General features: G+C 38.3%; 10 protein-coding genes across 24 annotated transcripts; 5 read left to right on the forward strand and 5 right to left on the reverse strand.

Moving 5' to 3' along the window:
* Positions 1-3,765: 3,765 nt before the first annotated feature.
* On the forward strand, positions 3,766-5,799 carry LOC133745733 (uncharacterized). Of its 2 annotated transcripts, XM_062173850.1 has the most exons (5): positions 3,766-4,019; positions 4,148-4,240; positions 4,365-4,425; positions 4,609-4,756; positions 5,359-5,799. In XM_062173850.1, the coding sequence occupies exons 1-5, from the start codon at positions 4,004-4,006 to the stop codon at positions 5,617-5,619; spliced, it is 579 nt and encodes a 192-aa protein (XP_062029834.1). In that variant the 5' UTR covers positions 3,766-4,003; the 3' UTR covers positions 5,620-5,799. The 2 variants fall into 2 exon arrangements, with proteins under 2 accessions (XP_062029834.1, XP_062029833.1); XM_062173849.1 differs by lacking the exon at positions 3,766-4,019 and having other exon boundaries at positions 4,026-4,240.
* Positions 5,800-6,397: 598 nt separating this feature from the next.
* Positions 6,398-7,447, reverse strand: LOC133745732 (chlorophyll a-b binding protein CP24 10A, chloroplastic). Its single transcript, XM_062173848.1, has 2 exons — positions 7,093-7,447; positions 6,398-7,014 (listed from the first exon to the last, which is right to left on the reverse strand). The coding sequence occupies exons 1-2, from the start codon at positions 7,314-7,316 to the stop codon at positions 6,465-6,467; spliced, it is 774 nt and encodes a 257-aa protein (XP_062029832.1). The 5' UTR covers positions 7,317-7,447; the 3' UTR covers positions 6,398-6,464.
* A 7,682-nt stretch (positions 7,448-15,129) lies between these two features.
* On the reverse strand, positions 15,130-15,928 carry LOC133744439 (uncharacterized). Its single transcript, XM_062172546.1, has 2 exons — positions 15,635-15,928; positions 15,130-15,522 (listed from the first exon to the last, which is right to left on the reverse strand). Exons 1-2 carry the CDS (start codon positions 15,926-15,928, stop codon positions 15,130-15,132), a joined length of 687 nt encoding a protein of 228 aa, XP_062028530.1.
* A 3,151-nt stretch (positions 15,929-19,079) lies between these two features.
* Positions 19,080-22,987, reverse strand: LOC133744441 (uncharacterized). The gene is made up of 4 exons (XM_062172547.1): positions 21,962-22,987; positions 19,733-21,812; positions 19,404-19,534; positions 19,080-19,322 (listed from the first exon to the last, which is right to left on the reverse strand). The coding sequence occupies exons 1-4, from the start codon at positions 22,985-22,987 to the stop codon at positions 19,080-19,082; spliced, it is 3,480 nt and encodes a 1,159-aa protein (XP_062028531.1).
* A 6,244-nt stretch (positions 22,988-29,231) lies between these two features.
* Positions 29,232-37,455, forward strand: LOC133744060 (probable protein phosphatase 2C 71). 2 transcript variants are annotated; one of them, XM_062172188.1, is made up of 10 exons: positions 29,232-29,551; positions 29,634-29,851; positions 30,374-31,551; positions 33,191-33,251; positions 33,811-33,898; positions 34,998-35,170; positions 35,640-35,783; positions 35,995-36,123; positions 36,570-36,740; positions 37,159-37,455. In XM_062172188.1, exons 1-9 carry the CDS (start codon positions 29,284-29,286, stop codon positions 36,738-36,740), a joined length of 2,430 nt encoding a protein of 809 aa, XP_062028172.1. In that variant the 5' UTR covers positions 29,232-29,283; the 3' UTR covers positions 37,159-37,455. The 2 variants fall into 2 exon arrangements, with proteins under 2 accessions (XP_062028172.1, XP_062028171.1); XM_062172187.1 differs by lacking the exon at positions 37,159-37,455 and having other exon boundaries at positions 29,233-29,551; positions 36,570-36,983.
* Positions 37,456-68,753: 31,298 nt separating this feature from the next.
* LOC133741822 (non-specific lipid transfer protein GPI-anchored 31-like) lies at positions 68,754-70,628 on the forward strand. Of its 2 annotated transcripts, none has more exons than XM_062169544.1 (3): positions 68,754-69,300; positions 69,400-69,426; positions 70,238-70,628. In XM_062169544.1, the coding sequence occupies exons 1-3, from the start codon at positions 68,949-68,951 to the stop codon at positions 70,414-70,416; spliced, it is 558 nt and encodes a 185-aa protein (XP_062025528.1). In that variant the 5' UTR covers positions 68,754-68,948; the 3' UTR covers positions 70,417-70,628. The 2 variants fall into 2 exon arrangements, with proteins under 2 accessions (XP_062025528.1, XP_062025527.1); XM_062169543.1 differs by having other exon boundaries at positions 68,759-69,300; positions 70,232-70,628.
* A 5,002-nt stretch (positions 70,629-75,630) lies between these two features.
* On the forward strand, positions 75,631-76,014 carry LOC133744442 (chaperone protein dnaJ 20, chloroplastic-like). Its single transcript, XM_062172548.1, has one exon. It carries the CDS (start codon positions 75,631-75,633, stop codon positions 76,012-76,014), a length of 384 nt encoding a protein of 127 aa, XP_062028532.1.
* A 1,110-nt stretch (positions 76,015-77,124) lies between these two features.
* Positions 77,125-82,121, reverse strand: LOC133741821 (uncharacterized). 10 transcript variants are annotated; one of them, XR_009862158.1, is made up of 6 exons: positions 81,962-82,116; positions 81,133-81,559; positions 80,169-80,924; positions 79,492-79,544; positions 79,313-79,390; positions 77,125-78,797 (listed from the first exon to the last, which is right to left on the reverse strand). XR_009862158.1 is itself a non-coding variant. In XM_062169541.1 (5 exons), exons 2-5 carry the CDS (start codon positions 81,532-81,534, stop codon positions 78,789-78,791), a joined length of 1,245 nt encoding a protein of 414 aa, XP_062025525.1. In that variant the 5' UTR covers positions 81,535-81,559; positions 81,962-82,117; the 3' UTR covers positions 77,125-78,788. The 10 variants fall into 10 exon arrangements, 4 of the variants coding, with proteins under 4 accessions (XP_062025525.1, XP_062025524.1, XP_062025522.1 ...); XR_009862157.1 differs by having other exon boundaries at positions 79,498-79,544; positions 81,962-82,115; XR_009862156.1 differs by lacking the exon at positions 79,492-79,544 and having other exon boundaries at positions 77,125-77,407; positions 78,639-79,390; positions 81,962-82,119.
* A 23,368-nt stretch (positions 82,122-105,489) lies between these two features.
* LOC133745245 (sulfate transporter 1.3-like) lies at positions 105,490-110,949 on the reverse strand. 3 transcript variants are annotated; one of them, XM_062173292.1, is made up of 13 exons: positions 110,697-110,949; positions 109,430-109,502; positions 108,909-109,257; positions 108,772-108,820; positions 108,463-108,673; positions 108,193-108,367; positions 107,868-107,933; positions 107,642-107,758; positions 107,429-107,545; positions 106,369-106,973; positions 106,185-106,270; positions 105,996-106,072; positions 105,490-105,855 (listed from the first exon to the last, which is right to left on the reverse strand). In XM_062173292.1, the coding sequence occupies exons 3-13, from the start codon at positions 109,254-109,256 to the stop codon at positions 105,718-105,720; spliced, it is 1,989 nt and encodes a 662-aa protein (XP_062029276.1). In that variant the 5' UTR covers position 109,257; positions 109,430-109,502; positions 110,697-110,949; the 3' UTR covers positions 105,490-105,717. The 3 variants fall into 3 exon arrangements, with proteins under 3 accessions (XP_062029276.1, XP_062029277.1, XP_062029275.1); XM_062173293.1 differs by lacking the exon at positions 109,430-109,502 and having other exon boundaries at positions 110,702-110,949; XM_062173291.1 differs by lacking the exon at positions 109,430-109,502.
* A 30,005-nt stretch (positions 110,950-140,954) lies between these two features.
* Positions 140,955-141,459, forward strand: LOC133741906 (PHD finger-like domain-containing protein 5A). The gene has a single exon (XM_062169620.1). The coding sequence runs from the start codon at positions 141,055-141,057 to the stop codon at positions 141,391-141,393; it is 339 nt and encodes a 112-aa protein (XP_062025604.1). The 5' UTR covers positions 140,955-141,054; the 3' UTR covers positions 141,394-141,459.
* The last annotated feature ends 2,488 nt before the right edge of the window (positions 141,460-143,947 follow it).

Genomic DNA, 143,947 nt, shown 5'->3' on the forward strand with positions numbered 1-143,947 from the left:
AGGGATTACTGATTTTGTTTAATTCTTATTGTGGGTACAGTTGTGGGTTGTGATCTGTAGTGATTGGAAAATGAGTTGGGATGACATGATTTTGGCAACCGCGTTATGTTGAGGGAAATGAGCATGATATGATATGATATGAACTTGATGTTTGGTTGTGTTTTGTGAAATTAAATAATGTTGCTTTGATTCATCTCACGAATTGAGAAATTATAAGCATGCGTGACGTGAGTCACTTTATTTGAGTTTACTCATACGGGCTGAAAGGCTTACCGGGTTTGTTTTGTTCAATCCCGGTGCACTATTCTATGGTGTAGGGTTTATTGTGCAGGTTTGAATATCGAGTGATCATTATCAAAGTTGAGGTGTACGTTCGATGGCGTGGATGTGGAAGGGTGCTCTTAGTTTTAAGTCTTCCGCTGGGTAGTGAGTTGTGGTGGGTGTGTTTACTTATTGAATTGTCATTCAGTTTGATTTGTAAACTATCTGTAATGTAATATGTGACTCTAAAAAACAAGTCGGTATTGACATTGTGAGCTCAGTTTGTTTGTTGCTTAGTTTAAATGAAAAAAAATTTCTATGTGTGTTTTCTTGTGTTTGTTCTCGCGTTTCGGATTTGAATTTCTTTATTTAAAATTCGGGGCGTGACAATTACTTTGGCTGAAATTTTACATAATTAGGGGGGTGTATTGTATTTGGATTTGTGTGGAGTTTTTTTAAATGACAGACTTTTTCAAAAGTTCATAGACTTTTATTGATTTCTTAAAACCATTGACTTTTAGCACAGATTTTTTACTGATTTATAAAAATCTACAGACTTTATATGAATGACTTCTATAGATTTCACAATACTTATAAAAAAGAAAAACCAAACTAGTTTATTAGTCAGAGAACAAAATACGATGCGGTAGCTATGTTAACTAATGTCTATTAGCGTAGAAATCAGAGAAGCTCAAATAATGTCATGAAAGAAATATATAAGAAAATAAAGGAAAAACCTCCAAATATAACCAACCAAATTAAAAGGTACCAAAAAAAGAGAAGGGGAAAAAAAGAACATTGATGAAGTTTCATGCTAAAGAAGCAAACGTCTTTGAAACAATGATATGATTTATTCTTCTCCTTCATTTTCACTTTCTTGATTGTCATTGTTTTCATTGTTGACATTTGGTTGGGCATCTGTCCACATATGAGTAGCAATACTCATTCTCCATTCATTAGCATTCTCTCTTTGCTAATCTTGGGTTTGAAAATCATCTCATTCAAAATTATCTTCGTGATTGTCTATTGGATCTTCTTCTGGTTCAGGAGGAAATTCATCTGAACGACATTCTGATAAGATGCATTATTTCAAAACGTGTACGTGTTTTTTTTTCCTTTAAACATGCATTAAGCATACAAAAGGAACAATTGGGTACAGAGACAAAAATAGCAAATTTTGATACATTGTTCATATTGATTATTACCCAGACAGCTTCTCTCTGATTAATTTTTCTTTGTTTCATAATTCATTGAATTACATTTTGATCCACACTTGTTTGTTTTTTTATATCATGCCATACTATATGACTATAAACAGTACTCATGATATGATGATAAATTACACAAATCAAACTCTCCCATAACCCCAAAACCCGATCACGAACTGTTTCCATGGGAGGTAATTATAATTCCCATAGCTATATAACCCTATCAATCTCGTTTGTGACCAAAAGTTTGATCATCATTGATATTTTGCAATTGCAGAGTCACATCATAAATGTCCACAAGAACATCAAAATCCAAATAGTAGGAAAGAAAGAAAAAAAAATGTAAAAAGTTCAGCAAAATAAAAAGCACAATCCTAAAGTTATTTGAATCAAGTAAATTATCCTCTGTGTCAAGCTACTATTATCATGAGTAATTAAGAACCATGTAACTGGTGTCGAACTACTAATAGCTCACATAGTTGTTGAGTTGAAAAGAGAGATGTGGAGACACAAACTAGTGTAATCCTTTACGTTTAGTGTAGTACTTGGACTTGAGGAATAACTGAATAGTGAGGAGCATATAGATTTCTGCATACTTAAGTCCCACAAGTTTCATTAATTGTTCATGAATGAGCAGGGTAAAATCACACACTATTTTAGTTATAGAAAATAAGGTCTGGCATGAAAAAAAAAAAAAAAAAAACCATTTGGCTTATCTACCCAAACTTAAGAGCCACAAGGGCAAAGCAGTTGAAAAACAAAGAGAACCAGGTTGATATAGGACGGCAACAAATACAAAAGAAACAGAAAACTTAGAGAGAAAAATAAATAAGAAGAAGAAACAGATGCAGGAAACAATTAGGACGACAATAGCAATAACAACAATAGCGCAAGATGCAGGACTATGATCGAACCGTAAAAGCATTAAGCATATACGTATAGACGACAAATTTGGGTTTTAGGGTTTTAGGAGTAGATGATAATATTTGGGTTATTAGGGTTCCAAGCATCACAATTGAAAAACAAAAAAAATCAAATTCAACAACAACAATGAATAGGTATTAGAGGTTGATACCACAAAATATTAGAGAAAAAAAAAATCATGAAAGAGAGATCATGGAGGACCAACCTCTTCACGCACAGAGAGAAGAAGTTTGATAGACTTTTCCACGCTCAAAATCTTTGCTCTGGTGGCTGGAAAAATATTGGAATTTGGTATTTATACTAAATACTACAAAGTCCATGATTTTCCATGATTTTCTAATTCCGTATGTATGAATGATATTTTAAATACCCCTAAACTTTTATTCATTTTTAAAAGTCCTAATTGAATACCCCTAGACTTTGGTGGAATTCATAAAGATTTTTTAAAATCCTAATTGAATACACCTAGACTTTTATGGACTGTTAAAAGTCTCTATTGAATACACCCAGACTTTTAAATTCCATGGATTTCTTTAACGGTGCGTTTGGATGAGAAAATTATAAAATCCGTAGGAATTTATAAATGATGGAATCTTTAATTCCATCAATCTAAAATTCCATTAATTGCAATTTCTATTGTTTGGTTGCATCTATTTAGGATTTGAAATGTGTAATAAATTAAGAAAGTTTAAAACAAATAAAAAGATAAAATAGAAAAAAGTCTTGTTTTGGAAATAAAAATTGAATACTGCAAAGGAATTCGTAAAAGACACCTATTTTGGTGGAAATTGAAGTGAGGAATTTAAATAACGAATTCCTTCATTTTTTTCCACAGAGAAATTTAAAATTTCCAATCTGATAATGCCAAACGAGGGAATTGACTTTTAGGAATTATGAAACCCTCACTTTCAATTAAATTCCATCATTTTTTCCCTCATCCAAACACACTCTAAAAGTGCCAGTAATTCCATATACAATACACCCCCCTTAATCTACTCATAAAGACGTAAAACCTAAACGGTGGAGACGTATCAACGTGTCTAAAAAGTTAGTCTAATATGTGATGCCTTAAAGTGACCAAAAAATGAAAAAATCCTAGAAGAGCCCAATATATATAGACGACAAAGTGACAAAACCAAAGAATATTCAAGATTGCATTCGGCGGCTCATCCTCACTCCGATCATCAGACCCTTCTTCTCTTCTTCTTCTTCTTCTGCTCTTCCGGTTATGGATACTTTAACGTACCCAAACCCCCCACCCTGTTCTTCACCGCTCCATTTCCTTCCCGCGCCGCGGAGAATCCATGCCTACACAACTATATTAGACAGCAGACTCGGGTTATCTGTTCTGTACTATTCAAGAGAGTAATACAATCTCCGCCTCCTTTCCGGCGTTTCTTAAATATTGTTGCCCAACTCATAAAGAGATAATAATACCCAACCCCCTTTAGGGAGGATATATATATTCAAACTCGGGTTGTCTGTTCTGTACTATTCAAGAGAGCAGTACAATCTCCGCCTTCTTTCCGGCGTTCCTTAAATGTTATTGCCTAACTCATAAAGAGATAATAATACCCAACCCCCTTTATGGAGGATATATATATTCAAACATGCACAACTCACTTGGTAAGCACCTGTTTCCACAATGGCCATGTCTTTCGCCAACCCTTATTCACTTGTAGTTCATAATAGTACAACTACTTCTCATCTATCTAGAATCTCTTTACCGAAATCTCTGCCGATTCATTTGACAGCTAAAAGGAAATCAGGTGCTTTCACTGCTTATTGCTCCGCCGCCGACGCAGCAAAAGATCCCATCAAGGATAAGGATACCCCTATTGAATTGAGTATGAGTTTTGCATTGCCTTGTTGCTATAGATTGCTATCATGAGTATGAACCTTAGTTGTGCTCCCTTTGATTTGACTTGTAGTTGAAGTTTTCTAACTGCACTCCCTCTGTCTTTTGTGCAGGATATGAAGCATTTCCTACTGTGATGGATATCCATGAAATTCGTGAAACTTTGCCTCACCGGTGAGTCACTTTTATCTATTTATCTATCTATCTATCTATCTATCTACACGTACCATTTGTGCTGACTTTGTTTTCGCTGTGTTGTGTTGCTGGTAATTTCTGAAATGATTGATAATAGAATCAAATGGAATCCAAATTATCTGCAGATTTTAATTAGGTTTTGTTTCTCTTGGTTGTGTCTAGGTTTCCATTTCTGTTGGTGGATAGAGTGGTTGAATATACTCGTGGAGGATTTTCAGCTGTAGGAATCAAGAACATTACGATTAATGAGAATTTCTTTAATGGGCATTTCCCTGGCAAGCCAATTGTTCCTGGTGTTCTAGTGATTGAGGTATTAAGCTTTTTCCCTGACCGCTTTCATGACCTAGTTAGCTGTCACCCTTTATCCCCACCCCTTCACCAAAACGCACCTACGGCTAGGCCATAAGGGATCCTCTAGCTAGGTATTATTTATCATGTTACTATTACTTTGATGTCTGCAAACAATGATGGACACAAAAACAGCTGATTTTTTTCCTGATGAAAATGATAAAACTTCCATTTCCTTGTACTATTCCTTTATTGGTACATTAACAAAATTTGAAGGGCAGCTTTGATCCCCTAGAAAATTTTATATTGTTTATGCTTCCTTAGTAGTGATTCCTAAGTAGATTGTGCAAATGTTTTTCTTTAGCTTATATGCATGAAGTTTTGTGCCCAAATTGTTACTCTCAACAAGACATCAAAATGTTTGGTTCCACATGATTGTCTAAATTAAGGAGATGAAAATCATGTCAATGGAGTTGATTATTGTTTTCTCATGTGACGATTTTGGGTTTTCCTAGGACTGTATACTGCATAGTACTGAATAGAGCGGATTTGGTAGGATTAAGTGGTGCTTCGTAAAAGAATATATTTGTACTGAAATATGTCGGTGCTTCTTGTTGGATCTAGGCGATGGCACAGCTCGGTGGCTTGATTCTGCTGCAACCAGAACTGGCAGGTCCTTGTGAGAGTTTCTTTTTGGTTGGAACTGACAAAGTGCGGTTCAGGAAACCAGTCGTTGCTGGTGACACATTGGTGATGAGAATGACTATTGTCAAGATGCAGAAACGCTTAGGAATAGCAAAACTTGAAGGCAAGGCATATGTTGGAGGTGAACTTGTATGCGAGGCTGACTATTTGTTATATCTTGATAAGGCTGCAGGTTACTAATATCAAAATTGTTGATGGTTTATTGCTGAACTAACTAATGTCCCTGGACCTATAATTTCTCCTTATTTTTCTCTCTTCCGTGTATGCCGTGTGGTAGTCAGTTGATTTGGCTTTAGTACTCTTATCTATATCTGAAGTGAATGAAACCATAATATAAGCTTCCTGCTTCTTTTTTTACTATTCCTGTTCAGTAGAGTATTCTTGATTTGTGTGGGAGAGAATATTGCTTATAATTATAACTGTTGGTTAAAGATTATTTATATGCATAGAAGAGGATTCCTATAGTTCTTGCATTTGTTCTCAGGGTAAGCTAGCTACCAAGTCCTGTGATCAGAACATGTCATATTTTGTGTCCCAATTTAATTTTGAAGTATTTGGTGGCCAAAGATAGTGGGGTGTTGAATTTCACACTTCCCTTTTCAACATTTTTCACATTTCTGCCCGAAAAGAGAGTGCAAGAGTGAAAAGTGTTGAAAATGGGAAGGTGGAAATCACTCCCTAATATGAGAAATGATAATGTTGATCTATATGTCCAAAAAGGCTGAAAGTGTGAGGCTATGGAATAACGTATTGTTGATACAACTAGAAGCCTATTCTAACTTCTGCTGTTTGTATTTTGTGTTTATTTTCTTACAACCATAAGAAATCTCAACTCTTTTTGAAGAGGAGCTCAAGCTAAGGTGAGATACGTACTGTCAATTTAAGTCGATGTCTATTAGTAGATTGCACTGTGATGATGCAAATTGCTGCTAGCAGTTGAATGTGGCATAAGAAGCAATTGAGAGCTCAGGTTGTGAATCCTTGATTGTTTCTAAAATTAAATTTATCTACATAATACAATGGATTTACAAGCCAAGAGCACCAAGGGGTGTCTTCCCCTGTCCAGCTTCAAAGTAGAAAATAAGCATAGCCACCATAGCAAGCCTTGCATGCTTGATCTCAGCCAACTTCAGTCTCTCCAACTTTTCAGTGTCCGGGATGTAAACTCCGTCCTTGATGGAGCCGGCGACGCCCAAGGGATCGAAGAACTTGCCTCCCGGGTAGCCTTGCTCTCCGGTGGAGTTGGAAAAGTTCTCGGCAGTCTTGGACCATGGTGTAGCCCACTCCACGGACTGCGACTCAGGGTTGTAGAAGTCCACCCATCTTTTGCTTTCCACCCAACCCATGAGCAGGAGCTGAGTCCCAAGAAGGGAGCCGAAGGAGAAGGGTGCTATTGCACTGGGGTCAGCTCCGGCTTCGAACCAGGGAACACCACTCCAGGCCTGCCCTACAAAGATGCCCACCACCGCTGCCATTGCCCACCGCCCGTGGATCAGCTCAGCCTCTCTGTACCACTTGAGGAAGGCCGGATCCTTGCCTAGTCCCAGAGGGTCGAAACCATAGTCACCTGGAAGCCTGCACATCATGTCACAAATATTAGTTACATTTCGATCATATGCGATGGAAATTAGTCCAAAAGCAACTGAAACTTACGAGCCATCAAGCCACTCGGGGTTGATGAAGTTGCCACCGCCTCTAACGCCGGGGATCCAAGACTTCTTGGAAGCCGCAGCAGCCACAACAATGAACCTCTTGGGAGCAACAGAGCCTCCAACTCTAGCTGCAGCACCAGCAGACAACAAGCTCTGGCTTCTCTTGCCTCCACATAAGAAAGTGGAGTTCAACCCATTAAGAATTGCACCAGTTGTTGCAGCCATCTCTCACTCTCTATGATTCTACAATTGGATGGGTTGCTGGAAAGAGACTGGAGACTAGAGAAGAAGCTAGGAGTGATATTAGTATTGTTTGAGCTGTGTTGGCGATGATGCAATATATGAGGTTTGGAGGGCGAAAATCTAAAGGGTGGCGATGAGGGGAGCCAAGTAGGATAATGAAATCTGAGCTCCAGAGGTATCTAGATAGATTTCGGACCAATGGGGAAGTAATATTAGAGCTCCATCCCGCATCCTGGTTTTGCCTCCAACCACGTGGAACCATTACTTTGTGTCTCGATCTGTGGCACCACCTTTACTTGCATTCAAGACTAGGAAAACGAAAACTGAAAATATCAGAAAGGTCCTTGCAAAATGACAGAATATCATCCAGGGCTACTCGAATTTGATTGGGAACCAACTTTCAAATTTGTGGCCAAATATTTGTGGTTGCCATGGCTTAACTTTGTTATGAAACAAGAAAAAATTATGATGGTATCATAAAAAACAGACACAATGGAATAACCTAGACAATTGTTGTTGTTGGGATCATTCAGTCCCTTGAGTTCTGATAATGAGCTTGCTTGTGCTTCAATATCGTTTGTAACCACTCAAGGTAGGCCGACTTCATTAACTGTATTAAACTAGATGTATTGATACATTAATGTACTGTAGACGAATCCTAATGTGAATTGATATATTGCCAACACAAAATTGTTGTGGAACTCAAGGTATTACAAATGGTGCAAGTAGAGGAAAGAGAAAGAGAAGATGTGGGATTGCCTATCTCAAATTAGGGTCAAAGAAAGAAGATGACAGTAGATTGCATATGAGGTACGAGGTTGGAGTGGGCAAATTACTTTTTTTTTTTTTTTTTTTTTTTTTTTGAATAAAGGGCTGGTGCGGCTGCCCTCAAGCCTTGATTAATGAAACCGGCGAATACAAGGGGGGGGGACATTGAGCCTAAACCCCTGATTACAATAGGCACCTAGAGTACATCCTGAAGTAAAATCATGAGTCTCTACTAAACAATTGTATTCAAATACGCACCAACTAGCAAAGAACGCGCTCCAGACGGTTCTATTTGCTTCCCAGCGGTGACACAACGGAAAGATAACTCGGTCTACAACTCGAAGACAACGTAGCATAATATCCATTCTCACAGCTTTCCCACCATGTTGCCACTGGAAAATACATCCAGTGACATCAAATTTCACCCTGCCACTAGGAGGCAGCGACCATTTGACGAAGCAAGGAACTCGCCGCCTACCTAGAGCAGACAAGGCACTTTGAGTGCACACACAGGCAAAAAGCCCGACTAGCCCTACACAATAAACGTAGGGACTTATTGCTCGCAAAATGCGCAAAACAACTAAATAAAATAAAACAGTAAAGTAACTAACAGCTTGGGCGGGGCCCACAAGGGGAACCCAAACCCTATCGCCAGCCCAAAACGGGCCCACTAGCAGAATCCAAACCCAAAAGGCCACACCAGCCGGGTGCCCAACCTCCTTGGCCCAAAACAATAGCTGCGTCGCCCCTCCACCAAAACCGCCTTCCCACCACCGGCGTTGGGCCGCCCTCACACCTCCGTCGCCATCCAACCACCGGCGGACGACTGCAAGCATCGCAGACTACCCAACACCAGCCGGTACTTGGAACTTCTGCAATTGGAACCGGATCGATCGTATCAACAAGCCATCAATCCCAACCAAACTCCGATCTGCTCGAATTCGGCCGGCCGACCTTGGACCACCAACAAACGTTGCTCCGACCCAGCAGAAGTCTATTCCATCTCCGATCCCAGCCCGCTTCCCCGACTCATCCATTCCTTTCGACACAGAGTGAAACAGAACACCCTCTGATCCAAACCTTCGAGCTCGAGACTCAGCCCTGAAACAACTCACCCGTCCGGCCTCACCCCCCATGCACCGACGAGGCCAGAGGCCATCGCCGGTGCCGAGGCTCAGCCAGACAGGCACTGGCGCAGATGACGGCGTCTTCTAGGGTTTTCCTCTAGAGAGAGAACTCTTTTTCTTTTTTAAGTAGAATTTTCTTTCTTCTTTCCATCATACGATGTTGCGTAAAATTCAAAGTCAGTTAGCTTTTATTATAGACAACTCAAAGAGTGACTCCATAGTCTAAACGATCTAACCACTAAATGCTTAATAAGAGTGAAATACACACTCGAAAGTGCAACCAAAGTCACCTTATTCGGTGAATGATAAAAAGCAAACTTAATAAGCGTTCAGGCCCAATAAATATTAAATAGGGCAACTAAAGTAACATCACCGTAGCCTCCTTGCTCCAAATTCCCCATTAGCTTAGTGTCGTAACCAAGTGGTTAGTCACCCTATGTTATCATAAACTAATTAAGTGTGGTTGCAAACCTAAAGTGGTTACAAACCGAAGGAAAATCTAACATCGCCGCATCAATACAAATTTGATGCCTCATCCCAAGATAAGATGCTTGCAACACAAAGCAAAGAGCATTTGCCCGGCCATCTCAGAAAAGATCTGATCCTGCAAAGACAAACCTAGGAAAATGGGATGTCGGCCATGTAATCTAATGACTAAAGAACTTTACATTAATATTTTGATTGTAGGTTTGTAATCCATGACTTCAATATTGTTATTAATATTGCTCGAATCATGGAATATTGGTCTTTTTTCAAATTCAAATGGATTAATTGCTACTTGAAATTAAAAAAAAAAAAAATAGCGAGATTTTTTCTCTCAAACCCTAGCTAGCCTACGGCGCCCTTGCCTCCATCGTCAAACTTTTCTACCCTACGCTACCACTTCTCCCAATTCCATGGCTTCCATTGATGATGTTACAGCGAGCTTTGCTGCCTCTCTTGCTCTCGCCGAGGGCGGCAGCGTCCCTGATCTAGGGAAAATTGGTGGTGGCCCTGTGCGCATGTCATCCCAATCCTTTCTTCTTGGCAAACCATTGACCTGAAAGCAGGTTGATCCAAAGGCTTTCAAAACTCACTTCTACCGAACTTGGATGGTGGATAAGGAATTCAGGATCCAGGAGAGGGCTGGGGATCTGTTCCTTTTCTCTTTCGAATTTGTCCGAGATTGTAACAAAGTACTCCGGGGAGGGGTCTGGTGCTATGATCGAGCCCCCGTGTGTTTTGCAGAGTATGATGGAGTCAAACCATTGCATGAAATTCAGTTCAAGCATCTCCGAATTTGGGTTAGGGTTTCTAGAATCCCACCCCTTTATGAAGAGCCTGAGAATCTCACACTTATAACAAGAAGTTCAAGAAAGGCTCGATTAGGGTTTTGTTCACCCATGATATATTCCAAGCCGATATTGCTTGAACGGAGAGTTTATTTGGATTTGGTGTTGAACCTGTTCTTCAGTTTCAGTTTGAACATCTGAAAGGGAGATGTACTCAGTGTGGATTTGTCACCCATGCCATAATTGCTTGTGCGGAGCCGAGTATGGCAAACTCTACTCCTAGGGTTTTGCATTTTCCTGGACCATCGACTTTTGGGGGTTCTTTCTCCTTCTCGGCAAAGGACAAGAATGATCTCTTCACTGCCTCTTCTTCCATCCCTTTGAAGAGGAAACCAGTCATTCATCGAATGGAGCGGAAAATTCCTCCTACTTCACCTTCGGGTTCTGTTCCTGCAGTGGACTTGGCTGTGGCTGATGCTCATTTGGAGCATGACTTGGAGAAAGATCAGAGTCCAGTGCTAGGACCTCCCATTGAGACTTGTGATTTGGACGGTTCTGCAGGTATGCAGGTGCAACAAGAAGCGGTTTTGTCTTCCAAGAAACGAAACCGCACTAGTGCTTGTAACCCTTTCCCCAAGAAATTCAAAACTATATTGGGTGGAAAGATTCCAATCCTACATGCTGATGCATTGGGATTGATTGAAGATGACAGTGATGTTGCTGTGGTAACTCTGAAGAAGAAGACCAGCAGGCCTCTTGGCAGCAAGAATAAGAATCAGCGCTCTAGTAAGAAGAATAATGGTGGTCATCTGAAGCTCACCTATCCTACAACCACTAGTTCTACTTCAAGCCCTAGAGACAAGGGCAAAGGAAAACTTTGATTTCATGGTTTCCTTCTTGCCTAATGCTAGAAGTGGAGTCATCTACTGCTTTCATCTTTGTTATCTAGTTGTACACCAATTGAGCTCTCTAGGCGACTAGATTACAGCTTCATGAGAGGTTGGTAGGGAGGGTTTTGTTTCTTGTTTTTAGGCTCAATAAGTGAGCGAAGGTGTTACTAATGTGGGTACCTATCTTTTGTTAGTTAGCTTATACCATTTATGATTTTGGTATGAGACAGCATCTGATGTAAGTGTCTTCTGGCCAAGGATAAGTTTAATGAAATTATCCATTTCTTAAAAAAAAAAAAAAATTGCTACTTGAAATGAACCAAATGTTGAGAGATTTTTGCATATCTTTGTTTTGGGTTCACAAACCTTCTATCGCAGAGATAATTAAGTTATTTGATTCTTACTATCTATAGAATTTGTTGTGATGAAAATTGCAGAGAATAATGTTCATGGTTTTTTGTGTGTTTTTTACTTTTCATTGCAGCGCACTAAATGTATTCAATGAAATTAATTCATTAAGAATTTAGTTCATATAATGGTTTGTATTAGTTTTTTTTTTTTTTTTTTTTTTTTTTTTTTTTGAGAAAAAAAGATAACTTCATTCAATTATCCATGGTCAGAAGGCTCGTACATCCAATACTGTCTTACACCAAAATCATAAATTGTATAAGCTACCAGACAAAGGACATGTGACCTTCACTGTTAACACATTCGCTCACTTATTGAGCCTAACCACAAGAAAGAAAATCCTCCCTACCAACCTCCCATGAAGTAGTAACCTAGTCGCCTAGAGACCTCAATTGGTGTACAACTAGAGAAACTAAGATGCAAGTAGTAGAAGATTCAACTTCTAGTAATAGGCAAAGAAATCTTGAAAGACTAAAGCATTCCTTTGCCCTTGTCTCTAGGGCTGGGAACTGTTCCAGTGCTTGTAGGATAAGTGATCTTCAGAGGAGCACCATCAAGCTTCTTGTTGGCACGCTAAGTTTTGTTCTTGCTTCCAAGAGGCCTATCGGACTTCTTTTTCAGAGTGACCAAAGTAAGGTCGCTATCCTCCTCAATGAGGCCAAGTGCCTCCGCCTGCAATGTAGGAATCTTGCCACCCAAGATTGTTTTGAATTTCTTGGGAGAAGGATGGCTATCACCACTATGCTCCCGTTTCTTGGAAGGCAGATCATTCTGCTTCTTCTGCATACCTGTAGGATGTCTCAAGGAGCACCGACATCATGTTGTGTTGTAAGACAAATTTTACCGCAGCATGGCATGCCAATGCTTCTGCATGTTCAGCATATAGCAGGTTCCGAAGTGGAGTAGCTCCTCCTGCTAACATGGTACCAGCAAAGTCACGAATAACAAAACCTAGACCACCATTTCGTGTTGCAGCATAGTAAGAACCATCTATATTAACTTTGAGCACCCCCAACCTTCCCATTATGAAACCTAAATTCTACTAACGTCGAAGTAGCACGTAGAGCAACATCATAGGCATGCATTAGAATGTTTTTGTTCTCATACCTTGTTGTTTCTCTCTTTCCACACACTCCACAACAAGTACATAAGCTCCTCAAAATTTTGTTTATGTAAATGTTTAGCATAGAAAGACAACCATCCAACTACATCCAAGCCATCAGTTTGCACATCCAAGGCGACCACATGCACCTTCTATTAGATTGCAGCACATGCTTTGTAAATGAACATTGACTACACAAATGAAGCGTAGACTCTACTTCAATATCACACAATACACAAACTTGATTGTCCAAAACCACATGTTTAGAGGCAACACGTTCCTTTGAAGGTAGAATATTATTGCATATACGCCAAATAAAAACCTTGGCAGTACTAGGCACCACTCCCTTCCAAACTTTCTTCCAGAAATCACTTGGAAACATTAACAGTACTAGGCTTTCTAGAAGGAGAATTCACAAAAGAGTGACGATAAGCAGTTTTAACAGAAAAACTCCCATCACCTTCCATCCTCCACACACACATATCAACCACCTCTCTAGTGATTAACGGGATGCTTAGAATAGCCTCCGCCTCTGTAATAGAGAATAATTCTCTAACTCTATCTTCATTCCAAGTAGAGCGATCAAGAAGTAATGCACTAACCTGAAGAGAGGTATTTACCACAGGAGCAAGGGCAGCCGAAGTGTAATTTGGAATTCCTGGAACCCATGGGTCCAGCCACGCTCTAATCTGCCTACCATTCCTTATCTGCCAATAACAACCTTGTAAGATCAGCTCCCTTGTCGAGAGAATGCTCCTCCATGAAAAGGAGGGAGAAGCATGGGGTTCCGCTGTCCAAAAAGTACCTGAAGGGAAGTATTTTGCCTTGTAGATTCGAGCAATCAATGAAGAAGGATTAGTGATGATTCTCCAAGCTTGTTTTGCTAACATCACCAAATTAAATTCAGCTAGACTCCGAAACCCCAATCCACCTTCTTCCTTTGGATTGCATAAAGCATCCCAAGACTTCCATTGAATCTTCCATTTATCTAAGGTACTACCCCACCAGAACCTTGCACACATCTGCTCCAAATCCTCACAAAAGCCTTTTGAGTTGAAAAACACTCATAGCATACGTAGGTAAAGCTTGAGCCACCACCCTTATCAAGATGTCTTTACTAGCTCTACTCAATAACTTGCCTTGCCAATTCTCCAACTTCTTGGCCAACTTATCTTTTATATATTGGAATGTTGCAGTCTTTTTCCGGCCTACATAAGTCGGAAGGCCTAGATATTTCTCATGTGATTCCACCACCTCTATCCCTAAGAGACTAGAGACCTCCTCTTGCATATATTCAGAAACATTCTTGCTGAATACAACTGAACTTTTACTAAAATTCACCAAATGTCCTGAAGCCCTGCCATATGTTTCAATCACTTCATGTATCTGATAACAATCTTCCAGGCTAGCATTAGCATACAACATGCTATCGTCAGCAAAAAGCAAGTGATTAACAGAAGGTGCACCGTTGCATAACTCAATCCCAGAGAGTAGACCAGCCCTTTGCTTTTGCTGTAGCAATGCTGAAAAGCCTTCAATTCTAATGAGAAAAAGATAAGGAGAAAGGGGATCTCCTTGTCTCAATCCCCTTGAGGGAATGACATAACCTCTAGGTTTCCCACGAACCAGAAAAGAATATCTTACTGTAGTAACACAAAGCATAACGATATCAATCCAGCCCGATGCAAAACCAAACCTATCCATAGCCTTCCTAAGAAACAACCACTCCATCCGATCATATGCCTTTACTAAGATCCAATTTCAAGGCCATAAAACCCTCGGAACCATCCCTTTTGTTATGCACAAAATGAGCCATCTCATTTGCTACCAGAATATTATCAGTAATCAATCTCTTTGGAACAAATGCACTCTGAAATGGTGATATCACAGAAGGAAAAATACTCTTCAATCTATTAGCAATGGCTTTCGAGCACAGCTTATAGATAACATTGCATAAAGCAATAGGTCTGAGATTAGACATCCTCTCTAGATTATTCACCTTTGGAATTAGGCAAATATGTGTAAAATTAATTTGCTTAAAAAAAACTGACCCGTGTGTAGAAAAGATTGAACAACCCCAATGATCTCTTCACCAATTGTTTCCTAATAATGTTGGAAAAATAAGGGAGGCACCCATCTGGTCCCGGTGATTTTGTAGGGTACGTACATCTGAAAAAGAGTACATTTTATTTCCTCACCTAAATATGGTAAACAAAGCTAATCATTCATCTATTGAGACACACAAGGTTGTATTGCTTCAAGAGACTCCATAGCCCCAAAATCTAACTCCGAAGCCGTGAACATTTTAGTAAAATAAGATGAAACAATTCTTTCCACATCAGCATCATCTTCACACCAATTGCCATCCTCATCAAACAAACCCTGAATTAAATTTTTCCGCTTTCTATTCACTGCCTTACGGTGGAAGAAACTGGTATTACGATCTCCCTCCTTAAGCCATTGCACCTTAAATTTTTGTTTCAAGAAACTTTCTTCTTGAGAAAGCAAGGTTGGCAAACGACCCATCAAAGACTGTTTTTCAACTTGAACATCCTCGGTCATCTGTACATCCATCAACTCCTCGAGTCTTGCCCGCACACCTAACATAGATTGCTGTCTCACCTGAAAAACATTCTTTTGCCATTTGTTGAGCACCATTCTTCATGTGCATGATTTTCTTCATAACCACATACATTGGCACCCCAGTAACATCTGTTTGCCAAGTTTCCTTTACCATAGAATCACATTCAGGTTGTTGAAGCCAAAAAGCTTCAAACTTGAATCGATGGAATCTCGTCCATTTTGGAATTGGAACCATGCTTGCACATAACAATATAGGGATGTGATCAGAATCACTTGGAGGAAGGTGAATTACTTTCGCATACCCAAAAATATCAAACCATGAAGGAGTACAAATAGCCCGGTCAAGACGAAGTTTGGTTTCATAATTCCACCATGTCGTCTTAGTACCCTGAAAACCTAAATCCAACAAATCTCCATAACCCAATGCCTCCCGAAACCCTCTCATATGTCGCTCTCCCTAGTCGGACCATAAAATTTTTCACCATTGTTGAGGATCTTGTTAAAGTCTCCTATAACCACCCAGGGTAGTGAATCAAGGTCGGAGAGATCTCTCAAAAGCCTCCATGAACGATCTATTTCAATTGTTCTGGAGTACCCATAGAAACCAGTTAATCTCCAAGATGAAGTTCCTGGATTGCCTATATCTACCACCATAGCATCCATATGATGTGCAGACGTCATTCCTATTCTGATATTCACATCATCATTCCAAAAAAGCCCTAACCCTCCAGATTGGCCTTCGCTCAAGACCGCCTCAGCATGCACAAACCCTAACGCTCTGTGCAAAGCATTGAAGTCGCCTTGCCTGCTGATTTTAGTTTCACACAAAAAGATGATTTGGGGCCGATTCTGAGAGATTAGATCCTTTAAATCCCTAGTAGTAGTGTCATTGCAAATCTCTCTACAATTCCAACTCAAAATATCCATATCCATGGTAGATCATTGCTTGCTTTCTAAACCGTTACTTTCAAAATATCCATATCCATGGTAAAAATCCCCAATTTCTTTACATGATGGCCAGTTCCATATAACCCATTACATGACCTTACCTCGTATATAATAACACCAGGTAAGTGTAGCGAAATCGTCTTAACACCATATATACACACAAAATCGAATTCAGAATTGCAATCAAAAGACAAGCATGACTAACATACCTCCCATATGAAGGTTTAGGGGATCGAACCCAAGGAAGTCAATAACTACCTTTTGCTCTCAAGCCATCAAACAATACTTGCATGTGCATAATGATGTGCACTAATGCATTTATTATGCAATGATAAAACTACTCACACATAAACATTTGAAAAACAACAAACCACTAAGACAAGTCCTAAGTTTCCTACCTTGAATTTTGTAGCTTTGGCTCAATTCGCTTTTGTAGGCCAACACCACTACACATTTCATATTATGGATAATTGGAGTCTCTACTGCAACAATTAGTCCAATTATCATAATCGTAGAAACTTATTTTGTTAGCCACCTCTTTAATTAGTAGTCAAGTTCAACTAACTAACACTACTCTTACTTAGTATCTTATTGACTATTACAAAAATCAATGTTCTAATACCAACTAAGAGCAACAACAAGTATATAACATATACCAATCTAGGTAATCACTACTAAAACCCTTAAATCGAGACCTTGTGATCTTCACAACATTAGTAGCTTTGACAAGCTTTTAATGTTTCATCATTTATCAACACCAATTCATATATGCCTTTCAAAAGGATTCTCAACCCAAATTCCATTGTAAGCGGGTGTTAGAGGCATTAACAGGTTATCTTGTGTTCTATTACCTAAAAAATCAGCTAAGAGACGAAATATGATGTGCTTTATATAAGGGTTGTGTTTTTGGGTGGAAGTCCAAGAACAAAATCGTGAGGCGAGACTCAAAATGGACAATATAGTGTTATGACAGAATAATATCAGAACTTGTCCCTAGCTAGAAGTCTACCAACGAGAACGTTAGGCCCGTAAGAGGAGGTGAATGTTATTGATTTACGTGGGGGGGGCACTAAAGGCACTTGTTGGGAACCTTGTGCACTACAAACCCACATCGATCAGGGAAATAGAGGTGATGTGCTTTATATATGTGCCTTAAAACACATTCTTAGTGCAAGATGCACTGTGAAGACTTACATTCTTAGTGCAAGACGCATTTCAAGGTGTTATCCCCAAAAACAAAATTGTGCGAGCGAGGCCCAAAAAGGACAATATTTTGCTCTGTTAAGCTTTGATAGTGCTAGAAAAATATTCAAGTATTTAATTATTCTAGAAATGAAGGCATTTGACATTAGACTCCTTGTCCACCCCCAAAAAAAAAAAAAAATAGCATGGCAGAAGAATATGCCCTTATCATGTTGGGTAGAAGTTGTGAAGTTTGCTACTTATCTTATCAAACGAACTCTATATAATGTTCTTATAGAGTTTGAAACACTGCTCCGAAAACTCTGAATCGTCTTCCCATCTCTAACAATACCTATTCTTGAACACCATGTTTTTGGGTGTTTAGTGTATGTTTAGATTCCCAAACATGCATCAACATAATAAACTTGAACTTTGTTCACAAAAGTGTGTGATCCTCAAAAGGTGACCAAGTTACTGCATGTTTCATCGAATGTATCATTCTGGAAAACTGATGCCTATTCTTCAAGAATATATTCTATATTCCCACTTAAGGGGGAGAGTATGATTGAAGCATATACTCACATTGAAAATAAATTTCTTAATATGGAGAACACCAAAAAACAAAAAAAAACTGAAGCAAGAAGAATTAAGGAAGAAAAAAAAAAAGAATAAAAAAAACGGAAGAAGGCTCTAGTACATTGAGCACATATCAGCAAAAGTCAATATCACTATAATCAATCAAAGGAGCTTACAATCTGTCAATTGAAGGAAAAATTTTAAACTCTAATATTGCCTACTTTGCTAGTACCATAAATCAAATCATCATATTAGGGTGTTCCACATGTATCTCCCACCCATGAAATAGTTGATTTTTAACCAAATTATATTGTTTAGTCTCCTACCCCCGACATGGAATGTTGAGCCTAGTTTCTCAAAAATAACCAGACCTGAAAGCCAAAGCTTAGTACCCAATTAGTAACAATGTGTTTACCCAGAAGTTGTCAAAATCTCTCTCACACACACACACACACACACACACACACACATATATATATATTTTTTTTGGTTAAGATAGGAGTCGGGAAGAGCAAGTGCTCTCCCACCCCCAAATTTATTGAAAAAAAGATAATGTACAATCTAATAGGGTGGCACAAAAGCCAAACCCCTGGAGAACAATGAGAATGACATCAAATTTAAACAATACCACTAACACAAAGAGGAAGAACAAATTAATGAAAATGAAAATTAGGGAGACCAAGCTTATCTCGTCGACATTGGTTCTGAATCACATGAGGAGGCTCGTCCCACCAAGTCAATGCAGACAACGATAAACCAATATTAGCAAGAGCATCTGCCACTTGATTACCTTCCCTGAAAATATGAGAAGATCGAAAGTTCATCTGAGATATGCGATGCAAACAATTACCCCATGCCACTCGTAAACGCCATGGAACACGATGAGGATCTCAAAGAAAATTAAGCACAAGTGTCGAATCCACCTCAAGCCAAATATGCTTCCATTCCCTAACCCAAGCCAGCTCAATAGCTTGAATAACTGCCATGACCTCCGCATCAACAGAGCTAGGAATATCGAGGTTAGAAGCAAAAGCACCAAGGAATGAACCATGAAAATCTCTAAAAACTCCACCAAAACCCGCTCTCCTTGAAACACTTTGCCATGCACCATCAGTATTAATCTTAATCCAACCCTAGATGGGAGGGTGCCAATTTACTTCAGTAATCCTGGGAGCCCGTCGGGGACGACAATTTAATCCAAAATTCTTCAAGACCCGAAGCTCAGTTAAAGAATTAGACATACAGCCTGAGGCTAATTTGCTAGATGCTTTCAAGTGCCCCATAATTAATTGGCGTGCTGCATCAACAACAATAGTACCATCATCATGCCTCATTTTATTCCTCACTTTCCAAATAAACCACAAGGTAGAGGTATAGCATATTAACCAAATTTCCTTGAGTTGTTGGCTACGTCCAACACACCCCCAATGTAATAAATCAATCAAGGAATGTGGCAGGTTACTTAACTCAAATAAACAAGCCCAGCTATTCCATAAAGATGCAGCAAAAGAACAGTTCAAAAATATATGCAGTAGTGATTCACCAGCCAAACCATAAAGAACACAACGGGAAGCCAAAGCAATCCCTCGACGCTGCAATAAATCCTCTGATAACACCCTCCCTCGCAACACTTTCCAAGAATGAAGAGAAATACGAGGGATAATGAATTTAGACCATATGAGCTTACCCCAATCCCTGAGTGGGAGGCGTGGACGAAGAAAATGGAACGCCTCTTTTGCTGTCAGCTCTCCAGAAGATGAAGGAACCCAAATCAACTTATCAGGCATATCCGGAACTAGTGAAATAGGAACATTATCAATTAACTTACATATGCCGGGAAAGTGAAATTGAAGCAAAGAAGGAAAGTTCCATGCCCCATTATGAATATAGTCAGCTACCAAGTCATCCTTAAGTGCAAACATACATGTATGAGATCCGAAAAAATCCATGAGAGGTTTGCCCATGAAGTTATCGTGCCAAAAAGAAACAGATCGCCCAGAGCCAATAATCCATCTTGTGTTCTCTTGGACTTGAGCCCAAAAACGCTTAACACCCGGCCAAATAGAAGAGCAGGCATAAGATCGACGCAAGACCCCATTACGCCAAAAGCGAGCTCGCAGGAAAGAACAACCTGTTGAAGTTGAGGAGAAAACCTCCCAACTTTTCTTGAGAATGAGAGAATGATTTAGAACAACCAGTTGCTTTAATCCCAAACCGCCTTCCTCCAGCGAAGTACAACATGTTCTCCAAGAAACTAAAGGAACTCCTCTCTTATCAATGGACCCAGACCAAAGAAAATTCCTACACCACACCTCCAGTCTTCGCAATAAAGATACAGGCCACTCATAAACTTGGAAGCTATACACAAGCATACTATGGAAAACAGATTTCAACAGCTGGAGTCGTCCTGCCATGGAGAGAAGGGAACCTGTCCAACTAGATAGACGAACTCGAATTCTATCAACAATTGGTTGAAAATAAGATGCGCGGGGCTTACCTCGAAAAATAGGCACACCTAAGTAGGAGAATGGAACCTGCCCGATAGGAATACCCAAAGAAGTAGCAATAGAATGCCTTCGATAATGAATATGCTTGCTTAGAAAAACATGAGACTTAGCCTTATTAAGCAGCTGGCCTGAATTATGCCCATACTCCTCAAGAAAAGACATAACCACATGCAAAGATCGTTGATCACCTCGACAGAAAACAATCACGTCATCTGCAAACAAGACATGTGAAGGAGCCAATACCCCTCGTGGAGAAGAAATTGGGTGGAACCTACCGCTATTTAAAAGCATTGACAACCCCCGGCTGAGAACCTCCTCTGCTAAGCAGAAAAGGAGCGGCGATAATGGATCCCCCTGCCGTACACCTCGTCCACATGAGAAGTAACCCACTGATCTGCCATTAACTAATAAGGAGAGCTTTGCAGAAGACAGGAGAGCACGCACCCAATTAACAAAGATCGGGTTAAAACCAAAAGCCTCCAAAACACGAACAAGGAAATCCCAAGAAAGTGTATAAAAGGCTTTTGTTATATCCAATTTTATAGCTACATTCCCTCCATGACATTTAGAATCCAACAAATTGATACACTCCGATGTTGTAACAATACAATCTGTAATATTACGTCCTGGAACAAAAGCATGCTGTTGTGGAGAAATTATTCTTGAAGCAATGGAAGCAAGCCGAATAGACAAAATCTTTGGGATGATCTTGAAAACAAAATTAGCAAGTGCAATAGGCCGAAATTGCTTAATAGAATCCGTATGATCCACCTTTGGAATCAGAATAATAAGACTTGAATTAAAAGAGCCCGGTAAAGTACCGTGATGGAAGAAGAATTGAACTGCACTCGTTACATCAGTCCCAACAACATCCCAACATGCAATGAAAAAATGACCATTAAACCCATCAGGACCAGGAACACTATCTAGGTCCATACCCTTTATTGCCAAGAGAATCTCCTCTGAAGAAGGAAAAGCCATGAGAGACACATTCTCATCATCAGTAACCATAGAAGGAATAACCCGACTAATAAGTCCAGTATCATGAGTATCTGCAGGGTTAGCAAAGAGATCTGAATAATATTCAACTATATGATTCTGAATAGCAAGAGGATCCTGAAAAACTTGATCACCATCTCTAAGTAGAGTAATAGAGGATCGAGACCGTTTTGCCCGACACATAGCATGAAAGAAAGATGTGTTACGGTCACCCTCAGAAAGCCAACGCAAACGAGATTTTTCCTTCCAAAACAACTCTTGCAAACGTAAGATTCTGACAAATTAGCCTGAAGCTCACTCTCCTTAGAAAAATCCGCATCAGAACCCCCAGTAGAAGATATAATTTGTTGAATAGAAACCAACTCAGCGAGGTCAGAGTCAACCCGCCTATGAACATCACCAAAAACCTCCCAATTCCAAGTTCGAAGGGCTTTACGCAGAACTCGTAGTTTATGTTGCAAAATAGATAATGGACAGCCATGCATACTAACTGAGTCCCAACATTGCTTGATAAAGGCATGAAACTCCCCATGCTCCAACCACATCCTTCGAAATCTAAAGAAACTCTGACGAGCTCCAAAAGCATTAGAGAAAGACATAAGAAGTGGATTATGATCAGAACATAACCTGGGCAAAGTACTACAATCAAAAGTATCCCAACTATCCATCCAAGACAAATTCGCAAGACATCTATCAAGTCTCTCTTCAACATTTCCTCTTAGCCCACGTCTACGAACCCATGTGAATTCAGCCCCGTGTGTATCAACATGAATAAGTTCACAAACATCAGACATAGCTTGGAACTCCTCACATGAACGTCTACAAACCGGAGCTCCACCCTTTTTCTCATGAGCCCCAAGAATGGCATTAAAGTCCCCGAAAACAAGCCAGGGGCCAGAAACAAAGTTATCTTTAATATAAGCCAAGTCTGTCCATAAACGACGACGACCCTCTATAGATGTACGTGCATAAACGGGAGATAGAACACAATTGACTGAGTCCAAAACAACTGCAATAGAGATCTGTTGATCAGTCCTTGAAACTATAGTAACCGCATGAAGAAGAGAAGGTTTGCACAAAACCCACAAGTTAGGGAGAGCTGAACCCCGATCATTGGTACCAACTATTACTAAATTCAAAGAGCTCCAAAAGTTTAGGGGAAGTGAATCCAAGGAAACAAATGGCTCAGAAATACATAATACATCCGGGTTATGGTCCCGAACAAACTTCTTAAGAACATCTTGAGTGGGGTCATTAGCAATGCCCCGTAGATTCCAGTAGAGAACCTTCATTTAGAGACATCCTTAGTACGGCGCAAATAAGCCTCTCGGTTAGATGCCAAGGCGGCCTGACGCTTCTGAGCTTTCTTTTGAGACTTGGACTTAACAACTGTAAACTCACCTTCCACCACCTCATGTTCTGTCTCTTCAAACCAATTAGAGAGTGGTGTAAAAGAAGCAATAGCAGTCGTGGCTGTAGGAGAGCTGCCTTCCACCATCTCTAATGAATTCTCACAATTACACATATCCTGAGCAAATGCATTTACTTGAATAGCACCAGCATCACTCACATGCTCAACTGGAATGGGGCCTTCTATCTCAGCCAAAACAAGCTCATTTGTAGTATTCTGAGCACAGGATTGAAGCAGCCCTGCAATCCCATTTAGACCTTGCTTCGAGGATTGAAGCTGAGTATCAATCCTAATCTGAACCTCCATGGACTGAGGTTCACTGCCAATCCTTTTCTGAACTCGCTCAGGGGATTGAAACAGACCTTCAGTCCCAATCTGAGCTTGCTCCAAGGGTTGTACCCGTCCTTCTATCCCATTTTGGTCTCTCACTGATGATTGAACTTGGCCACCAACTGCATTCTCTCCCCAGAATAGAAGCTGTCTATCTCGCCCAACCTCACCAGACATGTGATCAATCTCACAAACTGGAGATTTTTGCACAAATGAAGGTCCTTCACCATCATAAACCCTAGGGCATGGAGAAGAATCCACAACAATTTCTTTACCCATTCGCTGCTTAGGGACATAAATTTGGGATTCCACCCTCTTCCTCTCCTTCTTCGGACGACGCCGACGTGAGCGACCCCGACCAGTCATTGGCTGTATCTCATCTCTAGGTATAGTAGGCTTGACATGTTTGCAATCTGAAACCCGGTGCCCTACATTGCCACAATGAGAACACACCGCTGGTAGCTTTTCATAATCTACTCCTTGCACAAACGTTTCTCCATTCTTGCGCTTGATCACTATCTCCAATGGAAGTTCAGCAGAGAGGTCAACGTCCACCAAAACCCTAGCAAAAAGGCCATATTTGCGATCCAAGGTATTGGGGTCAACTTTCACCGGGACTCCAATTCCACTAGCAATCTCATAAAGAGTTCGAGCCTCCCAAAATCCCAAAACCTCACCCACACCTGAGCGTTCGTGTTTTTCTGATTGGATGGTGAGAAGTTAGGCACCCACCTCATAAATCTCATCGTGCCAGGCTTGAGTACAATAGCACCTTTCGCCCAAACCCTAGCGAGGGAATCATCGGAGGCAAAGCTGAACGTGTAATATCCCTTTCCCATGGGAATAAGCTTCCATCTTCCAAGATCACCCCAAAGGAGAATAAGTTTGCGCTGCAGATCAGTAGGGGAATAGGGTTTATCCCCTGCAGCCAATTGAAGACGACCAATAAGCATGTGTTTACATTTATCGAGTCCCGATTGATAACCATCCTCAGAAATCATAACCAAGGTTTTTCCATCCTGAACTACTGGCGTGGGAAGATCGGCCATAGGAATAACAGGGGTACGGACCACCGAGGCATAAGACTTTTGCTTTGACGCCTCTTCATCCAAGAACGACCATGGGCAGATCGCCGATGTAGCAGACATGGCTACACACACACACACACACATATATATATATATAACACCTTGTTAATTAATTATCTATTATATCTATTCTTAGCAGTGTGAAAGAGCAGTGTGAAAGATGTTTTGGCTGATCCATGGTGGATGAAAGCTGTAAATGAAGGAAAGGAAACATTGTAAAAGAATTCTACGTAAGACAAAAGGGAAATGAATTGTTGGGTGCAAGTGGATATACACAGTTAAACTGAAAGCTGATGGTATCATAGACAGATATGAGGCCGAGTTAGTTTCAAAGGGGTATCCTCAAAAGTATAGAGTGAATTATTAGAAGACATTTGCACTAGTTGCTAAGATTATTACCATTTAGATCCTTATGTCACTTAATTGTTGCAAATTTGCATTAGTATCTTGAACAATTTGATGTGAAGAATGAATTCATCCATGGAGAACTAAAAGAAGAAGTGCATATGAGTTTTGCCTTCAAGAAATATGGTAGAGACCTTGTAATGTAGAAAATGTTTGAAAGTTGAAGAAATCATTATATGGATTGAAGTAGTTTCCTAGAGCATGGTTGAGGAGATGACAAAGTTCATGAAGACATTTGGGTATAAACAGAATAATGAAAACTATAGTCTATAAATTAAGCACAAGAAATATAAAGTGACGGTCCTCATTAGAGTGTATGTATATATATATATATACAGGCCCTTTCCAAAGCGGACGTCCGCACTTCGCTAAAGTGCGGACGGCGACGCAACGGAGGCGTTCCAGACGGCACTTCGCTACAGTTAGATGTTTAGAAATTCACGAGCAGATCAGTTCTACAAATTTTCAACCATATTGGAAATCGTTCATGTACGAACTAAATCAAATAAATGGACGGACCAAATCTGTCAAATTTGAACAGTTCATGTTCATAAACAATAAATCACTATTATAAATGCCTTAACGATTTCCAATTTGGTTGAAAATTTGCAGCAATGATCTACTCATGAATATCTAAACATCTAAAGGTCGATTTGCCGAAATGTAATTGAACAGTGGGTCTCACAAAAAATCATCAATTAGTCCTCATTATAGTTGTTCTCACTAGAGCCTTTCCATATATATATAATTCGTCCAAAAAAATTTATATTGATGGAGAATTAATATGGTATAAGTATATATATTAATATCGTAGTTCTAACCCATGAATCTGGTAAATTGAAGTAGATGGCTAGAGAATGGTTTAGAAAACTCCAATGTGCATTACTGTTTTAACAGCGACATATTTGCCGATGTTTGTAACAGTATTTGCAATCCCTTTATAGGCTGAATAGTTCTCAATAACACTATTATGGTAGAGAATCTCTATGTCCTTAGGCGTCCGGACTAGGCAACTCATGAATGCAGCATATGCTATTATGAGTCTTGAGGAATGATAGGAGCATTGCTCAAGTAATGAATTTCAGCCATGGCTCGATAGAAAGATCGTCTAGTTTTAGCTCTGGGATTTCAAGCACTCCATCGGTAATTTTGATATCTAAGAAGTTCCTTGCCAAACTTGAATTTACTCCAGTAAGATGAAGCTTTGTAGCTGACTGGATACGATATTGAACTTTAAAATTTTGTCGAGGTTCACCGCTGGGAAGCCTAATTTCTATAGGGATGAAATTCAAGCGAATCAAATCCATTAAATGTCTTCCTTGTGCATCTCCTTAAGGTATTCGTATTATGTAGCCAAAGATTTTCAGAGAAATTTTGGCTTGTGTTGAGTTACTATCTCCTCTTGGAGATCTTGATGCATCAAACAATTATTGAAGAACCATGAATGAAGTTTGGTTCTCCAACAGTAAAAGATCTAGGATGAGCTCAGTGATGACCCATGAAAAGTTGAAGATGGGATCATCCTTACTCATTGGTGATAATTCTTTTAATTTGCAGAAAAGTTCAATAATGAAGAGACCATCCAACATCATCATCTTAACATGCAGGCTCTTGGCTACTAAACTTGAGTGTCTCTGAATAACACTCTCTTATAGCTTCTTCCATTGATGTTACCTCACTTAGGTAGTCATCAAGTCTCGGGCTAGTTGATGGTGTTTGAGTGAAGAGACCGTGAAGAAATCTCCATTTGTGCTGCTCCATCATCTTCAAATGTTTTTCATTGTTGTGATATGGACCAATGGAGACTATACGAGGCACGTTGAACATCTTGCTTGTATCCAGCAGGCGTTGGGGTACTCTAAAGTTGCAACAACACTCGCTTCCGGTTGACGGGCGCAATTGCCATCTCGTTATTAGGATTACATGAGATAATTATGGTCTCCTTTTTGCCATCTTGCTTAATCTAAGCCTCCTGCTACAGTTAGTTAATTTACGTTTGTTAATTAGCTAATTAGGTTAATGCATGTTAGGTGTGTTATGGCCTACAACTCATCTACACGTGGCAATCATCTAGTGATGCTTCCCTTGTATAAATAGATAGCTGGTCTCTGCTCTAGGGTTGTAACGAAGACGATCATTGTGCCTCCCAGCAATATATATATTTCTATTCTTCATATTTTCCATTTCTTCTATAACACTATCATGGTATCAGAGTGGGTTTGGGCCACTCCATCCATTGCCAATTGGTTTTGGATGTGAACCCCAGATTACTTCCCACCTTCAAGCTGAGGAGGGGTATTAGGATTACATGAGATAATTACGGTCTCCTTTTTGCCATCTTGCTTAAAGCCTCTTGCTACAGTTAGTTAATTTACGTTTGTTAATTAGCTAATTAGGTTAATGCATGTTAGGTGTGTTATGGCCTACAGCTCATCTACACGTGGCAATCATCTAGTGATGCTTCCCTTGTATAAATAGATAGCTGGTCTCTGCTCTAGGGTTGTAACGAATACGATTATTGTGCCTCCCAGCAATATATATTTCTATTCTTCATATTTTCCATTTCTTCTATAACACTATCACTCGTTTCTGTGATTCTTTGCTGAGTTTGCTCTATTTTGTTACCGGCCCTATTAGTATACACAATCGATTGATAATGGGAATGATGATGTACGTGGTTGTTTAATAGAAGTGCTGAAGTGCAAAAGGCGAGTGTGCGTTACGATATTAATTTTTTTTCACATGCGCTTAGAAGATTTGTGTAACAAATTGTCTTTTTAAAGAAGTTCTCCGAAAGAGTAATTTCACTTTCCCTATTACTAATTTGTGTGAGAGGCATCATGTAAAATGCAAGTGAAACTTTCACGTTCAATAGTATAAATTGAAAATAAGGTGAAAGTAGCATTGAATGAAGTTTGAATTGAAACTTTCCCTCTTATTTGGGGCGAGTTTTTGTGATAGTCATAGGGCCCTATAAAAAGATTGAAGACCATATGAGGCAAAGGGCAATGATAAGGGGCCTAAATGACGCAAGACCATCTTATAATTCCAAAATCTAATGATTATAAATTATTTTGGTTTTCTTCTAAAAAAAAAGTTATTATTTTTTTTTCTTTTTTTCTTTTTTCATTATATATATAATTCGTCCAAAAAAAATTTATATATATAGGAAGAGGCTATAATGAAGACTACTTGACGAATTTTTGATTAAGGGTTGTGAGACCAATTTTTCGATTACATTTCGGCAAATCAACTGTTAGATGTTTAGATATCCATGAGCAGATCAGTTCTACAAATTTTCAACCAAATTGAAAATCGGTAAAGTATCAAACTAGATTAAATAAATAGACAAACCAAATCTTTCAAATTTGAACCGTTCATGTTCATAAACAATAAATCACTATTATAAATGCCTTAACCATTTCCAATTTGGTTGAAAATTTGCAGCAATGATATGCTAATGAATATCTAAACATCTAACGGTTGATTTGCGAAAATGTAATTGAATAGTGGGTCTCACAAAAAATTCATCAATTAGTTCTCATTATAGTGGTCCTCATTAGAGTATCTCCCTATTTATAGTGGTACTATTGTTTGCCCAAAATAATCTCAATATTGAAAGATATATAATGGAAATTAGAGGGGAGTAATCTTAGATAGATTTGGGCATTTCATATTTGTTGGAGGTAATTTAGTTACTTGGCAAAGTAATATCAAGATCAAATACAGAAGCAGAATATAGTGAAACGACACATGAACGATGTAATAGAAGCAAAATATAGTGTATTGAAAATTTCAAAGACATGTAACAGACCACATTGACGATGTCTCATTCTGTTTGTTGTCACAAGGGTTACTCAACTACATGAGAGAATTATGCAATAGCTTATCACTAGACATCTAGACCAAATAGTTTATTTTATTTTATTATTATTATTATTTTGATCAAATACAACAACTAGTCTATTGTGAGTCGAACACACGACCTCCCATTTATAAAGGGGAGACTTATGTCACTAGACCAAAAATTAGTGCAGTTTTAGTCTGTACAATTGTGATTTGTAAGTTGTTTTCGATAATCAGTTCATGTGATCGATGTTTATCTTCCTTTCTTTACAGCGTACACCAACTTAAGCCTTATTTGAGGGTGCTAAATTTATAGAGGAATTCTATCCTCGATATTCAAAAATAAAAATTCAATTTAGAAAAAAAAGAAAAAGAAAAATAGAGGGCATTCTGGCATGTCGATGAGCAACATCCACAGGTAGTTACAGATAAGCATTCGCTCTCACTTCTCTCAAATCGCCACTACAAAACCCCGAGAGTCGGCAGAGTATATATAAAAATAGAAAGCATGCATAGTATAACTATAATTAATATATACAACCTCCCAAAAATGGGTGATCCTTTTGTCTGCCTCCTCAAAACTCGCTGCTTCACCTTCTCTTCCTCCTTCCTTCCCTCCAGACCTTTTCTGCACAGCAAGCTCAGAACTCGGACTCCGCTTGGATTTCCAAAGCCAAGGCCAACGACGACGACGCTTCCGCATTCATCATCGTCGTCGTCATCGTCATCGTCATCGTCATCGTCATCATCACAATTCGTTCTCATTTCGACTACCGGTGAGTGTAATTTCTCGGGAAGCAAATGGATTATGAATTGAGAGGTAGAGATTTATGTTCGTTTTGATTTGCGCTGTGACAGAGTGCTCGGACGGTAGCGTCGTCTTCCGATTTGGCGACGAGAGCGAGAAGGCTGCTTTTGATGAGATTAATAGTCGTCTGGATGCGGAATTGAGTGAAGGATTGGTTGGGGAAAGCAATGTGGAAGAATCGGAGATTGATGCTTCTCCGGCGAGTTCACCTGAGGAGACTGCCTTCCTTGATTTGACCACGGCGGATGAAGTCCAAAGCTCAGCAGTGGTTAGTCTTCACTCTTTCACTACTGCTTCCTTTCTATTTTGTATTGTTTTTTTTTTTTTTTCTTTCAAAGGAATGCTATAACTTATCATTAAAATCACTTTTTACAGTCTTGCTCTGTTATCATTTTGATTTATTTTCCTTCTTGCTTGGTAGTTTTTGTATGAACTAATGGTCAAATAGGAAGGTACATTCACATCCTAAACTTGTTATAGTGTCATTGAGTTTTAGATTTGATTTCTTTCCAGTTTTGCATCAACTGTTCTGTCTTTTATACTTTTTCTTCATTTAGTTGGAACCCCGAAGGAGTGCTTGTTAAATAACCAAAGGCCTATTAGTTTATGAAAGCATGCTCCACAGATATGCTTAATTTAACGCTAACCTTTTCTCAAGCCGCCATATAGTTGGGGTTTTCAGTTTGACACGAAGAATTAGGTGACAATGCCTAGTGGTTGTTACATATATATGTCACACCTTTCTTTCATATTAAGGACCTCAAACACCTTTGTTTTTTGTTGTGCATAGTTAGGTGACAGCTTCCCTTCCACAGATTCACAAGGTGTATTCACAGAGGGTGAATCACACAGCAGGGATGTTTCAGGAGCATCAGCTCCTAGGAAATTGGAATTCCATACAATTGAAGGCTCAGAGGGGTATCCTTCCACAATTTCAGAAGATGAATTGATAGAGGGTGAAGCACACAGAAGAGATGTCACAGGAGCATCAACTCCTATGCCAGTGGAATTGCATACATCTGAAGGCTCTGAGGGGTATCCTTCTGCAAAGTCAGAAGATGAATTAACAGAGGGTAAAGAAGATAGAAGAGATGTCACAGGAGCATCAACTCCTGCGCCTGTGGAATTGCATACATCTGAAGGCTCTGAGGGGTATCCATCTACAAAATCAGAAGATGAAGTAACAGAGGGCAAAGAACATAGAAGAGATGTCACAGGAGCATCAACTCCTACGCCAGTGGAATTGCATACATTTGAAGGTTCTGAGGGGTATCATTCTACAAAGTCAGAAGAGGACTCAACAGAGGGTAAAGAAGATAGAACAGATGTCACAGGAGCACCAACTCCTAGGACGGTTGAATTGCATGCTGTTGAAGGCTCTGCGGGATATCCCTCCACAAAGTCAGAAGATGAATTGACAGAGGGGAAAGCCCATCAAAGAGATGTCTCAGGAGCATCAACTGATAGGACAGAGGATATGCATACTGTTGAAGGTGCTGAGGAGAATGCTTCCATAAATTCAGAGGATGAATTTGCAGATGATAAAACACATAGAAGAGATGCTTCAGGAGAATTAATTCCTAGGATATTGGAATTTCATTCAGTTGAAGGCGCTTTGGGGTATCCTTTAACAAAATCAGAAGATGAATCAACAGGGGGTAAAGAACAAAGAGATGTTTCAGGAGCATCAACTCCTAGAACAGTGGAATTGCATACAGTTGAAGGTGCTAAGGGGTATGCTTCCACAAAGTTAGAAGATAAATTCGCAGAGGGTAAACTAGATAGAACAGATGTTTTAGAAGCAGCAACTCCCAGGACAGTGGAATTGCACACAGTTGAACGTGCTAAGGATAGCCCTTCAAAAAAGTTGGAAGATGAATTCACACAGGGTAAAGCACATATAAGAAATGTTCCTGGAGCATCAACTCCTAGGATAGTGGAATTGCATACAGCTGAAGGCGCTGAAGGGTATGCTAGTTTTTCTCTTGATTCTTTCCTATATATAATTGCAATATAGTTATGCTGCTTAACTCTATGTTTCTTATAAGAATATTATTTTGTTTTGTTGGCAAATGAAAGGCTGATAGAAATCACTTGAGGAGTTAAAACAGTGCTAGTGTCATAGGTGTACCTGTGTTATAAGTGTCAGTAGAAGATTTTTTTTTTGTTTTTTTGTGCAAGGTGTTGATCTATACCAAGTTGGTTCTTGGTAATGTGAAAGGATTAGATGGGAAGCTCCTGGATTAATGCTCTTTTCATATTTCTCTTTCCTTGAATTTGGTGTTTGTCTCCTGCTAACGGTTCCTTAACCAATTAACTTCCTCTGTGAACTACTTTGAATGACAAATTCCCTTTTCTTTTCTTTTTTTCAAACCTTAAAGATAGAGCTGGGAGAATCCTCTTCTTTCATTGCACTCCTTACAGGAATCGTTTTCAATGCTTTTCTATTTATTTATTTATTTTTATAGAAACACTCTTTATCACTATTTCGTTCTAAATCTTTTACTTAGGAACATCCCACTCACCTTATTTTTCTTTTAGCTTAAAATTTGTACAGCAGTAATTTGCTTCAAAGAAGGTCACCAAACCTTCCTCTATCTTCTTTCAATTAAGGGGAATGAACGGATCTATTGCTTTTGGTATTTGATTGACTTGGGGGTTCTAGAATAGCTTGCTAGGTGGAGGTAGTTTGGGTTTTAGGTAATCCACTTCTGATAGTTCAGAGTTTGAACATAGATTTGGGACGATCAGGAAGCTGAAGAGGGGTAAAAATTTATGGAGATTATGAGAGCATTATTATGAGTCATTTTTTGGGAAGGAAATAGTCTTAGTTTAAGGAAAAGAAGAAGTAATCAAGTACTCTCCTTACTTGTCCTCATTTTTTTTTTTTGGTCGAAGAATTACTTGTCCCCATTATTCCACTATATCTCTAGAAGTGCTACCCTTTAAAAGTATCGTATGATCTTTGAGCCGGTCTTGTTATTTGGTAAGAAGGTGCAACTTTGGTGACCATAACAATACATATTTTTTTTATGGAGGGAAGCTATTAGTTTATACCTGTGGCTGCAACTGTAAGGTCAAGAGGACAACTGACAGTTTCCTTGTTCAACACATTGAAGGTGAGGATTTTAAACCCATTACAGTTTCAAACCTGACCAGATCAAGTTCCTTTCAGGGGAGGAGAAATGGTCCAATAGCTATTGCTTGGTTAGGAAAGTAATATCTGCATTGGTTGGAATCCCCTTGTTGAAATCTGACAACTCCTTTAGACCTTTACCCTAAATTTTTCTAGTTACAAAAATTTCTACCATCTATAACCAATCATTATCATAGGCATCACTCACTTTCATTGTTCTACATATATAAGTCTGCATCTCTCTCTCTCTCTATATATATATATATGTGTGTGTGTGTACACATACACAGTGAGCGACAGATTATATATATAACCATTACCAATTAAATCCTAAGAAGTAAAACCTTTTGATATAATACAGTCGTTATTTTTTATTATTATTATTATTATTTTTTTTTAGAAGAAGAAAATTACTACTGTATGGTTAATCTAGCCATTCATTCCTTATGTTAGTTCATCATATGTACACAGGGAGGACATCTCTGCACTTCTACTATCAACTGGTGCTGCATTATTACCGCATCCCTCAAAGGTACTTCTGGATTGCGAGCTTTAACGTCTTTATTTATTGATGCACGTACATTTTACGGTTTCAGGCAATAAGAATGGTACACGATGTTGACTACATTGGTGGACATACTTTTCTGTGTAGGATCTAATATGTTCTTGATTTGTTAATGCTCAAAGTTTGGGATTTGGCTCAACTTTGCTCTGATGAATTATTAATGTAAAGACTTTGGTGCCTGGTCCTATTAAATTTTATGTATGGCAACCTGGCATGCATGTTCCTGCTTTTATATGTGAAACTTGGACAGTATATGGAAGGGTTACTTCTGAAATTTGGACTGCACATTATAATTGATCTTTGTTAATACAGCATCCATAAAGGAATTTAATGCTATAGTCATTCTTGAATTAAGTTCCATTTTACACTCATTTAAACACAGGTCCACAGACACATTTAATCCTGATATATGGTTTTCCTTTAATTAGCTTTGCCCCTACTGTTTGTCTGGTGGTAACACACACACACAGAGGTGACCTTTTCTTGATTTAGTAACAGTAAGTAATTCAATAATTAATAATGCCAGGCATTGACAGGTGGGGAGGATGCTTGCTTTGTTGCTTCCGGAAACTGGCTAGGTGTGGCTGATGGAGTTGGTCAGTGGTCACTGGAAGGTATCTCCTTCATGATTTTTAATTTCTGCATAACGAACCAAAGTCTATTTCTTTCTTTTAATCTCCTCATATTTACCAGTTAAGAAGAGACTATTTCTCAAACTCTATTTGAAAATTTTAATGCATTAATTTATCTTAGATACTCTTCTAGTTGATGATTTTTTCAGATTTTATATCATATATATTGGTTTTTTTTTCCCCAATATATGGTCCTCAATAGTTAGCTATAGCATTCGTGATATCTCTTATATGTTTCATAGACTTCAGCCTCAACATAGGTTCACATGTTTTCACTGTCACTTTAATGCCTATATTTTAACTATCAGATTATATGCTTAAGAAAAAATTGTGTATTGATCTCGGTTCACCGTTGTGCTCTAATGAAAATATAGTAAATGCCGGTAGCGTCTCTCTCTCTCTGTTCTTTTTTTTTTTTTTTAATCAAAAAATGTAATTAGTCTCTAATATTGCATCCATTTTTGACATTTTGTCATAGCCTCACAACATATCAAATTATAATCCTTAGTAATTGGGGAAAATAGTTTAATTTAATCAATGACTCAACAAGAATGCCCTTTAATTATTTATATCTATACATGCTAATGGAATAAATTATTGTTTTAATCTAACCAATGAAAATTCATCTCAATTACCATTAACCATGACTTGTAAACTCTTTTAGTATTGCCTTACCACCATAACTATGCTAGAATTAATAAGTCCCATATTTGTCCCACCAAAAATTAAGTGTTTTTCAAACCGAGACTAACACTTTGTTCTAGTAATAGAGGATGAACTTGATCTTGAGACTATATATTATATAATATATATAATATTTATTTGCACGTGGGTCCACAACAAAGATACCTAAATCTCTGTACTGTTTTGTAGTGGTTCTTCTTTTTCCTTGGTTATACTAGCACATTCTTTTCTAAAAGCTACTATTAGTTGTGGACTTCTAGTTGACCAAATTTCTTCACCACTTGACCAAGGCAAGAATGCAATGTTTCCCCTTATAAATGCCGTACTTACAATAAATTATACTGAGCTGCTACCAAGTATGTTGGTTAACAATTTTATGTTCTTCTGCAATCTTCAGGGATTAATCCTGGGCTATATGCCCGTGAACTCATGGAGAACTGTGAAAGGTTTATATCCGATAGCAAAGGTATACCATTGACTAAACCAGAAGACGTCCTTGTTAGAGGTGCTGCTACACAAACAAAATCTCCTGGTTCATCTACAGTTTTAGTCGCTTACTTTGATGGTCAGGTATGAACTTTCCATTAATTGTTTCCGGGTCTCTTATAAACAGAGTATGAAGGAAATACCAATGGTAGAGGGACTAGAGGGGTTAACAAGGAAAACCCCAAAATGGAAGCCACATTAGTCGAGAAAGGCAGGGAATTGTAGAATCTTGGATAGTATAGTAAATAATATGCGATTAATAGAGTAAATGGTTTTCATACTGGTTGGTGTAAGAGGTGCTTCAAAGCACATCTACCAGGCCTAAGAAGGTTTGACTATGAAAATCAGGAGGCAAAAACCCTAAGCCAAAAGAGAGACCCAAATAGGTGTGTTCAAGAGTTTCTCGAAAGGCCCTGGGCATATCATGATGAGGGATATTTATAGTGAATTGCTATGGAGGCTAAGATATATACAGCAACCCTAAACTGTATTGCTTCAATGAATTTGGTTTTCAAGGCTGTATGCTGTACTTATTGAAAATTTGATTTTGTAGGCCCTCCATGTGGCAAACATTGGTAACTCAGGATTTATCATAATCAGAAATGGTGCTGTTTTTAAGAGATCATCTCCAATGATTCATGGCTTCAATTTTCCATTACAAACTGTCAGCGGCGTTGATCCCTCGGAACTAATAGAGGTATGTTATAGTATTACATTCCCAAATAAGTTCTAGCATGTTAGCCGATTATAATTGTACTACTCACAAGAGATTATAAAAATTTTACTGCCCTTGATCCTAGAAATGCAGTGAGAGAAGCAGTACGTGTTTATTGGCCGTCTTAGTCTCGCATTGCAAGCAGTAGGTGAAGGTCGAGAGAGATCATTCTAACAAATTTCCTTGTTTTCAGAAATACAGTATAGATTTGGATGAGGGAGATGTCATTGTCACTGCAACGGATGGCCTTTTTGACAACTTGTATGATCAAGAAATCACTTCAATTGTAACCAAGTCATTCCAAAGGAGAATGAGACTTCAGGTGAATAGTCTCAACAGTTGCCTATATATAATTTACACACACACATAAATTGTCTTTTTTTTTCCAAACCTTCTTTGAAAAAGTAAATGAAGAGAGAAAAGTGTGTTGTGCATTTGTTTAGAGGAACTGTAGACAATAAAAAAAAGGATATGGAGTGATGGTGGTCATTGTGCCATTTCTATTCTCAATGAGTCAATGGTTCTGGTACTGTAGTACCAAATATTATGATTACATCAGAAAAATACTATTGTGGTACTCTTTCTTGATAATTTTCCACCAAATAATATTGTAAATATAATTGTTTTTGAGAGAAAACTTTTGGAGTTATCTTGAAGCTAGAAAGACTATACTTGCTAGGGAAACATATAGCTGTATATTACAGTAACTTGTTATGGTTTCTGATATGCATGTTCTTTTGTTTGTCTGTGTGTGCGCATCTCTTTCAGGATATAGCAGAGTTCTTGGCCGCTAGCGCACAGGAGGTTGGGCAATCTACTTCTAGAAGAAGCCCATTCGCAGATGCAGTTGAGGCAACTGGGTATGTGGGATATACTGGTGGCAAGCTCGATGATGTGACAGTTATTGTGTCGCTTGTACAGAAGAAAAGCAGCTGTTAGGTATAATCTCTTTCTTTGTTTCATTCTTTTCAATTCGGGAGTACGAATTGAGGAAGGAAATTTCAATATGTATATTTAAAATAAAGTCGAGTAAACAAAATCCTGGTTTTAGTGATAACATGCTCAATCGAAGTATCTTTAGGAATGTTAGAAAAACAAAACCTTCCACTTGTGGGTTCTCGTCTATATACCTGTTTAGAGACCATGCAATAGAAATTTATTTGGCAGTTGCATTTTGTTCAAGGAACCAAGGATCTTACCAACTAGCCAGAAATGGTGTTTAAATAACTGAAAAGCTAATATATCACGTGTTTCTCCTCTTTATGAATGTTTTGTGGCTTTGTGAGATCAAAATTCTGGGGTTACATTTGGTCAGTCAGAAGCTTTGAATTTTTATTTAAACAAAAATCTTGTGCAGTATGCCATCATCCCATGACACAAAGTAAAGCAGCATATGTTGTAGCTAAGCTTGCATATAAAATGGGTTGGAAGGAAATCCTAAAGGCTAACAACACTTTACTATAGTCCCAAGGCGAAGGAGTATTAGCAAAGCAAAGAATCTACAATTCAAGGACCTAACCTATTACCACACAATTTCATGTTATTCACTATTTTGTAACTAGTTTTGTTTACAATATACATTTATAAATGAATCAATTCATCAAGTAAACCAGCTTGACATGAGTAGTAGAATAGTTCGGCATTGGTTTAGAACTCAAGTTAGTCTATAACTGTATGAAGCTTGTCTATAAAGAGATGGTTAATGGATTGATAAATCAAAGAGTTTTTCATCATATTTTATTGAGATGGTTAATGGATTGATAAATCAAAGAGTTTTTCATCATATTTTATTTACAATTTTAACATTTGACCTCGTTGATATCTTGAATTTTTTTGATCGAATGAGAAATTTCATTAAAGTCCAGGGGCAAGACAAAGTACAAACTGAAAAGGAGATAAACTGGAAAAACAAATGAAAAAGGGAAACTAATAAACTAAAAGGTAAACACCTGGTAGAAAGAATTAAAGGAAATGGTGGTCCAGAGAGGCCATCACTTCTTAGAACAGAGACAATGGAGGTTGGGGGCCTATCAGCCCAATCCAAGGAGCACAACCTTGATTTGGCTAGCTTAGCCGTGGCATCCGCTACTTTTTTTGGGATCCACTTTCAAGTAATGTTTTCAAAAAGTGTCTTGATTTGTCGCGACTAATCTAAAAGGAGGGGGGGTTTCCAGCAAGGGTTGAGGTCAGGATTATCAATTGCTGAGAAGAGATCCTTGCAATCCCCTTCAAGGTGGACATGTCTGATTTGAAACCAGAGGCAAGTCGAAGACCCAAAATAGCAGCAGTAGCTTCAGCTTCAATTAAGGCCTGCAATTGAATTGCCACTGATATATTTGGATCGATACTCGAAATTTTGAACCTCGTTAAGAGCAAGTTCACCCGTTGGGTTACCAGGTCATCCACTATTCACTACTTTTTAGTGTTAATTTCACTCTCTGCGTCACGAGCACAGTGTATTTCGTGCCCTGCGTCACCGTGTACAGTGTTCTGGGTCACCATGGTGACCTGTACAGTGTATTTCGTGCCCTGGGTCACGGGCACAATGTATTTCGTGACTCAGAGAATGAAAATATACACTAAAAAATAATGAATAGTAGGTGACTTGATGACCCAACGAGCAGGGGCGGATCCAGCCCGGGCTGGGTAGGGCTCAAGCCCCACCGGGCTTTTTGGGCCCAATCCTCTCCAGCTCTCCTTTCAACCCCCACCGCTGAACTCGCCAACTCGATTGGAGACTTGGAGCTCTCCCGACTCGGCAACCTGCAAGAGTGCAAGGCTAGAACCAGCAACCCATCTCCGGTCTCCGAGCTGCGCCTCCAGCTTTTCAAGCCCCACTGGCCACCGCCTCCAGCCTTTCAATCCCCACCAGCAACCCGTCTCCGCGCTCGGCGCCTCCGCCTCCAGGTATCTCACCATCTCCGTCTTCTTCTCCTCCTCTGCGACGGCCGAAGGCTCCTCCGATCCTCCTCTTAAGATCTGTAAATAATCGATTTCTAATCTTGTATTCTTGTAAATAATCAATTTCCAATCAGTAAATAATCGATTTCCATTTGATCTTGTATTCTTGTTGGTTTTTAACTAAGGTAATGCCGTAATGGTATAGTTGAAAACTTGAAATGGGTAATGGGTTCGATTTCGGATTTGCATTTGATGTTGATGGTATAATTCAAAAGACTCAAAATGATATAATTGCAATTAGGATTTAATGCCGTTTGCAATTAGGATAGGATGCTTGTGTTTTGCAGTGAATCTGATAGCATAATTAGGATAGCATAATTGATACCAATCTGATAGCATGTTTGTGTTTTAGGCATCCAAATGACCAAATTATAAACTCTAGTTGTTCTATTACTCAAACAGGAATTTGATAGCTTCTTTGACTCAGAATGCATATTCAAAACCGGCCAGTTCAAAAGAAGTTGGCCAAAAATCTAGATAGTTTTTACTTCAGTTTGTGGATAGACAAAATATTATTAATCTTCACCATTACATTTTCTAAAATGATACCTTTTTTTTATTCCCCTCTCAAATTGATCTTTTCCTGTACATTAATCTCAAGAGGAACAAAATCACCAACCCGAAGTTTATCTTCACTTCTTTTAAGTCTTTCTCTGTAATCTTTTACTTGCATAAAGCAATCATGTAGCTGCAGAAAATAAAACAACGTGCATTAACTTTAGGCAATGTTCCAGAGAGTTTACTATCTAGCAATCTGATTGAAAATACCTTGAACAACTGCATCTTCTGGTGTGAAGTGTTCTTGTTTGCATTTACCAATGCATCCTCCAGCTTCTGTCCCAGTGAGACTAAATTATACCTTTGGTTTTACGTCATATTAGGTCTAGGCATCCAAATGACCAAATTATAAACTGTAGTTGTTTATTTGATTAAATTGGTTTTGCACAGGTTGTTAAATTGGTTCTGTTACATTTGATTAAATTGGCGGTTTAGATTGTCCACCATAATTTTTTTTCTCCCTTCGTTAAGAAGTTCAAGCCCCACCAAGGTTGTAATCCTAGATCCGCCCCTGCCAACGAGTGAACTTGCTCTAATAATAACGTTTGAAGATGCATGATGTGATTCCTCCTAGAATCCTACGGTCCTAGTTGAGACTCGCACATAAGCAAGGCTTGGCAGTTTTATTTGAAAGTTTGACTGAATCATCGATAACACAAAAGCAAAGGGAGATGCCCCATAATCATGAAGTTGGGTCCACTCACGAGCTCAATAAGTCCCAATTATAACTCTCAACACCATGCCAGGCAAACTCGGATCATCCAAAAAAAGGCAAAGTGAAAAGGAAACAATGCAACTGCCACTTTTACATTATTCAAATTCCAGATTTAATGCTGATTTTCATTATTACACTACATTTCCGGCGGATGTTACATCAAGTTAGCATAATAATCATTCACTAGAGCCCTATGATGCAAGTATGGATGCTAGCTGGGTTTGTATGATTCAATGCAACTGATTAAGAGCTTTTCAAACTCGATAGTCCCCACCTCCACATGCGAATCTCGATTGATGATGATGATCATCATCATCTCCTTTGCAATTCAAAGTCAAATGTTTTGTAAAGTTCAAAGTTGAGTACTTGAATGTTCTAATGACTTTTTTTTTTTAATATTTTTTTCTCTTTTATTTTTTTGCAGACGGGTGATAAGTATAGTTCTCTGAAATCTCGAACAAGACTCAAAAGAGTGGAGAATGTTTGTATATGGATGTGAAGATGTTTCGCATGGGATGTCATAATTACACACGTCTAGGAAATTTTAGCAAGACTTGAGAATCCAAAACAAAGTTCATGTAGTATCGTTATAGAAGTCTCGAATCATTTTAAATGATACCAGTGCAAGATATGGACGACTCATTGGGAAAAATATTTTTTCTATTGTTGAATTATAAGATTGTGGCAGCCGAATATTTTGTCCCAATTATAGTAAAATCTTGGTGCTCTAAAATCATTTTTATTGTTGAGATAATCAGAGTATTATATACAATTGACGCTAGTCGCTTATATATGTTAGGAATAAAATTCACAACGAGCACTTTAACTCTAAGTTTTAATCAACACGCTGACACCTTAACTTTAGACTTCGGTTATAATTTCTAAATTTTAAAGTACCAAAATCTAGTTCTGTACTTGAACTGCCGAAGTATTTATAATTGGATGTGATCCTATGTATTAAGTCCGTCTACCAAAACATAAAGCAAATTTACTTGTATTTACTGTTTTGGCTACCCAGAAGAATAAAAAATATACCTAAAATCATACCTCAACCGAAATCAAGTCATTTTCCTTTACCCATTTCATATTTCAGTTGAGACTATCATTATAACTCACTAGCTCGTGCCTATTTGGTTTAGAAAAGGCATTGCAAATGTGCTTGAAGGTTTCTCTGGAAAAAATGAGGAGATGAAATGATTTCACCAACCTCGAGCTGAGACAATCAATCAATATCAATATTGGTGGTCCTCTTGCGTGGTTGGCTTTGGTTTGAGCTATATGCCACATTTATTAGAACGTGGAATGCCAAAATAGGCACCATATATCCTCATGCCTTTGTCTATTCCAAACGTAACAACAATCCTGTTATGTTAATATCTCAGCAAATCTCAACTGTATACATGACATTGTCCCATTTTTGGTCTTAATTAGTCTACACGTCTTTTCCATTTCTTTCTTTTGTTTCTTTTCTTTATTATTTCTTAATTTTCCTTTCATCACCATCTCTTCATAGAATCTAGTAAAATATCAACGCATCACGTCTATTCGATTGATTTTCGATTTGATTTTCAAATCATGTTTTTTTAGCAATTATTTGTTTGTTTTTATAATTGAACGTCGGCCCATAGTCCACTAATTATTTAGTCTACACGTCTATTAGTTAGTTGATTAGTAATTAGTGCTCAATTTGGTAATATTTCTTGAAACGTTTCTCTCAATTAATTTTTTTTTATCTTTTTTTTTTCGTTCGAAAAAATTGGAGTAAACTTGTGAGGCGACTTAGGGGGTGTATTGTATTTGGATTTGTGCAGACTTTTTTTTTTTTTTTTTTTTTGAAATAGGGTCAGTACGGCTGCCCTCAAGCCTTGACCATTAATGAAACCTCAGAATACATGGGGGGGGACATGATACCTAAACCCCAAAATACAATAAGCATAGAGAGAACATCCTAGATTAAAACCGGGATTCTCCACAAAATCTATGTATTCTAACAAGCACCAATTAGCGAAGAGTGCATCATTGGCTACTCTATTTGCTTTACAAAGGTGGTGACATACCGGAAAGATTATGCTCACGCGGAGCCATAAGTTACTATGACTATCAGCTTTCCCACTATGTTGCCATCGAAAAACAATTTCGGTGACACTAAGTTTCATCCTGCCACTAGGAGGTTGCGACCATTTGGGAACTCGCCACCAAGCTAGGGCAGACCAGGCACACAAAAGGTGCAGTCCGGGACAGAGCCCACGTCGCCCTACCACTACTCGATAGGGACTTATTACCGGCATAAAGCCACAATTAACTAATAAAAACCAAAGACAATAAAACATAAAATAAAAGGAAATTGGGCCCATAGCCCAAGCCCAGGCCCAAACCCCACTTAGCCCAATCGAAGAGAACAGCTGCCTGCAAGCATCTCGCCACCGATCTGCAAGCATCTCCCCACCACCCCTTCTGCAACTCCTCCGTCGTTCCATCACCGGCAGTGCCTCCGCCGGCACCTCCCTTGCAGCATGCGAACGCAGGTCGCCCCACCAGCCCTTCCTCATTCCCAGCACACCAAAGAGATGAGCCGCCTCTCCCAAGCCTTCCCCTCTCCAGATCGTATCCACACGAACTGAACCCGATCGAAAAATTCCGATCAGATCCAACCCAGACAGAACCCAGCCTCGACCACCTCCCCAGATCGGATTCCGATCTGATCTGAGATCCTCAGATCCAGCCTTCACTCCCTTGGACGACGCCACCACTTGCAGACCGCCTTCCGGTCGTGGGGAGATCGAGCCCAGCCCCACACTCAAGCCACCGAGCCCGCAAGCACAGCCACCACGCGGTTTGGGCAGCGAAACCACCACGCAGCCTCCTCTCCGACGGGATTTATTACATGGACAACCACCACCGGGCACCAGGCCCCTTCCAATCCCGTCCGACGACGCCGCCACGAGGGCGAGCCGCCGGAGGGAACACACTCTGGTTTCTCTCTTCTCTTCTCTTAGGGTTTCTCTCTTTCTTTCTGTGCAGACTTTTTTTAAATGACAGACTTTTTGAAAAGTCCACAGACTCTTTAAAAAGTTGATAGACTGTTATGGATTTCTTAAAACCATTGAATTTAGCAACAGACTTTTATTGATTCATGAAAATCTATATACTTTATTATGAATGACTTCTACAGATTTCCTAAGATGTACAAAATATTAAAAAAAAACAAACAAACAAACAAAAACAAAAAACAAAAAAAATTAAAACAAATGCAGCTCAAACACAAAACAAAATAATAACTTGTTGTCTCTTCAATGCTCTAGTATCTTCTAATAGAAATTGACTCAAATAAATGATTGTTAGTCTGTCTAACGAGTTTGTTCTTATTCCTAATCTCCCAACAACATAAATATACAATATAGATCACTTGATGTTTATGGTTAATTATTCTCATCAATTTTGTTTTCGCCGATTAACATATATTGTAGCAATATTGGTCAATGTCTTGATCTATAATCAATCAATTGAAATTCAATTGTTCAACCTTTTTTTGAACCATAATATAAATTCAAATTAATGAGAATAATTAATTAATAAGATAAAATTTAGTATGGTTCAAGGTCTTAGGGTTAGACCACAATATTTGAGTTTTAGGGTTTCATAAATCATTTTTATTGCTATTAGGGTTCAAAGTACCACAATTGAACAAAAAAAAAAATCACATTCAACAACTACAATGAACATGTTGGGTATCAAAAAAGGTTGATATCATAAAGGGGGAAATTCTACAATATGTTAACGTATGACATGCATACAATATGTTAATGAGAAACATTAACATACCATAGCCTTATCCTCATAAAAGATTAGAGAAAAGACAAAAAATTAAGAAAGAGAGATGATGAAGGACAAACTTCTTCGTGCGTGGAGAGAAGAACTTTGATAGACCTTTTTTTTTTTTTTTTAAAGAGGAAACTTTGATAGACTTTTTGAAATCTTTGGTCTGGAGGCTGGAAAATTATTGGAGTTTGGTATGTATAGTTAACACTACAAAGTCCATGATTATCCATGATTTTCTAATTCCATAAGTATGAATGATATTTTGAATACCTCTGTACTTTTATTCATTTTTAAAAGTCCTAATTGAATACCCCTAGATTTTGGTGGAATTCATGAAGTCTTTAAAAATCCTAATTGAATACCTCAAGACTTTCATGGACTGTTAAAAGTCTATATTGAATACACCCAGACTTTTAAATTCCATAGATTTCTTTAAAAGTTCCACTAATTCCATATACAATACACCCCTCTTAGAGTTGGGAAAAGTATGGGCTATGTTGTGGCTTGTTCGGTAGCACCCTCACGACGATGACAACATCCTACCTTATCACAATGTGATAGGTGTGCTCATGGTTCTCAAGGATCTAGGCTACTGCGTAAGCCTTCATCTTTTTATTGGGGGGGGGGGGGGGGGGGAGGGGGGGGCAAAGGCAAATCCAGTGGTTTTCTGACGATCAAAATGGTGCAGATGGTCAATGGTTAGGTCATGGATCGTATGGCTTTGGATGCTGTTTTGATGTGGGTTGTGGAGCTGTGGTTGGGGTGACGATTTTGGAGCTCGACACCCTTATCAGATCTGATTCGATGGGAGCTCTTGTCAGATAGGTAGTGGTATCCGAATTTGATAGATAAGGGCGATGGTGGATTGAGTTTCCAATTGCTTGGTGGTGAAATTTGATTGGCCATATGTGGGGTTTCGGTGGTGAGATGTGGAGGGGATCTAGTTTTTGGGTCGTTTTTTGGGTCAAATAAGTCCTTACTCAATTGAGTTAGGGTTCAGGAGTCTTGGTCTTGTTGTTGTGTCATTCTATTGCGTTGTTTCAGGAAACTATGTGTTCTAATTTTGGTGCATTCTAGTTGTCAACGTGATGATGAATTATCCTCACATGTAGTGTGGTGACATTTGTATACGGTGCTTGAGAAGGTGTACAGGTTCATCTTAATGTTGGTGGTGGAGTTGTATCATAACACTCAGAATTGGTAGTGGTATATGAATTTGGTAGATAAGGGCGATGGTGGATTGAGAGTCCAATTGCTTGGTGGTGAAATTTGATCGGCCATATGTGGAGTTTCGGTAGTGAGATGTGGAGGGGATCTAGTTTTTGGGTCTTTTTTTTGGTCAAATAAGTATTTACTCAATTGAGTTAGGGTTCGTAAGTCTTGGTCTTGTCGTTGTGTCATTCTATTGCGTTGTTTCAGAAAACTATGTGTTCTATTTTTGATGCCTTCTGGTTGTCAACGTGATGGTGAATTACTCTCACATGTTGTTTAGTGGTATTTGTATACGGTGCTTGAGAAGGTGAAGAGGTTCATCTTAATGTTGGTGGCAGAGTTGTATCGTAACACTCAAAATTGGTTACCTTTCATTATAACCCACAGTTTTGGGCATAAAATTTTGTTAGGGATTAGGCCCTTTTAACTCATGGATGTCACTAATAGTGACAACCTCGTAACTGCTGATGTTGGTAGGAATTTATGTCATGGTGTTTTAGCCACGACTGAATCACTGATCATTCTAATGTTTCTAATCTTTTCGGTTATTATTGGATTTATTTCTTCTAAAAAAAATGTAATATTTCTCCCTGCAAAAATTGTTAATAGAGTTCCAAGTTCGACTTTTATTAAGGAATAATTGTATTGTTCAAGTAAACCTTAATTTGTGTTTGGCCCAAACTCTAGGTTACTTGACCTAGTGGTAATAGGGTTAAATTAGAAGGATCTAGATTCCTATTCAATGTAAGATTACTTTCCTTGTATGATTGATATTCTAAGCATTGTAACCCTCTATATAAAGAGACCCCTATTATCAATGAGAACACGCAACGAATTTCTCTCAATTTCAGTTTCTCTACAACACGTTATCAGCACGAAGCCCTAACCCTGAAACCCTAAATTCGTAGCCTTCAAATCCCAGGAACCACCGCCGCCCACCTTGAAGCTTTCACTTCCAGAAGCCCAGAACCGGCGGCGCTGCCCCCAGAACCGGCCGGAATCAACCTGAACCGGCCACCGGAAGTGACCAAACCGGCCTCCAAGAAGAACCCGAAGATCTTCTGCTTGGTTCGCCATCTTCTCGTCCAATCTTCACTGCCACCTTTTGTCACAAGCTGCATCTCGTCCCCAAATTCCGGGAACCGGAAAAATCATCACCGAAACCGGCCTAGAAACGCCCGAACCGCCCGCCTGAATCAGCTGCACCTTTGAACCGCCGTCTGCATCTCCAACCACTACCTTAAGCCGTGCGAAGCCCAGCCCAGAGTCAGATGCAGCCCTAAGCCCAGAAGGAAGCAGATCGGCTCAGTACCAGAAGGAGAAGGCTCGGCCCAGAAAAGCAGCCCACTTGCCTCATCCTGCCACGTCAGTATCCAGTCAGCACACAGTCAGCGTCCAGTTAGACTGCCACGTCAGCACCTCGGTCAACGTCAGTCAACCCTCAAGTCAATGACCTCCAAACTTAGAGTTTGTTGAGAAGAAAACGATCGACCACATACATCGTTGTTTCGATCTAATCCAAAACCCCTCTTGGAATCGGATTTTCTTGGAAGCGATTACGCTCAGAAAATCCCTAATTTCTTGGAAGCGGCTACGCTCAGAAATTTTATAGTTTTTCGTGGTAGCCTTCTTCGCTCTGAAACTAACCCTATTTTCTTGTTGTTTTTCAGGATGAGTAACTTGAACAAGTTGAGCTTTGCTCCACTAGAGACAACAGGCGCAGGATACCACAAGTGGGTCCGTGATGTGCGCCAGCATCTTAAGGCTGATGGGATCCTGAGTACGATCCAAGAGCCAAGTCAGGACGTGCTTACTCCTCAACAAGCTGCTGCTTTTGAAGCAAATAGAGCTACGAGAGAGGCGAATGAAGCTAAAGCCATCATTCTCACGACAAGGCACATGAATGACGCGCTCCAAAATGAGTGCCTTAATAAGGAAGACCCAAGAAAACTATGGGTAGAACTCGAGCAGCATTTTGGCAACGTCCGTGATTCCTTGCTTCCAGACTTAGAAGTGAGATGGCATAGCCTCCGCTTCTGTGATTTCAAGTCTGTACTTGACTACAATTCAGAAGCACTTCGTATCAAGTTTATGATGGAATTCTGTGGACAGAAAATCACTGATACGATGTTGATCGAGAAGACTCTCTCCACCTTCCCCGTCTCTGCATTGATGATAGCCAAAAACTATCGGATTGATGTCAATGCTAGACGCATCACAAGATTTCATGAGCTAATTGGTGCCATGAATGTAGCTGAAAAGCACGACAACATACTTGTGAAGAACTATAACTCTAGGCCCGTGGGAACTAAGTCAAATCCGGAGTCTAATTATAGTCGCGCCTCCAAGGGAGGACGCAAGGAGCGAAACCCTAAGATTAGGGATAATTCTGGACGTTCTGGTCCATATACTCTCCCTAAAGAGGAAGGAAACCGCCAAGATAGGCGTGCACGGAACTGTGGAGGTAAACGTATGAAGAGAGAGAGGCCAAGCCTCCGGTTATGGTGGTAACGCCACCAAAGGCAATAACCGTCCTCAAAACGCTCCCAGAGCGCCTCGATCATAGGAACCTGACCATAATGATGCTTGTCTCAGATGTGGATCAAGTGGACATTGGGCAAAGAAATGTACTGCATCCCAGAACGTTGCAAACGCATACAAGATGTATCGTGAAGCAAGGGAGGCAAATTACATGGAACAAGAAGATCAAGATGGCGATCTCGATCTAAGGGTGGAAGACTACAAGGATCAAGACCCAGAAACTGGCGATTTTGATTAAGTCTTTTTATTTTCCAAGAGATGTAGGCAATTGCCATATTATTTTTGTAGTAGATGCCAATGATATTAATCTTTCTTCAAAGTAGGCGTACTCAATGTAAGTGTGATGTCTAGGAAGATTTTGAGATAAGTGGTACTTAAGCGAGCCTTGCTCCACCGACATCTCTCTACTCACCTGGTCACATTTGCATTGGAATTACCGAAAGGAGTTAGACGACTACCATTGTTTTGCATTAGCTAGTTTATTGGATTAGATTTTCTTTGGTTAAAGAAACGATGATGTAATTCCATTTGGCTTATTAATAAAAGTTGAGTTCTTTTCTTTATGACTCATTTTTAATTACGAGCTTTTCTTTTAGTAATGGATGAACTTCAATGTCTTGCTGATAGTGCAACTACGCACACCATTCTACGACATAGGCAATTATTCTTGGAGATGTTGCCTACATATTCATCTGTGACTACGATGGCTGGGCCATCAGGTTTAGTTCAAGGACATGGAATGACCCAATTCCTTTTGCCCAATGGCACCTTGATTAAAGTCACTGAAGCTCTCTACGCTCCTAAGGCAAACCGAACCTTATTGAGCTTTAAAGATATTAGAGCCAACGGATTCCATGCGGAAACACATAGTGAGAACGGAATAGAATTACTTTGCATTACCTCTAATGATTGTGGAAGAAAGTGCATCTTAGAGAAGCTTATGTGTCAATCTAGTGGACTTTATGTTACTATAATTCGACCTATTGAATCCAATAATGTCATAAGAGAAGATCTCTTGGATTCAGACACATATTGGCTTTGGCATGACCGACTAGGACATCCTGGTCGTGATATGATGTTCTGTATACTAAAGACTTCACACGGACATCCATTCTTCAGAGTGAGAAGAAGCAAGAATCGAAAATTAATTCCTAGACTTAGCAAGACCGCACAATTACAGCATCTGGCGCTGCAGCCGTCTTGGGGCGCCATAGGGCCGCCCAAGTCCCATGTGATGACGCCATAAATGGCGCCAACCATGAGCATGACGCCATGGTTGTTCCTCCCAATGGCCATGACGCCATAAACAGCAATTCCCATGGCTCCAACGCCATGATGGTAGATGTAGTCACACATTTTGCTTCTAATAGCGCTACAGACTCTCAGGCCTAACCAAAATCCTCATTGGTTGCTTCTAAGGCCCCTCGCTCTTTCTGCAAAGCCTGTTCATTCGGAAAATTAGGACCGAGACCGTCCTACGCAAAGGATCCCAAAATACTCATTCCGTTCTTACAGAGAATCCAAGGGGATATCTGTGGACCAATTCAACCATCATGCGGACCTTTTAAATACTTTATGGTATTGGTTGATGCGTCGACACGCTGGTCACATGTCGCGCTATTGTCCACTCGAAATGCTGCTTATGCTAAACTCCTCACCCAGATTATCTGTCTACGGGCTCACTACCCTGACCATCCTATTAAGTCAATTCGACTTGATAATGCTGGGGAGTTTACATTGAAAACATTCGCTGACTATTGCATGTCACTGGGGATTGATGTAGAGCATCCAGTTCCCCATGTTCATACCCAAAATGGTCTCGCAGAAGCCCCATGTAGAGCATAGCACAGACATTGGTTATGCGCACCAATCTCCCTATTTCTGCTTGGGGATATGCAATATTGCATGCAGCATCGCTAATTCATCTACGACCCACTGCAACCCAATCTTACTCTGCGTTACAGCTAGTGACTGGGTACGAGCCTGATATCTCGCACTTACGCATTTTTGGGAGTGCCATTTATGTGCCTATTACGCCACCACAGCGTACTAAGATGGGTCCACAACGACGAATGGGCATTTATGTTGGATATGAATCTCCAACGATCGTCCGCTACCTTGAACCCTTGACAGGCGATCTCTTTACCGCTAGATTTGCGGATTGTCACTTTGAGGAGACAGTCTTCCCATCGTTAGGGGGAGATAAGAACACAGATGTTCAACAGGAATGACATGAATTGTCGTGGTCTGTCCCCACTATGTCTCATCTCGATCCCCGTACCGCACAGTCCGAACTTGAAGTGCGAAGAATAATCGAGCTCCAGAACGTAGCAGACACTCTGTCTTATGCGTTTTCTGATGTTGCCAAAGTGACGAGATCACACATACCTGCTGCAAATGTGTCTGCAAGGATCGATGTCCCAAATACTGGACATCACGCCACTCCTGTGACACCAGGAGATGGCGCCATTTCCCAACATGGCAATGATGTGGCATCTATGGCCGCAGGTCCCGCAAGGAAGCGCGGTAGACCGATTGGTTCGAAGGATACTCGCCCTAGAAAGAGAGCGAATGAGGCACAAACAAATCCTTTGATCATCGATACTCAAAATCCGTCCCATGAGAATGTTCCGGATTATGGTTATGTCCAAGAGACATCATTGGGGGACGCCTCAATGTCAGAACCTATCCCTGAGAACGTAGAGATCTCTGTAAATTACACTAGTGTACATGGGATGTGGGAAAGAAACTCTCATCATTGATGATGTATTCACGTATTCAGTGGCGCGTGAGATTATTGAGACCGATGACATCGAATCACGCTCCGTTGATGAATGCCAACGTAGAGCTGACTGGCCAAAATGGAAAGATGCGATCCAGGCAGAACTTGATTCTCTAGCGAAAAGAAAGGTATTTGGAAATGTTGTACCAATACCGCCCAACACCAAACCAGTTGGTCACAAATGGGTATTCGTTAGAAAGCGTAATGAGAAAAATGAGATTGTAAGGTACAAAGCTTGCCTTGTGGCGCAAGGCTTCTCACAACGCCCTGGAATCGACTACGAGGAGACCTATTCTCCCGTAATGGACGTCATAACGTTCCGCTACCTTGCCAGTTTGGTAGTTTCCGAAAAACTAAACATGCAGCTTATGGATGTGGTTACTGCGTATCTATACAGAGATATACATGAAAATTCCAGACGGAATTCAGTTACCCAAATCAAGTGGCTCTAAACCACGGAGTGTGTTTGCGATTAGATTGAAACGCTCACTATATGGATTGAAACAATCCGGAGGATGTGGTATAACCGTCTAAGTGACTACTTGATTGGGAAGGGATATGTCAACAATGAACTATGCCCATGTGTGTTCATAAAAAGGATAAGTTCCGGATTTGCAATAGTAGCGGTTTATGTCGATGACATGAACATAATTGGCACCCTTAAAGAGTTAAGGGAAACCGCTGAACACTTGAAATCCGAGTTTGAGATGAAAGATCTTGGGAAAACACGGTTTTGCCTCTGTTTAGAACTTGAGCACCGTAGAGATGGTATCCTGATTCATCAATCAGCTTATACCCAAAAGATGCTTAGGCGTTTCAACACTGACAAGATTAAGCCTTCAAGCACCCCAATGGTCGTCCGTAGTCTTGATCCAAAGAAGGATCCATTCCGTCCAAAAGATGACGATGAAGAAGTGCTAGAGGCAGAAGTGCCCTACCTAAGTGCAATAGGCGCATTATTGTACTTAGCACAATGCATAAGACCGGATATCTCATTTGTTGTGAACTTGCTAGCTAGATATAGCTCTGCGCCAACACGACGCCATTGGACTGGCGTTAAAGATATCTTTCGATACCTAAGTGGTACGATCGATATGGGCTTGTTCTATCCCTATAGAGAGAAGATGGATTCGGACCCATCAAGTGCCAGGGACGCCACATATGGTGGACTGCGTTCCCTCTCCCCATCCCAAAATGATATAAGTGTTTTGGAAGGTTTTGCTGATGTTGCTTACCTCTCTAACCCACACAAAGGTCGCTCCCAAACTGGTTATGTTTTCACCATGGGAAAGACCGCGATATCTTGGAGGTCTACAAAGTAGACCTTAGTCGCTACCTCTTCGAATCATGCAGAGATTATTGCTCTTCACGAAGCAGTTCGTGAATGTATATGGCTTCGATCCATAGTTACGCATGTTCGAAGCAATTGTGGTTTGAAGTCTACCACAGATGAGCCAACAAGCATTTATGAGGATAATGCTGCTTGCATTGAACAAATTAAGCAAGGCTACATCAAAGGCGACAACACCAAGCACATATCACCTAAATTCTTCTACAATTAGCAACAACAGAAGCTCCTCAAGATCAAAGTGAACCAGGTTCGATCTGAGGATAATGTGGCAGACTTGTTTACTAAGTCATTGGCCAAATCCACATTCGAGAAACATGTGGCAAGAATTGGCTTGCGGAAATTATTTGAACTCCCATGATCGTAGTCATCAGGGGGAGGCGCATACATCAGGGGGAGATGTCTACATGTTCGTCTCGAAGCGTGAAGGGTGTGTTGTGCTCTTTTTCCCTTCGACCGAGGTTATTTTTGTCCCACTGGGTTTTTGTTACTCGGCAAGGTTTTTAACTAGGCAACGAGAGAAGCACCACGTTTGGGCAACACAAGGGGGAGTGTTCGAGTAAACCTTAATTTGTGTTTGGCCCAAACTCTAGGTTACTTGACCTAGTGGTAATAGGGTTAAATTAAAAGGATCTAGATTCCTATTCAATGTAAGATTACTTTCCTTGTATGATTGATATTCTATGCATTGTAACCCTCTATCTAAAGAGGCCCCTATTATCAATGAGAACACGCAGCGAATTTCTCTCAATTTCAGTTTCTCTACAACATGTATTAAATAATTATTTTTCTTTTGAGTTTATCTGAAAGCCCATTGAACTATTCAACTGATATACCGTAACAAAAAATGACTTTTCCAAGTACTAAATAGTTCGTGCCCAAAACAAGTAATAAATAGTTTTATTTTTCAAACCTAATGAACAAAGCCAATTTATAGCCAAACCCTAACTCAATTTCCTATATTTCCTGCATCACTTGGGTTTATCCCAAAGCTTTCAAGAATCAACTTGAATTTGATAGAGATAAATTAATTATATAAAGATTGTGTAAGAAACCTTCTCCAATTATATAAAGCTTTCAAAAATTATATCTCCTCATCACTTGTGAGAAACTGTCATGGCTTGGGGTTCCGTCAATGTCGCAAGGCGTTGGTTTCAGGTCAATTTATTCAGAGATTCTATCTCCGTCTCTCGTTACCTATTGGTCAGCGCCAACATCGATCAGTGTCAGTAGGCATCAAGACATGCACGATGTGCGTTGCTCTCAAAACCAGCATGCTTGGTCGTATCACCAAGATCGCATCTCACTAGTCTACAGGTGTAGTCACCGACATGTTTGCTTTAGGCTCTTAGAATTGGCGGTCTGGGTTTGGGTGTTTTGGGTTACATGACTGGTATTGAGGCTTCATCCACGCAGGGCACGTCTCAAATCTGATCAGACCTGCTTGCATAATCAAGATTGGATCGTGATGGATGGTCTATATCTTTTTCAGGTTTGGACCTAGGATCTTGGTCCTGCGATAGGTTTGATTCTATTTGAATTTTTTTCTCTTCACTTTATCTGATGAACAATAGTTTTCATGCTTGTTTATTTGCTGGATTGATGAATACTACACTCTATGAGTCTTTGTATCAGCGTATTGCGAGTACCACAATTACGTGCTTAGGCGAGCAGTGCGAATTGTGCTAGGGCGAGTATAATATGGATCAATCTGCTACTTTCTTTATAAGGTAATTCGATTGTGTTACAGAGCTCTTACCAAGAGTAAAATATCGAATGAGGTTTGTAATTATTTTAGTCTTTATTTTCGGTATATCTAATTTGAACTTTGGACTCTATATATGCTAAATTTTTTCTCACTACTTCTCCTATGATCCTTTGATGTGCTAATGTACTTTGGTGAATTTTTAATGTTTTGTCTAATCATATGTGATCTAATGAAATGTTTTTCATCATAGGTGGTTGATGGGTGGGCTTATCTTGCTCCATCTCAGCGATTTGGTCGAGTGTTGCATTTGTTGTGGACTAATAATTTCAATTCATGACAAGTTATTGCTTGTTCTTTTAGGGTTTTGAGGTTTCGTTGGCTAGCAACACCACATTGCGAGAGAGATGCTTAGATTTCTATCAGTATAATTGATGCTTCAAAGCTTGGTCATGCTTAGTTGAGGCAGTGAGGTTGGTTTTGCACAATGTTATGGGTGGCTCTTGTTTGGCTCCAATTTTGCTGCAGCTGGTCAACAGTCTCTTTTCTGCGCGGGCGTGCCAGCACCGTTCGGGTGCGGTCGTCGGGGGTGTCCCTTGACCTGACTTCTATCAAGCGATTGTAGACGAGGAGAGCACCAACCTCGTCATGGGATTCTTTGTGCCTCGTGGTGAGGACTTTGCTGAAGTTTCTTCTTGTTCACAAGTCGATACTCAATATTGCAGATTGAGCAGAGCGAAATCACCGGGAAGTATTGAGATCTTGCTAAAGCGTGACTTTAGCTTGGCTGGGTTGCTAGGGCGTTACCCTTGCTTGGCTGGTTCTGTAACCATTGTGGTCGCGGCACTACCGTCGGCTCCCGAGGAGACTAGGACCGAAGCACGTTGACAGAGGGTTTGATGGCACTGAAAGTCGGCTTCTGAGAAGACTAGGACTAGGAGTGTGATCACCGCTAAGAGAAAGAGAAGGAGAGGAGTTGCTCTTAGAGAGGTTGCTCTAGAGAGAACTTAGATCATCTTAGAGATGTTGTTGTTGAATGTGAATGGGTGTGTTAGAATGAGAGGAGAAGGTGTTTATATAGGGAAGAAAAAGAAGAGTGAAATGATGAGTGGAAGAAAAATAATGAAAGTAGATCTAAGTTCACTTGTAAAATATGGAAAAGATAGAGAAAAGATGAAATGAAAGCAAAGCATGAAGGTGCAGCAACATGGAAGTGGTGATGATCTATTAAAGAGATTGTAGAAGAAAAATATATCCAAGGAAAAAGAGAAAAGCATCTAGCTTTCTTCATGTGGGTAGGAAACATGAACATGTGAATATTGAGCTGGTTTTAGGTCAGTTTCTGCCCCTTTATTCCTTCAATTATTTCTCCAACAAGACTTCATTATATGCCTTCGACTTCTTCATATGAAATGTTCCTCTATGAGTGTAGATCTTCCTGAAACATTTTCAGATTTTTATTTCATGTGGTTGGGCCGAAAATGCTGCTGGACCTCTTACAGGTCCAGTTTTCCAGTTTTGCTTCTGTAGAAAATTGGGCTGATTGTTTGAAGGCCTTCCACTCAAAAAAATCTCTGGCACTCTTCATAAGAAATGATCCTTGGGCTATCTAGAATGGATCTACAAAGTTTCAGCTCATTTCAAGTTTATTTGGTCAGTCTGCCACCCCTCTTTCCTTGTTTAGCTCGGTTTCTCCTAGCCGAAGTAGGAAAATGTGCTAAAGTTGACTTTTCATGTTTCCATGCTTCCATAGTAGGCTTTATTTAGCCTCTAAGGGGGGTGTATTCATTTAAGAGTCTACAAGATTTTTTTGTATTTTGAAAGTCTATGGGTATTCAATTGAGATTTTAAACAATCCTTTAAAATCTTGATGTATTCAATTAAGATTTAAAATTATCCATTCAAATCTGCAGATATTCAAAAGTATACGGATTTTTAAGGATTTCATTAAATGCTGGATTTTGGAGGATTTTATAGTGCTTTTTATACATATCAAAACTCAAAAACAATCCAACCACTTCCCAAGAGATTTTGATGGATTCTTTCTCACTCAAAAAATGAAGAAGCTCTTCACCAAAAAAAGAAAAAAAGAAGAAGCAGCTCTCAATAGGTGACACTCATCCATTTTGTTTTAGACCTATCTTCTCACTATCCTCCTCTACCTCTACCTCTGCTCTCATCTAATAATTTTTTTTATATTTTTTTTTATCACTATAGCTCTGGAAGCCTTAATCATTCTAGCTAATTAAGCTCACTTTCAATGGTATTGTTAAGATGATACATACACACATGTTTCTTTTTTTTTGAATCAAACCCGTAGCCGGGTGTCGATATATATACATATATTCATCTAAAGCCAGAATAGACTCTACATACACACATGTTTCTTTTGCAAATTAGATATGAAATAAATTATATCATTAGTTTACTACTTTATTTTTTGTGTAACATTTTGGCCGATTAGTTTTCACTTATTATTCATATATCATTATACACAACATAAAAAATGGTAGATTGCCATATATATATGTGTGTGTGTGTGTGTGTGTGTGTGTGTGTGTGTGTGTACTTTTTTGTCATTGATATAGCATTATAGTTGGATCCATACATCAATTGCTTTTAAAGAAGAAGAAAAAAAAAATTAACCTACAAAAAACATCATAAGGACTTGTAAAATCTAAACAAATACTACTAAATCAATCTATTAGAATCAATCAGAGTCGATATAGAATTTAAACAATCTGTGGATTAAGTAAATCCATGGATTATAAAAACTTAAACAAAATCTTTTAAAATCTGAATTGAATACACCCCCCTAAATATATATTTCGAGCTTGTCGACAATATATAATTTGAGCCACTGACATTGGCTCAATTTCTCCAACACATGCCTTATCAGGCCAAAATGTTCATTTTGGGTCCAAACAGCTCTATCTACTAGGTAGCCAGTAACATTGGTATGGTTGTCTAGGGTGTTTAGAGTATTGATCTAGATAAGGCCATGTACCGTTGACTCATAGGCTAATGAACTGTTAGTTTTGTTGCGAATGAAAGCTAAGATTCATACAGATTTAAGTGAGGAGTATGATCGCTCGTTTATTATATCTTTTTGTCTTAAGAGGATTAAACTTTAGAATACCTCAAAAAGACGACAAGGTATGTAGTGGTGATTCCTATTGTAAACAATGGTTTCTCCTCAATTTACAATGTCCTAAGGCTGATAATCGCATTTTAACCTGGATTTCTTTAATCTCGTTTGATCCAATGTCGAATTCATCCTCATTATTTACTGATACAAAATGGTGGTGGTAGGAAAACCCATTAAAATTTGTATTGCACATGGCGTCATTCAGATCACCAAGATCCATCGCATTTTTTACTTTGTAAGATTGATAGCGCCCTTATGACAACTTTGCTACTTGCAAAAACAAAAGAGAACATGTCATATTCTGAAGCTTGTTGCTTAGAGGCCTCCCGATAAGACATTTGGAAAGGAAATGAGTGACAACAACTATGTTGTTTGCGTAGGTGGAATCTAGTTTCAAATCATAAGATGGCAAAGTGATTGATTGCACTAACGAATCTAAACACATAATCAAACGCTCAAGTGGTTCTCTTTGCATGAATGAAGAGGAAAAAAAATAAATAGTGTCGAACGTTACTTAAGTATGGGTGATCAGCACTTCAACCACTAGAATAGTAGCAAATTCTTTTAAAAATTCTCAATGTAGCCAACATGGGGCAATTTGAGGGAGACAACATAGGGCAAAAGATAGAGCTTTGAGTAAGGGTTGTCGAAGAGCAAAGAAACAAGTCACTCGAAGCTATTGGTCCTGTTGAATGAGTCCTATCAATCAAGTAAAGGCTGGGCGAGGGCGCTCAGCGGCTACTGTTTACAGTTGTTAGATTTTTTTTTTCAGCTCTTAGATTATGTGCTACTTTCTAGCTTTGTTGAATCCCTATATCCACTTTAATATCATCAAAGATACATAGTAGAGTAATCAAGATATATGACTCTTCTTGTCCTTAACATCCCTAAAAGCTAAATTCATATCCTTCTAGTTGCACCATAAAGTGTATTAGCAAACCAAATGTTGAATTATGGCTCTTATTTTGTTAATTCTCACAAAATGGTCCAACACTGCGACTACTTCATCACCCTTAGTTCACCTCTTTTAAACGGATCATCTTTAGTTTCAGTCTAACTCTATGTGCCTAATTAGTTTTTCTTTGACCTCTGGTGTTTGTTCACCCCCATCAATTTCATTGTGACTCATCGCAAGCGAGGCAGTTTTTTAATGTAATGCTCCTTCACCATTGTGCATGATGAATTTGTGGATCTTAATTATGTTTTGATTGATGTGCTTGAGCGTGAAGCTTCCCTTTTGGATAACTATGTTGAATGTAAACTGATACATTTTAGGGAGGCAAAAGTAAGATATCCCACTCCAAATTAAAGGGAAAAGAACCTATTGAGAAAAGGTAGAATACATTTGAAAAAGAAGAAAATGTCGTTTGTATTCAACACATATAATAACCTCAAATGTATCCTATTTATTGTGAAAACAACCTGATCGACCGACTCAACACCATTGCTCTAGAACAAGACTATTTGCATCGCCAACTACTAAAAGAAGATTGCACCCTACATTCAAACAACTTCAGCTATCCAAACTAGCTAAGTGTTGCCTTAGAGACAAAACCAGCCTCAAAAGCAAACAACCATGCCCCAACGCCTATAAACAAAGCCGACCTAACCACTGTTAACGCAAAAACAACATAATGCCGAAGCCATCAACCGCTAACAAATGATAATGAGCAAAACAAAAACATTGTCAAAGAAAAAAAATTATTTCTGATATAAGAATTTTTTGACTAAAATGAGGCCAGCCCTTTATTGAAATTGAAAGATTACAACGATACAATGCCAAAAAGCATCAATAAAGAAAACAAACAATGCGAAAGGAAAAGATGCAAAAATTGCATCTAAAATACAAAGAATTAATAAAGCAAGAGCAGCAACGTCAAAATGCAGCGCTGATTTTACACTAGGGATTGCAGTCGTGTAGTGAATTGAGTAGTCGGTGGTTTGACTACCCATGCAACTCCAACGCACAAATTGACAAGAGCCAATTTGGCCCCGGAATGAAGGCACTCTCCCACCTAAAGATCGAAGCCATCCAAGGATGTCAGAAGATGGCCATGTTGGCAGACGATCTTTCACGAACAAATACCATAAACCTGGGTCCCAAAATCCAATACCACTAACGAGCAAAGGCCCCAAGCCACTCTAAAGATTGAAAAACAACCAATGAACATAGTGGGCCGGAACCCAAGCCCAACAACAAAAGTGGGCCAGAATCCCAGCAAGACGAGCCAAGCACCACAGTTGCCTTAATTACATCACCGCCACAACCATTAAGCTGAAACCAAAACGCAACTAAGCAGTCGAGATCTAATCGAAGGATCTCATTCCCAGCCTTCCAAAACCTTATATGCGGTGCCCCCTGAAGAACGCTGCCACCACAATCCACACCACCACCACAGTCAGCCTTACGCTGACACTAGAAGCAGACCGATGCCAATCTGTCCACCATAGCAGAGCCTTTATCAAAACTCGTCTACACCAACAACGGGAAAAACAAATTATCAGCCCCAATGAGAGGAAGCAGAAAGAAGAATAGCATGCCAAGACTTGTAGATTTATCCATGGGTAGGAGTAAGGCTGCCACTTGGTTTTGTAATTACTAAACCGACCGAATACCAACCGAAGTTTTAGGTTTGATAAATCGACTTTTTGATAACCGAGACCGATAAAACCGAAATCTAAAATTACTGAAAAAGTTGGTTTGATTTTGATAAATACTGAATCTACCGATTATCTAAATATTACCTTTATACACTATAGTTTTCAATACACATATATACATGTTATAAAAAATTTCATAATAGTATGAACATTACTACATATAGTACATTAATAGTGCATGTATTTTAAGTAACCTGGTTAAAGATGGTTAAAATAACCTAGTTTTATTGAAAATGGCTAAAACTTGATGTCATATGTACAAAACAAAAGAAAGCTATAATAAGTAGATGAAATACAAAGTTTACGACTATAAAATTGAAAAACCTAGTATTGTTCATTCTAATTTATATTACAAAGAATTAATTGTTCTAAAATTGGTAATATAAAAAACTGAAATACCGAATTTGGTAGGTATAATTAAAAACTGAAAAATTTTGGTTGGTAATTTTTTTTTTTTTTTTTGATCGGGTTAGTTGTTAGTAACTCACACACCCATGCAGTGGTATCCCAGCGCCAGGACACCTGCACCGACATTGCGGCGAAAGCCTGACAAAGCCAGACTAATCCACTGCACCGCAGACGCACGAACCCAAAGGGTCCCTCAAATCTGCTGGCCACGGGATGGAGCTGGGATTCGAACGCTAGATCTGGGGGTTCCAGACTAGGCCATTCGACCAACACACCACACCACGTGGTTAATTTTGGTTGGTAATTGGTAGCTCATGTAAAACCATAGTTACATGCTCACAACATATGCATAACAATCATAATAGGTTTAAGGCTTACCTTCAGCAATAACAGTCATGGATTCCATCTTATGCAACTGCTTAACTCGATCACTGAATATAGTCTTCTGTTACTTACCAACTTGCTTCTCAATGGACAGAACAATATGCAATAGTCGTGGTAGTAATCAGGGACCAATTCATCTGTATATATATGAGACTTAAACCTCAAGAAGCTTCCCATTAAAGCATTCCTTGTCGGTTTAGGTTTCACTCTTAGATTCCTAATGTATCACAACTTGTAGCCTTTCTTGTCGACTAAGCAATGGATTACTATCCTTAATGAATTGATACACTATTCATTAAGTCACTAGTATTGATTTATTGTTTGTATCCATGTTAAACTAGGATTGATATTAAGCTAATCATCAATTACTTTATGATGACATGTGTTATGTCCATATTTGATCTTACAATCTCCCCCTTGGACTCACACATATCATGCTCGATGATTTGCACCAGAAAACATCAAAACCTACTTAACTTACTGAAGTGCGCGCCAGATAACAAACTCAAATCGAAAATCCATTTCAACATGGTCAGATCACAGTTACTTATGCAGAGCAAGAAACAGTATACATTTTAACAAAAATGCAGAGTTTCAAAACCACTAACACAAGCTTCTGCAATCCACATATGTTCAACCAGAAGTGATACAATATATGTTAATGTGTATCAACAAGTAAACATATATTAGGTCCTACTTTATGTTTCTAAAACCAGAAACTCAAGCAAATTCACTGAACACTGATGGCTTAAAAATATTGCTTGAACCTTAACATCATGCTTCACATGATTTAAGCCATCTGATAGCAAGTATGATATTCAAAACAAGATGATAATTTCCAAAATAAAACAATAAAGCTGCAGCAAAATCATAACTGGAAATACCTCAAAAGTTTATTGATAATAATAAAATCTGTCATTACAAACAAGTTGTGATAAATAAAGTCAAAAGACCACAACTAAAAAATACAAGAACTCAAAAACCTTAGAAATTTAAATTGCTCCAACTGGATTAACTCTCTACTGAACCTAAGCATCTAGATTTGCTAAAACTCCAATGCTGGCTGTATGTTTCTGGAATGCTGCTACTGACAAGGCCTTGGTGAAGGGGTCTGCTAGCTGCGAATTCGTGTCAATGCTCAAAACAGCTATCTCACCATGCTTAACCCTTTCTCTAACACTGTAATACTTTAAATCAATGTGTTTAGAATTATTTGACCTTTTACTGTTCTTACTAAAGAAAACAGCTGCTTCATTATCACAATAAATCACAAGTGTGCCTGCCACAATGTGACTTAACACTTTGGTCTGCATCAAGAAATTCCTGATCCAAAGTCCTTCACACACAGTTTCATATACTGCAATAAATTCAGCCTGCATGGTGGAGGTTGAAACTAGAGTTTGCTTCATGGTTTTCCTAGCAACTGCACCTCCTGCTAGCATGTACACATATCCACAAGTTGACTTCTTGGAGTCTGGATAGTTCCCTGCGAAATCAGAATCTGAAAATCTAACGAGTTTCAGATCCTCCACTTGCCTATAAACTAGCATGTGATTCTTTGTTTTCTGCAGGTACCTCAACACTTTCTTCCCAGCTACCCAATGTTCATGGCCTGGATTAGATTGGAATCTCGATAAAATCCCTACTGCAAAAGCCAAGTCTGGCCTAGTGCAGACTTGTGCATACATGAGACTTCCTACAAGTCTAGCATAAGGCTTTGACTCCATAATTTCTTTCTCAACATCACTATTAGGACTCTGCTTCTTGGTTAACTTATCACCTTTGGACATGGGAACTTCTCCTGCTGCACACTTCTCCATACCAAATCTCTTCAAAACTTTGGTAATATAATTCTGTTGAGACAAACCAAGTAGTCTATGTGCTCTATCTCTTTTAATCTCAATGCCTAGTACATAGGATGCTTCTCCTAAGTCTTTCATGTCAAAATTCTTTGACAGAAAGCTTTTGGTGTCTTTAAGCAGTTTAATGTTACTGCTAGCCAAAAGTATATCATCGACATAAAGTACTAGGAAAATAAAATTGTTCCCAACTGTCTTCAAGTAAACACACTCATCAACAAGATTCTCTGTAAATCCAAAAGTAGAAATCACAGAATCAAATTTCTTGTACCACTGTCTAGAAGCTTGTTTAAGGCCATAAATTGATTTTCTTAACCTGCATACTAAGTTTTCACTTCCAGCTTGCACAAAACCTTCTGGCTGCTTCATATAAATCACTTCATCTAGTTCACCATTCAAAAAAGCTGTCTTAACATCCATTTGGTGTAGCTCCATATCAAAATAAGCAACTAAAGCCATGATTATCCTAAACGAGTCTTTTGTAGAAACTGGAGAAAAGGTCTCAGTAAAATCAATGCCCTCCTTTTGTGTAAAACCCTTGGCAACTAATCTTGCTTTATGTCTCTCTACATTGCCATTTGCATCTCTTTTGGTTTTGAAAACCCATTTACAACCTATAGGTTTCTGATTTGGGTCAGGTTCAACTAATTCCCAAACTGCATTTTGACTCATGGAATTAATTTCTGCTTCCATTGCTAGCTGCCATTGATGAGATTCACTACTTTCAATGGCCTGGTTAAATGTAGTTGGATCATTGTCCTCTGCACAATCTATTTCAATTTCTGCTTCTTGCAGATAAACAATGTAGTCACTATCTTCCCCCCCATAAGTTGGTTTTCTTACTCTCTGTGATCTTCTAGGCTGAGGGTTGTCAGTTACGTGGTCAGTTACCTGACCAGTGACAGTTACTTGGTCAGTTACTTGGTCAGTGACATGACCAGTGACAGGTACTTGACCAGTTACTTGGTCAGTGACATGACTAGTTACAGGTACTCGACCAGTTACATGGTCAGATACTTGACCAGTTACATGGTCTACATGTACTCGATCAGTGACTTGGTCAAATACTTGACCAGTTACATGGTCAGTGACTTGTCCAGTGACAGTTACTCGGTCAGTGACATGGTCAGTTGCTTGACTAGTTATAGGTACGTGATCAGTTACTTGGTCAGTTACTCGACCAGTGACTTGATCAGTTACTTCTCGTTCTAAAGGCAATGCTACGCTTATATTCTCATCCGACACAATTTCCTCAAAATCTGAGGATAAATCCTCAAGGTTTGTATTCTGAACTTTTTCACTTAGAAACTTTACTTGATGTGTTTCAAAAATTCTAGGTGAATGATAAGCAGAATATAATTTATAGCCTTTAGATTTATCTGGATAACCTATAAAATAGCAACTAACTGTCTTAGGATCAAGTTTATTCAAGCTTGGATTATAAATCCTAGCTTCTGCATGACATCCCCAAACATGGCAGTGATGAAGACTAGGTTTTCTGCCACACCAAAGCTCAAAAGCAGTCTTTTCTATAGCTTTACTAGGTGTTCTGTTGCAAATATAATTTGCAGTTTTTAAAGCCTCACCCCACAGAAATTTAGGCAAACCTGTTGTACACATCATACATCTAACCATGTTCAAAAGAGTCCTATTCTTTCTCTCTGCAACACCATTCTGTTGTGGGTTATAGGGTGTTGTATATTGAGCTTTAATTCCATTGTCTTGCAAAAACAAGGCAAATGGACCCTTTTGTTGGCCGGATTCAGTGTACTTGCCATAGAACTCACCCCCTCTATCTGATCTCACTGTTTTGATTTTCTTTTCTAGTTGGTTTTCTACCTCAGACTTAAAAATTTTAAAGGCTTTCAATGCTTGTGCCTTTTCTGAAAGTAGATAAATATAACTGTATCTAGAAAAGTCATCAATGAATGTGATAAAATACACATTCCCACAGATAGTTTGATGCCTAAATGGTCCACATATATCAGTGTGTATGAGTTCTAATAAATTTTGGCTTCTATATGCAGTCTTCTTTCTAGTATTAGTTATTTTTCCCTTAAAGCATTCAACACAGTCTGTTAGATCAGAAAAATCAAGTTCATTTAGGATGTTGTTTTTCACCAAAATTTTCAGTCTCTCTTTTGAAACATGGCCGAGTCTTCTATGCCATAAAAATGCAGACTTTTCATTTAGTTTGGTTCTTTTAACACCTGTTAAAGTGCTAGTACTGTTGGTGTTATTTTCAACAAGTAAAATTTCTTGTTGAGCCATTGAACAATTTAACTGTAAATAATCATTCATAATAACACCAGAACCAATTTGAACAGAATTTTTAGAAATAAGAATTCCATTACTATCCATAACAAGTCTACAACCAGATTTTACTAAAAGAGAAACTGAAACCAAATTCCTTCTCATGGAAGGTACATAAAAAACATTGTCCAGAACTAATAATTTTCCTAATCCTAAATCGAGCTTTAAGGTTCCAATAGCCTTGACTGCCACTCTCATGCCATTGCCTACACACAGGTTCACTTCATCACTTTTTGGGATTCTCCTCCTTATGAATCCCTGCAAAGAATTAGTAATATGAATAGGTGAGCCTGAATCTATCCACCAAGACTGTGGTTCAACATTTATAAGATTAATTTCTAAGGAAAAAACTGTATTAGAAAAAATCTTACCCTTTTTGGCTAACCAATTTTTATAGCCTGTGCAGTCCTTTTTCATGTGTCCTACTCTTTTGCAAAAGTAGCACTTGAACCTGAATGGCCTGTTTTCCTTGGCCACTGCAGCTGTTGAACTCTTAGTTATGGCTTTGATAGGCTTGAGCTTATTCTGGGGCTTTTTCCTTTTAGGCTTCTCAATAAGGTTAATGGTCGTAGCAGGTTCCTTTTCTTCCTTGATCCTAGATTCCTCATCCACACAGATGGATATAAGTTCATCTAAAGTCCAGTTTCCCTTTTGTGAATTGTAACTGGTTCTAAGATGACTAAAACTGTTCGGCAAGGAATGTAGTGCATAATGCACTACCTGCTCATCCCTAACCCCCATCAAGAGTTCCCTAAGTCTGCCATTTATATTGATCATCTTCATAATATGCTCTCTAACTCCCCCTGAACCCATGTACTTCAAATCATGAAACTCTTTAGTCAACCTAGCTGCTTCAGCTTTTTCACTTTCTTTAAACTTAGCACCTATGTGTTCCAGAAAATCTGATGCTAGCTCGGGCTCTTCAATACTTCCTCTGACAGTTTTAGACATAGAGGTTCGAATGAGGTTCTTAGCCATTCTATTGGATCTATACCACTTCTTGTAAAGATCAGTTTCCTTCTTAGTGCTCTTTTCAGTTAACTCTTCAGGTTTGTCCTCAGTGAAACAATAATCTATGTTCTCATGCATTCCCATATAGTTCTCTACAGAATCTAGCCAAGCTCTATAGTTGGTTCCAGTTAACATCAAGACACTGTTCAAGTTCATGTAAGAGTTACCTAAGGAGCAAAACAAAATTCAAGTGAGTTCTCAATTTTGTAAAGAAAATTAATTTTAAGTTTTCTGTGTTTTATTTAGCTTTAAGCAACCAAAACAAGAACATACAGAAAACCTAAACAATCCATACTTGCATTTATATCAGTCCATAACCAAAAACAATGTTAAGCAACACTTTTGAGCAGAAGCATAACATTCTGGAGTTCTTTATCAATATGCCATGTTTAATGAAAACAAGTTATCCAAAGAAATTTATCCACATCTTTAGACAGAAGAAAAATTTCTAAGTATCCGAATTTATTTTCATCAAACATGCATACTGCTGTTTTGTATTCTAAAACCACACTTGACCACTTCTTTGGAAGATAAAATTGAAGCATAGTTTTAAAACACAAAACACAATTTTAGTTTTGTTACTCGATCAGGCACAGTTACTTGGTCAGTTACTTGGTCAGTTACATGACCAGTTACATGTACCTGATCAGTGTTTTCTGCCAACATCAATGAAGGATGCTTTGTGCATCATAATCACTTATGCCAACAGAAAACCACAAAACACATGAGCTTTTATATTCTACCCAGATCATTGTCTTTATAAGAAATTTAAGCTCATGCATCTGTCAATTTCAACGATGTGTAAAATTTGGGAGATTCTGGTTCTTCATACATCGTCATACGATCACAGATGCAATACCATATAAACAATCAATTCAACATGCATATCAATTCACACATACACATTGAAGCACAGACAATTGTTTCGATTCCAAGAATCCACAGAACAATCAAGAAATTGTAAATTTCATCCGGTCACCATCTACTCTAACCTAACGCACGCCGGGAATGCTTCTAGGGTTCTTGAGCACAATCAAAACTTAATTATCATGCTATGAATCGAAAACAATTTTCACAGAAAAACCTGTTTTTGCTTTTTCCCCAATTTGCTGCTTAAAAAATCATAGCGGAAGCGTGAATTTTATATTTAACCAGATGCAGCAATCGACTTAAGTAACTTACCTTTGATCAGGTACCTGACCAGTTACTTGGTCAGTTACCTGGTCAGTTACTTACTTGGTCAGATACCTGACCAGTTACATGGTCAGTTACCTGGTCAGTTACTTACTTGGTCAGATACCTGACCAGTTACATGACCAGTGACTTGGTCAGTAACCTGATCAATTACTTGACCCGTAAAGCAAAAAACTCTTAAAAAATTTTATGTTTGTTTTTCAAAACCCTAAAACGATTTTTCATATTTGTGAGCCTATGCTCTGATACCAATTGTAAAACCATAGTTACATGCTCACAACATATGCATAACAATCATAATAGGTTTAAGGCTTACCTTCAGCAATAACAGTCATGGATTCCATCTTATGCAACTGCTTAACTCGATCACTGAATATAGTCTTCTGTTACTTACCAACTTGCTTCTCAATGGACAGAACAATATGCAATAGTCGTGGTAGTAATCAGGGACCAATTCATCTGTATATATATGAGACTTAAACCTCAAGAAGCTTCCCATTAAAGCATTCCTTGTCGGTTTAGGTTTCACTCTTAGATTCCTAATGTATCACAACTTGTAGCCTTTCTTGTCGACTAAGCAATGGATTACTATCCTTAATGAATTGATACACTATTCATTAAGTCACTAGTATTGATTTATTGTTTGTATCCATGTTAAACTAGGATTGATATTAAGCTAATCATCAATTACTTTATGATGACATGTGTTATGTCCATATTTGATCTTACAGCTCAATTTTGAAACCGAAGAGTAATACTGAGGAGAAACTAAATTGGCACCACTCCCAAATAAATAATGTCTTTTTCTTTTTGTCCTTACAAGTCATTTCATATGAGTTGATAAAGTCAATAATCACTTGAAAAAATAGGGATGTCCAAATGCTAATTTTAAAGGTATGAATAGAAGCACTCGTTTCTATATATACTAGAAATCTCTACTAATGAATGTGAGAGACTAAGTGGTCGTAAACAAATGGAATTAACCACTCTTCGTATAATTTCAATATTGAACTTTAATTATAAAATATAATCAATATTCACATAAGGGACACACACTCTATATTCTCTCTAACACCCTCGGGAAACCCTAAGACCCTCGGTTGCCATCTCCTTCTCGTCCGGCGGCGGCCGGCGTCGGGACTAGCCTCCTGCTACACCGTCGTCATGGTTTTGCTGCCGGACGGGAGATCTAATGCCCCTGGGTTTGTCGAAGGGTTTTGGCTCGAGGTTTCCGTCCGAAAGTTCGGCTGGTAGGGTGCGAGGGGTGCGCGTGCTTCACGAGGCCGGTCGTCGATTCATGCTGCTGGTTTTTTGGGATCGACGGTGGCCATGGATCCCGATTGATGGCTGTGCGGTTGCAGGGCCTGCAGAGATGGGTCTTCTGTGCTGCTGCATGTTGCGGCGGCGTTGGCTGTGCACGGCTTCGATCGCCGGAGAGGGCGTGGCAAGGTGGGCGCGGTGCCGCAGCGACGTGGGTCAGGCGGACCTTGACCGGACGAGTGCGGTACGACGGCGTGGTGGAAGGGACACGGTGGACTGGCCGAACCAATGATGGGCCTGGTGCATTCCTGGGTGGACTCCCTCTTGGGCTGGAACTGTTTGGGCTGGGGTCTGCCCTAGTCCATAGCTAATTTGGGCTAGGGTTCTGCTCTAGTCCATAGCTAATTTCGGCTAGGGTTCTGCTCTAGTCCTTTGCTATTTGGGCTAGGGTTTAGGCCCTTGGCCCAACCCTATGTTTTTAGGCTATGCACTTTTGTTTTTTTTTTTATTTTGTGCTTATTTTACTATGTATGTTCATAGTTTCATAGGCTCGCTAAATAAGTGAGCACTGGTTGTCTAATGAGTGGTGCTAGCATACCACGTCCTAAACTTGTCCTTGGTATGGCAAGGGAAGGTATGTATCCGTGCCATTCTGGCTTGAGTATGAATGAAATTGATGTTTGGTTCAAAAAAAAAATATTGAACTTTAATTCTTTCTTTGTTGATTTGGATTTGACATTATTACTCTTCCTATTAAACTATACGTAATTAGAGGATATTTATATCAAAATTTTTGGTCACCGTTAACAATGCCTCTTATAAGGTAATCACAACAAATTGATTTAAATAGGTAGAATTTGCTTCAATTTGAAAAAACAAATTGATTGTTTTTAGATAACAAAATTTAACTACCATGATTCAAAATTGGTAGAAGTATTTGCTTTGAGTTTGGACTCTCTCTCTTACCAAAAAAACACAAATGAAACAGCAGGCGACGATAGACACGTACACAATCCCACTTCATCACACCTACTAACTCCCACTTCCATTCCCATTACCACTCTCACTCTCACTCTCACTCTCCTTAGTCCTTCCTTACTTTACTCTCTACTCTCGCAGCAAAACCACAAACCAAGACCATCCATTTTCACTTCCCTTGTTTCTATATAAACCCAACTCCCCCCTGTCTCTCCCTCTCCCTCTCCCTCTCCCTCTCCCTCCCACCACCGCAATCCCCATTTCCCCATTTTTTGATTCACTCAAGAAAAATGGCACCTTCAAGACTCTCCCTTTCCCTCGCTCTGCTCCTCCTCGCCGTCTGGGGCTTCGGCCACGGCCACTCCGCCTCCTCCCGCGGCGCCCCTGCTCCGGCGGTGGACTGCTCTTCGTTGATCCTGAACATGGCGGACTGCTTGTCGTTTGTCTCCAACGAAAGCAAGGCCGAGAAGCCGGAAGGGAGTTGCTGCACTGGACTCAAGACTGTGCTCAAAGCTGACGCCGCTTGTCTCTGTGAGGCCTTCAAGAGCAGCGCCCAGTTGGGTGTCGTCTTGAACATCACTAAGGCCATGTCCCTCCCCGCCGCTTGCAAAGTCTCCGCCCCCTCCGCCACCAACTGTGGATGTCAGTCCTCCATTTCTATTTTTCTATTCCATTTTATATATTTCTGAAGATTTGGGGTTTAAGATTTTTGACCCATCTTTATTTTATTTTGGATTTCAGTGTCTGTTTCCCCTGCTGGTGCTCCTGGTATGTTCTTCTTCTTAACTAGTTAGTTTGCTCTTAGATTTGTTTGTTTTGTTTTTCTTTAGTGTGAATCTAGTTCAGAATAAAGTATTGCATTCATTTGATTTGTTTAAGATATTTTGCTTCTGGAGTTTGCCTGATCTGTAGACTACAGGATACTGTCTTCAAGAAATAGATGGATTTGTTTTTTAATTTTGAGTATGAGACAGAATATTGCAATGCTCTCACAACCCATGTGGTCACTTGGCAGATTTGAATCTCACACCAATCACCGTATGTTTTGTTTCAATTTTTGGAAAATCAGTTGCTTCCAAGTATTAGTTTGTTCATAGTCAAATTGACATTGATCATGTTTCATAATTACCTTATTTTGCTTCTTGATTTCATCACAAGATGAATTGATCCTCTTGTAGGATAGATTCGTAGATCTCACCTCATTCCACCCGACTCAAAGCTCATATACCAGGCCTGAAATGTGTATTCTTTAATAAGATTTTCGTTTCCACAATTCCCTGGTTTCCTAAATTGTTTTGATCTGAATCGATCCATCAGTTCTAAATTACCATCTGTCTATGTTTTGATTAGTTTCTTATGTTCTAGATGGACCAACACACGCAATGCATTTGTAATGTGTTTGTTACATGTAAAGCGGAGTTTATAAGAGGGGGAAATGTGTGATTATTATAACACACTTTGTTTATGAATCTGTTGCTTAATTGTGTGCTGAAATAGAGGGATATGTAATAATAGTTGAGCAGTTTTCTATTACAAAATAGAGATGGTTACTATAAGATTTGCTGTTTGACAGTTGCAGCTCTTTCACCGCTATCTGCTCCAACAACTTCAGCTGCTGCTGCACCTGAATCACCTGCAGTTGCCGGAGGGAATGTGTTAGCACCTGCAGCTTCTCCAGTGAACTCGGCTTCTGCTATGCTTTTCAGTTCAGTTACCCTGTTTTTGGGTCTTCTGGTTGCATCATTGCCTTATTTCTGAGCAAATGTGGCATGTAGCGCCATTTTTGAGAGCATAGAGTGATGACTTGTGATGTTCATTTTAGCATTGTGGAGTTAGTTCCGTTCACATTTTTTCTATTCGGGATGTTACTGAAGTAGATTTTAACATGTGTTCTGTTTTTGGTCACTTGAGACCTGTTTGGTGGTTGGACATGGTTTTCTAATATGTTAGACTATCTACCTATTCTCATATTTCTGGTCCCTTGTCAGTTGATATTTGAACATAACACTTTCCTTATTCTGGTATCTTCTATGTAAATATTATGGACCTAATATGGTTATGATGGTAACATCCAGATACTCGTAGCCTATTCAATGGATCATAGAGGCACCTAACGATACAAGTGAAGACAAAACCATTGTGATACATAGCATGATTTTTTTTTTTTTTTTTGGCTGAATACATAGCATGATTTAGTAGCATGTTGTTTGACATGGGTATGCGTTGTTGCACAAGAGTTCCAAACCATGACATCAAAACAACTCGAACGCAATTACAGAATAGGATGTTGCTCAAGAGTTCCAAGCCATTATATCAAAACAATTCAAACCGAAGTTGCGCTACATTATGAACATTGCATAATCAAGAAATGCAAAAGCAAGTGATCAATTTGGTTGAGCAATAATTTTGCTTCTTCACTTGGAGGTGGTCTTGGCATGACCCTCTGAAATGGTCCGACTATCAAATGACCAATCACCACGTGTGCGAGTTTAGAACTACTAGGGATATTTTTCAAAATTTTTACTGGACAATAGCAGAGGCAATAAGAGCATGAGACAAAAAATAAGTGGTGGTCGAATTCTTCACACGCTAGAAACTGTACAGTGGTGTTTCAGCTGGCCTAGTAGAGGAGATGCCAGCAAGGCTTTCCCCATTGTCACTCGGTAAACGCACCATCAACAGTTGTTTTCTGCTGCTGCCCCTCCCTAGAAGTCCAGAACAAAAGGACATTATGACCTTCAACTATTTTAATTCAATAATAAACAATAATTTAATTTATTTGTTTTTGTTTGTATATGTACATGTATAAATTAGTATTTGGTTTTTTTTTTTATACAGAAAAAACAGAGCAACAAAAACTAAAGACCAAAACCCCTAATACACTCCTGATACTAGTTTGAAATTAGTGTTTGGTATTTGACTGCATTGTTGTTGCCGTTTTCTCATTTCGGTGCAATATACATTTTTCGGTTTGAAAATTTAGTAGTGAATGTGTTGGTTGATCCAGTAGTACTGTCCTAGGTCATTTGCCATCACCCACCTTTATGTTTAATTATCTCACGAGTTCCGATGTGAAATCTTTCCATATAATCACATCAAAACAACTTAAAGCAAGTCTTGCAGCATTACAAAGAACAACATTGCATAACCGAGAAATATAAAAAGCAAGACGCTAGATTAGATTGGTTGAGCAACCTCGTTGCTTCCTCGGTTAGGTGCCGGTCAAATTCTCACACACCAGAGAGTAGAGACAACACTGCTTGAGCATCATACTCGATCAAGAATAGAAAAAAGGAGCATCCAGCATACAAAGACTAAAATTTCTAAGTTTCAGCTGGCCTAGAAGAAGAGGTGTTCCCCTCTGTCATTGTGTAAACTGACACAAACACCAGTACACCGCCAACCCATTTGTTTTCTGCTGCTGCCCCTTCCTAGAACAATAGCAACATTTTGAGCTACAATTATTTATTTTAATGCAATAGTATCGATTTGTTTTAATATGCGCCTGTATATGTATAGATTACTATTAAATATGTCAATGCTGTGAATCGTGGGCGCAGCAAGAAGACTACACAGGGAAGAAGCCAAGAGGTATTCACTGTGGCATTGACTGCATTGTTTTTGCCGTTTTCCTATCCTCTTGGTGCAATCGCATGCATTTTTTACATTGAGAAGTAATTTGATGATCCATGCATTATTTTTCTTTACATCGGATTGAATATGACAAATCTAACTTACACGGGTAAACTTTTTTATCTGCCAAGATTCTAACCTACAACTCAAATATTGCTATGCCATGTGACACGGTGTTTTCGCCATAATTATTTTCTCATCATTGTGTTTTCTTGTAAATGAGCCGAGTGGCCTTTGTGACACGGTGCTAAAAATAGTATAGTTTTATTTTTTGAATACGTCAATAGTTTTATTAAAGGGTGGTTCTAGTTTAACCTCCAAATTTGATATTTGGAGCTCCAATTTTTTTCAATTATTAATAGATTTTGTCAAGTCATATGAAAAGACAAATAAGGACAAAGTGAGAAAAATGAAAAAAAAAAAAAAAAAACTCTTCTTACCTTCCCCAAATATAACATTCAATTAAATTATTTTTTTTTCTTTCGAAATTTCCTTATATTATCATATAGTTTTATAATTTACCTAAAACAATTAAGTAAAAATAATAATTTCTATACATGGCCCACATTTAATACAAAAGTAAATTCAAAACAATCTGATTTGAAATTTCCTTATTATATTAAGTTATTGCTCGATCTTTCAACCCAAAACCCATGAAATCCTTCTTTTAGAAAATTCAAAGGAATTCCAGGAACATATAAAGATCGAGAACCAACCCTCTGATTAATTTTGCTGGAGGAGAGATCTGTTAGGATTGCGGCTCAATATCTAATTCCTTTTGTATTTTGGATTCTTTACTTCTGAAGGCTTTGGGTAAGCAATTCTAGTGTATCTAGGATTTATGGAGTTTTTCGTTAGAAGTAAAGGTTTAGGATTGCGGCTCAATCCTATTGGGAGTTGGACTAATCGTGAGCCTATAAATAGTCATTCAGGGTTATTGGTTTGGTGTCTGCTTTCGGAGATTGGAAGACACCATTTAGAGAAGATGTGAGGGTTTGGAGATTCTCATATTGTGGGTTGAAAGAGACTCATTTTGGAGGGTGTCATTGAGACATCGTTTAGAGAGATCCGTGTGTGGATCAATTGAGTGTTCTGATAATTTGAGAGATTTTAGAGAGTTGCAAGCTTTGAGAGATCGGGTGTATTTGGGAATTCTCTATTGAGAATTTGGGTTGTGAGGAGAGAGGTTATTTGAGTGGAAGAACCAAAACGGTCTTCAAAGTTTGTAATCTTCTTCTCGTTTAGTGGATCCACCATCAACATCACCCGGGGACGTAGGTCAACTGTTTGACCGAACCTCGTCAACAATCTTGTGTTTGCTTGCATAGTTTGTGATTACTGTCTTCATTCGGTTTCGGTCTTGGGCTAGGGAATTCGGAAGGTGACCCGAATTTCCTAACAAGATCTACTCATAAGAGAACAATATCATGTGATTTTGATTCTTTCTTTTTCTCATAGAGATAAAAAGTAGAGTAATAGATTATTGTATCTCATGTTCAAGGGTGTTTTGGTAAAAATAAGGAGGTCCACTTAGCATTTCAAGTATTCTAAAAAGTAAATTAGAGGTGTACTAAGTATCGGAGGTCCAAATAGCAAATTTGGAGGTCCAACTAGAACCACCCTTTATTAAAACAAAATCCAATTCTAAGAGTAAAAGATTCATTACAATGAAAAGTTTGTGCCGGTAAAGATCCCAATAATGCTTAAACATGGTTAGAAGAAAAGAACAAACATAGAGGCATTTATGTGGCTAAGCCCTAATATTGAGCTAGGACAATGCAATATGAAATCAATCAAAGGAAATGTTATCTAAACACGCCGCCACTAACTAGTTAGGAATGCACTTTTGTGTTCTGGCTTCATGTTTAGGTTGTGGTATGAATAAGTCGTATCTTGGCTGTTTACCGTATTTATATCCATTGTACTTATCTAGTCGCAAAAATGATAAAGACAAGGCGCAATTGCTACATATACTAGGATTAAGCAGAATATGATCAATTCACATTACCAAATCTCCGTACTAAAGCTATTGAATAGAAAGTAAAATGCTTGGCAACAATAACCACCAATTCCTCCCCGGATCGACACCATCGTAGACACTGGTTAAGTCCATAGAACCCCAAACTTAGAGCTAGACAGAAACTCGAACTTTAAAAACTCCTGGGTTATGAGCCACCCCTCATAAGCGAACAAGACCCAAGCTGACGCAAGTAGATCCCGTTGCCTGAAAGTGCACCATTACTCAAATGATAGGGACCTTGTATAACAATTGGAAATTATTAGGAATTTTCTTAATTATTTAAACTTTGGCCTTTGGGGCATAAGACATGGTGCAAATCTTCTAATTATTTATTATGAGAAGTGATCGTGTCTCAGAAATGGACATATAAACGTTTATTGTGATTAGAGTTTGAATCTTTTTTACTCAAAATATCTCGTGTTGTTTCTCTCATGGTATTAATTTTCTTCTCACTTAGACGTATGATTTATGATTGATTTGAATCAAATTATTTTTACTCTAAAAAAACTACAACGTAACTCTCAAAATTTCTTTCCCTTAGGTTGGAACCACAGAAAAATTATTTTGCAAATTTATTGATCTTTAAATTTTTGAGGAATCCTTCATCAGGGAAAGAAGGGCAAAGATTACCGACAACATTCGAGCTACACAATATTACTTGCATGATGAATTGTGTAGAAAAATTCATAAAATCAATAGCTACTTTGTTATATATAAACTGCATGTTTCTGAAATTCAGTCCCACTCAGGTGATCATTTATCTTCTCAAATTAGTGGTTACAAATGCTGATTGCAAGACAACAATTTATGACTCAACTGCACACTTGAAAACTAAAAAATCAACCTCAAACATCAACAATAGCATATTATCTGTCGATGCTTATTAGGGAGAAAACGCGTTGGGTTTAGGAGTTAACGCAATTGTTTTTCTTTCCTTTCAATTCAACGCTGGCCTCATCCATATTCTAATTTGCACATTTCCTTATCCTTAATATAATATATTTCATCTATGGAATCCATACAGAGCATACCCTTCATTCACTTCTCTATATATTCTAGCAGAAGCCCACTTTCTTCTTGTATTCAAAACTCGGAAGAGCTACTAATTAGCCATGAATACTACTTGGATGACCACCTCAACCCTAAACACTAGCTCGGCTGCTAATAAGCTTTCTTTCCTTTCTCATAAATCATCACCAGCTACTATCAGTTATAGTAAGTTTTCTGTCGCGTGCAGAGCTACTAATTATGATACAAGAAACGAGAAAAAAAGCAACTACTATAAGTTACTTAGTTTAAGTCCCAATGGTAATACAAGCATGGATGACATAAAGAGAGCTTACAGAAGCATGGCTCTCCGGTACCACCCTGACGTTGTGGATCATCGAGCTGATGATTCTTTGATGAAGGAGTCGACTCAGTTGTTTGTTCAGCTGAATGAGGCATACAAGACGCTGTCGGATCCCGTGTTGCGTGAGGAGTACGACTATGAATTGGGTTTGACAGCGAATTCATCATGCAGTTCATCTTGTAGGAGTACTACCTATAAATTCAGGAAGGACATGAGTACTGTTGGACCAAATTTGCAATGGCGACAACAGATTCTCGAGTTGAAGAGAAGATCAACCGACCGTATGGCACGAAAGGAAGGATCCTGGGCTAGCAGAGTCAGGAGGGCAGAACATGTTTCAACCATGGAGTAGTAGTACTAGCTACTTGCCTACTTGTGCTAGCTTTTGACTAAATTTCATTTTTACTGTAGTCATTTATTCATATTCAGTTAATTCTTGGGACAACATTCACTTATTCTATTAAAAACAAACTTCTTAGTTACTTGATCATAGTATGTCTTGAAATGAACATATCGTCTGAAAACACTTGATTAGATCAAGTTCATAAACTGTGTAATCATCTTAAGCCACTCTCTCAAGTCTCAACGTTGACCAAAATGGAAATGAGTAGTATAGAGTTTTACAAAATAATTTTTGAAAAATTGTTTCTCAAAATGAAATTAGTAAACTAAAATTTCCATTTCAAGACTTGCCAAAGCATTTGGTAGATTTATTTAAGAATAGATTCTGAAAACAATAATTATAAAATAGTGTTTGCAGCTAAATCTCAAGCGGTGTGGCTCGTCAAGCCCCCAGCGAGAGTGTCATTGGTCTAGCGTTGGTCGATGAAGAATTAATTTTGGTGTACTAGTGACACCTGTTTTTGAAGTCACTAGTGGGACAATTCTAGAGTATTTAGTTGAGTAGTGGTGGAGTCGAGGTGGCGGTGGAGGTTGTCCATCGGTTTTTGAGGTCACCAACTGGTGAGGTCGTTAGTTGTATGGACTATGGTGAAATCGGTAGCTATTGAGGTCTCATGTCGTTGAGGTTGCCGCTCAATGAGGTTGTCGGTCATTGAGGTCATTGATGCATAAAGTGGCCTGACATAAGTGAGGTTGCCGGTGAGTGAATTCGCCAGTCATTGATCGCGGGTCAGTGGTAAGATTGCCGGTGGTTTAGGTCGTTGGTCAATGAGTCACCAAATTATTGGTGACATCACTAGTTGGTGGGCGAGGTTGCTAGTCCGTGTCCATGAGGTCGCCAATCTGCCCAATCACTCTATGAGGTTACCAACGGTCATTGAGATCGTCAGCTGATAGTCGATCAGTTGGCAAGACCACCAGTTAGGCAGTTTGTGGAGTCCCCAAATAGGTGGCGATGGGGTTTATTAGTTTGTCAAACAATACCTCTTTAAAATTAATGCTGAAATAAAGGCGGAGGCAAAGTACATTCCATGCAAGTTCTAAATATAAATCCGAAATCTTGCCAAAAAGAAAAAAAATATTAATCTGAATCAGCAATATCAAGCAATTCATTCAAACATTGAAGTGTATTATCTAGTATTTACACCTAAACATATGAACAATTCAAAGGAACGAAATCTCAGTTCTTCAAAACAAGGAACAAAATGAACTTCAACCTCTTTTCGTCAAGAATTTGCCTCAGTTAGATAGTTCTTTACCGAGTTGGATAGTTGTTACTCCCAATTACATAGTCCAGTACTTACGTTGGCCTCTTTATGCTCTTCACTTTCCACGTCTTGTTCCTGCTTAAGTTAAAGAAACACTAAATACATTGAGACAGACATTTGCCCCCTTTACAATGCAATTGTTTCGCCAATCTTGTATTTTAAACAGAGAAAGAGTTGCACACCAGAATAACCGGTCTGAATGTTTTATGATAAAAAATTCTGAAAAGCAAGAAGTTGAACACCAGAATAACCAGAAGTTCCAATTGTATTATGGAATAAATACTCCTCTGTGATGTTTATCATCTCTCTCGTGTTTATTCTTCTATCAAATAAATAACCTTGCACTTCACTTTTCAAATGATAATAGTCCAAGGTGGTGAAAGGGGAAACAACAGAACTCTGAATTTCAATCTAAATCACAAAATATGCAAAATACATGCAAACTATTGGTCATGGTTAAACATGTATAAAGATGAAATAACTGAAATTTGAATTTATGCACAGATGCATGTTCCAAAACTTTACAGCAGCCTGAGCCTCAAAGGGTAAATAAGTATGATATTAGCAGAATTAATCATTTCCATAAAAAAAGTTCGGTTAAAGAAGTGGTTAAACAACATGGTCCATCAAAGATCCATAACCCCATGCAAGTGTCAACTCTAACATTCAGTTTTGAGCAACTACTGAAACAAGACGATTTTGTATCATATATACCATGTAGACTGAGGCACAGCAAAGGAAAGTTGGATAGGCTCTAAATAACAGGGCCCAGACTCAACTAAAACATATGACATTGGATTTCTTGCATAATCAAAATTTCATAGGGTGAAAGAAAATTCTGAACAGATGTGAGTCTTAGTTAGCAATCCACATACAGTGGAATATTTTTGGGAAAAGAAGACCAACAAAATTATGTCACTCATAACCTCATATGTTCAATACATATACCAAAATGAACAACCATGACACCTCAGACACATAAAGAGAATAGAGATGCATCAGAGACTTTACATGGCAGCTGACTTACAAGTCTATCATAGCACCTATCAAGGCAGCTGAGACATGCCATACTCTCCCACTCCCAGGTATTTGGGGGCAATCTGTTAATACTTGGGACTGCCATGCAAAGCAGTTGCTTGTAACCTCTTTTAACCTCTTTATTCAGTTCATAAGCATGCCAAAATCCAACAGGATGCACAATATGGGATGTACAAGACCAACCTCTCACACAGGGAACATCACATATTGTCATTTTGTAAACTTAACCAAGGATTGATAACAAAATTCAACGGATTTCGTGCTTTACCTTGAATCAAATAATATTATGCAGTAGTGACGAAGGCTTGGTTGAATTGAATTACCAATCATTTTACTGAGCTGCAAGGCCAGCAATCATTCCTCCCCTTCCTCTAGCAACACTTTGGTTGGCCAATGACACATTCTTTTTCATATTGAACTATTGGCACTGACAGTATCATAACAGGTAAAAAATCTATTAAAAAAAAGTTCCACAATAATTTCATAAACATCGAAAATTATCGTGATTTTCTTATAAACGATCTACTTAAAAATTGCTTTTAATAATTCATCGGAAAATCCTGATGCAATTCTAAATATTATATTTCACAACAGTTTCAATTTGAGTCTTGGATATCCCAAAGCTGTTTTGATAAGACCCTTCTAATATCACAACTCTCTTACAATCAACAGGGACAAAGTTCTAGTTTGTAACTCAAAACTGAATGTAAAGATCAAAGTTTGTTCCAAAATACCTTCAAGCTCGAAGATTCAGAACACCCCATCTATCAAATAAAATACTCAGAAAAGTAAAACAAAAAAAAAAAGGGAAGAGAAAGAAAAGTGATTTTCAGCATTTTAATTTGAAAAGTATGTCAAATAAAACAATGCAATGATGAAGGAAATACAAAGACATATCACTAAAAGAAAACCAGCTAAACTGTATGAAGTTTGTATTGGAACCTTTTCAGTTCTCTTCTGCTTTGGCACAAGATGTGTCAACAATTCCCAGCAGACCCAAACTGAACCACATTTAAGAACCTGAAAAAATAGAACAATGAAAATGTGGCTCAGTTTTGCCATATAAGAAGAAAATTGGGACTAGATAGTGCCATCGTAAACACTAAGATGGAAAACCCCACCACCACCTTTAGAACTTTGGAAGCAAGGCATGGCAAGCCTCCCAACCATGGCCCTGAAAATGCAGGGAACCATCAATAAGATTCATGATATGGTGCCAAGCATGCACTCACATAGTTACAAGGAAACCACGCTATTGTAACAAAAATCCAAAGAGATATTTCCTAACAAAAAAAAAAAAACATGCACCCAGATAAGAATAGCCAAAACCATATGTCAACAAGTGTTCCCCCTGTAATCACATAATACAGAGCCTTAATAAATATATTGGGCACCACGAGTTTAAATCATCCATAGGTGAAAAGGATATTCCAGTTCTTCCACAACAGAAGTACAAGGTCTCAAGGAGACAAATAGTAAAATAAAAAATAAATATATAAAATATCGGTTTTTGATACTAAATTTCCAAAACCCACATTTCACTATTTCACATATAAACCACGGCAGACCCGGAACTAAGATAAGCATAACCAGAAAAGAAAGGCCATAGTGAACCTGAAAATATCCACTTCTATTTAAGCTAAGGTACATAATTCTCAAAGTACAAATTCTGCATGTTTCAATCTCTACAAATTGGACAACTAGGCTGTAACAATTCATTCTACTTTTTACAGTACGGAAAAGGCAGTAAAAGTTAACTAACATAAAAATTTGTTCCAGCAGAAATTAAGTTCCTTACTTCCATCAAATGTTCATCATTGGAAATGTGTAAGGACATACGGAGGTTTGTCAATAAATCTTCTTGTTCCCAACTTAAAGAACCTGAAGCATGCATTAACATCAGAGTACGGCGATAAGCATGCAACTCCGACCTAGAGTCTCTTGCTGTTACATCCCCTTTCAGAGGAAAGGAATTAAATTCTTGCACATCAGCGCCACCAGAAAAAGAGTCTGCATCACTACAAAGGGTATCTTCATCTTCACTGTGACCTGCTAGATTATACCCGGACAACTTATTTGAACTGTTACTAATAACACTACAACTACCAACAGATTCAATAGAGCATGCATCACTATCAAAAACACCATCCGAGCTTCTTTCAAAATATGAATTGGCACCATTTAAAATTCCCTTCTCATTTTCACAATATTGAGTGGAAGGGCAAATAAAGGAAGCGTGCACGTATTTTTCAGCCAGATTTTCTCTTGGGTAAGCAACAGCATCTACCTTCTCAAGCAAGGAAGATGGGGAGCTAGAGAAAACTTGTTGCCGCCCGGATTCTTTCTCAATAGCTCTTATCTTTCGGGGATATGCTTCGGTATAAAGAGAGCAACATTGAGAAGGTCTCTTTAATGATGCCGAGGAGACAATATGGGAATCCTCACAACTGTTGTTTTCCGGAGGTAAACAATCATTTCCACTGGGCAGCTTTATTCTTAAATTCATTCGTGAGACTGGAGAACTCGTATGATTGTGGTAAGCTGATCCCAGACCCTGCAAATGAAACCCAAAAAAAAAATATTAGTAAGTTCAACGACAAGGGTACTACAGGAATATATTATTCAAATGTTCATTTTTCTTTAAAAAAAAAAAATTAGAAGGGAAAGAACATGAAGCTATACGCTGCACATATTATTAACAGATTTAAGTACAATGGAAAATTATGTTGTATAAAACTAAAGTGACCCAGATAGATATTTACCTTTCCTATCACAATCCATTCCTCATCTTTCAAAACTTGACGCACCCTGATCCTAGATTTGTGGATTCTAAACTCCTCAAATGATCCAAGTAGCCTAGCCAAGTAATAGTTTTCATCAAAAACCTTCACTATGTTAGCCATCTTCCAGAAACCAACATCAAAGACCTCAACAACATCACCGACTGCCCAACAATCTGCACCTTGAAGAGGCGGAGGACAAGGCCTAATAGCCTTCCGCAGGACTCTCTCAATAACTGCCTGACCTTCCCAGTTAGGAGACCAATCATACCTAACACTGTAAGTGTGTCCATTGCCTGATATAATCACAGCGCACTGCCATGCTCCTGAAGGCACCTCCTTTTCGTTCAGTACTTCCACCTTGCTCCCTTTCTTGAATCTCATGATTGCAATGTAAGATCCTGAGACCCTGTAACAACCACAAATTTCAAATCTATGAATCAGAACCAACATCAACAACTCCAACAAAAACATAAACGGTATGAAAGCAAAAAACAAATAACTAAATTCACAGATACACATCTGAGAACCTTCAAAAAGGGAAAGAGTGTACCAAGTTAACCATTACAACAACCAGAATCACCAAAAACTCAATCTAAAGCCTCAGGGTATCAAACTGAACCAAACTAAGCAAAAGCCCCAAATATGTAGTTTATGATTAGAATTGGACTTCGTAGCATACGAATAACACAAAAATCCTTCAAAAATATAATCCAATCGCATCCAAGTTAACATAAAAGCAAAGGAACAGAGAATTAAGAACGGAAATTGGAAACCCTAAAAATCAAAATTAGGAGTTGATTGGACTGACCTGCCTTGCGATGTTACAAAATTCGATTGGGAGGAGATTTAGAAATTTAGGGTTTGATAAACCGTGAGAATGAGAAAACGAAAATTGTTTTTGAATTTTATAGTTTGGCCATTTTCAATATTTTTTCTTTTCTTTTTTTTTTTCGTTTTTTGCGTTGGTCTCAAGACAACTTGAAAGGGATGCGTATTGCGCATAGGTCTTGACACCTACTTCCCTTCTATGAGAAGCTGTTTTTTTTATTTTTTTGATTGAGTGGGAGGGGGAATTCCAACTTGGACTCCTACCAATATTGTACTTTCAAAAAAAAGTAAGGTGTGGTCTCTTGAAGAAAATTTTGGCAGCAACAGTCAAGGCTAAAGTGGTTGCTTGAAGGTGATAGAAATACCAGTTTTTTCCACATGACTACTCTTCACCAAAGATAGTTGAATAGGATCACAACCTAGAAATTGGGGAGATATTTTCAACTGTGTTTCACCAAGCATCTCCCTTTCAAAGCCTTTCATTGTTGATGAAGTCATGAGAGCTACTAAGCAGCTTGGAGCCTTCAAAGCCCTTGGACCAGACGGTTTTCCTGATATGTTCTATCATAAATACTGGAATGTTGTTTGTGATTCTATTAATACAATGGTTCATGGCTTCTACTGTGGTGATTTTTCCATTCAAACCATCAATACAACCAACATTGTTCTCATTCCTAAAGTCCCAAGTCCTGAATCTGTGGATCAATTTCGGCCAGTAAGTCTGTGCAACAATGCTTTCAAGATCATCTCTAAGCTCCTAGCAAATTGAATAAAGTCCATCATCCCAAAGCTTATTTCTCAAGAGCAGAATGCTTTCATTCAAGGTCGTCAAATCCAAGACAACAACATTATTGCCCATGAAGTTTATCATCACTTAACGAGCAAAAACTCATCAAAATCCCATGAGCTAGCTCTCAAGTTGGATATGAACAAAGCTTATGATCGAGTCGAGTGAGACTTTCTTGAAGCTACAATGGTAAAGATGGGTTTTGACCTCAAGTGGATTAAGCTTGTTATGGGTTGTGTCACTTCAGTATCATTCTCAGTCCTTCTTAATGGTAAAGCCAACTGCCCATTTAAACCTTCAAGAGGTTTAAGGCAGGGGGATCCCATGTCCCCATACCTTTTTCTTCTGGTTTGTGAGGTCCTCTCATTGAATATTTCTAATGTTGTCGCAAATGACTCTATTCAAGGGGTGACTTTGAGTAAGGATGGCCATATTCTAACCCATCTTTTCATTGCCGATGATGCTCTTTTCTTCACCAAAGCCAATGAGCAGAACTGCACTATCCTCTATTCTATTTCCGATTACTCTTCAGCTTCTGGGCAGTCCATAAATCTCAGCAAATCCTCAGTCCTATTCTCAGCTGACACTCCCCAAGATGTCAAAATAAGGATTGCAGACATTCTTAACATCCCTGTAGCTGATAAACCTGGTGTTTACTTGGGTCTCCCTGTTAAAACCATAATACATGCTCACAACATATGCACAACAATCACAAAAAGGATCAAGGCTTACCTTCAGCAATCACTGGCATGGATTCCATCTTATGCAGCTGCTAAACTCGATCACTGAATATGGTCTTCTGTTACTTACCAACTTGCTTCTCAATGGACAGAACTTATGCAATAATCGTGGTGGTAACAGGGACCAATTCATCTTATATATATAGGTGACTTAAACCTCAAGAAGCTTCCCATTAAAGCAATTCATATCGGTTTAGGTTTCCCAGTTAGATTCTTGATGTATCACATCTTGTAGCCTTTCTTGTAGACTAAGCAATGGATTACTATCCTTAATGAATTGATACACTGCTTCATTAAGCTACTAGTATTGATTTACAGTTTGTGTCCATGTTGAACTAGTTTTGACATTAAGCTAATTATCAATTTACTATATGTTAATGTGTGACAAATCCATGTTGATTCTAACAATCTCCCCCTTGGACTGACACATATTAAGCTTGGTAATTAGCACCAGAAAATGTCAGAAACTACTCAACTTACTGTAGTGCGCGCCAGACAACAAAATCAAACCAAAAATCCATTCCAACATGGTCAGATCACAGTTACTTATGCAGAGCAAGAAACAGTATACATTTTAACAAAAATGCAGAGTTTCAAAACCACAAACACAAGCTCCTGCAATCTACATATGTCAAACCAGAAGTGATACGATATATGCTAATGTGTATCAACAAGAAGGCATATATCAGATCCTACTTTATGTTTCTTAAACCAGAAACTCAAGCAATTTTACTGAACACTGATGGCTTAAAATTATTGCTTGAACCTTAACATCATGCTAAACATGATTTAAGCCATCTAATAGCAAGTATGATATTCAAAACAAGATGATAATTTCCAAAATAAAACAATAAAGCTGTAGCAAAATCATAACTAGAAATACCTCAAAAATTTATTGATAATAATAAAATCTGTCATTACAAACAAGTTGTGACAAATAAGCTGGAAAATCACAACTCAAAAGATATAAGAACTCAGGAACCTTAAAATTTTAAATTGCTCCAACTGGACTAACTCTCTACTGAACCTAAGCATCTAGATTAGCTAAAACTCCAATGCTTGCTGTATGCTTTTGGAATGCTGCTACTGACAAGGCCTTGGTGAAAGGATCTGATAGCTGTGAATTTGTGTCAATACTCAAAACAGCTATTTCACCATGTTTTACCATTTCTCTAACACTGTAATACTTTAAATCAATATGCTTAGAATTGTTTGATCTTTTACTGTTCTTGCTAAAGAAAACAGCTGCTTCATTGTCACAATAGATCACAAGTGTACCAGCCACAATGTGACTTAACACTTTGGTCTGCATCAAAAAATTCCTAATCCAAAGTCCTTCACACACAGTTTCATATACTGCAATAAATTCAGCTTGCATAGTAGAAGTTGAAACAAGAGTTTGTTTCATGGTCTTCCAAGCAATAGCACCTCCTGCAAGCATGAACACATATCCACAAGTTGACTTCTTGGAGTCTGGATAATTTCCTGCAAAATCCGAATCTGAGAATCCAACAAGTTTCAGATCCTCCACTTGCCTATACACTAGCATGTAATTCTTGGTTCTCTGCAGGTACCTTAAAATTTTCTTCCCAGCTACCCAATGCTCATGGCCTGGATTGGATTGAAACCTTGATAAAATCCCTACTGCAAAAGACAAGTCTGGCCTAGTGTAGACTTGTGCATACATGAGACTTCCTACAAGTCTGGCATAAGGCTTTGACTCCATATTCTCCTTCTCAACATCATTTTTGGGATTTTGCTTCTTGGTCAATTTATCTCCTTTGGACATGGGAACTTCCCCATATGCACACTTTTCCATACCAAACCTCTTTAAAATTTTGGTAACTTAATTCTGTTGAGACAAACCAAGTAGTCTCTGTGCCCTATCTCTTTTAATCTCAATACCTAGTACATAGGATGCTTCTCCTAAGTCTTTCATGTCAAAATTCTTTGACAGAAAATTCTTAGTGTCTTTAAGCAGTTTTAGGTTACTGCTAGCCAAAAGTATATCATCCACATAGAGAACTAGGAAAATAAAATTGTTCCCAACTGTCTTCAAGTAAACACATTCATCAACAAGGTTTTCTGTCAATCCAAAAGTAGAAATCACATAATCAAATTTCTTGTACCACTGTCTAGAAGCTTGTTTTAGGCCATAGATTGATTTTCTTAACTTGGACACTAAGTTTCCACTTCCAGCTTGTACAAAACCTTCTGGCTGCCTCATATAAATCACTTCATCTAGTTCACCGTTCAAGAAGGTTGTTTTAACATCCATTTGGTGCAGCTCCATATCAAAATGGGCCACTAAAGCCATGATTATTCTAAACGAGTCTTTTGTAGAAACTGGAGAAAAAATCTCAGTAAAGTCAATGCCCTCCTTCTGTGTAAAACCTTTGGCAACTAACCTTAATTGCCTTGTGTCTCTCTACAATGCCATTTGCATCTCTTTTGGTTTTGAAAACCCATTTACAACCTATAGGTTTCTGATTAGGGTCAGGTTCAACTAATTCCCAAACTGCATTTTGGCTCATGGAATCAATTTCTGCTTCCATTGCTAGCTGCCATTGATGAGATTCACTACTTTCAATGGCCTGATTAAATGTAGTTGGATCATTGTCCTCTGCACAGTCCATTTCAATTTCTGCTTCTTGCAGATAAACAATGTAGTCACTCTCTTCCCCCCCATAAGTTGGTTTTCTTGCTCTCTGTGATCTTCTAGGCTGAGGATTGTCAGGATTAGGTTGAGCTACAGGTACTTGATCAGTTACTTAGTCAGTTACTTGTCCAGTTATAGGTACTTGATCAGTTACTTGGTCAGTTACTTGACCAGTTACAGTTACTTGATCAGATACTCGATCAGTTACTCGGTCAGTTACTTGACCAGTTACTTGATTAGCTACAGCTACTTGATCAGGTACTTGATCAGTTACTTGTCCAGTTACTTCTTGTTCTAAAGGCAATGCTACACTTATATTCTCATCGGACACAATTTCCTCAAAATCTGAGGATAAATCCTCAAGGTTTGTATTGTGAACTTTTTCACTTAGAAACTTGACTTGATGTGTTTCAAAAATTCTAGGTGAATGATGAGCAGAATATAATTTATAACCTTTAGATTTATCTGGATAACCTATAAAATAACAACTAACAGTTTTGGGGTCAAGTTTATTCAAGCCTGGATTATAAATCCTAGCTTCTGCATGACATCCCCAAACATGGCAGTGATGAAGACTAGGTTTCCTGCCACACCAAAGCTCAAAAGCAGTCTTTTCTATGACTTTACTAGGTGTCCTGTTGCAAATATAATTTGCAGTTTTTAAAGCCTCACCCCACAGAAATTTAGGCAAACCAGTTGTACACATCATGCATCTAACCATGTTCAAAAGAGTCCTATTCTTTGTCTCTGCAAAACCATTCTGTTGTGGGTTATAGGGTGTTGTATATTGAGCTTTAATTCCATTGTCTTGCAAAACCAAGGCAAATGGACCCTTTTGTTGGCCGGATTCAGTGTACTTGCCATAGAACTCACCTCTTCTATCTGATCTCACTGTTTTGATTTTCTTTTCTAGTTGATTTTCTACCTCAGACTTAAAGATTTGAAAGGCTTTCAATGCTTATTGTGCCTTTTCTGAAAGTAGATAAACATAACTGTATCTAGAAAAATCATCAATGAATGTGATAAAATATACATTCCCACAGATAGTTTGATGCCTAAATGGTCCACATATATTAGTGTGTATGAGTTCTAATAAATTTTGGCTTCTATATGTAGTCTTCTTTCTAGTATTAGTTATTTTTCCCATAAAGCATTCCACACAGTCTGTTAGATCAGAAAAATCAAGTTCATTTAGGATGTTGTTTTTCACCAAAATTTTCAGTCTCTCTTTTGAAACATGGCCGAGTCTTCTATGCCATAAAAATGCAGACTTTTCATTTAGTTTGGTTCTTTTAACACATGTTAAAGTGCTTGTACTGTTAGTGTTATTTTCAACAAGTAAAATTTCTTGTTGAGCCATTGAACAATTTAACTGTAAATAATCATTCATAATAACACCCGAACCAATTTGAACAGAATTTTTAGAAATAAGAATTCCATTATTATCCATAACAAGTCTACAACCAGATTTTACTAAAAGAGAAACTGAAACCAAATTCCTTCTCATGGAAGGTACATAAAAAACATTGTCCAGAACTAACAATTTTCCTAATCCTAAATCGAGCTTTAAGGTTCCAATAGCCTTGACTGCCACTCTCATGCCATTGCCCACACACAGGTTCACTTCATCACTTTTTGGGATTCACCTCCTTATGAATCCCTGCAAGGAATTAGTAATATGAATAGGTGAGCCTGGATCTATCCACCAAGACTGTGGTTCAACATTTATAAGATTAATTTCTAAGGAAAAAATTGTATTAGAAAAAATCTTACCCTTTTTTGCTAACCAATTTTTATAGCCAGTGCAGTCCTTTTTCATGTGTCCTACTCTTTTGCAAAAGTAGCACTTGAACCTAAATGGCTTGTTTTCCTTGGCCACTGCAGCTGTTGAACTCTTAGTTATGGCTTTGGTAGGCTTGAGCTTGTTCTGGGGCTTTTTCCTTTTAGGCTTCTCTATGAGGTTTATGGTTGTAGCAGGTTCCTTTTCTTCCTTGATCCTAGCTTCTTCATCCACACAGATGGATATGAGTTCATCTAAAGTCCATTTTCCCTTTTGAGAGTTGTAACTGGTCCTAAAATGACTAAAACTGTTAGGAAAGGAATGTAGTGCATAATGCACTACCTGCTCATCCCTAACCCCCATCAAGAGCTCCCTGAGTCTGCCATTTATATTGATCATCTTCATAATATGCTCTCTAACTCCCCCTGAACCCATGTACTTCAAATCATGAAACTCCTTGGTTAGCCTAGCTGCTTCTGCTTTTTCACTTTCTTTAAACTTAGCACCTATGAGTTCCAAAAAATCTGATGCTAGCTCAGGCTCTTCTATACTTCTCCTGACAGTCTTAGACATAGATGTTCAGATGAGGTTCTTAGCCATTCTATTTGATCTATGCCACTTCTTGTAAAGGTCAGTATCTTTCTTGGTGCTCTTTTCATTCAATTCTTCAGGCTTATCCTCAGTAAAGCAATAGTCTATGTTCTCATGCATTCCCATATAATTTTCCACAGAGTCTAGCCAAGCTCTATAGTTGGTTCCAGTTAACATCAAGACACTGTTCAAGTTCATGTAAGAGTTACCTAAGGAGCAAAACAAAATTCATGTGAGTTCTCAATTTGTAAAGAAAATAACTTTGAGTTTTCTGTGTTTTATTATGCTTTTAGCAACCAAAACAAGAACAGTTCAAGAAAAGTTCATACAGAAAACCTAATCATTCCATACTTGCATTCATGTCAGTCCATAACAAAAAACAATATTAAGCATCAGTTTTGAGCAGAAACTTAATATCCTGGAGTTCTTTATCAATATGCCATGCTTAATCAAAATATGTTATCCAAGGAGATTCATCCACATCTTTAGACAGAAGAAAAATTTCCAAGTATCCAAATATATCTTCATAAAGCATGCATACTGCTGTCTTGCATTCTAAAACCACACTTGACCACTTCTTTGGAAGATAAAACTGAAGTATAGTTTTAAAACACAAAACACAATTTCAGTTTTGTTACTCGATCAGGTACAGTTACTTGATCAATTACTTGGTCAGGTACCTGATCAGTGTTTTCTGCCAACATCAATGGAGGATGCTTTGTGCATCATAATCACTTATGCCAACAGAAAACCACAAAACATATGAGCTCTTTTACTTTACATTCTATCCAGATTCATCATTGTAAGAAAATTAAGCTCTTGTATCTGTCAACTTTAATGATATGTAAACAATTTCTGGGAGATTTTTGTTCTTCATACAATTTTACACAATCACAGATACAATACCATATAAGCAATCAATTCATCATGCATATTCAAGCACAATCTAAATTGTTTCGATTCCAAGAAACCATAGAACAATCAAGAAATTGTAAATTTCATCCGGTCACCATCTACTCTAGCCTAACGCAAGCCGAGAATGCTACTAGGGTTCTTGAGCACAATCAAAAACTTAATTATCATGCTATGAATCGAAAACAATTTTCACAGAAAAACCTGTTTTTGCTTTTTCCCCAATTTGCTACAAAAAATCTTAGTGGAAGCGTGAATTAGATAACCAGATGCAGCAAACGACTCTATGGCTTCTTGATTCACAGCAGTTGGGGCTTTGAATCCCTTCTCGAGATGAAAACATCTCGCGCGTTTCCGAATCCAATCCCAGACCTTGTTCTTGATCAAAACTAACCGTTGTGATACAACGGTCACTTGTTCTTGATGGTTTTGGTCGGGTCTGGGCTTGGATGCTCCGTGTGCTGTGACTGGGCCTTCAGCAAGTAACTTACCTTGATCAGGTACCTGATCAGTTACTTGGTCAGTTACCTGATCAGTTACTTGACCCATAAAGCAAAAACCTTTTTTTTCCTCCATGCATAGTGAGAGGTATCTACACTTAGAGATGTTGCCTACGCATTCCTCTGTGACTATGATGGTTGGGCCATCAAGTTTAGTTCAAGGACATGGAAATGCCCAAATTCCTCTTGCCAAATGGCACCTTGATTACTGTCACAGAAACTCTCTATACTCTTAGGGCGAATCGAATTGAGCTATTCGAGCTAACGGATTCGGTGAAAAAATGCATGCATGTAGAGAACGGAAAAGAGTTCCTTTGCATTTCCTCTAATGATTGTGAGCAACGGTATATCTTAGAGAAACTTATGTGTCTCTCTAGTGGATTTTTCTGTCACCACTATTCGAGCTATTAATCCAATTAAGTTATGAGAGAAGATCTCTTGGGTTTAGACACATATTGGTTTTGCGATAGGATAGATCATCTTAGTCATGATATGATGATCTGTTTACTAAAGACTTCACATGGACATCCATTCTTTCGAGTGAAACGAAGCAAGAATCAAAGGTTGATTCTTGGACTAAGAGTGACCGCCACTGCTACCTTTGGCGCCGCCATCGTCCACCACCGGCCTAGAGCTGGTGAAGTCTCTACCATGACGCCGTGGATGGCGTCCATCATGGTGATGACACCATTGGTGATGTTGTAGACACCAACTTTGCTTCCAATTGCGTTTCAGATGCTCAGGCCCAACCAAAATCACCATTGGTTGTTTCTAAGGCCCCTCGCTCGTTTTGCAAAGCCTATTCCTGAAGAAAATTAGGACTGAGATCATCCTATGCAAAGGATACAAAAATACTCATTATGTTCTTACATAGAATCCAATGGATTATGTGGACCGATTCAACCAACTTGCGGATCTTTAAATATTTCATGATGTTGGTTGACACGCAAACACATTGGTCACGTGTAGTGCCATTGTCCACTTTTAATGCTACTTATACTACCCCCTAGCACAGATTATATGGTGACGGGCTCACTGCCCTGATCATCCCATTCAGTCAATTAGACTTGATATTGCTAGAGAGTTTACATCGAAGACTTTCGATGATTATTGCATATTACTGGGACTGATGTTGGACATCATATTCCCATGTACACACCCAAATAGTCTCGCTGACACGACTACGATGGTAGCCCGGACATTGGTAATGCACACCAATCTCCTTATATTTGCTTGGGGTGATGCAATATCGCATGCTGTTATGCTAAGTCGTTTACGACCCACCGCCACTCAATCTATCTCTGCGTTATAGCTAGTGACTGTGTACATGTATCTCGTTCTTATACATATTTGAGGGCGCCATTTATGTGCCCATTGCGTCGCCACAACTTACTATGATGGGTCCTCACAGACGAATGGGAAAATACATTGGATACGAGACTCCAACAATCATCTGCCACTTAATACCCTTGCTAGACGATCTCTTTTACCGCTAGATTTGCGAATTATCACTTTGATGAGACAGTCTTCCTGTCGTTAGGGGGAGATAAGAACACAGATGTTCAACATGAACGACAGGAATTGTCGTGGTCTGTCCCCACTATGTCTCATCTCTATCCCCGTTAAAGTGACGAGATCACACATATCTGCTGCAAACATGCCTGTAAGGATGGACGTCCTTACGAGAGGACGTAACACCACCCTACATAGAGGTAGGCATTGCACCAACGCCATAGAGAGTGGCACTCTGGCGTCACAGGCCATGGCCCTAGCTAGGATGCATAGGAGGCCTGTGGGTTCGAAGGATACATTAGCACAACTCAATCCTTTGATCATCGACACTCAAAATCTCTCTCATGAGAATGTTCCGGATTATGGTTATCGTTGGGGGACACCTCAATGTCAGAACCTATTCCTGAGAATATAGAGCTCTCTGAAAATTACACTAATGTACATGAAACATGGGATAGAAACTTCATCATGATTGATTATGTATTCGCACCTTTTGTTGCGCATGAGTTTGTGGAGTCTGATGATAAACGAACCACACTTCGTTGATGAATGAATGTCAACGTAGAGAAAATTGGCCTAAATATATGGAAAGATATGATCCTGTAGGTTAAGTTGGATTCTCTAACAAAGAGGAAGGTTTTTCGAGCCAGTGATGCCAACACCTCCTAACATAAAATCTGTGACTAATGAGTCTTCGTTAGAAAGCGTGATGAGAAAAAGAGATGGTAATCTTGCCTTATGAAGCAAGGCTTCTCACAAAAAGCCCTGGAATCGACTACAAGGAGACATATTCTCTCATAATGGATGTCATTGCACATCCTCTACCTTGTAAGTTTGGTAGTTTCCAAATAACTGAACATGCAGCTTACGAATGTGGTCACTAAGTATCTTTATGGGGATCTAGATACAGAATATACATGAAGGTTCATGGTGAACTTCTGTCACGCCCCGAATTTTGAATAACCAATTCAAATCCGAAACATGAATAAACACTTAATACAAATAACGTTCCGAATTTTTTTTTTTTTTTTTCTCAGAAACAAACACACCACTCGCCACTCAACATAAAAACTCGAAGACCTCGAGTTAATTATTACAATTCACTCTTACAAAGTAAAATTGTAAAGCTCTAAACGAGCATAACAAACCTCACAATATAATGTTGTAATTCACATAACACTACTCTAAGCAGCCCGATCACCGTCCTGGTTCTCCTGACCTGCAGGGTTATCCGCTACACCGTTTGAATAGTGTACCGGGATTGCAACAACACAAAACCCGGTAAGCTTTTGACAGCCTGTATGAGTAAAAAGAAAGAACTGTTGATTTATTAAATTACAATTCTTATAACTCAACAACACAACCAACAATCTCAACATCCACGACGCAAACGTCAAACCAATCCAATATCACCACTTTGGTCCTATCACACAACACTATCACCACTTTGGTACTATCTCACAACACTATCACCACTTTGGTCCCATCCCATAACACGTTAGAGCTCTAACTGCCTCGTTACCTCTGACACCTTGGCCTAGGGTCAAGCAACGGCAAAAATACTTCGGTTAACACTATAACCGTCGCGCTTTGGACATCCCCGTCCTCAGCACCATATACTTCGGTTAATAATAAACCGTCGCGCTTTGGACATCCCCGTCCTCAGCACACAACTTCGGTTAATAATAAACCGTCGCACCTTGGACATCCCCGTCCTCAGCACACAAACACTCCGGTTATCCTTAACCGTCGAACTTCGGACACCTCATCCTCAGAACCCTACATTCTCTAACTCTATACATCCCCCAATGTAAATCATGAATATTAACAAGAACTCATCAATCATGTTCATCACATATAAATATGGTAAGTCACATGTCAATTCATAATAATTTAATCATCCCAATTCCACACTCTTCAATGTCACACCATTCACATATAATCACGTAAATATATATATACGTAATTATCCGCTCAGGGATAATCACTAATACCAACTATAGTTCACATGCAATAAAACTGAGAAATTCATTTGTATAGTAAAAATCATTTTACTTACCCATGGACCGTAGTTGATCAAGTCCATATGATTTTAAAACAAATATTTATTCCATAAATATTTTCACGCAATTACGACAAAATAAGGTAATTAAATTTATTCGGTTCGTAATATGAACCACGTGAGGTTTACTCACCTCTAAATTCTCGCTGCGTCTTCTTAACAGCTCAAAATACACTTTCACGAATCGTCCGCCAGATCAAACCGTCGATCACCTAATCAGACATGACCTTAACTTAGCCAATAACTCAAAAACAAAATCAAACGACAATCCAACGGTCGGATAGAAATTAAATGATGATCCAACGGTCGGATCCTCACAGATCGCCTTTAGGATCATCCTCCAAAAATCATCACGAAGATCCAACGGTCACATCTTCCTGAATTGTCCTTACTAACATCTCCGCTAATTTATACGAAAATCCAACGGACGGATCCTCACGAATCGCCTCCCTAATCACTGTTTAGCAATTATACGAAGATCCAACGGTCGGATCTTCGCCCATGACCACACAAAGCCACTGGGACAGTCATAAGATCAACATATCAAAACTACAAGTCCATCGGACGGTCCGATCTTCACATATCACAAATCGAACGATCGAAATCGATCGAAATCGTAAAATTCATAACTTAATCATATGATATCCAAAAATTGTGTATAATATATCAAAATGATCGTATTGAAATATAGAATCTGAAAATGTACAGAAACCATATTTTTGATCCCCGGAGGTGGCCGGAAATGGCCGCCGGAGTTAGTGGCAGAGCTGCCGCCGACCACCGCCAATGGTGTCGGGGCCAGGCTGCCCTTCTTCATCTCATCATGCCTAATGATTTTCCTAACTAGCATGTAAGCTGAAAATGACCGGAAGGAATAGAAATTACCTCGAACCAGTCGGTTGGCCGGAAAAAAACCCAGAAACCGGCGAGCTCCTAGTTCGACGTAAAAACTGCAACTTCAGGCCTCGATACCTTCTGGAAAGTTGTTCAGATCCTCACTCTGAGTTCACCAGTTCAAGAAACACTCAAAACGGCGTCCTGTAGCGCGAGATATATAGATCGAAGCTTCGGTTTTCGATTTTGATCGGGTCTGGCTTCCAGCCGCCACCACGAGTAGCGCCGCCGTGCAAGGCCACTTCTGGGAGCTTCAGGACGTTGAGGCGAGCTCGAGGATGAAGTTTGGGGGGAATTGGTGGCCGGAAACACGAGGAGGATGAGTTGGTTCGGTTTCGGGTGCAACCGGATCGAGTTGGTTTGCCGGACCTTGAGGCTGTGCCGGAGGGAATGACGACGTCCAGCAGGTAAAGCGGCCCAAGGCGAAGCCAAGGGGAGTGGTCCGACGTCTAGAGGTGGTCGATGAAGGGAGAACAAGACCGGAGAAATTTGCTCTGTTTCGGTGGCTTCGGAAGAGAGAGAGAGAGAGAAAAATGTGTTTTTCTTTTTTTTGGAGAGAAAATGAAGTGCTTAAGGCTTAAGCACCGGAGCTTCACTCTAGCTAAGGACGTGGTCAAAAAGCCGTAAAACACAATTATGCTTAATCATGAAAGTTAAAGCATTGAAATCATGAAAGGTAAAGCGCTGCCATCATGTAAAGTAAAGCAATGCCATAATTATGTTTTTACTTTGATTAAAGAAACAACCGGGTATTACAATCTACCCCCCTTAAAGGAATTTCGGGACAAGTTAATTGCTCTCGATTACGGTTAACCTAACCATCGAATCTCCATCTTTCCCAAAACTGTAGTAATCTACAAAGCCACAGCCCTTTGTATAAAAATACATTCCTATGGCCACTAATTCCTTTCATCAAGATGTAAATTCACAAAACAACTGCTCAACATCATTCCACATCAATTACACAAAATCATCACGTGGATCATCACATAGATCATCTCATAGATCCCCACATAGATCTTCACATAGATCATCACATAATATTGCTTCTTTAAAACCAATTTTTTTAAACACCTCCACAACGTCTTCTTATTCCTTATGGACTTGGGAGGGTCCACTAGCACACGTTCACTCAACAGTGATGATGGCTTGGGCTTGCTCATTCCTTGGGCTAAGCATTAGGGCTGGCCAATTGGGCCGAAGAAACCGAACCATTCACATTTCGAACCGGCCCGAACCAATTTGGGTTTAACATTTGGGCCTACCATTCGGGCCGAACAATTGGGCTTACTATTTGGGCCTACCAATCGGCCCACAAACTTTCAGCTCGACTACGGTATGAAATTGTACATACCGTAGGTATACCGTATATATGTATGCATACCGTGCAAACCGTATATGCGTCCGTATATCAAGCATATACGAGATCCAAAAATATTTGTAGGAGGTAAGGTTCGAACTCCCGACCTCGAACACGAAGGTTTTGCTCCCAACCACTGAAGCATGAGCTGCTTTCATTAATATAAACCCACGAGTTATATTTATTATGTCAAAAGCAACATAAAAATAAATACAATGGGATGCAAGGTTTCGAACCCTTGACCTGCTGCTCACAAAACTTGCCCCTAACCACTGGGGCACAAGCTGTGCTTAATATAATGTGTACAAATTTTATACTTATTATGTCATAAACGAACATAATAAAAATAAACGAGAGGCGAGGTTCGAACCTCAGACCTCTTGTACACGAACTTTACACTCAACCACTCCAGCACGGCTGCTCACGTTATTATCCATACCAATCCTTTTATTTAAACCAACTGTTTCAACAATTCGGCCCAAAACATCCAAGACTGTTGCAGAAACCCAGCCCAACGTATCCAAAACTGTTACAGAAATCCGGCCCAACTCATCCAAAACTGTTTCAGAAACTCGGCCCCTCAGGCCTCCACCCACAGCTACAGTGATGCCTTGATCCGAGACAGGCCCAAGTACGGCCCACTTGTGTCACGGCTTATCCCTTCCGTGATTTACGGCAGTCAAATCTACTTTCGGCTACAGCTGTCTGCCACAGCGCCTCGAGATTCCCTCGGTCCCCTTACACGCTCTCCACGCGCCAACAACTTTTCCGGGTTTCAGGGCGACTTTAATCCAACGCGTAGAATGAATCACAGGAATCGTCCATCCAACGGTGGAGATCTGCTCACCTCGCTCTATAAATAGGTGCATTCTGGAGAAAAACTGTTCACACGAAAGAAAAGAAATTTCTCCAGAGTTTTAGCCTTACTCTCTCAAACTCTTCAACCTTTCTCTTCTCAAATTTCCAGTTTTTCACTCTCAGATCTTCAATATTTTCCTCCAAATCTTCAATCCTTCTTTCTCAGATCTTTTCTTCCATTTGAAGATTCGATCTCTTCTTTCCTCTGAACTTTCAGATCTCCAATACCCCTTCATCGACCTTAATCCTTCTAAGGTCAATCTCCCACAAACACTCAACAACTTCGTTCTTCAATTTACACTTCCTCTCAACTCATCACCATGGAACCACGAACTCTGCAACTAATGGAGCTACAAACCCAGCAACAAATCGAGGATGTAGGAAACAACCAAGCAGCCGGGAGTAGTGCCAACACCGATTTCTGGCGAAGCCGTGCCAGGTGGGTTCCTACTCCAGATCAAATAAGGATCCTCAAGGATCTTTACTACGACAAGGGAGTTAAGTGCCCAACTACAGAGCACATTCACGAGATCTGTCTCCAGCTGAACCAGTATGGACATGTTGAGGGCAAGAACATTTATTTTTGGTTCCAGAATGTCAGGGCTCGAGAGAAGCAGATGAAGAGGTGCAATCAGGCTGCTCAAGTGCCCATGGGAACTAGTTCTCCTGGTACTGGTGGATCCATTGATCTCAATTTTGGGTCCACTGGTTCTACTGGTGCTGGTGGATCCATCGACATCAATTTTGGGCCAGCTGGTGGATCCATTGACATCAATTTTGGGTCCACTAGTTCTACTGGTGCTGGTGGATCCATTGATCTCAATTTTGGTTCCACTGCTTCTACTGGTAATGAAGGATTTATTTACTTAAATTTTGTTTCATAATCTTCCTCACCCTTCAATACTAATACCAGTACAACTCTTTTGGCACAACAGGAGGACAATTTTCCATGGAACAACGAGGAGGAGTTCGCCAGGAGTTTGAAACTCTTCCTCTGTTCCCCGTGCACGGCGAGGACGTCTATGGTAACCCGAAGACTACTTCCGAGGAAGGTAGCGCATATGATTACTATTTCGGTGGCTCAGGCGGTTACAACCGTGGATCTCCAGTTTCTCTTGAGCTCAGCCTCAACCCATCCGGAGCTACTGATTAGGCTTAGTATAGCGTAGTTCCAATTTCCTTTTTGTAATATTAAATCAATAAGATGGTGTGCATGTTTTCTTTTCTTTTTGTTTAACCAACAACAACACCAAGGATCGAACCTTGGTCACCCAATACTATTTTCAAAACCATAAACAACTCTACTGCACACATCTTTCATAATGATGCAATAAAAACAATCACTCAAAAAGAATCCAACAATCAATTAAGTCGCATCGAGGTCTAGCTAGTATCCTCTGAGTCAAACCAAACACAAACAATTTCATCGATAGGATTAGGGATTTATAAAGCTAAACACATCCTGAGTTAGCTAGGAAAAACCCACGTCTTTAGAGTTACTCTTACAACTCTTATAGAATCTCGATAATTCCATCTATCAATTGCTTCAACAAAAACTCACCACAATTCAATCCCTAACATTTAGCGATTCAGAAATCGAATCAAACTCCATATCACATAGTAATTCACTTGAACCACTATGGATACCTAACAAAGTCACTAAAATCAATATCCGAAATTGCGTTTAACTATATCACCTAAAATCAATCACCAAAGGCACACACTCTCATCCAACATCATTCACAAGAACTGATTCTAACTCTCCCAATTAATTACACCAAAATCAACTCCATTGCAAAACTTTAAGTGTCCCGCCTACTTAAACTTAAAACACACAACAACTTCAAATTCACTGCAGTCCATCTCCATACTATGATCCAAAACTTAAGAAAACTAGTTCACCACACAAAGGCCACAAAATTCAATTTCATTCACTTGAACAAAACTATATTCACAAGTCACGGTCAGGTCATCAACCCATGGTGTTCAAATGAATAAATTTCAAATCCAGTTTTCCTTGTGAATCGTAACGTATCGTTCCAAAATGATGCAAGCAACATCAACCACGTATATAAGACACATCTCGCGAACTCAATTCAAATTCCGAATCACCAAAACTACTACTAATTCCAATTCTACCAACAATCCTGATTCTGAAGAAATTATAGTACTCAACGACAACCCAAAACAATGGTCTCTCATCTCTAACCATCGAGCACAAAATAAAACTCTTGTCTCGCACCTTAAACCCTGCTTAACAACTTACAAGCACAAGGAAGAAGTAACCACAATAATTTCTTCCCTAACCTCAACCCTACTAACAAACTCCACAAGGACATCTCATTACAAAACAAGATATTTAATCCTTGATACGTACATCCCATCCAAAAACATCTGTATATCCAACTTAAGAAGGAAAAATCTCTATCAATTTATACTCGTATCCAACCTGGGTACATGCATAGGTCAACATCATGCCTTGAACCAAACACTTCTACGTACAAAAGAAACTCATTTCCATAAACAATCCTCACCGACTCATCAGAGTTAAATCCGGAGGTTTCCATTCCTCGAAGATTGCAACTCTCGGAAGCAAAACTTATTCTAAAACGAACCTACAAGACAATTCTACCGTCCTACGGACTTACACACTGTCTAGACCCCATACTAAGACATACCCAATGATTATACCAGTACCGAAGAGTATATGATGGGGATCCGCTGCAGACGGGCCATCACTTGGGGAGTACTGATTATCACCAAATATGTACCTTACGCTCTGATACCAAACTGTCACGCCCCGAATTTTGAATAACCAATTCGAATCCGAAACATGAATAAACACTTAATACAAATAACGTTCCGAATTTTTTTTTTTTTTTTTCTCAGAAACAAACACACCACTCGCCACTCAACATAAAAACTCGAAGACCTCGAGTTAATTATTACAATTCACTCTTACAAAGTAAAATTGTAAAGCTCTAAACGAGCATAACAAACCTCACAATATAATGTTGTAATTCACATAACACTACTCTAAGCAGCCCGATCACCGTCCTGGTTCTCCTGACCTGCAGGGTTATCCGCTACACCGTTTGAATAGTGTACCGGGATTGCAACAACACAAAACCCGGTAAGCTTTTGACAGCCTGTATGAGTAAAAAGAAAGAACTGTTGATTTATTAAATTACAATTCTTATAACTCAACAACACAACCAACAATCTCAACATCCACGACGCAAACGTCAAACCAATCCAATATCACCACTTTGGTCCTATCACACAACACTATCACCACTTTGGTACTATCTCACAACACTATCACCACTTTGGTCCCATCCCATAACACGTTAGAGCTCTAACTGCCTCGTTACCTCTGACACCTTGGCCTAGGGTCAAGCAACGGCAAAAATACTTCGGTTAACACTATAACCGTCGCGCTTTGGACATCCCCGTCCTCAGCACCATATACTTCGGTTAATAATAAACCGTCGCGCTTTGGACATCCCCGTCCTCAGCACACAACTTCGGTTAATAATAAACCGTCGCACCTTGGACATCCCCGTCCTCAGCACACAAACACTCCGGTTATCCTTAACCGTCGAACTTCGGACACCTCATCCTCAGAACCCTACATTCTCTAACTCTATACATCCCCCAATGTAAATCATGAATATTAACAAGAACTCATCAATCATGTTCATCACATATAAATATGGTAAGTCACATGTCAATTCATAATAATTTAATCATCCCAATTCCACACTCTTCAATGTCACACCATTCACATATAATCACGTAAATATATATATACGTAATTATCCGCTCAGGGATAATCACTAATACCAACTATAGTTCACATGCAATAAAACTGAGAAATTCATTTGTATAGTAAAAATCATTTTACTTACCCATGGACCGTAGTTGATCAAGTCCATATGATTTTAAAACAAATATTTATTCCATAAATATTTTCACGCAATTACGACAAAATAAGGTAATTAAATTTATTCGGTTCGTAATATGAACCACGTGAGGTTTACTCACCTCTAAATTCTCGCTGCGTCTTCTTAACAGCTCAAAATACACTTTCACGAATCGTCCGCCAGATCAAACCGTCGATCACCTAATCAGACATGACCTTAACTTAGCCAATAACTCAAAAACAAAATCAAACGACAATCCAACGGTCGGATAGAAATTAAATGATGATCCAACGGTCGGATCCTCACAGATCGCCTTTAGGATCATCCTCCAAAAATCATCACGAAGATCCAACGGTCACATCTTCCTGAATTGTCCTTACTAACATCTCCGCTAATTTATACGAAAATCCAACGGACGGATCCTCACGAATCGCCTCCCTAATCACTGTTTAGCAATTATACGAAGATCCAACGGTCGGATCTTCGCCCATGACCACACAAAGCCACTGGGACAGTCATAAGATCAACATATCAAAACTACAAGTCCATCGGACGGTCCGATCTTCACATATCACAAATCGAACGATCGAAATCGATCGAAATCGTAAAATTCATAACTTAATCATATGATATCCAAAAATTGTGTATAATATATCAAAATGATCGTATTGAAATATAGAATCTGAAAATGTACAGAAACCATATTTTTGATCCCCGGAGGTGGCCGGAAATGGCCGCCGGAGTTAGTGGCAGAGCTGCCGCCGACCACCGCCAATGGTGTCGGGGCCAGGCTGCCCTTCTTCATCTCATCATGCCTAATGATTTTCCTAACTAGCATGTAAGCTGAAAATGACCGGAAGGAATAGAAATTACCTCGAACCAGTCGGTTGGCCGGAAAAAAACCCAGAAACCGGCGAGCTCCTAGTTCGACGTAAAAACTGCAACTTCAGGCCTCGATACCTTCTGGAAAGTTGTTCAGATCCTCACTCTGAGTTCACCAGTTCAAGAAACACTCAAAACGGCGTCCTGTAGCGCGAGATATATAGATCGAAGCTTCGGTTTTCGATTTTGATCGGGTCTGGCTTCCAGCCGCCACCACGAGTAGCGCCGCCGTGCAAGGCCACTTCTGGGAGCTTCAGGACGTTGAGGCGAGCTCGAGGATGAAGTTTGGGGGGAATTGGTGGCCGGAAACACGAGGAGGATGAGTTGGTTCGGTTTCGGGTGCAACCGGATCGAGTTGGTTTGCCGGACCTTGAGGCTGTGCCGGAGGGAATGACGACGTCCAGCAGGTAAAGCGGCCCAAGGCGAAGCCAAGGGGAGTGGTCCGACGTCTAGAGGTGGTCGATGAAGGGAGAACAAGACCGGAGAAATTTGCTCTGTTTCGGTGGCTTCGGAAGAGAGAGAGAGAGAGAAAAATGTGTTTTTCTTTTTTTTGGAGAGAAAATGAAGTGCTTAAGGCTTAAGCACCGGAGCTTCACTCTAGCTAAGGACGTGGTCAAAAAGCCGTAAAACACAATTATGCTTAATCATGAAAGTTAAAGCATTGAAATCATGAAAGGTAAAGCGCTGCCATCATGTAAAGTAAAGCAATGCCATAATTATGTTTTTACTTTGATTAAAGAAACAACCGGGTATTACAACTTCATTTACCCAAGTCAAGTAGCTCTAGACCATAGAGCGCGTTTGAAAAGAGGTTGAAACGCTCACTAAAGTGACTACTTGATTGGGAAGGGATATGTCAATGATGAACTATGCCCGAGCGCTTCTATGACAAGTTTCACATTTTATTGCTGTTCATGTTGGTGATATGATCTTCATTGGAAGTTCTTAAGGAGTTAAGGGAAACCGCTAAACACTGGAAATTCAAGTTTGAGATGAATGATCTTGGGGAACACAATTTTGTCTCGGTTTGGAACTTGAGCACCGTGAAGATGGTATCCTGAATCATCAATCAACTTATACCCAAAAGATGCTTAGGTGTTTCAATACTGACAAAGTTAAGCCTTCAAGCACCCCAATGGTCATCTGTAGTTTTAATCCAAAGAAGGATCCATTCCGTCCAAAGAATGATGACGAAGATGTGCTAGAGGCAGAAATGCCCTACTTGAGTACAATAGGCGCATTATTGTACTCAGCTCAGTGCACAAGACCAGACATCTCATTTGCAGTGAACTTGTTAGCTAGACATAGCTCTGTGCCAATGCGACGCCACTAGGTTAGTGTAAAAGATATCTTTCGATACTTGAGATGTACGATTGATATGGGCATGCTCTATCCCTACAGAGAGATGATGGATTCGGACCTATCACACACTAAGAACACCGCCAACACTGGCCTGCATCCTCATCCCTATCCCAAAACAACATTAGCATTTTGGAAGGTTTTACTGATGCTGGGTACCTCTCTGACCCACACAATGGTCATTCCCAAACTGGTTATGTGTTCACCATGGGTAAGACCGTGATATCTTGGAGGTCTACAAAAAATACCATAGTCGCTACATCTTCGAACCATGTAGAGATTATTGCTCTTCACGTAGTAGTTAGTGAATGTATATGGATTGGATCCATAATTACCCATGTTCAAAGCAATTGTGGTTTGAAGTCTACCACAGATTGACCTACGAGCATTTATGAGGATAATAATGTTGATTGCTTTGAACAAATGAAGCAAGGCTACATCAAAGGTGACAACATAAGCATAATTATCAGCAACAACAGACTTTCCTCAAGATCATAGTGAACCAGGTTCGATCTGAGGACAATGTAGCAGACTTGTTCACTATGTCATTGCCTAAATCCACTTTCGAGAAACATGTTGGTAGCATCGTTTACGAAAGTTGTCTGAACTCCCATGATCCTAGTCATCAGGGGGAGATGCAAACATCGGGGGAGATGTCTACATGTATGATCTCGAAACGCGAAGGGTGTGTTGTACTCTTTTTCTCCTTCGACTGAGGTTATTTTTGTCCCACTGGGTTTTTGTTACTCTGCAAAGTCTTTGACGAGATAACGAGAGGAGCACCACATTTAGGCGACACAAGGGGGAGTGTTTAAGGACATCTGATTTATGTGTTTGGCCCATACTCTAGTGACTTGTTCAAGTTGTAATACGATTAGTCTTACAGATATCCTCCGAGATATCCTAATCATGGTACGATTAAGTTTCCTTGTAAAATTTATATTCTCTGCTTGTAATCCTCTATATAAAGAGGCCCTTATAATCAATGAAAGCACAACTCATTCTCTCCCAATTTCTGATTTCCTAAAACATATATCTAATTTTCTCAAAAGAAAAAAAGCACCAGCACCCTTTAGAAATAAAGGATGAAGGCCCAAAAGTAACTCAAAACTTAAAACCCTAGAGGCTACTTGAACCCAACACAACCAAACCCAAAAACCTAGTTTGGACCAAACGTTAATATATTTCAGGAAAAGGCACCTTAGTTTGCTAGAGTATCTGCTGCCAAGATACATTCTTTGAAGATGTGAACATTCATTTGATGAGCTGTATGCATGTAAGCAGTTACCCCAAACTGTACGAAGATGCCAAGAAACAGACTAGGGCTCCTTGAAGTTCTTTAACAGAAGCATTGAGTCCACTTCCAACCATAGGTTATGCCACCCATTTGTACAAGATAAGCGCACTGCCACCCATCATGAAGAAGTCCTGACCCGAGACAATGAGCTAACTGAAAAGTATAATCAGTTGTCTAAGTTGTTTCAATGACAACATACTAATGAATCTCAGCCAATGCATTTGTTGATGAATTAATTCACTAATCACAAATCACTAAACCCGTGCTTTAATTAGGAAAACTTTACTTATCTTCGTACCTATTACCTAGCTAATAAGAAGGAAGAACCTTGTATGTATCTCTACTGCAAGTATATATCTCTACTGCAAACTTTGGTTAAGATATCGTGATTCACTCTACAGTCACACAGCGTGGTAGCCGAAAACTGGGCAATAGCTAAGAGGAAGAATCTAACATTCTTCAAGTGATAGGTGGTCGACGAAGACTATGATTATGATGGTGTGTTTGTGATGGCTTGTTGGAAGATAACAAGGTGAGTTTCTTGGGTTTTTGTCTCAACCTCTTATAGGTGTTAACCGTGTTATTGTTTTACTATTTCTCTACATGTGGAGCCCGTCTTTGAGGGATAGAACTTTGTTGGCTCTACGATATACAATTCTGATTGAGAGTGATGTTAACTAGGTTTACAAGCGATAAACCTAAACAAAGGGTTCTGGAGTCCACCAGAGATAAAAGAGAAAATTCTCTATTTGATTGATAATAAGATGAAAGATAGCTTCTGCAGCCGCTTAAGGCTGCTTATATATAAGAAAGAAACTCTAGGGCGACTAACAATGAAACCCTAAAGTCCATGGGTAAAAACGAAAACAATCCAAAATAAACTAGAAAACCAAAACTATGAAAAAATATCAAAACGCAGTTTTGAGGTCCTAAAAGACCCCGAAAGCCCGAAAAAGCCCACAGGTCGTGGCATAGCAACGAGTTTTGTTCCTGGCGCGATTCCCTTTCCGGGAAGCTATGGCACATTCCAATCGGACACTGAGCTATGGCGTGGCTACTAGTAACTTTTCGTTTTCCCCTTTTTGCACGATCAAGCTGCTCTTCGAATTGGACTGGCATCCGTTCTGCATCAGCTTATTGGTGTTAACCATAAATTGGTGTTAATGTTAACCATAAAACGGGAAGCAGATGATACTTCAAAATTAAAGAAGATGTATTGTGGACTACATTAATAGTTTCTTGTCTTAGTATATGTACCACATCGTCATGCTGTAATTCAGGTGAAGCCCTAATTTCTTACTATTAGCTAGGGTTTCTAATAGTAAGGAAATTAGTGAGCTGATCGAGTCATCGAGCTAAATTGTGTTGTAGCCCTCGTTTTTCAAAATATACACAACTTACACAGCCATAGGAAATATTTCTAACAAAAACCAATTGGATATACATTTCTTGAAGGGAACGTGAACTTGAGATGACAAAGGAAGAAAAGTAAAGAAAACCCTAATGTCGGAGAGAAATAAAAAAAAAAAAACAAAAGATATTTGTAAATATAGGACTTTGAAAATGATGCATCCTACTGAAATTTAAGAAACACACATACACAAATGTACATATACATCAAATTTCGTTGTTCGAAGCAAGTGTAAGAATGGCATCTGCAACTGAAAGAAAAATCTTGTCCTTCCCGATTAGATCGGGAAACTCGGATGCATGAATCTTGTCAATCACCAGTGTGCCCGGATTTGCTAAAGCAAGCTGCAGTCAATTAATTGAAAGAAAATTACTAACAACACATGCAGAAGAGTAATTGGATATTTTAATAAGAGTTCTGCTTTTAGATCAAATTGACATGACGTACAAATTCAATTAGTGCAATTTGATGTTGTAAGGAGTACCTGAATGTCTCTCTTCTGAAGACTCCTATATAGTTCTTCCAATGCATGGATCCCGCTAGTGTCAATATCAATAACAGCTGTAAGATTGAAAAGAAATTCATGATTAATTGATCACTTTGTACTTGATGCTTAACTTCTAGAGCTACGAGTCAGCAATAATGTCACCATTGTTCAGTCAAATTCACTTACGTGACATTTCCACAACCAAGTAGTTGATCTTGGGTAGACACTTTTGCTTTAGCTGTGCTTCTTCATCCGTCACCCATCTCAAAATTCTGCAGCGAAAATTAGCTAAGCTCAATTAGTACATATTATGCAATGATGATTTATATTTTTCTTTGCATCGGTTAATTCCACATAATTATGTATATACCTCTCCTTGACATAGTTGGAGTTGGAGAAGTAAATTGCAGAGTCAACCCTAACAATGAGAACACCAGGAATCTGAATAGCTTCTGGATATTGCTGGACGTTTCTGTAAACCTTTGTTCTAGGGATCCTTCCCAGCAAAGCAGTTCGTGGCCTCGTTACTTGTAAGAGAATTTTAGCAAAGGAGATGGAGACTGCAATTAAAAGACCAATCTCGACGGAGATGAAAACGACACCAAAGAATGCTCCCATGCATGCAACAAAATCCAGTTTGTCAATCTTCCATATCAATTTCATTGCGTTAATGTCGATCAATCCCAAGACGGCGGAGATAATAATGGAGGCAAGAATGGCGTTGGGAGTGTACTTAAACAGCGGCGTGATGAATTTTAAGGTGAGGAAGACAACGAAGGACATGACAATGTTGGAGACGGCAGTGTGGCAGCCAGACATGTAGTTTACGGCAGAGCGAGAGAAGGAGCCGGTAGCAATGTAGCATGATGTCATTGAGCCAACAATGTTCATTGTTCCCAATGCTACCATTTCTTTGTTTCCATCAATCTGATAGTCCTTCATACCAGCAAATGTTCTTCCGATTGCTATAGCTTCCTGCATCCAATTCAAACCTTATACGAATATTGTTCTAAAAGCATGACACTAATGTTATTTATTTGCATGTGTAATATGATGGAAGTGAGAACATAAATATTGTATTTTGGATGTATAATACTCTTGTTCGAGTCTTGCCCATCGCAATTTATATAGACACGCTTGCATGTCCAAACATTTCTTATTGAACTTTTTTGATCTAAATTAAAAGAAAAAAAATCAATCAACTTAGATGTTTGTCATCCAACCATATTAAACCAATAGATGGTTTTCGTGGAAATTAATGAGATCGACGAGAACCTAGCCTTGGTTGACTTAAACGGTCTCCTATTTGGTGGATTTTTTTAGAGAGAACAAGAGATGATATTTGAAGAGCGATTTAATTAAGGACTAAAGTTTGAGAAATTTAAGTCGGAATATTCAAGTATTAGTCAGGATATATTGAAATTGCTTACTGTCAATGCTATCATGCCAGCCACAACACCAATCTTAAAGCCTTTAGCAAGAAGATCTCCAGAGAAGTAAATTTCATTAGCAGAAGGTGGGTTGACACCCTTTCTTATATGATTCACCTGGAATATTATTGACATAAAGTCTCACTGTTATATAGATTGTACCCAAAAAAAGAGTATATATTTACACCATTAATGAAGAATTAGTTTACTTACAATTGCAACACCTTGCTTATCTGCACGGGTAATAAACACAAAAAAAGTGGAAACTATGACAGAGATCAAAGGTGCAATTGCAGGCACCCAAAAGTATTTCTTGTTCTTTACTTTTCCCTACAAAAAATATCAGTGAATAAAATTATTAAGTTTTCAGGTGGAAACATAATAAAAATGTTCTTTTGTAAAACTATTGGGAAAATATTGTTAATTAATTAAGACTTACGATGTACTTGGCGATGATAAGAAAGGTCAAGAATGAGACTCCAATAAGTATAGTCTCCCAGTTCCACTGCAAATTTATGACAAGAAATGATCGAAGTTCATTAACATGTACTATTATTTGCAATTGAGCTATGATAGATGTTAATTTGAAGATTGTCATCGAGAGCACGTATAAAATGAGGACGGCCACTCGATCAAACCAGTAAAAAAGTACGTACACTAACAAATTAAGCATAAGATTATAACGAAAAACATTGGCTCTCAAAAAAGAACTAACTAGGTATATATATATATATATATATATATATAGGTAATTAAAACTTTACCCCATGATGTGCTGCGGAAAAGACTGAACGCAGGACTGAAACGATGTCACTCTTCTTGGTAAATACTTTGATGCCAAGCAATCCTTTAAGTTGTTGAAGGGCAATTGTAATGGCAGCTCCACCCATAAACCCAATAATGGCAGCATGAGAGAGGAAATCAATCAAGAAACCCAATCTGCACATAAACCATGCATACAACTCCATTAACACTGTACCCGGCCGCAGAGCATTAATATATAGTTAAGTTTTAGTTGAAAAAATAACTGATACCTGAAAAACCCTAAAGTGATCTGTGTAACTCCTGCAAAGAAGGTAGCAGTGAAAGCAAGGCGTCGATATTCATATCCGTTATCTTCTTTAGGGTTAACCTCGTCCTGAAGCATAGTCCCAAGCAGCAGAGACACCACAGCCACCGGCCCAATCGCAATATCCCTTGAGCTGCCCATGAACGCATAAATAAGAGGTGGTACAAAACTAGAGTCTGCACATGGATATAATGTTGTATTGTTAAGCAAACATAATTATTGATTGAATGTACGTAAGTACGTTCCTAGTTGCTACTTAATTAAGACAACTCACATAATCCATTTTCCGCAGGCAGACCAGCAAGCTTTGCATATCCAATATCCTAATTCACAAAATTAATTATATGAGATTAATGGGACAGATCCAGTTCGATCACGTGGTAAGGGCCAAATTAAATAGTAGCTAGGTACCTGAGGAATACAAAGACTTGCTATAGTAAGTCCAGCAATCACGTCACCTCTGAGTTTAGTAAGATTGTAGTCCCTAGACCATCTGATAATTGGAAAAAGGGCTTCGATGCCGAGCACAAACTTCCTAGTGTTGGATTGGTCTTTGAAAGATCGCAACGGTTGATCGGCAAAAAAAGTCTCCTTCACGGCGGCAGTGAATTCCTTTAAGATACTTCGCTTGGGAGGCACTCCAACTTTGTGAGCAACATAAGGCAGTTCCCTGTTCGATGAAGGGCCGCTGCTAATTTTGTCTGCTGCTGCCTCCTTCTCCTTTCCCACATCATCGTCGTCGCTGATACGCTTACTCATTCTGGTAAATGAAGATGAAATTAACCAGTGCTATGATTATTATTCAAAGAAGAAGAAAAATTAAAGAAGCCAATGCTATGATTAGATGATGACCTAATTAATACTTAAGTCACCCAGATAGGTATAATATCTTAAAGACATACACTAGAGAAGAATACAGATATGGTTAGTACCTGGAGAGAAAAAGAGAGTATCTAGATCTATCTGCCTTTGAAGTTATGGAAGCTACTGCATGCTTATTTATAGCTTTATAAGAGGAATAATGCCAAGTCAAACTCAAAATTCTATACATGTATAGATGGAATGAAGTCAATATTTAAATAAATCTCAGTGGATCTGAATAATACTCGACTAACCATAACCAATGACAAGAGGATATGTGTTGTTCATTTAACAAGGAAAATGTCAAACACTTTTAGCTAGTTATTAGACACATCTCCTCTTGTTATTGGCTATGGTTAGCCAAATATTATGTGATCTCAATTGCCTTTTCTATACAGCCGTTGACTTCACACATAAAGAGCACCAACTAGCTAAATAGTTGCTTGCGCTGTTAATGTGATGGTACATGCATATACATACATTCACACATATGAAGAGGATGGACATGGCTCCTCATAGATGTGTAAGTTGAGATATCAAAACTTAACAAAAATATCAATAAAAATTACTGATTTGGCTTATAGTCATGAGTCTTTATAAGTGAAAAGACTTAAATTTAAATTTAGGACTATCGATTTTTGTATGCCACACCATGTAACCATTGCGATAAAAGGCTAAACCGATCTAATTTTCAACAGTTTCCTATTTTAGACTTTTCTTTGAAGTGCCTAACCGCAGACAAACTCTTAAGCACATATTGGTATCACTATCACAAAGCATTACAATTACCCCATATCAAATCTTGTACAGTACTAGTACGTAGGCTAGTACTATATAAGTATAATTATACATCAAGTAATTCTCTACATCACAACTTTAATCGATCAATCATAAGTTCATAACATGTCAACAATAAAAGCCGAGTCTAACGACACTTTGGTAGCTAGGCAGAAAGATATATTATATAAAATAAGAATACTAGACATTCATATTAAATAATGCATTTAAATAAGAGCTAGGGTCTCACACACACTTGTGTTGGCCTTTTTGAGCTTCAAACGGCAACCATTCATGGTGTGGAGTTCTTATCCATCACCCAGATTATAGTCCAGTTGATCATTTTTCAATTAAAAAAAAGTCAAAATCAAAATTAACAACACAAATAGGAAAAAGATTTATGATTAGTTAAATCTGGGATACTAATGATTATCAAATAGTGAGAAAGAGTGAAACATGCTTAAAAAATATAAATAAAAACTCTGAGAACCATAGTAATGAACATATGGAATAAAGAAAAAGAGATGGGATGTTTTGAAGAGTAGTAAGTTGTTAAATCACCTTACTTGAACTTGAAGGTTGATTGATCGAAAGCGTTGACTCTGAATCTGTTATGGCCTTGAAAGGGAGAAAAGGAATATGATCATCTGAATATATACATTAACTGAGATCGTCGATACATACAGTAGTAGTAATCATATTCGATCTATTTCAAGATTTATAGGGTAATGAAGAGAGAGACCATTGACCAAAGCAAGCCAACAAGGAAGCCAAATTAGGCTAAACTGCGTAGAAGTTTCGCTTGGGGTTAACCTTATGTGTTTTTTCTTTTCTTTTTATGATCCATCTTGACAAACTTGGTATTAGGCTACAATATGTAGAGTTACGACAATTCTTGCTTTGTTGCCTGCTTTCACATTCATTAGTCAAAATGCCCTATTCTTGGGTCCATGTATGTCCTGTTAGGATCTAATAATGAATATATATGATGGATCAATTGTATATATCGACAAGTTTTGCATTTGTAACATCGGTTTGTCATATCTAATATACTATTATAAAAGTTTCATTGATCTAGCATTCCAGGAACTTTCATTAATGCATTTACAAGCATATTAAACATCAGCATCAAGAGAAGCAAAATTAACTACAATTATTCCATCTCATATATATAAACCACTGTTACTGATTATTGAGAGATTATGTAAGAGTTCTCTCCTTAAATCGCACTGTGAACAATCAATATCGGTGCAAGGTCTGTAAGAGACGGGGAAGCGGGGTAAAGATTTGATCGGAAAATTTAACAAGTGAAATGGAGACAAAATAAAAGATGGTTAAATTAAGAACAATACAGATACAACGAACGTTCGAAGTTAAAATTGTAAGAAATCTAAATTAAAAATTTATCTATTTGAGATGATCGACCAAGATATAGAAATAATTAATAATTTACAAATAAATAAATTATATTACGCATCTAATTCTCAACTTAAAGTAAATAAATTCTATTTGCACTTTGCTTTTGCATGAGCTGGGATCTATAAAAGGAACGATGGGTTTAGCCGCACTCTTGATCCTATTCGAGAGACTTCCATGGGTTTGAGACAAAATATGTATTTTTAGTAATGTGCATGCATTGTAAAATATTGTTTTGACCGTAAAAACAGAGAATATGAATCCAAACTTCTGTGGCTCTTTTCTCGTCATCCACTTTCTGTCTATAATAATTTCTGCATAGTTCCCTCACTACGTAAAGGCAGTAAAGCAAAAGAGAAAACGTTATGCCATCTTATTAGACTATTAACGTACGGGGTACGTCGTTGGTTCCTTATTAAGAGTCATTTTTCTTGTTCTTTCCTGTCCTGACAACTCTAGTTTCCTCACTCTTTTAGCGTTCTCGGGCCCCACTTATAAAATTATTATTAAACAAAAGAATTAAGAAAAGCAGACCTCTTGTTTCTTCTTATTGACTTATTCACCTTAATTGTGATGTATTTGCCATCTACAATCTAAGTCTACATTATAAGACAAACAACCTTTTTCTATGTACAAAAGAAAAATTAGCAATAATAAAACATTAAAAACTAGGGGAAATGATCATCTCTCTCTCTCTCTCTCTCTCCACCTCCCTCACGCGCCTCGCCGCCGCCAACTCCTCCGACCCCTCCTCTTCCTTCGAGTCCACCTCCGCCTTCCTCTCCTGCTTCCCCATCTCCAAGTCCTCCGTCAACTCCCAAGTGGACTCACCGATCCCACTCACCTCAAACCCTTCCTCGACCAAATCTCCGACCTCGAGAAGCTAGTTGCCGAGAACTCCTACTCCCCTCGTACAAAGTCCGATCGTCGCTGAAAACGGACGACCCACAGAAGCTGAAGAAGATAGCGGCGGCGGCTTACGACTACGAGAACGACCCGAGATGGGCCGACTACTGGGCCAACATCCTCATCCCTCCTCACATGGCTTCTAGCCCCGACGCCGACGAGCTGGACGAGTTGGAGTGCCAAGTCACCGAAATGGCGATGAAGATTCAAGAGTACCGAGCCACTGTACCGGAGTAGCTCAAGAACACGCTGCCTTCCCTTATCGAAGCTCAAAGACCCGTTTCGGCTGATGGGTCGGAGCCTGGGACGTCCGGGGATCCGAATTCGGGTAAAGGTCTTTGCTTTTTGGGTTGTTGAGTTATGAGCACTGTGGGTTCTTAGATCTTTGTTGTTTCGTACATTTCTGTGAGTGAGTTTGGATTTGGAATTGGAAATTTGGGTTTTGTTCTTGATATGTGTATTTGGGGGTTTAGAAATTTTGGAATTGGAATTGGGTGTCTTTGTTTGTGTGTATTGTGTTATGAAAGTGAAGGACATTATTTCTGGTTAGTTATTAAGTGAGGAAAATTGTGGGCGGATGAGGTTCTTGGCCGCGGAGGAGGAAGAAGGAGGGGGGAGAGAGAGAGAGAGGGATTGGTGAAGAGAGAGAAACCCCCGAACGTGAAAGAGAGAGGGTTTTTTGTTTTGGTTTTTTTTTTTGGCTTGAAATGACTATTTTAGCCCTCAAAGCGGGCCCCATTATCGGACTTAACGTCCAATTTGGAAGGAAAATGAGACATTGAGCACGGAAGACAAAAATTGGAAAGTTCAGGGGGTAAAAAAGTGAAATTGAGAGTTTGGGGGGTGAAATGATGACACCCCCAAACCTCAGGGGGGTAAACTGAAATTAATCCTAAATTATTAAATGACATATATAACCTACTATAAAATGACTATTAAGGACAATAATTATACCAAAAAAATATTAATTTTCTCTAGACTTTCCAATTCAATAATATTAAATTGCATTCTTTATTATTTTCCTTATCTATTTTTATTTTCCAATTTCACTACATACTCAATAAAGCATTCATATATATATATATATATTTAATAAGAATTAAAACTATGATTAAGATCATGTGACATAAAAATATATGATATACAAGTTGAACACATATCGGTGAAGGAAAACAAAATAAATCATATTACGACTAAATCTAAGTCTATCCACTATATTTGCAAAAAAAAAAAAAAAATTAAGCTAGCAATTAAAAAAACTAAACAAATATTTAAATAATTAATCATGAGGTACAGAAAATAGAGAAAATAAAATAAACAATAAGAAAAAAAAAAGATTAATCTTTTTTTTTTTTGCATAGTTAAAACAAAAAAAAGTAAAAAAAAACCACAAAATAGTTCATGTTATTTTATTGTTAATTAGAAATTAAAAAAAAAAAAGATTAGAAATTAATTTTTAAAACTCAATACCTTGTATTTTATTTTTTTTATTGAAAAAAGATATTTATGTTGTCTGATTAAAGAATGGATATGTGATTAAGATTTATAGAGTAATTAAATCATTGAAATAACTAAGTTTTTTTATTTTAAAGATAATAGCTTGTTTGCAATTTTTATAAGTGAGGTTATTTGAGGAACTTTAGTGAGGTTTAATGAGTAAATTTAGTATTTGAAAATTTGATAGGAGATGTAAAAAGCACAGGAGGTCAAGTGAGTAAATTTGGAGGTTCTAATAGAAAAACTCTTTGCCCACTTACCCAAACACTCTAAGAGATTGCCCACTTACCCAAACACTCTAAGAGATTATTTCCCTAATACCCAATTAAGTATTTTTTTATTTTTTTATATTTATTTTTGGGACAATTTTGCCCTCTCCTTCTTTGTCACTTAGAGAGAGAAGTGATCGGAGACCTTGCCGGACTCCGGTGACCAGTGGCTGGCCGCGGACTCCGGTGACCGGAATCAGGCTATCGGTGATCGGAATCCGGAATCTGGCTACCGGACCGGTGACCGGATTCCGGCGTCTGATTTTATTACCCCCCAATAATACCCAGTAATCATATTATTGCCCCCCAATAATCATATTATTGCCTCCCAATAAACATATTATTGCTCCCCAATAAACTTGTTATTGGGGATCAATAATTAGTGAAAAATGAAGATGTTTTGAATTTTGAAAGCTTTCGGAGGTTTATCCAAATAAATAATTTTATTATTGCCCCCCAATAATCTTATTATTGCCCCAATAAACATTTTATTGCCCCTCAGTAATCTTATTATTGCCCTCCAATCATCATATTATTGCCCTCAAGTGAATTGCATAAACTCCCAAAACCAAAATGAATACACTATAGACACAATTGATCAATTTATATGTTCAATTGTACACGTTCACTTTTTTTTTTTTCTCCTTCCTCATTCTTGGAGCTCAAAGTATACCAAAAAAAAAAAAGTGCTCTGGGCACCCATCGGAGATTCGGAGTGTGAGGTCGGCTGGTTTTTTCGCCGGTGCTTCCCCGGCGGCGGTTTGGAGGTCATGACTGGATTGGGAGGCGGAAGATGCGACCGGGTTGGGTTGGAGAACTAGCCGGTGATTGGCTTATCTCAGGCAGGGAGACTGGAGTCAGGTCGTGTTCGTCTTTCTCGGTTGGAAGGAGTGGTCGGGGCGTGGTTGTGTAAGGGGAGCAGAGTCGAATCGAGCTGGGATCGGAATCGGATCCCCATTGGGGCTAAGTTGTGGCAATGGGCGTTGGATCGGTGGTTTGGGTGACGGCGGCGCTCGGAGGTTCAATTCGGATCCGGATGCAGTGCCCCGATCTTGGGGCTGGCTTGGGGTGGGACCCATGACGGTTAAGATCGTCTCTGATGGCGGTGGAGACTTGATGGATGTGTTGGCCCGAAGCCGGTGGTGGGGCGCCGGAGCTGCCATGGTAGAGAGAGAGGGGACCGTGCAGATCGGAGGGATGAGAGAGAGAGAGAGTCTGAGAGAGAGAGATATGAGTGTAATTTATAAATTAAAATGAGGGCAATACTGTCAAACACTGTTAGATTGGGTAAATGGGGTTAAAAAACTCTTGGTGGAGTAAGTGGACAATTTTTAAGTTAAAATTGGGTAAGTGGTCACGGCCCCTAAAAACTACTCAAATTTAGTTGACATCTTTTTTAAAGCCACATGTAAATTTTATAGTTGCCCAATAGTTAACAATGTATGATGGTGAAAAGACCAATTGTATTCCACCATTGCTAATGAAATTTACTTTTTAAAGGTTAGCTCTCCTCTCTTTAACCGCACACTTTTTATCTAGTTATTGTATCCATCTTCTTCTCTAGTCGTCACAGTCTTTCGTTGAAATCGAAATAGACATCTTACCTAGATCGACATTGAGGAGCTAGTCTCGCATCATCCTCTATTATATAAATATAGTCCCGTTCCCCTGGTCAGCTACTGATCAGGGATGATTTGGTCACTCACCGTCCGATTGAAATCGGACGATAGGTAAGTGATGAGATTTGGGATGAGATGATTTGGTCACTCACCGTCCGATTTCAATCGGACGGTGAGTGACCAAATCATCCCTTGTCAGTAGCTGACCAGGGGAACGCGGCTGTATATAAATAACCTTATGCATGCAACACATACATCCTTATCAAAAAAAAAAAAAAAAAACACATACATAACATACATGATGCTATGTAGTATATATATAATCCAGTGCCAACAATTGGACATATTAAATTTGTGTGCCACATCATACATCTCCAATTCGCCACATTTTCGTGTTAAAATCTACCGCAAATTCAACTCTTTCAGATTCTTTGAACCTAGACGCAGTTTAAGCTCGTCTCTTGGTCAGAGGTGTATATATATAGATAGCTACTTAGCTAGGCAGGTTTGGCATGTTGGCAAGTTAATTCAGATGTACAACTCCATTTTGCCAAATTTTCATGTTAAAATAAATTCAAATTGTTATATTATAGAGAATATATTGGCTCGATCTACATCCAAACTTGCGAACACGCCAAACTTGGCTAGCTATCTATAGCTTTGACCAAGAGACAAAGCTTAAATTGCGTCTAGGTTCAAAGAATGGGAAAGAGTTGAATTTGTGGGCAGTTAATTTATCAATCATTGAAGTGTCTGTTATATAGATAAGTTAATATATTACATATAATTAGTCTATAAGACAGTCCGTTTGTCTTGTGATTTGCTGAAGTCAATGAATCTGATTCTTTCCAAGTCTTGTACAGATAATGATACTGATCGATTGATTATGATGTACATCTATCATATATATGTACATATGCATGTGTTTTCCTTGTGAGCTTCTCATGGTGGTCAGCACGATATGCTCCTTGACTTGTGCAAGTTTGGCGATACTTGTCCACTTTTTTCTATACTTGGTAACTTGAGCTGGGTTTTCATCTGGGAAAATTTCGCAAACAGTATATCAAGTAAAGACCACTAATAATTCTTATACATAAAGTTCCAAACCAATCATTTCGGTACACGAAATCTGAAACTCGACACACTATCAGTACACGACGTCAATGACGCCGTTAATTTGACACCAAAATGTCTATTATGCCCTAAGTTTTTTTTTTTTCCTTCGTTTTTATCTCTTTCTTCTTCCTTCTTCCAGCTCCACGAAACCCACCTCTGTTCTTCATGTGAGAAGAAGCCCGAGCTCACCCACTTCGAAACCCACCTCTGTTCTTTAGTTTTCCTTTCTTTCTTTCTGATTTTTCTTCATCTATTCGATTCCTCATTCCTCAGATCCCTCTCTCTCTCTCTTTCTTGCTGTGGATCCTGAAGAAGGAAGAAGAAAGAGATAAAAACGAAGGAAAAAAAAAAGAACAGAAAAAAAATTATTAAAAAAAAAATTGAGGGCAAAATAGACTTTTTGGTGTCAAATTAACGGCGTCATTGACGTCGTGTACTGATAGTGGGTCTAGTTTCAGATTTCGTGTACCGAAATGATTGGTTTGGAACTTTATGTATAAGAATTATTAGTGGCATTTACTTGGTGTACTGTTTGTGAAATTTTCCCTTTCCATCTGGATTATGTCAAGATCTCGTCTAGTTTACCAAATCAGATCTTTTGCAATTCGTATATATGGTGTGGGGGTGTAAAATGCCGGAATGGTTTCCTCATCAATAAATTGGTCGGAGGAGAAGCAGCTGGATCAATTCAAAAAATTCCCTCGAGTTCGAATCTAGTCGGACTCAATTCGGGTAAGGAAGAATTTGTCAGCTTGAGGTAATATTCCCTTGAGACGGATTTGAGTAACGCGGTGTAACGGCCTGATTTGCATCTCACGAAATCGACCAGTTTATAGTGCGGCGGACCTTAGGATTAAAAGCTAGCTAGGTAAATTATTTTAAAGAAAGTTATTGAGGTAAAATATTGAAATAAAACAGTTTATAGGAAGGCATTTCATGTAAATAAATTATTTTAAAGAAAGTTAATTTTGAAATAAGACGAAATTGCTGAGTAAAATATTGAGGTAAATTTCAAAGTGATTATCTAAATAAGTCAAAAACCTTTTCGCTAAAACTATACGTATTAAAAATAACATTGACACAACCTAATAGTAAACAAAACCGAAATAAACTAGACCATACTTACATTAGAAATGAATAAGAAATTGAAACCTGAAAAACAATATAAATAAGTCATGGGTGCGGCTATTGTCACCTTACCATTTTCTTTGTTCACCCTTCTTGCTCATTACACCCTACATTTTAATTTCATTTATTAAATTTACTTATCTGACCCATTTCTCTTTCCAAAAATATCCTTATATGACATATCCAATTAAAAAAAATGTTTTTAAAGAAAATTTCTCATTTAATTTATACCAATAAAAAAACTAAAATATATTAAAATTTCCTAATAAAATCATAATCTATTTCAAAAAATTAAATCATTATCTGATTTACTTTCATTTTTTTAGTTTTTTTTTTCTTTTTCAATTTCAGTGTTCTCTATTTCAATCCATGTAAAAAGATTAATACGTTTCTTAAAAAAAAAAAAAATTAGTAAGTTTAGAACTATGAGCAATGAAGATGAGATTGATTATTTTTTTCGTGTTTTAAATTTTTACTTTTGGTGTTCACAAAGGGTATTGCAAAGATTTTGATAAAGTTAACACTAATGGTTTTGTGAATTGAATAATGAATTAACGATGAGGAGGTAACAAAAAGACAAAAAAAAAGTAATAAATTCAAATTTGGGTGGAGAAGATAAAGATTAATGTTATCCTTTGAGAAATTAAGTAGTCTTTGTATTTAATTAATTACTTATGTATTTATTTTTCCTTACATATTTGGATTTTAGAAAATTAATGTATTTATTAGTCATTTTGCACTTGGGTAATATAGTCTTTCAATAATTCAAATGTTTGTAGGGTGAACTAAGAAAATGGTAGGGTGGCAATAGCCGCGCCCATAAGTCATACGTAAATTAATTTCATCAGCACACCCAACTCACTCCAGTATTGTCTCGTTCCCGTGCACAGTACCTGCATCCAAAACTGTTGTAGGGGTGAATTTTCGTCCTCGCTACTTAATATAGCATTCACCGCAGGTAGGTCTAAAAACATGTAAAAAGATACTTTCTAGTGAGAGATCCTCTTTTTTTGGCCATTTTAAGAGATTGATTATTTGTCAAATTTTTCAATCACTTATCAACATCTCCACCGTTCAATGGTTAGGTCTATATGAGTAGATCAATTTTGTAAATTTTTAGCCAAATTGATAACCCTTAAGACATTCAAAACTGTGGTTTACAATTATAAACATGAACGGTTCAGGTTTGACAGATCGAACGGTTCAGGTTTTTAGGTCCTAATGTATAGATCATCTCTACAAAATTTCAGCCAAATTGATGATCGTTAAGGCATTCAAAACTGCAATTTACAATAATGAACACAAACGGTTCCGATTCGACAGATTCGGTTCGTTCATTGGTTTAATCGAGTTCGATACCTTAACGATCATCAATTTAGCTGAAAATTTGTAGAAGAGATCTATATATTAGGAACTAAAAACTGAACGGTTAAGATGTGAATATGTGATCTAAAAGTGGTCAAAAACTGAAAATCCGTTCCTAAGGCTAAGGTAAGGATATCCTTACCTGAGAAGGGCCATATATATATCAGATCCAATCCAGAGTGGAGCTCCGCTTTGAAATTAACGGGTGAAGTTAGAGTTTTGGATCACTTTTCGGTCGCATATCCACATCTCAACCGTTCAGTTTTTAGGTACTAGTGTGTAGATCATCTCTGAAAATTTTCAGCCAAATTGATGATCGTTAAGGTATCTAACTCACTTAAACCAATGGACGGATTGAATCTGTCAACCTGAACCGTACTAGCTTTAAGGCAGTTATCAATGCCTTAACGATCATCATTTTGGCTGAAATTTTGCATAGATGATCTATAAACTAGTACCTAAAAACTGAACAGTCGAGATGTGGATATGCCACTGAAAAGTGACCAAAAACTCGAACTTCACAAGTTAATTTCAAAGCGGAGCTCCGCTCTGGATAGGATCTTATATATATAGATATATATATAGACGAGAAATGGGATCCCTCACTATATATATATATAGTGAGGGATCCCATTTTTGGTCTTTTCTAAGGATAGGTATTAAACCAACTTTTCAATTACATTTTGGCATCTCAACCGTTCAATTTTTAGGTTCTAATGTGTAGATCATTTCTGCAAATTTCAGCAAAATTGATTATCGTTAAGGCATTCAAAATGGCGATTTAAGATTATAAGTATGAACAGTTCAAGTTTGACAGATTTGGTTCGTCCATTGATTTAATCTAATTTGATACCTTAACGATCACCAATTGGCTGAAAATTTGCAGAAAAGATCTACACATTAGGACCTAAAAATAGAACGGTTGAGATGCCAAAATGTGATCAAAAAGTTGGTCTAATGCCCTATCCCTAAAAAAGACAAAAAAAAGAAGATCTCTTAATGGAAGGGCCCTACATATATATATATATATATATATACAAATCCTATCCAGAGAGGAGCTCCGCTTTGAAAATTAACGTGTGAAGTTCGAGTTTTCGGTCACTTTTCGGTCGCATATCCACATCTCGACCGTTCAGTTTTTAGGTACTAGTGTATAGATCGTCTTTGCAAATTTTTAGCCAAAATGGTGATCGTTAAGGCATTTATCAATGCCTTAAAGCTAGTACGGTTCAGGTTGACAGATTTAGTCCGTCCATTGGTTTAAACGAGTTAGATGTCTTAATGATCATCAATTTGACTGAAAATTTGCAGAGATGATCTATACAGTAGTACCTAAAAACTGAACGGTGGAGATGTGGATATGCGACCGAAAAGTTACCGAAAACTCGAACTTCACACGTTAATTTCAAAGCGGAGCTCCGCTCTGGATTGGATCTGTATATATATATATATATATATATATATATATATATATATATATATATATATATATATATATATATAAACCAAACCAACTTTTTCAGTAATTTTAATTACCAAACCAACTGAATATCAACCGATATTTTAGGTTTGGTATATCGACTTTTTGGTAACCGAGACTGATAAAACCAAAATAAAAAATTACTGAAAAAGTTGGTTTGGTTTTTATATATATATATATATCACTTCTGAGTTCTGCCTTAACGATCTGGCTGAAAACTTGCAGAATAAATCTACTCATATAGACCTAAAAACTGAATGATCGAGATCTCAATGTGTGATAAAAAAATTGGTCAAATAATCAATCCCTTAAAATGACCAAAAAAAATTCATAAAGTTGGTCAAATAATCAATCCCTTAAAGTTGGTCAAATATATATATATATATATATTTGGCTTATATGAAAACTACGTATGTACGTAAAGGTAAAGATAAAGATAAAATCATAAACCTTCAATTTTGTTCGAAAACATTTATGCGAACCCAAGAAAACACAAACATGATGACCGATCACTATGCCAGCTACACCATTATCAAGATCAATATTATAAAGAGTAAGGAGTAGCAAGACTGTCCATTTATGTCATATCACCTAGAAGTAAACCGTCAACTTCTAGACCACTTATGTCCAAAGGTTTCCACGAAAATTACCATGGACTCCTCATGAAGCGTCATCAATCCAATTTTTCATTTCGATGTTTGTGCCTCGTGTAGAGAGGAAAAAAAGGGCACAATAAGGATATAAGCTTTATCTTTGATTCATACAAGCACTTCTTATGGAAAACAAAGATAGCCCAGAAATAGCTCACTCCAATTTATAAGGATCAGCAAGACACCAAAGAGGCTTGTGAAAGAGTCAATGCAGGAGATGAACCATAGGCATAAGGGCAATTGTGTCAAGGTAGGTCATGTTGAAGAAATCGGTGCCGAAAACCCACCTTGAGAGTCATGTAGAGATGGATTGTGTTGAAGATATAGGAGAATCATGCGAGATGAAATTGCGTGAAGACAAGTAATGTAAAATCTCACACAACAGCTGGGGGAAACAGGAATAACGTTAGTGAGGGTTGGAACGAGTGCAAGAAATTTTTCCTTCCTACACTCTAAATTTGTGCGGAAAGGAAAAATGGGGTATTGTGACGGTGTCAATATTGGAATGGGTTCTTAATTAAGAAATGGACTGAAGAAGAAGCAACGCAATTCATTCAACAATTTCCCTCAAGGTCGAATCTACATGGACAAATTCTGAATAAGGAAGAATTGGTGATCTCGAGGTGAAATCTCCTTGAGGTGGATCTTAGTAAGGCAGAATTGGGTTTAAGTCAAGAAATGGGCCGAGACTCTGAAAGAGGCAGTCCAAGCTATTTGAAAAATACTCGAGGCGAAATCCTTTCAAGACGGATCTAGATAAGGCGAAATCTGTCGACTAGACTCAGTCCATAGCAAGTGGGAAACCCTCCCTCATGTACCACTACATGCTCTAACCAAGATATCCGCTCAGATTTACCTATAAATAATTGGTAAGATGATCAATCAAGGTAATCAATGAAATCCTATTCCACTTATTATAATTTAAACACTCACGGACTTAGGCATCGGATAATGTTTTGTAGGTACTCCTCTATTCTAGTTCTACTTGCCAACGTTGATCCAGATGTTGAGGGGATAGAAACAACCTCTTAATCAAGAAGCCTTCACTCTTACTCCATTCAGCAAAGTACGTGAGAAGATCTTTTACAAATTTTTCCTACCCCAACATACAGCGATAAGAAATCGAAGACTCTCACTATACCTTTTAGGGATAACGAGAAAGCAATTAAGCCCCGTGGTAACTTAAGTAGTGAAATTAGAGTGGGGAATTAAGTTAGCTGTGAAGTCAATCTCGGAAAATTTTATAATACAAATAGATAAACATCAATTAAAATTTAAAACAAGATTGATATTCACTAGACACAAAAGCAACGTAAGAATTGCTTACTTATAATATGTAACCACTAACCAATGAGGGGATAGCTATGAGGGAAAAGAAATCCCGAGGATGGATATATACATTTTCAATCATAATTTTCTTTGCAAGAGGGATCAGTTTCCTACCTGTGAACCGCCGATGAATCTCCTGCCCCAACTTCTTCAGCTCTGGTGATTTCCCTACCTCTATTAATGAAGTGTAAACATGTGCCAGAGTACTAAAAGGTTAACTGGATTATATTAGTGGCCAGTTGATGTTTATGTTGAATTTGTTAGAAATTACTATGTTCTAGTGCTATAAATCTATCTTAACATGAACACATGTAAATAAAGATTTCTATGTAAATATACGCAGGAGTCCAGCAGTGATCGTAATTAACATTTAGGATTGAAACATCATGTATATCTTATGTATGCATATTGTATAAACTGTATGATTTGTAAAGCAATATAAATCAAATCACTATGCATCATCGGATTGTGTATTTAGGCTTGAGATTGAAGTCGCAATATCAATCATGTATCTGCAGAATACATAAATACCAGAATATATACATAACAGACTTACTTGAAGCACTTGAGTTTTCTATCTTAGTCTTCTCCTGATTTCACCTCCAGCATCACGAGGGGACTAATTGGTGAGAATAATTCATGTATCAGAAGGGACCAAAATATTTGATATATATATATATATATATATAGCGTCAGTTTCTTGATGGAAGAAACTGACAATGCATCCCAACTGCCTTTTCAAAAATTAGATAAACTCTCAAAATTATATTTATGAATTTCAAAATTCTAACAGATGTGATAAGTTGGACCAGAATTTTTATTTATTTTTTATTTTTTAGGTCTTTAACTTGCACTGACATTTGAATTCAAAACTAAATCATATATGAATATGAACTTAAGTTCTATACAATGTCGGGTTCATCAAATTTTCTTACAGAATTAGATCACAATTGCATGGTTAGGCAAGTTAATGTTTATGTTGAATATTTGGATCACAATTGTGTGGTTAGTTAGGCTGTGTAATTACAGTAACTGTGTTGTTGGTTTGATTAATATAATTGTTTAGCTTTGTTGCATTCTTTGTCTGGTTTCGAATAATTGCGAAACCTGCTACTGTGTAATGGGTATAATTAGCTAGGAATAAGTTCTTGGTTTGGCATAATTTTGGTGGAGCAGCTTGTTACTTTAGGGGCTTACGCTTCAGTATTTGTAATATTCTTTCTTTGATCTAGTACGTTGAATCGATATTCCTTTTCCCTCAAAAAGAAAATATTTATTTTTTATCTGTGAGAGGTACAAATAATTTTATTCATTAGGGTGACTGCAATCATAAGAAAAACGATCCTAAATTCGGCTAAAAACATGAGAAAGCCAATTTTAGAAAAAATTCAAGTCACACCCAAAACTAGCTAACTCATGAGTGACTTTTTTTGTTTGTCTAGACTAAAAAAAAATTGTATTCTGAGGACATTGAGCCAGTAACACCTTGATGTCTGTAACAATAGGTCTTAGAGAAGAATTGTTTGCTGTAACACATTGATGTCTATTCAATTTATATTAATGACGTTTCAGATATTGGTTTCTCAATATTTGAATTAGTGTTTGTTCCACTGTCGATCACTATTATTATGAATTCTGGTTTGTTTATTTAGATGTCCAACTAGATGAGCGTAGTAGGGTTCTTACGCTAGGACTGGAAGCCTGACTTGTATGTCTTATATCTTCTCCAATTTAATAGAAAAATGTACGTTTTCATGAAGAAAACCATTGGTTTAATTAGCAAGACTACCAAGTACCAACGTACTTGCGACTGTTGTTTTATCCAAAACCCTTTTTAAACTTAACAATTCTGTTATGTTAGCAAATTTGTGTCTATGTTGCATAATCATAATGGGTTAATTTGAGCCTGTGAGTTTGAGATCATTTCACTCGAAATTAGGAGACCTAAACTGAATATTGATATGATTGATTTTGGTGCATGGTAGACACTCAGTCTTTAGCTTTCTTTTATAAAATCATTTTCAACACCCAAAATATAATCTTTCTTCGCTGAAGAAGAGCAAATTAAGCAATTTCGTCTTCTATTTTCTGTTTTGTTTATTTTATTTTGTATATCAAATCAACTCCAATTACACCTAAATTTTTTATGAGCATGTGTTTTAACGCGTCTTTCGTTTCTGCTCAATCCAACGAGATGGAGTCTTGTCCCGACATCCTCACCGGTGTCATGTAAATCAAGACCGGCTTCAGCCGTGTTTTTGTTTTTCGCAGAGTTTCTCTGCGTTAACATAGCAGTTAATCTGTGATTTCCGATCGCCGTTGAGGATCCGTATGTCAGCTTGGTCGACAGCGCTCACTGGTGCTTGGAAACCAGATGCTGGTGGGATCCAGATTGGCTGCAGGGTCGAATTTCTGTCTCAGATAGCGATGAGTTGGATTCTGGATCGACCTTCACTAGGGTTCCCCAGTTCTGGGCCTTACGGGTGTAGGCCTGGTCTATTTGGGTTTATAGCATTGGCAGTCTTTTATTTTATAATTTAGTCTTTTATTTAGGTTCGCATCATTTTTCACACAACGGTGATGGACCTATTTTTTAGGCCTGGGCACGGGCCGGGACCGCATGTCAATTTGCTAGGCTCGGGACCAAGCCCGAATTTTCCGGGCCGGGCTCAAATAACGTTTTTCAGTTATAGGGACCGTGAAGGCCCAGACCATAAATGAACGGGCCGGTCCTGCCGGGTTTTCGGGCCCAAAAGTCCCATTTTGCTTACCTTCATTTTCTCCGTTTCTGATTTTCTGACTAGCACTCAGTTCATATCTTTATGTCCGATCATTGTTGGTTGATGCAGTTATTCATCATCCAAACAATAACTTCCATTCAATTACGCGACACAGTTTTAAGGATGAATGACTAGGCTTAAAAAAAAAAAAAAACTTGGAATATGGCAGATGCAAATAACAGGTGAAAGATTGAAAGAGTATGATTCATCAGCTCAAGATATTTCATCAAGCATCTGAATATCCAACTTAAGATGCATGCGTACCTGTTACACCTTCAACAGATCACATATAAACTAAACATATAAACATATAAACAGATCTTGAGTCCTGAGTGCACAAACTGATGAAGAGAGGCTTCGGGTTCCACTTTAGGATTGGGGATTCGAAATGGAAAATTGAAATTACTATTGGGTTTCGAGTTAGTGAAGAAGGCCAGAAGGGGATTGCTGCTGGGTTTCTGAAATTAGGGTTCTTGTTCAAAATCTGGAAATCTGGAAATCGGGTGAGGGCTTTGAGCTTTGAGCTTTGAAATCTGGGTTCAAGCTTTGAAGGGAAACTGGAAAAGTGGAAATCAAAACCCTCCTGATCGCTCCTAAGGGAATCGAAATTTGGCTGCAGATTGGGAAAGAAGTAAGAAACTGAGAAAGGTTTGGAGACTCGGGGTTGTGTTGACGGCTAAGGGTTGAATGTTTGATTGAATATGATTGATGAATGATGACTAAGAGTGTAAGACTAGTAGAGAAAAATACAAAAGATGAAAGGTATATTTTGAATCGGGCCTACTGGGCTTTCGGGCTTATGTATATCAGGGCCCGGGACAGGCCGGTTAAAACTTAAACGGTCCGCGCTTTATTTTTTTGTGCACTTTTAATTTGATTACAGGTGATCGATCTTGTACTTACCTATTTCAACCAATCTTTTTCAACACTTATCTTTTTTGCCAATTATTGATGTGTCTTTACATACCATGTTAGGTTACATATCATCTTAAAAGGATGCCAACTTGAGCCACATTTTTAATAATTAGCAATATGTGAATACACACACACACAACACCCATATAAAAATGGTGGTTATGTTATACGAATATAGTACACTAATTTAATATTTAGACATCCCTCTTTCTTCAACACTAGTTAATGTTAACAATAAGGAAAATAAGATATTATTTATTTATTTAATTTAATTTTTTTTTGAGGTAAGGAAGTATTGTATTAAGAAAAGAGATTAGCTATGTCCGGTATAATCAAACTGAAGTACATCACTAATAGGAGGAGAAGCTTCCCTAAACCAAGCTTCTCGTTGACCAGATTCAAAGCCAAAATCAGCTAATCGATGAGCCACCATATTACACGTTCTATGAGCAAAGATAATGCTCACATTGTGCAGAAGACGCTGTACCTCCTGTATATTAGCAATGATCGATGCTACCAAACTCAGAGTCATCAGATTGGTTTATGGCCTGAATTGCAGCCAAATGATCAGATTCAATAATCACCAATGATAGTTGCATCTATAGTGAAAGATCAAGTCCCTCACGTATAGCCAATAGTTCAACTTGTTTAGCAAAAACCACATGAGGAATAGAACGAGCAAAGGCGCAGCCACAAAGCTACATTGAGGACCACGAATAACTCCCCCAATGCCCCCATGTGCATGTGACAGACGACAAGAATGCTCCGTCTACATTGATCTTGAGTTGATTACCATCAGCCGGCCTCCACTTTGCTTCACTGTTGGTTTCTGCTGCACCATATGGCTCCTAGCCTTATGAAATTCCTCTAGCCATGCCATAGCACTGCAAAGAAGAACATCAGCCAACTTTGTCTTGTTTTCCCACAGAGTTTGGTTTCTATTCTTCCAAAGAGACCAAATAAGCATAAAAAGCTTTTCAAAGATCTCAAGTTTAAGCCTAAGTGCACATTCTAGCATCCACTCTTTGAAAATTAAGTTAGGCAGGAATGAAGTATGAAGATTAAACGGGGAGGCTGAGAACAATTCCACAACAATAGGGCATTTATAGAACAAGTGTGTTGTATCCTCCAGTGTTGCAGAGCACAATAGACATCATTGATCTCCATCAGACCTTTTTGTGAGTAGCCTCTCTCATGTGGACAAGATGTTTTGGCAAGCACGCCAAACACATATATGAACCTTGCCCGAAACTTTGGCTTTCCATAGTCGCTTCATAATTCCTTAAAGAGACCACCACCAGAGGAAGTAGCAAGTATACAACCCAGAACTGGTCCCGGCCAATCCAATATGCAGTTTTAATGGTAAAGAAACCTCTCTTTTCCGGTTCCCACAAAAGTTTATCTGGTGTGCTTCTTCTGCTAAAAGAAATACTGAGGATGAGGTTTGCAATGTCTGGTGGAAATAGTGTATAAACTGTGGCATGAATCCATGTACGGTGCTGATGATCAATAAGGTCAGAAACCATAGTAAACAAAGACGAGTGTTGTGTTCTGGGAATCAAGTGTCTAAAGCAATTTGGATTCCAGTGAGCATTCCATATGTGAACATTGCTGCCATCTCCAATTTGCCATTTTACACCTACTTTCAAGATTGGTCTGCCTTCAAGAATGATTCTCCATGAGAAGGACGGTGAATCTCCAAGTTGAGCCTCACAAAAGGAGGAGTGTGGGTAGTACCGAGCCTTGAATACTTGTGCCACAAAAGAATTCAGGTTTGACAGCAATCTCCAACACTGCTTGGCTAAAATTGCAAGATTATAAGCATAAATATTTTTAAAAACCCATACCTCCTTCTAGTTTGATAAGACATAATTTCTCCCAGTTGCGTCAATGAATTTTCTTCTTAGCATCAGTATCTCTCCAAAACAAAGAAGCACATAATTAGTGAATATCATCACACAATCCCTTTGGTAATAAGTAGAAATTCATCGCATATAAAGGCATGGTTTGAGCTACTGCATTGATAAGAATTTCTTTACCTGCACTGCTTAGAATTTTGGACTTCCAATTCACAAGCTTCTTTGTTAATTTCTCTTTAATGTACTGAAAAATATCTGTCTTTGATTTGCCAACTCTCAAAGGCAAGCCAAAGTATCTATCATGCTCTTCCACACCTCAAGTATTGTAGCTAGGTCAGATTGTAAATCAACATGCACATTTTTCCTGAAAACTATACTGCTCTTTTGAAAGTTGATTCTTCGTCCAGAGGCTCTTGCATAAGTGTCAAGGATTGCATGAATGTGGAGGCATTCTTGAACAGTAGCTTCCCCAAATAAAAAACTATCATCTGCTAAAAATAAATGATGCAAGGTAGGTGCATGTGGGCTCATTTTGAAGCCCTTAACATAACCTGAACCAACTGCCTGGGACAAAGTAGACAAGCCCTTAGCATATAGAATAAAAAAATATGGTGAGAGTGGGTTTCCTTGCCGGATACCTCTTGTTAGCGTAATTGTTGTGCTTTGCTCACCATTGACATGAATAGCATAAGTTACAGATTTCACATAGCTCAAAATCATATCAATCCACTTTGAATCTAAACGCAATTTAGTCAAAGTGGCATGAAGTAATTTTCATTCAAGGTGATCATAAGCCTTACTAATGTCTAATTTGAGGGAGAAAAAACCTTCTTCCTAATGTCTCAATTTATGCATAAAATGAGCTGTCTCAGTAGCAATCAGGGTGTTGTCAGAAATTAAATGTCCAGGCACATATGCACTTTGCAGTGGTGAGATAATTTCTGGGAGCCATTTCTTCAATCTGTTAGCAATAACTTTGGAACTAATTCTATAAATGACATTGCAAAGGGCTATGGGACAAAAATGAGATGCATCAGTAGGATTTGCAATTTTTGGAATAAGATATAGATGTGTAAGATTGGAGGCAGCCCAAATATCATCATGTTTCAGAAAGTTTCGAATTACTACACAAACATCCAAACTCACAATGCTCCAATATTTCTAAGAAAAGAAAGGAGACATAACATCAGGTCTAGGGCTCTTTGAAGGGTGCATTTGAAACAAAGCAGCCTTGATTTCCTCATCAGAAGAAGGCTGCAGCAAGTCCATTTTCATAGTTGGTGTGACTTTCAATGGGGTTGCTCTGAAAATCTCTGAAATGGCCTCTTCATCTGTATTTTCAGTAGCAAAAATATTGTTGTAGTATTCCAGAAGTATCCACTGCATCAGGATTCAAAGACCACTCCCCTTGTGCATTCTGTAAACCCTTAATGGTATTGTGACATTTTCTGTTAGAGGCTTTATGATGCAAAAAAGCTGAGTTTCTGTCTCCATCTTTTAACCACGCAGCCCTAGACCTTTGCCTCTAATATTTCTCTTGTTGATCCAGTATTTGACTGTGTCTGACATGTAATAAGCGTTGTTCTTCATATTGTGTAGAGGAGAAAGTACTAAGCATAATGTCATTCATCTGCATCGATCTGAATGCTATCCAACTCGACCTTTTGCTTCTGGAACTCAGTGCTATGCCAAGCCATTAGATGTTGCTTGGTGGAAGCAATTTTCTGCCCTATTTGATTCAAAAAGTTACCTGTAGTAGGTTGATCCCAATGACGTTGAATGATAGCCGTGCATCGTTCATCACCATGCCACATCTCTTCAAATCTAAAACACTTGCAATGAGTGCGTTTTTGATTTCACTCGGCTCTTACTTCCACAAGGATAGGGAAATGATCGGACTCACTTGGAGATAATGTAACACTCTACTATAGAGATATTGTGTTCTCCATTGATGTGTTTATAGGCCTCTGTCAAGGCGCTCCTTAGCATATTTATCGGACCATGTGAACCGGCTACCAACAAAACCCATATCCAAGATGCCACAGTCAATTAGACTCTACCTAAATCTTGCCATTGGAGTAGCTGCACGGGGAAGGCTGCTTGATTTATTCGCATGGCATAGTATTTCATTAAAATCTCTGGCAATAAGCCATCTTAGAGAGCATTGATCTACAGCCAATGATCGCATCAGATCACATGTTCAAGTACGTTCACTCTTTGCTGCAAAACTATAAAAACCAGTGAATATAGTTAGGAGGTTTTTCCTATTTTACCAACACTGACGTCAATGTGATGGGGAGATAATGTTCGAAGTTCAACATGTAGGTCTTGTCTCCAAAACATGGCCAGTCCTTGGGAATCATCTTCATGTGCATAGCAAATGTTACCATAAAATCCAATTCGGTGCATGATAGCATCGATATGGTTTGGCTTAGCAAGGGTTTCTTATAAGAAGATCAAGCTTGGTTTCTTCATTTGCACGAGATCAATAAGGGCTTGTTGAGTTTCATTGCATACAATTGCACGACAGTTCCAGACAAGGATATTCTCTTACGCTAGCATGCTTGGAAGGCCGGCGAAAGACCGCCAGTCAGATTGGAGGCGGCGTTAGATAAGATATTAATTATTTGTTTAGATAAATTCTTATGGAATAAAAGCTGGGATTTTTTCAAAGAAGATTTTTTTTTTAGCCATTTATTTTTATGTGTCCTTATTAATCATTTTATATGTGTTGACATAATTAATTATTACTTGAAAAAAGAGGGAGGTTAAAATACTAAATTTGGAGGTATGAATAGAAGCACCTATATATATAGGACAGTGAAGGAACCCTTTTTTTTGCTACTTTGAGGGATCGCTTATTAGACCCACTTTTCGATCACTTATCCATATCTCAACCGTTCAGTGTTTAGGTCTATATGAGTGAATCATCTCTGCAAATTTTAAGCTAAATTGATAATCATTAAGGCATTCATAACTGCGATTTACAATTATGAATAGGAATGGTTTGTGTTGGACAAATTCGGTTCGTCCATTGATTTAATCTTGTTCGATATCTTCAGGATCATCAATTTAGCTGAAAACTTGCATAAATGATCTATACATTAGAACCTAATTAAACACTGAACGGTCGAGATGCCGAACAGTAAAAACCAACGTTTAGGAATATTTAGGCATATTACAAAACCTATAGTGGCAAAAGAATATGCAGATTCCTCCGAATGTGACTTTTAATGATTGTTATATGCCAATATTAAGGGTTAAATTATTAGTGAATGTTTAAACCTCCTATGGGAGCAAAGACACAGTATTTAAGTCTTAATATTGCAAGGTATTGATCTAATACTCAGGGGTGGATCATACTTTCTAATCATATGATTGCTACGGCAATACTTAATGTCAGAAAATTTGATCCCTCCTAGACCAAGAAAGAATCTTGTTATGAGTTTGTTGTTGTTCTGTAACTGTAGGCTTAACTTTTGTGTTTTATTTAGGGGAGAATTTTTTAGCAAGAATGCAGAACACACATATATAACATATGCAGCAGTAAACTCAGAATACAAATAATATCAAACAAGACAATTCATGGCTTTTAGGCAAGTAATATCAATTAATTTGCAATAAACGATGTCCATCAAGATTAATCATAAAGAGATACGAAAGAACTGTGTACCTTAAGCTCCTTCAAACGCTAGCTCCATTATGTTAAGAGAAGTGGAAATTTTTTAATTACTGGGGCATCCATCATGATCGAAACAGGTTTCTAAAAGGACAAAAACTTGTTTCGACCATAATCGAAACCCTTGATATGGAGTTTTGCAGAACAAATTGATGAATTTGGGGAAAAAGAAACTTTTAGCCGTTAATGATAGACACAGAACAAAAGTGGAAACAATGGCAGACCAATGAATGTGGATAAAGGACAAAAGCTTTGGGCTTTCAAACTGCATAGGCCTTAAATGGCCCTTTTTTTTTTTTTTAACAAAACAATTCTTAATTTGAGCACTAGGCTCTGATACCAAAATGTAAGTATATATTCAGTTGTGATCAAATATAAGAATACATTCGCATTACAAACAATACTTAGGCATGCTTTTATAAAAACATATCTATCAGACAAGTGATTTAACCTTGATACGACATTATGAATCTTCTCCTCTGATCAATCCTTAATGCTGAACTCACTGATGGGGCTGAGTTGATTGATAGCTTGTGATTGATAGAGCAGGGACCCTATGTCTGTATATATAGGAATTGAACTTAGCTCCTCCCATAAAGGATACTAAGTCCTAAACCATATACCAAAAGTAAACTTAAGTTATGTACAATATGGATTTAATCTTAAGATAGATCTCCATAACCTTATACAATATTGATTCATATTGTTAGAGGTCATAAGGATTAGAGACATCATTCACTTGTCAATTACTTATTCTGCTAGTAGCAAAGCTAAGTTGTTGCATATTAACTTAAATCATGACATGTCCATATGTAATTTCTTACACAATCACCATCTCAGACATTGTTAGTGAGACAAAGACCTCTTAAACCTGGCCTTCCATACTCTCATTAGATTTCTCCGCGCCGTTAGCAATGCTACCAGATCGGAAGCTTGATTCGCTTAAATTGGGATCCAAGACCAAGACGAGATTAGCTTATGTTCTGATTTTGGTTGAGTTTTTGGATTATCGATCGGCAGCTTGATGATATGATCTCGATCTAGAATTTGATATCATGATCAGTGCATGCATGGGATTTATAAAAATTGGGTCCATGCGTGGCTTCATGGGCAGAAAGATACAGGGAGAGAGAAACGATTAGAGAGCAGAGAAAGAAAAAAAAATTAAAACTAATATTGCAGGAGGTTCGTTTAGGATGCTGGGGAAGGAAACTGATGGGAGAGGTTTTTGGTCTGATATGTTTCAGTCAAGGAAGAGGAAGGATTGAATGAGAGAGAGAGAGAGAGTAAAAAAATATTTGATTAATGATGGCTAACCATAGTGACAACTTAATTTTTTTTTTTAATGACTAAGACCAATAACATGTGTCAATTTTGCATAGGGTGGTGGTATCACTTATCTGTAAGATCAAATATGGACATAACACATATCATCATAAAGTAATTGATGATTAGCTTAATATCAATCCTAGTTTAACATGGATACAAACAGTAAATCAATACTAGTGACTTAATGAAGTAGTGTATCAATTCATTAAGGATAGTAATCCATTGCTTAGTCGACAAGAAAGGCTATAAGTTGTGATACATTAGGAATCTAATAGTGAAACCTAAACCGACAAGGAATGCTTTAATGGGAAGCTTCTTGAGGTTTAAGTCTCATATATATACAGATGAATTGGTCCCTGATTACTACCACGACTATTGCATAAGTTCTGTCCATTGAGAAGCAAGTTGGTAAGTAACAGAAGACCACATTCAGTGATCGTGTTTAGCAGCTGCATAAGATGGAATCCATGACAGTAATTGCAGAAGGTAAGCCTTGATCTTTTTATGATTGTTGTGCATATGTTGTGAGCATGTAACTATGGTTTTACAATTGGTATCAGAGCATAGGCTCACAAATATGAAAAATCGTTTTAGGGTTTTGCAAAACAAACATAAAATTTTTTAAGAGTTTTTTGCTTTACGGGTCAAGTAATTGATCAGGTTACTGACCAAGTCACTGGTCATGTAACTGGTCAGGTATCTGACCAAGTAAGTAACTGACCAGGTAACTGACCAAGTAACTGGTCAGGTACCTGATCAAGGTAAGTTACTTAAGTCGACTACTGCATCTGGTTAATTATAAAATTCACGCTTCCGCTATGATTTTTTAAGCAGCAAATTGGGGAAAAAGCAAAAACAGGTTTTTCTGTGAAAATTGTTTTCGATTCATAGCATGATAATTAAGTTTTGATTGTGCCCAAGAACCCTAGTTGCATTCCCGGCGTGCGTTAGGCTAGAGTAGATGGTGACCGGATGAAATTTACAATTTCTTGATTGTTCCCTGGTTTCTTGGAATCGAATCAATTTTGGTTATGCTTGAATATGCATGTTGAATTGATTGATGATATGGTATTGTATCTGTGATTGTGTAAAATTGTATGAAGAACAGAAATCTCCCAGATTTTGTTTACACGTTAAAGTTGACAGATACAAGAGCTTAATTTTCTTACAAGGATGAATCTGGATAGAATGTAAAGTAAAAGAGCTCATATGTTTTGTGGTTTTCTGTTGGCATAAGTGATTATGATGCACAAAGCATCCTTCATTGATGTTGGCAGAAAACATTGATCAGGTACGTGTAACTGGTCAAGTAACTGACCAAGCAACTGACCAAGTAACTGTACCTGATCGAGTAACAAAACTGAAATTGTGTTTTGTGTTTTAAAACTATGCTTCAGTTTTATCTTCCAAAGAAGTGGTTAAGTATGGTTTTAGAATACAAAACAGCAGTATGCATGCTTGATGAAAATAAATACGGATACTTAGAAATTTTTCTTCTGTCTAAAGATGTGGATAAATTTCTTTGGATAACTTGTTTTCATTGAACATGGCATATTGATAAAGAACTCCAGGATATTAAGTTTCTGCTCAAAAGTGATGCTTAATATTGTTTTTGTTATGGACTGACATGAATGCAAGTATGGTTGTTTAGGTTTTCTGTATGTTCTTGTTTAGGTTACTTAAAGCTAAATAAAACACAGAAAACTTAAACATATTTTCTTTACAAACTGAGAACTCACTCGAATTTTTGTTTTGCTCCTTAGGTAACTCTTACATGAACTTGAACAGTGTCTTGATGTTAACTGGAACCAACTATAGAGCTTGGCTAGACTCTGTGGAAAATTATATGGGAATGCATGAGAACATAGACTACTGCTTTACTGAGAATAAGCCTGAAGAGTTAAATGAAAAGAGCACCAAGAAAGATACTGACCTTTACAAGAAGTGGCATAGATCCAATAGAATGGCTAAGAACCTCATCAGAACATCTATGTCTAAGACTGTCAGGGGAAGTATAGAAGAGCCTGAGCTAGCATCAGATTTTCTGGAACTCATAGGTGCTAAGTTTAAAGAAAGTGAAAAAGCAGAAGCAGCTAGGCTGACTAAGGAGTTTCATGATTTGAAGTACATGGGTTCAGGGGGAGTTAGAGAGCATATTATGAAGATGATCAATATAAATGGCAGACTCAGGGAACTCTTAATGGGGGTTAGGGATGAGCAAGTAGTGCATTATGCACTACATTCCTTGCCTAACAGTTTTAGTCATCTTAGGACCAGTTACAACTCTCAAAAGGGAAACTGGACTCTAGATGAACTTATATCCATCTGTGTGGATGAGGAATCTAGGATCAAGGAAGAAAAGGAACCTGCTACAACCATTAACCTCATTGAGAAGCCTAAAAGGAAAAAGCCCCAGAACAAGCTCAAGCCTACCAAAGCCATAACTAAGAGTTCAACAGCTGCAGTGGCCAAGGAAAACAGGCCATTCAGGTTCAAGTGCTACTTTTGCAAAAGAGTAGGACACATGAAAAAGGACTGCACTGGCTATAAGAATTGGTTAGCCAAAAGGGTAAGATTTTTTCTAATACAGTTTTTTCCTTAGAAATTAATCTTATAAATGTTGAACCACAGTCTTGGTGGATAGATTCAGGCTCACCTATTCATATTACTAATTCTTTGCAGGGATTCATAAGGAGGAGAATCCCAAAAAGTGATGAAGTGAACCTGTGTGTAGGCAACGACATGAGAGTGGCAGTCAAGGCTATTGGAACCTTAAAGCTCGATTTAGGATTAGGAAAATTATTAGTTCTGGACAATGTTTTTTATGTACCTTCCATGAGAAGGAATTTGGTTTCAGTTTCTCTTTTAGTAAAATCTGGTTGTAGACTTGTTATGGATAGTAATGGAATTCTTATTTCTAAAAATTCTGTTCAAATTGGTTCTGGTGTTATTATGAATGATTATTTACAGTTAAATTGTTCAATGGCTCAACAAGAAATTTTACTTGTTGAAAATAACACCAACAGTACTAGCACTTTAACAGGTGTTAAAAGAACCAAACTAAATGAAAAGTCTGCATTTTTATGGCATAGAAGACTCGGCCATGTTTCAAAAGAGAGACTGAAAATTTTGGTGAAAAACAACATCCTAAATGAACTTGATTTTTCTGATCTAACAGATTGTGTTGAATGCTTGAAGGGAAAAATAACTAATACTAGAAAGAAGACTGCATATAGAAGCCAAAATTTATTAGAACTCATACACACTGATATATGTGGACCATTTAGGCATCAAACTATCTGTGGGAATGTGTATTTTATCACATTCATTGATGATTTTTCTAGATACAGTTATGTTTATCTACTTTCAGAAAAGGCACAAGCATTGAAAGCTTTTCAAATCTTTAAGTCTGAGGTAGAAAATCAACTAGAAAAGAAAATCAAAACAGTAAGATCAGATAGAGGGGGTGAGTTCTACGGCAAGTACACTGAATCCGGCCAACAAAAGGGTCCATTTGCCTTGTTTTTGCAAGACAATGGAATTAAAGCTCAATATACAACACCCTATAACCCACAACAGAATGGTGTTGCAGAGAGAAAGAATAGGACTCTTTTGAACATGGTTAGATGTATGATGTGTACAACAGGTTTGCCTAAATTTCTGTGGGGTGAGGCTTTAAAAACTGCAAATTATATTTGCAACAGAACACCTAGCAAAGCCATAGAAAATACTGCTTTTGAGCTTTGGTGTGGCAGAAAACCTAGTCTTCATCACTGCCATGTTTGGGGATGTCATGTAGAAGCTAGGATTTATAATCCAAGCTTGAATAAACTTGATCCTAAGACAGTTAGTTGCTATTTTATAGGTTATCCAGATAAATCTAAAGGCTATAAATTATATTCTGCTCATCATTCACCTAGAATTTTTGAAACACATCAAGTAAAGTTTCTAAGTGAAAAAGTTCACAATACAAACCTTGAGGATTTAACCTCAGATTTTGAGGAAATTGTGTCGGATGAGAATATAAGTGTTGTATTGCCTTTAGAACAAGATGTAACTGATCGAGTCACTGGTCGAGTAACTGACCACGTAACTGTCCCTGATCAAGTAACCGGTCATGTAACTGGTCATGTCACTGACCATGTAACTGACCAAGTAACTGTACCTGGTCATGTAACTGACCATGTAACTAGTCAAGTACCTGTCACTGGTCAAGTCACTGACCAAGTAACTGTCGCTGGACAAGTAACTGACCATGTCACTGGTCAAGTAACTAACCAAGTAACTGTCACTGGTCAAGTAACTGACCCTGTAACTGATCAAGTCCCTGTCAACCCTCAGCCTAGAAGATCACAGAGAGCAAGAAAACCAACTTATGGGGGGGAAGATAGTGACTACATTGTTTATCTGCAAGAAGCAGAAATTGAAATGGACTGTGCAGAGGACAATGATCCAACTACATTTAACCAGGCTATTGAAAGTAATGAATCTCACCAATGGCAGCTAGCAATGGAAGCAGAAATTGATTCCATGAGCCAAAATGCAGTTTGGGAATTAGTTGAACCTGACCCTAATCAGAAACCTATAGGTTGTAAATGGGTTTTCAAAACCAAAAGAGATGCAAATGGCAATGTAGAGAGACATAAAGCAAGATTAGTTGCCAAGGGTTTTACACAGAAGGAGGGCATTGATTTTACTGAGACTTTTTCTCCAGTTTCTACAAAAGACTCGTTTAGGATAATCATGGCTTTAGTGGCTCATTTTGATATGGAGCTGCACCAAATGGATGTTAAAACAGCCTTCTTGAATGGTGAACTAGATGAAGTGATTTATATGAAGCAGCCAGAAGGTTTTGTGCAAGCTGAAAGTGAAAACTTAGTATGCAGGTTAAGAAAATCAATTTATGGCCTTAAACAAGCTTCTAGACAGTGGTACAAGAAATTTGATTCTGTGATTTCTACTTTTGGATTTACAGAGAATCTTGTTGATGAGTGTGTTTACTTGAAGACAATTGGGAACAATTTTATTTTCCTAGTACTCTATGTCGATGATATACTTTTGGCTAGCAGTAATTTTAAACTGCTTAAAGACACCAAGAGTTTTCTGTCAAAGAATTTTGACATGAAAGACTTAGGAGAAGCATCCTATGTACTAGGCATTGAGATTAAAAGAGATAGAGCACATAGACTACTTGGTTTGTCTCAACAGAATTATATTACCAAAGTTTTGAAGAGATTTGGTATGGAAAAGTGTGCAGCTGGAGAAGTTCCCATGTCCAAAGGTGATAAGTTAACCAAGAAGCAGAGTCCTAATAGTGATGTTGAGAAAGAAATTATGGAGTCAAAGCCTTATGCTAGACTTGTAGGAAGTCTCATGTATGCACAAGTCTGCACTAGGCCAGACTTGTCTTTTGCAGTAGGGATTTTATCGAGATTTCAATCTAATCCAGGCCATGAACATTGGGTAGCTGGGAAGAAAGTGTTGAGGTACCTGCAGAAAACTAAAAGTCACATGCTAGTTTATAGGCAAGTGGAGGATTTGAAACTCGTTGGATTTTCAGATTCTGATTCCGCAGGGAACTATCCAGACTCCAAGAAGTCAACTTGTGGATATGTGTACATGCTAGCAGGAGGTGCAGTTGCTTGGAAAACCATGAAGCAAACACTAGTTTCAACCTCCACCATGCAAGCTGAATTTATTGCAGTATATGAAACTGTGTGTGAAGGACTTTGGATCAGGAATTTCTTGATGCAGACCAAAGTGTTAAGTCACATTGTGGCAGGCACACTTGTGATTTATTGTGATAATGAAGCAGCAGTTTTCTTTAGCAAGAACAGTAAAAGATCAAATAATTCTAAACACATTGATCTAAAGTATTACAGTGTTAGAGAAAGGGTAAAGCATGGTGAAATAGCTGTTTTGAGTATTGACACGAATTCACAGCTAGCAGACCCCTTCACCAAGGCCTTGTCAGTAGCAGCATTCCAGAAGCATACGGCAAGCATTGGAGTTTTAGCTAATCTAGATGCTTAGGTTCAGTAGAGAGTTAATCCAGTTGGAGCAATTTAAATTTCTAAGGTTTTTGAGTTCTTGTATTTTTTAGTTGTGATCTTTTGACTTTGTTTATCACAACTTGTTTGTAATGACAGATTTTATTATTATCAATAAAATTTTGAGGTATTTCCAAATATGTTTTTGCTGCAGATTTGTTGTTTTATTTTGGAAATTATCATCTTGTTTTGAATATCATACTTGTTATCAGATGGCTTAAATCATGTGAAGCATGATGTTAAGGTTCAAGCAATATTTTTAAGTCATCAGTGTTCAGTGAATTTGCTTGAGTTTCTGGTTTTAGAAACATAAAGTAGGACCTAAAATATGTTTACTTGTTGATACACATTAACATATATTGTATCACTTCTGGTTGAACATATGTGGATTGCAGAAGCTTGTGTTAGTGGTTTTGAAACTCTGCATTTTTGTTAAAATGTATACTGTTTCTTGCTCTGCATAAGTAACTGTGATCTGACCATGTTGGAATGGATTTTCGATTTGAGTTTGTTATCTGGCGCGCACTTCAGTAAGTTAAGTAGGTTTTGATGTTCTCTGGTGCAAATCATCGAGCATGATATGTGTGAGTCCAAGGGGGAGATTGTAAGATCAAATATGGACATAACACATATCATCATAAAGTAATTGATGATTAGCTTAATATCAATCCTAGTTTAACATGGATACAAACAGTAAATCAATACTAGTGACTTAATGAAGTAGTGTATCAATTCATTAAGGATAGTAATCCATTGCTTAGTCGACAAGAAAGGCTATAAGTTGTGATACATTAGGAATCTAATAGTGAAACCTAAACCGACAAGGAATGCTTTAATGGGAAGCTTCTTGAGGTTTAAGTCTCATATATATACAGATGAATTGGTCCCTGATTACTACCACGACTATTGCATAAGTTCTGTCCATTGAGAAGCAAGTTGGTAAGTAACAGAAGACCACATTCAGTGATCGTGTTTAGCAGCTGCATAAGATGGAATCCATGACAGTAATTGCAGAAGGTAAGCCTTGATCTTTTTATGATTGTTGTGCATATGTTGTGAGCATGTAACTATGGTTTTACATTATCTTAACGTCTTGACTGCTACAGAGTCACAATGTAAAAGCATCTCCCAAATAAAAAATATTTTTAAAAGTGTTTTTGCCCATTTTAGTACTACACACCGTTGTCAATGAGTGGCCTCCACTCCTCCAGAACACACCATCAGCCATGATTTCATGACTTGTGCAAAAATCTACTTGGTCAACAAGCAATTAGCCTACCATAAACGACAATTAGCTTACACTTTGTCTAATAAGGTGATTAATTAACAAAGAACTCGATGCTTGCCGCACAAGTAAATTAGTCTTATTTATATATCAGCTAGCTAAAACATACGTGCATGCAATGACTTTTCCTCCTTGGCCTTCAAGTAAGCCTCAAACTGAATAACTGATGCATCAGTCTCAGTCTTCGATCCATCATTTTCTATATAAATGCTAGTGAAATTTAAATCAAGTTAATTAGGTTGAAATTATGGCAGCGAAGCATCATCCAGACTTGATAATGTGCCGAAAGCAAACGGGAATAGCGATTGGAAGATTGTGCGAAAAGTGTGATGGTAAGTGTGTGCTGTGCGATTCTATGGTACGTCCTTGTACTCTAGTTCGGATCTGCGATCAGTGCAACTATGGATCGTTCCAAGGGCGGTGTGTCGTGTGTGGAGGGGTTGGAATTTCTGATGCTTATTACTGTAAAGAGTGTAGTCAGCTGGAGAAGGATAGAGATGGGTGTCCTAAAATTGTGAATTTGGGAACTGCAAGAACGGATCTATTTTATGAACGCAAAAAATATGGTTTCAAAAAAAGAACATGATGTGAACAGGAAGCTAGAGCTCGACAAATATTATTTATAAAAAGTGAAATTAAGTTACTGATACAAGCAATTAATGTATAAGCTTCAAATTAGATGAAAAATTACTATTGTTTTCTCTTTTTTGTTTTTGTTTTTGGACATGATCACAGTTTGAACAATGATTATGAACAAGTGATCAAATTGGTACTAATCAAAGTGATGTATTCAAATTGAAACTCACTGTTGCAACGCAAATTGGCACTAATCAAAGTGATGTATTCAATTTGTCTTTTAGTGAAATGACTTCTATATATTTAAATGCGTTGTTCTAGTGAGATTCAAAGCCCCATTTACTTTTTCAAACAATTTGATCACTTTGTTTCAATTTGAGTTTATGAACAATGTGTTTCCAAACTTCTTGCTTCTAATCACTTTGATTTGGATTGTATTTTTGTGAAATGACTTCTAAATCATTAAATGCGTGGTTTTAGTGAGACTCAAAGTCCAAGATGCTTTCCATTCATTTCAAACAATTTGATCACTTTGTTTCTATTTTCCAAACTTCTTGCTTCTAATCACTTTGATTTGGTTTGTCTTTTAGTGAAATGGCTTCTAAATCTCCAAATGCGTTGTTCTAGTGAGATTCAAAGCCCTAGTTACTTTCTCAAACAATTTGATCACTTTGTGTCAATTTGAGTTTCTGAACAGTGATTTTCCAAACTTCTTGCTTCTAATCACTTTGATTTGGTTTGTCTTTTAGTGAAATGGCTTCTAAATCATTAAATGCATTGTTCTAGTGGGATTCAAAGTTCTTGTTACTAATCAAAGTGAGGACATACCATAGTGGTAGCAATAGAAGTTGAATGTCGATGTTGAGAGATAAGCAGATAATTTTACCTATCATGTTCTTAGAATCCCACATAGTTTGTCTTGTTTTCTGAAAATTTGCTGTCCACATAGTTTTTATTCGGCACCGATTTGCCCTTCAAGTCTAATTATTTATGCGTGGTTTTGTCTTCCTCGATCTTTGTTGAGGACAGTATGGCTCATGGACTGTCTATACTGACTTGGAAAAAGTATAGTCCAAGATGCCTCATGGCGCAAGGCTTTTCTGGATCCTTACACTTTTCTGGCATTCTGCGTTGAAGCACAGCTGAGACATTCTCACTTACCTTCACCACTTCCTTCTCACAGTTTTGTGTCCTTGTGGTACAAAGCTCCTTCAAGAATTTAGCATACTTAGGGATTTGCTTAATGGCCTCAAGGAGAGGGATGTTCACTTGCACTTTCTTAAAAGTTTCCAAGATAGCCTTTTCGGCTTCATCTTTCTTGGACTTTGCAAATCTGCTTGGGAAAGGCAAGGGAGAAGAAGATGGATTAGCAATAACCGAATTGAAAGAGTTAGAATCAGCCATTTCACTCCTTCGTCACTACAAGGAGTGATAAGACCCTTGTAGACCCTCCTAAGCCTCAAAAGAATATCCCAACGTCAACATTAGAGGAGGAGGAGGACCCTGCTGTCCAAGGCTCAACTTCTTGCGTGGTATTGATAATGTCAAGGGAATGGAAATACTACTGGCTTCGATTTATTCTTTTATATCATTTTTACGCTCTCTGTTGCTACAACATTTTCTGGCTTAGGGCATTCTTTGTCTTCAATTGTGGTGAGTATCTTAATATCACTTTTAGAACAGGATATCACCGACATCTTTTGCCAGATTTTTCCCCTCTTTAATTTTCGTTTAATGAAAACTTTTTGTAATTGAACCACTACTAGTAAACACTGATACAAAGGTCACGTATAGCATCAGCTTTACCTCTCATGTTTCCCCAATAAGAAACTTGGAAATTACTGGTTCAGCTTTACCTCTCAGTGCTCTAAAGTTATACCATAAACACACCATAGTTAACCCTATTAATCTTATAATTACTAGTGGTAGCTAATCACTAACAAAAACAATCTTAACGCAGTAAACACATTGAAAGTTTGATCAATTCAAGTCAAGAACACAAGTTAGAACGCTAATCAAGCATGCAAAACTCATTGTTAATTCACCTAACTCTTTTTACTGATTCTAACTCTTTCAATTTACTAAGGGTCTTCAAGCTTTTTCTTACTCAGCTCCCTCCCCACATCAGAAACACTCCTAAACCTAATATTACCATGAGGTCCATTTCCTCTTGTAGGACTAAGGTTAACCAGCTTAGAGTAAATTCCACTTAAAATACCATCCTCCTTCTCATAATATTTGAATACATCACTTTGTTTAGTGCCAATTACAACCAGCAAGGAAATAGAAGCAGGAAATAGAACAAAAGACGTTGAATCCCACTAGAACTTTGATTAGTAACTAGAACAACACATTTAATGATTTAGAAGCCATTTCACTAAAAGACAAACCAAATCAAAGTGATTAGAAGCAAGAAGTTTGGAAACTCACTGTTCATAAACTCAAATTGAAACAAAGTGACCAAATTGTTTGAAAAGTAAATGGGGCTTTGAATCTCACTAGAACAACGCATTTAAAGATATAGAAGTCATTTCACTAAAAGACAAACCAAATCAAAGTGATTA

Source organism: Rosa rugosa, chromosome 4 (genome assembly GCF_958449725.1).
Source record: "Rosa rugosa chromosome 4, drRosRugo1.1, whole genome shotgun sequence".
NCBI lineage: Eukaryota > Viridiplantae > Streptophyta > Magnoliopsida > Rosales > Rosaceae > Rosa > Rosa rugosa.

Coding starts and splice junctions, on each gene's coding strand:
- LOC133745733 (XM_062173849.1), top strand. CDS start 4,039: ATGGCCATGTCTTTCGCCAACCCTTATTCACTTGTAGTTCATAATAGT. Junction 4,241..4,364: donor GGATACCCCTATTGAATTGA/GTATGAGTTTTG, acceptor TCTTTTGTGCAG/GATATGAAGCATTTCCTACT. Junction 4,426..4,608: donor CGTGAAACTTTGCCTCACCG/GTGAGTCACTTT, acceptor GGTTGTGTCTAG/GTTTCCATTTCTGTTGGTGG.
- LOC133745732 (XM_062173848.1), bottom strand. CDS start 7,316: ATGGCTGCAACAACTGGTGCAATTCTTAATGGGTTGAACTCCACTTTC. Junction 7,015..7,092: donor CCCGAGTGGCTTGATGGCTC/GTAAGTTTCAGT, acceptor CATGATGTGCAG/GCTTCCAGGTGACTATGGTT.
- LOC133744439 (XM_062172546.1), bottom strand. CDS start 15,928: ATGAGAGGGTTTCGGGAGGCATTGGGTTATGGAGATTTGTTGGATTTA. Junction 15,523..15,634: donor AACCTGAATGTGATTCTATG/GTAAAGGAAACT, acceptor AATGTTTTTCAG/GTGAGACAGCAATCTATGTT.
- LOC133744441 (XM_062172547.1), bottom strand. CDS start 22,987: ATGAAGGTTCTCTACTGGAATCTACGGGGCATTGCTAATGACCCCACT. Junction 21,813..21,961: donor CTAATTTGTCAGAATCTTAC/GTTTGCAAGAGT, acceptor CAAGTTTTTCAG/GATCCTCTTGCTATTCAGAA. Junction 19,323..19,403: donor ATTCTTTAACTGAGCTTCGG/GTCTTGAAGAAT, acceptor CCTCCCATCTAG/GGTTGGATTAAGATTAATAC.
- LOC133744060 (XM_062172188.1), top strand. CDS start 29,284: ATGCATAGTATAACTATAATTAATATATACAACCTCCCAAAAATGGGT. Junction 29,552..29,633: donor CGTTCTCATTTCGACTACCG/GTGAGTGTAATT, acceptor GCGCTGTGACAG/AGTGCTCGGACGGTAGCGTC. Junction 35,171..35,639: donor TCGCTTACTTTGATGGTCAG/GTATGAACTTTC, acceptor TTGATTTTGTAG/GCCCTCCATGTGGCAAACAT.
- LOC133741822 (XM_062169543.1), top strand. CDS start 68,949: ATGGCACCTTCAAGACTCTCCCTTTCCCTCGCTCTGCTCCTCCTCGCC. Junction 69,301..69,399: donor CTCCGCCACCAACTGTGGAT/GTCAGTCCTCCA, acceptor TTTGGATTTCAG/TGTCTGTTTCCCCTGCTGGT. Junction 69,427..70,231: donor TTCCCCTGCTGGTGCTCCTG/GTATGTTCTTCT, acceptor GCTGTTTGACAG/TTGCAGCTCTTTCACCGCTA.
- LOC133744442 (XM_062172548.1), top strand. CDS start 75,631: ATGGATGACATAAAGAGAGCTTACAGAAGCATGGCTCTCCGGTACCAC.
- LOC133741821 (XM_062169540.1), bottom strand. CDS start 81,534: ATGAGATTCAAGAAAGGGAGCAAGGTGGAAGTACTGAACGAAAAGGAG. Junction 80,925..81,132: donor AATGGATTGTGATAGGAAAG/GTAAATATCTAT, acceptor TTTCATTTGCAG/GGTCTGGGATCAGCTTACCA. Junction 79,391..80,168: donor ATGATGAACATTTGATGGAA/GTAAGGAACTTA, acceptor CTATTTTTTCAG/GTTCTTAAATGTGGTTCAGT.
- LOC133745245 (XM_062173293.1), bottom strand. CDS start 109,256: ATGAGTAAGCGTATCAGCGACGACGATGATGTGGGAAAGGAGAAGGAG. Junction 107,759..107,867: donor TTATCATCGCCAAGTACATC/GTAAGTCTTAAT, acceptor TATTTTTTGTAG/GGAAAAGTAAAGAACAAGAA. Junction 105,856..105,995: donor TTCAGAAGAGAGACATTCAG/GTACTCCTTACA, acceptor AATTGACTGCAG/CTTGCTTTAGCAAATCCGGG.
- LOC133741906 (XM_062169620.1), top strand. CDS start 141,055: ATGGCAGCGAAGCATCATCCAGACTTGATAATGTGCCGAAAGCAAACG.